We start from the raw sequence: 112665 nt of genomic DNA, 5'->3' as shown, positions 1-112665 counted from the left end.
CTGTATTAGACCTTCCAAAATGCATTACCTCACATTTGTCCGCATTAAACTCCATCTGCCATTTCTCCGCCCAAGTCTCCAACCGATCTATATCCTGCTGTATCCTCTGACAATCCTCATCATTATCTGCAACTCCACCAACCTTTGTGTCGTCCGCAAACATACTAATCAGACTAGCTACATTTTCCTCCAAATCATTTATATATACTACACACAGCAAAGGTCCCTGCGGAACACCACTTGTCACATCCCTCCATTCAGAAAAACACCCAACCACAACGAAAGAAAGAAATTATTAAAGTTCATTACGGAAAATGTCACAGAATTAAGATGGACTCAATACCAAAAGGCATGCCTGGAGATGAGGGACGAGAGACGAATATACCCAAATAATAAAAGCAAAATACTGCGGATGCTGGAAATCTGAAATAAAAATAACAAATGCTGGAAATACACAGCAGGTCTGGCAGCATCTGTGGAGAGAGAAGCAGAGTTAACATTTCAGGTCAGTGACCCTTCCTCGGAACTGGCAAATATTAGAAATGTCAAAGGTTATAAGCAAGTAAAGTGGGGGTGAGGCAAGAGATAACAAAGGAGAAGGTGTAGATAGGACAAGGTCACAGAATAGCTGACCAGAAGGTCATGGAGCAAAGGCAAACAATATGTTAATGGTGTGTTGAAAGACAAAGCATTAGTACAGATAGGGTGTTAACGAACTGAAGATTGAACAGCAGCAAATGCAAACATGAAAAAAAACAGTGGGTAAGCAAACTGAACAAACTAAGATGAAATAAAATAAAATGAACGCAAAAAATATATATAAAAAAAAAGGAAAAAGAAAAAATATCTAAAGATAAAAGTAAAATGGGGGGCCCGTCATGCTCTGAAATTATTGAACTCAATGTTCAGTCCGGCAGGCGTGCCTAATCGGGAAATGAGATGCTGTTCCTCGAGCTTGCGTTGATGTTCACTGGAACACTGCAGCAATCTCAGGACAGTGATGTGAGCATGAGAGCAGGGGGGAGTGTTGAAATGGCAAGCAACCGGAAGCTCAGGGTCCTGCTTGTGGACAGAGTGGAAGTGTTCTGCAAAGCGGTTACCCAGTCTGCGTTTGGTCTCCCCAATGCAGAGGAGACCACATTGTGAGCGAATATACCCAAGTTTGCTGATGACAGTATTAGTTTAGAGATACAGCACTGAAACAGGCCCTTCGGCCTACCGAGTCTGTGCCGACCATCAACCACCCACTTATACTAATCCTACATTAATCCCATATTCCTACCACATCCCCACCTGTCCCTATATTTCCCTACCACATACCTATACCAGGGACAATTTGTAATGGCCAATTTACCTACCAACCTGCAAGTCTTTTGGCAGGAAACCGGAGCACCCGGAGAAAACCCATGCAGACACAGGGAGAACTTGCAAACTCCACACAGGCAGTACCCAGAATTGAACCCGGGTCGCTGGAGCTGTGAGGCTGCGGTGCTAACCACTGCGCCACTGTGCACATTAGGTGGCACATTAAATAGTGTGGATGGATTCAATATCAAAAGGCAAGCCTGGAGTATTATAAAAGAATAGAGAGAGCAATGAAAAATTGAATGTAGTAAGAGAAGAAAAGGTAATTTTTAAATTTACTTTCAGAGAAAAAAATAAAACGATGGATAGAGTGTGATAGCACGTGTTGCAAAAAATCTAAATACTTTTTTGCTTCAGTTTTTTTTAAAAGAGGGAACAGGTAATAGATTTGATTTGGAAATGGTTACTAGAGGATCTTTCAGAGGTTAATTGTGACACTTACCACAAGCAATGTTGATAAACAGCTGTAAAAACTGGAGATGGATCCATCTCAGGGAGTGGCCGAGATTGATCCCAGGATCCATATGGAAATAAGGAATCAAATCAAAGGTCATCAGGCAGAAATCTATCAGACATTAATAAATACTGGAGAGGTGTCTGGGGGTAGAGAAAAGCAGATGCTACCCCTATGTTTTTTTAATTGGAAAAGTGACTCTGGAAGCTATAGAACAGTGAGTTAGATGTCCAATGTGGGTAAAGTTTGGAAACCCTTATTAAAGATAAGATCATGGAGCATCTGGATAGAAATATAATTTTAAAATATAATCAATATGTATTCATGAACGGAAGACATTTGCTAACTTGGTTCACTAGTTTTCTTTGAGTGTGTGATAGAGGAGCTGCTCAGGTTAAGGGGGTGGATGTGATGGACTTGGATTTGTGTAGGGCTTTTGTAAACTTCCCCTGGAAATGATGGGACTGAAAAGATATGAAGTGGGAATCAGCCAAAATATTTTTTAATGGATTTGTAATTGTTTGATCGATAGAACCCAAAGGCTGGTGATATAGGGATTGTCATTGCCCTGGGAAAGTGTTACCACGCACAGAGATCAGTTTTGGATCTCTTCAATAGCTTTTTAAATGATCTGTAAAGAGGAGTCACAACACAAAGACTACATTTGTAGGTGAAACAAAGCTGATGCAGACTGCAAAGCTGAAGAGGATAATCTACAGGAGGATTAAAATACTTGGATAAAAGCAAAATACTGTGGATGCTGGAAATCTGAAACAAAAACAAGAAATGCTGGATTCACTCAGCAGGTCTGGCAGCATCTGTGGAAAGAGAAGCAGAGTTAACGTTTCGGGTCAGTGACCCTTCTTCGGAACTGACAAATATTAGAAAAGTCACAGACTATAAAGGGATCCCGAAGGGATCGTTCCCTCCGCGACACCCTGGTCCACTCCTCCATTACCCCCACCACCTCGTCCCCGTCCCAGGGCACCTTCCCTTGCAATCGCAGGAGGTGTAATACCTGCCCATTTACCTCCTCTCTCCTCACTATCCCAGGCCCCAAACACTCCTTTCAGGTGAAGCAGCGATTTACTTGTACTTCTTTCAATGTAGTATACTGTATTCGCTGCTCACAGTGTGGTCTCCTCTACATTGGGGAGACCAAGCGCAGACTGGGTGACCGCTTTGCGGAACATCTCCGCTCAGTCCGCAAGCAGGACCCTGAGCTTCCGGTTGCTTGCCATTTCAACACTCCCCCCTGCTCTCATGCTCACATCTCTGTCCTGGGATTGCTGCAGTGTTCCAGTGAACATCAACGCAAGCTCGAGGAACAGCATCTCATCTACCGATTAGGCACACTACAGCCTGCCGGACTGAACATTGAGTTCAATAATTTCAGAGCATGACAGCCCCCCACTTTACTTTCATTTTTAGTCATTTTTAGTTATTTTTTCTTCCTTTTTTTTTGCATTCCTTTTTACATTTTTTACAATCTTTTTTTGCATTTATTTCATTTCCTCTTAGTTTGTTCAGTTTGCTTACCCACTGTTTTTTTCAGGTTGTTTTTCTTCAGGTTTGCACTTGCTGATGTTCAATATTCAGTATATTCACACCTAATCTGTACTAATGCTTTGTCTTTCAACACACCATTAACATATTGTTTGCCTTTGCTCCGTGACCTTTTGGTCAGCGATGTGGCCTGGTCCAATCTGCACCTTCTCCTTTGTTATCTCTTGCCCAACCCCCACCTCACTTGTTTATAATCTGTGACTTTTCTAATATTTGTCAGTTCCGAAGAAGGGTCACTGACCCGAAACGTTAACTCTGCTTCTCTTTCCACAGATGCTGCCAGACCTGCTGAGTGAATCCAGCATTTCTTGTTTTTGTTTAAAATACTTGGAAATTGAGCAGACAGGTGACAGATAGCATTCAGTGGAGAGAAATGAAAAGTACATCACATGGAGAGAAGAAATTCAAAAAGGGTCAGTCGCTAAAATTAAAATAAATTAATTTTATGTTTTTTGACTGACAATAAACTGAGGATATTACAGCAATGAGCAAAGCAAATCAGACATTGGGATGTATAAAAAAGTCAATATTGAGTTGAGATCGTGAGGTAATCCTGCCACTTTATAAATCATTGGTGCAATCTCAGTTAGATTGCTGTGTACATTCTGGACACCACAGGATGTTGCAGCTATAGAAAAGACACTGAAGAGAATAACTAGAATGATTAAGGGGATGGATTAGATTGGATTGTGAGGAACAATTATGTACATTGAGCATGTTCTCATTGGAAAAGGGAAGCGATGCTTTCTGTTTTCCAGATTCTAAAGGGACTAGATGATGTAGAGCTCAACAGGTTTTCCAGAACCGTAGAAGCAGAGGTCACAGACTGCAATGAAGGGGATGAATTCAAAGCCAATCTGTTTGAAACAATATTTCACTGAGTCGTCGAGCTATGGAGCTGACTGCCTATAGATAGGGTGGAAGCAGTTAATATTGATTCTTACTACACAAATTAGACAGATTCCATTCATAGGATGCCATCTTGAGATACAACATGTGAGTAATTTAGGACATGACGTGTGGTAGGTTTAGCATTGCTTGTGAGGAACAGGTGACTTGGTAAATGTGGTTCCTAAAGCTCTCCACCACTGGGGTCTTCCTCGCCTTATGTGTCTGTCTGTTTTCGACTAGTTTAATGTGATTGATTGCTGTGATTAGTCAAAAATTCTATTAACATTGCAACATTAGAGTACAAGGATAGTTGAAGAAAAAGTGACTGGAGTGTACAAGAAGGACGGGTTGCATCTGAACTGGAGGGGCACCAATATCCTGGGCGGGAGGTTTGCTAGAGCTCTTCGGGAGGGTTTAAACTGGTTTGGCAGGGGGATGGGAACCGGAGCCACAGATCAGTGGATGGGGTAGCTGCTGAACAGGCAGATACAGAGTGCAGAGAGGCTGTGAGGAAGGTTAGACAGTTGACAGGGCAATTTGCAGCCAGTATGATGGGTTGAAGTGTGTCTATTTTAACGCAAGAAGTATCAGGAATAAGGGGGATGAACTCAGAGCATGGATCAGTACTTGGAGCTACGATGTTGTGGCTATCACAGGGGCAGGAATGGATGTTGGATGTTCCGGGGTTTAGATGTTTCAAAAGGAATAGGGAGGGAGGTAAAAGAGGTGGGGGAGTGGCATTGTTAATCAGGGATAGTATCACAGCTGCAGAAAGGGAGGTCGTCGAGGAGGGTTTGTCTACCGAGTCAGTATGGGTGGAAGTCAGAAACAGGAAAGGAGCAGTCACTTTGTTGGGAGTTTTCTATAGACCCCCCCAAGAGCAACAGAGACACAGAGGAACAGATTGGGAGGCAGATTTTGGAAAGGTGCAGAAGTAACAGGGTTGTTGTCATGGGTGACTTCAACTTCCCTAATATTGACTGGAACCTCCTTAGTGCAAATAGTTTGGATGGAGCAGTTTTTGTCAGGTGTGTCCAGGAAGGTTTCCTGACTCAATATGTAGATAGGCCGACCAGAGGGGAGGCTATATTGGATTTGGTGCTTGGCAACGAAACAGGCCAGGTGGCAGATCTCTCGGTGGGAGAGCATTTCGGTGATAGTGATCACAACTCCCTGACCTTTACTATAGTCATGGAGAGGGACAGGAGCAGACGGGATGGGAAAATATTTAATTGGGGGAGGGGGAATTACAATGCTATTAGGCAGGAACTGGGGAGTTTAAATTGGGAACAGATGTTCTCAGGGGAATGCACGACAGAAATGTGGACGTTGTTTCGGGAGCACTTGCTGCGACTGCTGGATAGGTTTGTCCCGATGAGGCAGGGAAGAAATGGTAGGGTGAAGGAACCTTGGATGACAAAAGATGTGGAACAGCTAGTCAAGAGGAAGAAGGAAGCTTACTTAAGGTTGAGGAAGCAAGGATCAGAAAGGGCTCTAGAGGGTTACAAGGTAGCCAGGAAGGAATTGAAGAATGGACTCAGGAGAGCTAGAAGGGGACATGAAAAGGTTTTGGCGGGTAGGATTAAGGAAAATCCCAAGGCGTTCTACACTTATGTGAGGAACAAGAGGATGGCCAGAGTGAGGGTAGGGCCGATCAGGGATAGTGGAGGGAACTTGTGCCTGGAGTCGGAGGAGGTAGGGGAGGTCCTTAATGAATACTTTGCTTCAGTATTCACTAGTGAGAGGGACCTGGTGGTTTGTGAGGACAGCGTGGAACAGGCTGATATGCTTGACCAGGTTGAGGTTAAGAGGGAGGATGTGCTGGAAAGTTTGAAAGACATGAGGATAGATAAGTCCCTGGGGCCAGACGGGATTAGATTAGATTAGAGATACAGCACTGAAACAGGCCCTTCGGCCCACCGAGTCTGTGCCGAACATCAACCACCCATTTATACTAATCCTACACTAATCCCATATTCCTACCAAACATCCCCACCTGTTCCTATATTTCCCTACCACCTACCTATACTAGTGACAATTTATAATGGCCAATTTACCTATCAACCTGCAAGTCTTTTGGCTTGTGGGAGGAAACCGGAGCACCCGGAGAAAACCCACGCAGACACAGGGAGAACTTGCAAACTCCACACAGGCAGTACCCGGAATCGAACCCAGGTCCCTGGAGCTGTGAGGCTGCGGTGCTAACCACTGCGCCACTGTGCCGCCCAAGGATATTACGGGAAGCGAGGGAAGAGATTGCCGCGCCTTTGGCGATGATCTTTGCGTCCTCACTGTCCACTGTAGTAGCACCAGATGATTGGAGGGTGGCAAATGTTATTCCCTTGTTCAAGAAAGGGAATAGGGATAACCCTGGGAATTACAGACCAGTCAGTCTTACGTCGGTGGTGGGCAAATTATTGGAGAGGATTCTGAGAGACAGGATTTATGATTATTTGGAAAAGCATGGTTTGATTAGAGACAGTCAGCATGGCTTTGTGAGGGGCAGGTCATGCCTCACAAGCCTTATTGAATTCTTTGAAGATGTGACAAAACACATTGATGAAGGAAGAGCAGTGGATGTGGTGTATATGGATTTTAGCAAGGCATTTGATAAGGTTCCCCATGGTAGGCTCATTTAGAAAGTAAGGAGGCATGGGATACAGGGAAATTTGGCTGTCTGGATACAGAATTGGCTGGCCCAGAGAAGTAAGAGGGTGGTAGTAGATGGAAAGTATTCAGCCTGGAGCTCGGTGACCAGTGGTGTTCCGCAGGGATCTGTTCTGGGACCTCTGCTCTTTGTGATTTTTATAAATGACTTGGATGAGGAAGTGGAAGGCTGGGTTAGCAAGTTTGCCGATGACACAAAGGTTGCTGGAGTTGTGGATAGTGTGGAAGGCTGTTGTAGGTTGCAACGGGACATTGACAGGATGCAGAGCTGGGCTGAGAAGTGGCAGATGGAGTTCAACCTGGAAAAGTGTGAAGTGATTCATTTTGGAAGGTCGAATTTGAATGCGGAATACAGGCTTAAAGACAGGATTCTTGGTAGTGTGGAGGAACAGAGGGATCTTGGGGTCCATGTCCATAGATCGCTCAAAGTTGCCACCCAAGTTGATAGGGTTGTTAAGAAGGCGTATGGTGTGTTGGCTTTCATTAACAGGGGGATTGAGTTTAAGAGCCGCGAGGTTATGCTGCAGCTCTATAAAGCCCTGGTTCGACCACACTTGGAATATTGTGTTCAGTTCTGGTCGCCTCATTATAGGAAGGATGTGGAAGCTTTAGAGAGGGTGCAGAGGAGATTTACCAGGATGCTGCCTGGACTGGAGGGCATGTCTTATGAAGAAAGGTTGAGGGAGCTAGGGCTTTTCTCATTGGAGCAAAGAAGGATGAGAGGTGACTTGATCGAGGTGTACAAGATGATGAGAGGCATAGATAGAGTGGATAGCCTGAGACTTTTTCCCAGGGCGGAAAGGGCTATCACCAGGGGGCATAATTTTAAGGTGATTGGAGGAAGTTTTAGGGGAGATGTCAGAGGTAGGTTCTTTACACAGAGAGTGATGGGTGCGTGGAATGCACTGCCAGCAGTGGTAGTAGAAGCAGATACATTAGGGACATTTAAGCGACTCTTGGATAGGTACATGGATGATAGTAGAATGAAGGGTATGTAGGTAGTATGATCTTAGAATAGGTTAAAGGGTCGGCACAACATAGTGGGCCAAAGGGCCTGTATTGTGCTGTACTGTTCTATTTTCTATGTTCTATGTATAGTCGCTTGTGAAGATAATATTTTCATTTAATTTGATAACGTTTCTTTTTACAAGCTGGCTGTTTATTGTTTATATCCCTTTTAAACAGGGGGCATTTTTATTTGAATAATTTTATTTTGTTTGATGACACAGGGCTGTTGTTCTAATTAACCAATGAAAAGAGTAGAAGATGAACTAGATATGTTTTATCTTTTTCCTCCAGCATTTACTCTGTTCCCATGTTTATGGACACATGAGTGCAGCTGTGAGGTGCTGCCTATGAATTGGAGAATAGATGGGGCATTACACGATTTCACAATCCATCCTATCTTTAATGCCCAACTCATTCCCAGCAGGAATATTGATGTCCCTTTATTGAACAGTTAAACTTGATATCTAATGAGTGATCAGAGGTTCGACTCTCTGTCTCTAACATAGAAATATAGAACCACAGAAAAATTACGGCACAGAAGGAGGCCATTCAGCCCATTGTGTCCGTGCCGGCAGAAAAAAATAAAGTAGCTGCCCAATCCAAGCCAACCTTCCAGCACCTGAATGCAGTAATACTTCTAGGCTCTTGGGTTGGTAGGAACCTACTAAGCTAGAGTCAGCACGGGGAAGAGAATTGGATACTAAACGAGAGCATGTTACATTGAAGTGTGCGGAGATGTTACATTGAAGTGTGCGGAGATGTTACATTGAAGTGTGCGGAGATGTTACATTGAAGTGTGCGGAGATGTTACATTGAAGTGTGCGGAGATGTTACATTGAAGTGTGCGGAGATGTTACATTGAAGTGTGCGGAGATGTTACATTGAAGTGTGCGGAGATGTTGCGTCGCTTATGGATTCTTAAATTCAAACAATGGATAAGGATCTCAAAGCGAGTGACTAGTTTTCTGGGAGGGAAGGCCGTGTGTAACTGCACAAGGACAGGAATGGATGGAATACAACATGCAATTCATGTTGGATTATACTTTTTCATTTAAACAATTTAACAATTAGACTCAGTGGATATTTCACTCCATTCTTTAACTTCTCTCTGAATTTTCTCTGGGTCCCTGCATAAATAAACGGATTGACGCAGGAACTCATAAGCTGAAGCATATATCCACCTTCCTGCAGAATAACATTTGCTTCATTGAAATTGGAACCAGAAAAATAACTTAATTTTGCAATTCGGACATTAAGGAAATTTATAAGGAATAGAGAATATAACAGGATGAAACTGCCCGAGATGGCGAAGAGTAAAACGATGGACTTTCTCCGCTTCTCCATCTCTGGGTCACTCTGAGTCTCTCCATTGCTGTGGGCCCAGAGTCTCCTGCGTGCTCTGCTGGCTGCTAGAATGTGCCTGACAGTCAGAGCATTGAGCAGTAAAATCAGAATGAATGGGAGACATGGACTTAAGATGCAGCGAATCCAGTCATATGCCGCCCATGCAGGTGACTTATAAAATATTAATTTTATGCTGCAGAACCAGGGTATATTGTTAATTATGTACAATGGTTCAAATATAAAATACCAGAAGGTATTTTTTAAACAGTTCAGTGTGCAGACTGCTCCTAAAACACGTGCCGCTGTTTTCTGAGTGCAATATTTTATTTTCAGCTTCTGGCAACAAATGGCCATAAATCGATCAAAGGTGAAAGCGACCGTTAACCAGACAGAACAGTCTATGATCGTAAAGTTTAAGGCAACACGGAGACTGCATACGGGTGTGATGGACAGGAAACTGAGTGGAAAATAAATACTTGCAATCCGGTTTAATATCACAACGGTGACCAGGACCAGGAGATCTGTCACTGCCATGGACACCAGGTAGTAAATGATACATCTGGAGAGACCGCATCTTTCTCGGGACAGGATCACAATCACTGCCAGGTTAGCTGTAACAGAGACAGAGAGACTGAGAGAAAGAGGGAGAATGTTCATGTGTGAGCGAGCGAGAATAGGAAAATTACTCGTCTGACTCCCAACAAAATCAGCAGTTTTACAGAATTCTGTGTGAAATTTGCAGCTTTGTCACATGATCTGGAGTGGAAAACTATCCCTTAACCTCCAGGCATTTGTTTTTGCATTTAAAATAATCAGACAGGTCAATAACATTGGAATGTAAAATAATGCAATCAAACATAATGGAGAACAAGAAGGCATCGGAATTTAAAATACATTATATCCTGCTGAGGATCTAAAAGACCCTCATCCGATGAATTACTGTAAAATGATTCGCTGTTACTAAATTTGACTGTCAACCTGTTTGAAAAGATGCACCATCAAAGGGAACAAAATGGACTATTAATCAGTCACTTTCTGGAAAGGATGTTGTCCCCTGGGAACATCCATGCCAATCAGCACCAGCAGAACTGGCAGATTATGAGGTCTCATTCGGAGAAAGATACCTTCGACAATGCAGCACATCCTCATATGGAGAAAAAAATTGAAGATGTGAATAGTTTGGGACATTGCAAGTGGCTGGGACTGGAAGAAACATTTGGAGTCAGTCGTGGTCACTGTCAAACAGTCAGCAGTAGTTACTGTGGAAGAGGAGAGCCGGGCTGAAGCAGTGAGATTAGAGACTGAGAGCAGAAACATTGCACTCTGTAAGTTTAGGATAAGTGCAGACTCATTCACAAAAAAGGCACTTGTTACATTGCTTATATTTCTGTGAATAACTCGATGTCTAATAAAGTCCCTTCAATGAATTCACTCATTAAATTCAGTCAGGAATTATTTAATTGTTGAATAATTTCAATGTGAATCATTTTGCAAATCAGCCAGCCACTGTCAATGTCATTAATACAGTGGAACTCGATGCACAGTGTGGGAACTAATAATTCACACACAGTAACAGTCTCAATAACACCATAGAACTCAATTTACAGCATGATAACAGTGTGATAATTCACCCACAGTAACAGTGTCAATAACACAATAGAACCACATTTACACCATAACAGTGTGATAATTCACCCACAGTAACAGTCTCAATAGCACAATAGAACTACATTTACACTGTGATAACAGTGTGATAATTCACCCACAGTAACAGTGTCAATAACACAATAGAACTACATTTACACTGTGATAACAGTGTGATAATTCACCCACAGTAACAGTGTCAATAACACAATAGAACTACATTTACACCGTGATAACAATGTGCTAATTCACCCACAGTAACAGTATCAATAACACAATAGAACTACATTTACACCATGATGACAGTGTGATAATTCATCCATAGTAACAGTGTCAAAACGCAATAAAAATACGTTTAGACTGTGATAACAGTGTGATAGTTCTCTTACAATAATAGTGACAAAGCTAAGCAATGATTTCCATAACTATTAACTAAGCACAATACTTTACCTGGAACCCCGATAGCTGCAAGGACGGGATAATAAATGGCAAACACCAGATCTTTTGCTGAGCCATGCATTTCTATCAGAAGCTCTGAGCGCACTCTGAACTGCACTCAAAGATCTATTGTCATGTTTATACCTGATGTCAGGCTCCAGGGAGATAATAGATGGTTTGATACTTTACATCAAGTACATTAATTGAAACAAACAGATTTGTGCAGCTGCTGCTAGACTCATGTTTTGGTTTTGATGGAATGGACTGTTTCTCAAGGGATCTGACATGGCTCTAAAGTGAAATACCCAGAGATTACAATATGATCCTTGTTACAGTTAAAAGATAACAAAAAGTTTAATAAGCGGTTGCAATAGTGAAAATGAACCTGGTATATGATGAATCCCTGGGTTTAAACCTTTTAACACTGAGTTAATTGCCAGCAGCACAAGGCATAACTGACCAGAAATATTCTGGTTCTGAAGGAAACTGCAGTCATGTTCTCACTCCTGATCAGTATTCAGCTCCAGTCCATGTGATCCCAGGCCACATGCACCTAACTCCAAATCTCTCTGAGATGGCTCATCCACTTCAATGAAGTTGACTATGTTCAGTGTGGACTGGTCTACGTCAATACATTACTTTCAGTGTGCATTGGTGCAATTGTGCATGTTTTATGTTTCATTGCAAATGTCTGGTTCAAAACGGTTGCCTTCAGTATTGATGGTCGAGTACAGTATGGTTTACTTTAGTGGAGACATGTCCAATTAAGCACATTTACATTTAGTGTGGACTGGTCAAGGTCGTTGCGGTTACATGCAACATGGGCAGGTCAACTTCAGCATGGTTACAATCTGGGTGCACAGGTTTAGTTCAGCACAGATGTTAATGGGTTCAGCCCAGTTACATTCTATGTGCACAGGTCCGGTTGTAGATGCTAATTCTCTCTGTTGAAAAGTCCAATTCAACACAGTTGCATTCAGTATTGGCTGGTCAAGTTCAGTACAGTTGCGTTCGGTAGAGACTGGTACAATAAGCACAGTGATATAAATGTGGACTGGTCCAGGTCTGCACGGTAATATTCAGTGTCAAAAGTTCGAGTTCAGCAAACTTTCATTCAGAGTGGACAGATCCAGTTTTGTATTGTTACATTCAGTGAGGGCAGCCTCAGTTCCGCCTGGTTCCATTGAATGTGGACAGGCTCAATTCAGCACAATTACTGCCAATATGATCTTGCACAGTTCAGAATACTTATATCTAGTATGTAGATGGCTAGTGTTACAAGTGCTTCCATTTTTTAATTAAATTTTAATGACCTGTGTTTTAAAACTGAAAAAGGATTCCATTATTTTTTTTGTAAAAGGGTTACTGAGAGGTTGTTTGAAAACAACAGTTGCTGGAAGTCACCTGTCTTCAGATAAGTACCCAGCAGGGTACCTGAGAAAAATGTTTACAAAGAAGTGACAGGTCACAATTTATAGGGGTCAGGAGGTTTGAAACTTGGGATATTGTTTTGGTTTTGCTTTGGACAGGCAGTTGGGATATGGACAGTGTTTTGAAAGGAGTTAAAACCCAACTCTGCCTTTTCCAGCTCTTTGAAAAGCCTGCTAGTTTTTCTCTCTCTTTGAGAAGCTCTTAGAAGTGAGTGTAGGAAATAGAGAAATTGATGCTGTGTTTCTCCTGGAAAGGCCTGACAGAAACCCCTGTTGTTGCATTTCTCCTGAAAATCTTGCCAAACTGATCTTCAACACTGCCTGAAAAGAACTGTTCTAGAAAGATCCCAGTGACAGCCATCTTTGCGCATTTGGGATGCAAAACCAAAAAGGGAACATTCATATTTCCATCTGTGAGTTATTGCTTTGCTTTGTTACTGGTTTTGTTTGTTCCATAATAAACTGATAATTTTATTGTTTATTAAAGAAATCTGGTTGGTGTATTTTATTCAGGGATAAAAAGTAGATTATATGATTGACCACAATGGTATCTGGGTAAACATTTAAATGTATGTTGTGACTTGTGGAGAAGTGGAACTAGTAAACACAGTGCACTCCTCCTGCTGCGGTCATGACATGTAATTGACGGCTCCGTGTGGGCGGCACGGTGGTGCAGTGGTTAGCACTGCAGCCTCACAGCTCCAGCGACCCGGGTTCAATTCTGGGTACTGCCTGTGTGGAGTTTGCAAGTTCTCCCTGTGTCTGCGTGGGTTTTCTCCGGGTGCTCCGGTTTCCTCCCACAAGCCAAAAGACTTGCAGGTTGGTAGGTAAATTGGCCATTATAAATTGCCACTAGTATAGGTAGGTGGTAGGGAAATATAGGGACAGGTGGGGATGTGGTAGGAATATGGGATTAGTGTAGCATTAGTATAAATGGGTGGTTGATGGTCGGCACAGACTCGGTGGGCCGAAGGGCCTGTTTCAGTGCTGTATCTCTAAATAACCCAACGCTGACCATGTACAATTGTAAGTGAGGTAATAATAATTGAATAGGGGAAAGTAAAGAAAAAACAAAACCAGATTTCTTGTGCAATAGATTAAAGTCTACAGTACCAGAATGACTTTGGTAGCTGCTACGAAATTTCTGGGGAAGGAGGATGTATCCCTGAGTTTTTTTTTATTCATTCGTGGGATGTGGGTGTCATTGGCTAGGCCAGCATTTATTACCCATCCCTAATTGCCCTTGGTATTGAGCCACTTTCTTGAACTGCTGCAGTCCATGTGGGCTAGGTACACCTACAGTGTTGTTAGGAAGGGAGTTCCAGGATTTTGACCCAGCAACAGTGAAGGAATGCTGATATAGTTCCAAGTCAGGATGGTGTGTGGCTTGGAGGGGAATGTACAGGTGGTGGTGTTCCCATGCATCTGCTGCCCTAGTCATTCTAGATGGTAGAGGTCATGGGTTTGGATGGTGCTGTCTAAGGAGCATTGGTGCATTGCATTTTGTAGTTGGTAAACACTGCTGCCTCTCTGCATCCGTGGTGGAGGGAGTAAATGTTTGTGTATGGGTGACAATCAAGCTGACTGCTTTATCCTGGATGGTGTTGTGTTTCTTGAGTGTTGTTGGAGCTGCACCCATCCAGGCAAGTGGAGAGTATTCCATAACTCCTGACTTGTGCCTTGTTGATGGTGGACAGGATTTGGGGAGTCAGGAGGTGAGTTACTCACTGCAGGATTTCTAGCCTCTGACCTGCTCTTGTAGCTATAGTACTTATATGGCTGCGGCAGTTCAGTTTCTGGTAAATGGTAACCCCTAGGATGTTGATAGTGGGGGATTCAGCAATCGTAATGCCATTTAATATCAAGGGGAGATGATTAGATTCTCTCTTGCTTGAGATAGTCATTGCCTGACACTTGTGTGGTGCTAATGTTACTTTCCTCTTATCAGCTCAAGCCTGGACATTGTCCAGGTCTTGTTGCATTTCTGCACAGACTGCTTCAGTATCTGATGTCATAAGTGTTTTTTTTTAAACTAAGAGGTCTGTGTGCCTTCAAAAACTGGGAGACGGGTGTTTTCTGTGAGCCTTGAATGTTGACATTTGGCATTTGAAGTGCAGGCTGTAAACCTGTACCCAAGCAACTGGAAACTTTTATGACAATCTTGTGATTTTTCATGTTGTTGAAAAGCTTTTAATTTTTTTAGTCAGTTCTGTAGTGAATCAGAACAGAGGCCTGTGAGCTGGCTGCGAGTTGTGACTGGCTAATAGAGCAGAGAAAAGACCTATTCTCTCTGAACATACGCTTTACATTTCAAGAGAAAAAGTGTTACATTTAAGGTGAGGTTTTGATCTGCCTGAATAGAGAGAAAAGACCCAGGAAAAGAGGCGTTTCTACATTCTGTGGAGAAACACTGCTTTGCTGAGAGAAAGCTGGTATTGTCGAAGGTAGTAAAAAATTGTTATTGTCTCCAGTCTCTCAAAATTCTCTGCCTCAAGAGTGATTTTTGTTTCTGTATTTTTGCAGAGACCCTGAAATCTCACGAAAGTTTCTACTGTAAAACTGCTACTTTAAAATCTAAGTAGACCTGTTGCTACAACCTGTTGTTGAAAGATCTGTGTGATGCCTGTTGCAGATGAATAGCCTTGAATGCCTACCCATCACAAACTGTTTATCAAACTTGCGTAGAGAGATTTTGCGTTGCATCTGACTATTCAACTCTGGAATACCTCACCGATCCGGACATAATGCACCAGAAGTTACAACCCTGTTATTTTAATTATCCTGAAGAGACTGTTGTTCAATCAATCTATCCATTTTCCTTGTTAGCCGTTGGTAAATGAATGTATGTGTGTGCATGAGAGTTAGGAGGATTAATGAGTGATAAAATATTTTCATACATATAGATTCATCTCATTTTCATTTAAAACTTGGTTTAGTAACAAATAGTTAATTTTGTTGTTGTTTAAAGAAACCAGGTTTGGCGTGATTTATTCTGGGGGATAAATAAAGTGTTTAATTTGGCTAATTTGCGGTAGGTGGAAAACTTTACTAATATGCTGTGACCTGTGGAGGAGTGGGACTGAATTAACAGTGCATTACTCCCACCTTGGTTGTAACATACTAATTGGAGACTTGTCCGGGATTCAAATTCAACGCTAATTAAGTGCGTTATAAGGGGAGTAATAATTCGAAAGGAAAGGGTATTAGCAGTAGCAGCAGAGTTACTTGGAAACGAGAATGAGCCCCTTAGTGATGTGAAAACTTTAACAAAGAATAAATTGATAGAATTGGCAGCAAAGTTGGGGTTATAATTGAAATCAGGTGCTAAAAAAGCAGAGATATTTGATGTAATAGCCCAACATTTAAAATTATAAGAAGATAGTAAGTTAGAAGGTGATGCAGTTTAATTGCCTAGAATTCAGTTAGAAACAAAAGAACTTGAAACAGAAAAAGAACCAGCAATAAAATTGGAAAAATTAAGCTGACTCCAGGAAAAAGAAATAGAAATAAAAAAACCTCAGACTGAAAAGGAACTAAGAAAACTTGAATTGGAAAAAGAGGAAAGGGAGAAAGAGAGAGTACTTCAGAGAGAAAGTGAAAGAGAAGCAAGGGAATTCAAATGAAAAGAGATGAACTCAAGAGGTGAGAGTGACTGCCCTCCACATCATTTGACCAAGTATGGCAACAAGGAGCCTGAGCAAAACTAGAGTCAATGGGAATCAGGGGGAAAACTCTCCGCTGGCTGGAGTCAGAGTTATACAGCATAGGAACAACCTTGATCATTGAATCCCACACTATCAACATCCGGGGGTTACCATTGACCAGAAACTGAACAGGAGTAGCCATATAAATACCGTGCCTACAAGAGCAGGTCAGAGGCTAGGAATCCTGCGGTGAGTAACTCACCTCCTGACTCCGCAAAACCCATCCACAAGGTACAAGACGGGAGTGTGATGGAACACTCCAACAACACTCAAGAAGCTCAACACCATCCAGGACAAAGCAGCCCGCTTGATTGGCACCCCATCTACAAACATTCACTTCCGGCACCACCGATGCACAGTGGCAGCAGCGTGTACCATCTCCAAGATGCACTGCAGCAACGCACCAAGGCTCCTTAGCCAACAAGTTCCAAACCCGTGACCTCTACCACTTGGAAGGACAAGGGCAGCAGATGCATGGGAACATGCAAGTTCCCCTCAAAGCCAGTCATCATCCTGACTTGGAACTATATCACTGTTCCTTCACTGTGACTGTGTCAAAATCCTGGAACTTCCTTCCTAACAACACAGTGGTTGTACCTACCCCACATAGACTGCAGTGAATCAAGAAGGCAGCTCATCATCACCTTCTCAACAGCAATTAGGGATGTTCAATAAATGCTGGCCTAGCCAGCGATGCCCACACCCCAGGAACGAATAATAAATAAAAGATGGAACGAAGATAAAGGAATGGTCTTGACTCCAGGGTAAATCCTGGTCAGGAATAATCTGAAGCCGGCCCAGGATCCAGAAATAAGCTTTTGAAATTTACACAAGCTCTTATGCAGTTTGAGGAAAGTGACGAAGAGACATTTTTCATTTCTATTGAAAAAAATAGCTGGAAAGCTGGACACTGTTTATGCAAAGCAGGTTGATGGGCAGAGATCATGACACTTATGCCAGGCTTCCTGAAGAGACTTCTGCGGATTATGAGATGGCAAAAAAGGCTATTCTCGCTGCGTATGAGTTAGTCCCTGAAGCTTACTGTCAGAAGTTTTGCAATTTACGGAGATTGGCAGGTTAGACGTATGTAGAATTTGAGAGGATAAAGCGAATTAATTTTGATCATTGGATACAGGCATTAAATATGGAAGCCACGTATCAGAAGCTTACAGAACTGATTGTTTTAGAAGTGTTTAAAAATTCAATCCCTCCAGTGGTGAGAACCCATGTAGATAACCTGAAACTGTTAAAAGCCAGGCAAGCAGTGGAAATTGCTGATGATTTTAAGCTTGTGAATAATCAAAACCTTTTGTCCGTCACCCCCAGAAACCCAGAAGGATAGAAAGTGGGAGAGTGAAAGGAAGGCAAGTAGCTGGGGACAAGCAGGAACAACTGGCAACGTCCCAGGATCCCATCCACAGGCCAAAAAAGGTGCTGAGGGTAGAGGTGAGGTCTGCAAGCCAAAGGTGTTATCATTTTGAGAAGATGGGACAACTTTATTCAGAATGCTGGAAGTTGTGATGTAAACCCATGGGACTTGTCGGGGTACACAAAGCTAATGCAGAGAAAGAGACTCTGACTGAGAGTACAGCAGATCAGGCTGGAGCTTTAACTGCAGCTGTAAAACCAGACAAAAAAAACTAAACTGAGTTTAGATGTTAAGAATAAGAAAGCTGAAAGTTATCATGAATTCTTGTCAAAAGGAAAAATAACTCCACATCCCTTAAGTGAAGCAGGCAAACCTTTCCTTATACTTGGGAATACAGGAGAAACTCAAACTTTTTTGCAAGGGAAAGGTATAACGTTTCCACCAGAGAACGCACTGAAAGCTAATGTTTTAGTTAATGGAATTTGCGGGGACTATATACCCGCACCTTTATATAGAGTACACCGAGAGTGTGACCTGATATCTGGGATGGTAACTGTAGGAGTTGTCCATAGTTTACCAGTAGAGGGAATTGACCTACTCCTAGGGAATGGACTTGGTTGGAACCAAAGTTTCAGTTTCTCCCGTAGTCCCAGAGAAACCAAGTGAAGTTAAAGAAACGTAACAATTACAGGAACAAGTTCCAGGAATATTTCCTGCACGTGTAGTAACCCGAGCAATGGCTAAATAAGTTCCATTGTGGGAGGTAAAGTTGGCACCAGAGACAGATAGCCGAATATCTGAAATTTTATTTGGGGATTTGGATAATCCAGATGAGATGTTTAACAAATCTTCTGTAATTGATCCAGAGTTACATCAAATAGCACAGTCGACTCTGATAGAAGCTGAGGCGAAAGGAGTTCCAGAAGGTTATAATATTGAAGACGGGGTTTTGAGGAGGAAATGGAGACCGCCTCATAGACCTGCAGGCAAAGACTGGACGGTTGTACGACAGATCGTGGTACCACCTAAATATCACAAGTATTTATTAAGGTTAGCACATGGCATTCCATGTCAACAGAGGGGGTTTCGGGAAACCAAATCACATATAAGTCAACATTATTACTGGCCAGGCCTTACAAAGGACGTGAAGCAATTTTGTGGGACATGCCATACATGTCAAATTGTGGGAAAATCGCAACCTACCATAAAACCAACACCACTAATTCCTGGACCATTTATTAAGGAACCATTTAGGAGGGCATTGACAGACTGTGTAGGACCCTCACCAAAAAAGGTAGTTATGGAAAAGGCCAAAGATGGACCGGAAATGAAGGTACTGAATTGGGGGAAGGCTGATTTCAATATGATAAAACAGGATCTGGCCAAATTGGACTGGGAGCAGCTACTTATAGGAAAGTCTACATCAGACCAGTGGGAGTCATTCAAAAAGGAAATAGTGAGAGTTCAGGGCTAACACGTTTCCGTAAAGGTGAAGGGTAGGACCAACAAGTCCAGGGAACCCCGGATGTCAAGGGATATAGAGGATTGGATAAGGAAAAAAATGGAGGCTTATGGCAGATTCAGGGGGCTGAAAACAGCAGAGGCCCCAGAGGAGTATAGAAAGTGCAGGGGGGGTACTTAAAAAAGTAATAAGGAGAGCGAAGAGGGGGCATGAAAAAACACTGGCAGGCAAGATAAAGGAAAATCCCAAGGCATTTATAAGTATATTAAAGGGAAGAGGATAACCAGGGAAAAAGAAGGGACCAAAGTGGCAATCTTTATGTGGAGCTGGAAGACGTAGATGAGGTTTTAAATGATTACTTTTCATCTGTGTTCACTATGGAGAAGGACGATGTAGGTGTAGAGATCAGAGAGGGGGATTGTGATATACTCGAACAAATTAGCATTGAAAGGGAGCTGGGATTAGTGGTTTTAGCAGGCTAACAAGTGGATAAATCCCCAGGCCCAGATGAGATGTATCCCATGCTGTTATGTGAGGCACAGGAGGAGATAGCAGGGACTCTGACACAAATTTTCAAATACTGTCTGGCCACAGGAGATGTGCCAGAGGACTGGAGGACAGCAAATGTGGTACCATTATTCAAGAATGGTTGCAGGGATAAACCAGGTAATTACAGGCCAATGAGTCTAACATCAGTGGTAGAGAAACTATTGGAAACATTTCTGAGGGACAGGATTAATCTCTACTTGGAGAGGTAGGGATTAATCAAGGATAGTCAGCATGACTTTGTCAGGGGGAGTTCATGTCAAACAAACTTGATTGAATTTTTCGAGGAGGTAACTAGATGTGTAGATGAGGGTAAAGCAGTGGATGTAATCTACATGGACTTCAGTAAGGCTTTTGAGAAGGTCCTGCATGGGAGATTGGTTAAGAAGCCCATGGGATTCAGGGCAATTTGGCAAATTGGATCCAAAATTGGCTTAGTGGCAGGCAGCAGAGGGTGATGGTCGAGGGTTGTTTTTGCAATCGGAAGCCTCTGACCAGTGGTGTACCACAGGAATTGGTGCTGGGACCCTTGTTGTTTGTAGTGTACATTAATGATTTAGACATGAATATAGGAGATATGATCAGTACATTCACAGATGACATGAAAATTGGTGGTGTCGTGAATCGTGAGGAGGAAAGTCTTCGATTACAGGATGATATAGAGGGGCTGGTAAGATGAGCAGAGCAGTGGCAAATGGAATTTAATCCTGAGAAGTGTGAGGTGATGCATTTTGGAAGAACTAACAAGGCAAGGGAATATACAATGGGTGGTAGGACTCTCGGAAGTACAGAGGGTCAGAAGGACCTTGGTGTACTTGTCCATAGATCACTGAAGGCAGCAGCACAGGAGTTAAGGTGGTTAGGAAGGCATATGGGATACTTGCCTTTATTAGCCAAGGCACAGAATACAAGAGCAGGGAGGTTATGATGGAGCTGTATAAAACACTAGTTAGGCCACATCTGGAATACTGTGTACAGTTCTGGTCACCACACTATAGGAAGGATGTGATTCTACTGGAGAGGGTGCAGAGGAGATTCACTAGGATGTTGCCTGGGCTGGAACATTTCAGCTATGAAGAGAGCCTGGATAGGCTAGACTTGTTTTCCTTCGAGCAGAGGAGGCTGAGGGGAGACCTGATTGAGGTCTACAAAATTATGAGGGGCATAGATCTGGTAGATAGGAAGAAACATTTTTCCTTAGCAGAGGTGTCAATAACCAGGGGGCAGAGATTTAGGGTAAGGGGCAGGAGGTTTAGAGGGGCTTTGAGGAAAAATGTTTTCACCCAGAGGGTGGTGGGAATCAGGAACATACTTCTGCCTGAAGGGGTGGCAGAGGCAAGAACCCTCACAACATTTAAGAAGTATCTAGATGAGCACTGAAATGCCATAGCATACAAGGCTATGGGCCAAGTGATGGAAAATGGGATTAGAATAGATGGGTGCTCGATGACTGGCACGGACACAATGGGCCGAAGGGCCTGTTTCTCTGCTGTAGAACTCTATGACTCTACGACTCTAGGACATCAATATGTACTTGCTATCATGCATACGGTGACTCGATTTCCAGAGGCTATTCCTTTGAGGACAATTACTGCTAATGTAGTCGGGAAGTTAACCCAATGGGGAGACAGTGGCACAGTGGTAATGCCACTGAACTAGTAGCCCAGAGGCCCAGGACAATGCCCTGGAGAAAATAAGGGGGAAGCCGCAGGGCATCTGGTGGAATTTAAATTCAATTAATTATTAAGGTCAATTAATTTATCAGGCTGTGACTAGTGGGATACCACAGGGCTTGGCCCCAGCTGTTCACAATATATATCAATGATTTGTATGTGGGGACCAAATGTAGTATTTCCAAGTCTGCGGATGACACAAAATTGGTTGGAGTGTGTGTTGTGAGGAAGATACAAAGTGGCTTCAAGGGGATTTGGACAGACTTAGTGAGTGGACAAGAATGTGGCAGATGGAATATAATGTGGAAAAATGTGAGGTTATCCACTTTGGTAGGAGGAATAGATGTGCAGTGTATTTCTTAAATGGTAAAAGATTAGAAAGTGTAGATGTACAAAGGGACCTGGGTATCCTCGTCAATATGTCACTGAAAGTTAACATGCAGGTGCAGCAAGCAATTAGGAAGACTAATGGTATGTTAGCCTTTATTGCAAGACGATTTGAGTGCAGGAGTAGTGAAGTCTTGCTTCAATTGTATAGAACCTTGGTTAGACTGCACTTGGAGTACTGTGTGCAGTTTTGGTCCCCTTACCTTGGGAAGGGTATTATTAACATAGAGGGGGTGTAACGAAGGTTCACCAGACTTGTTCCCAGGATGGCGGACTATCCTATGAAGAGAGATTGGGGAAACTGGGCCTGTATTCTCCAGAGTTTCAAAGAGTGAAAGGTGATCTCATTGAAACCTACACAATACTTAAAGCGATATCCAGGGTAGATGCAGGTAAGATGTTTCCCCTGGTTGGGGAGTCTAGAACTAGGGGACAGAGTTTCAAAATAAGGGGGAAGCCACTTATGACAGAGATGAGAAATTTCTTTACTCAGAGGGTTGTGACTCTTTGGAATTCTCTACCCCAGAGGACTGTGGAAGCTCAGTGAAGTATGTTTAAAGCAGAGATTGACAGATTTCTGAATAGAAATGATATAAGGGAATATGGGGAGAGTGTGGGAAAAAGGCATTGAAGTGGGTGATCAGCCATGATCATATTGAATGGAAGTGCAGGCTCGATGGGCTGAATGGCCTACTCCTGCTCTTATGTTCTTTACAAGCTATGGATTACCACTTGAAGTTCAATCGGATCAAGATTCTAATTTCATGTTGAAAATATTTCAAGAAGTCATGGGTAATTTGGGTATCAGAAAATTAAAATCTTCAGCATATCACCCACAGACACAGGGAGCTTTAGAGAGGTACCATCAAACTCTCAAAACAATGATGAGAGCATACTGTCACAAATATCCACATGATTGGGATAAAGGGCTAGACTTTCTTTTATTTGCCATCAGAGATCCACTGAATGAGTCTACAGGTTTTATTCCTTTCGCATTAGTTTACGGACATGAAGTAAGAGGTCCTCTAATTCTCATCAAAGAACAAAGAACAGTACAGCACAGGAACAGGCCATTCGGCCCTCCAAGCCTGCGCCGATCTTGATGCCTGCCTAAACTAAAACCTTCTGCACTTCCGGGGTCCATATCCCTCTATTCCCATCCTATTCATGTATTTGTCAAGATGCCTCTTAAACGTCTCTATGGTACCTGCTTCCACCACCTCCCCTGGCAACAAGTTCCAGGCACTCACCACCCTCTGTGTAAAGAACTTGCCTCGCACATCCCCTCTAAACTTTGCCCCTCTCACCTTAAACCTATGTCCCCTAGTAACTGACTCTTCCACCCTGGGAAAAAGCTTCTGACTATCCACTCTGTCCATGCCGCTTATAACTCTGTAAATCTCTATCATGTTGGCCCTCCACCTCCGTCGTTCCAGTGAAAACAATCCGAGTTTAACCAACCTCTCCTCATAGCTAGTGCCCTCCAGACCAGGCAACATCCTGGTAAACCTCTTCTGTACCCTCTCCAAAGCCTCCAAGTCCTTCTGGTAGTGTGGCGACCAGAATTGCACACAATATTCTAAGTGTGGCATAACTAAAGTTCTGTACAGCTGCAGCATGACTTGCCTATTTTTATACTCTATGCCCCGACCGATGAAGGCAAGCATGCCGTATGCCTTCTTGACTACCTTATCCACCTGTATTGCCACTTTCAGTGTCCTGTGGACCTGTACGCCCAGAACTCTCTGCCTGTCAATACTCCTAAGGGTTCTGCCATTTACTGTATACTTCCCACCTGCATTAGACCTTCCAAAATGCATTACCTCACATTTGTCCGAATTAAACTCCATCTGCCATTTCTCCGCCCAAGTCTCCAACCGATCTATATCCTGCTGTTTCCTCTGACAATCCTCAATACTGTCCGCAACTCCACCAACCTTTGTGTCGTTCGCAAACTTACTAATCAGACCAGCTACATTTTCCTCCAAAACATTTATATATACTACAAACAGCAAAGGTCCCAGGACTGATCCCTGCAGAACACCACTAGTCACATGCCTCCATTCAGAAAAGCACCCTTCCACTGCTACCCTCTGTCTTCTATGACCGAGCCAGTCCTGTATCCATCTTGCCAGCTCCCCTCTGATCCCATGTGACTTCACCTTTTGTATCAGTCTGCCATGAGGGACCTTGTCAAAGGCTTTACTGAAGTCCATATAGATAACATCCCGTGCCCTTCCTTCATCAATCATCTTCGTCACTTCCTCAAAAAACTCAATCAAATTAGTGAGACATGACCTCCCCTTCACTAAACCATGCTGCCTCTGTTTCCAAATGGGAGTAAATCCTGTCCCGAAGAATCCTCTCCAATAATTTCCCTACCACTGATGTAAGGCTCACCGGCCGATAATTTCCTGGATTATCCTTGCTACCCTTCTTAAACAAAGGAACAACATTGGCTATTCTCCAGTCCTCTGGGACCTCACCTGAACCCAATGAGGATGCAAAGATTTCTGTCAAGGCCCCAGCAATTTCTTCCCTTGCCTCCCTCAGTATTCTGGGGTAGATCCCATCAGGCCCTGGTGACTTATCTACCTTAATGCTTTGCAAGACACCCAACACCTCCTGCTTTTTGATAATGAGATGACTGAGACTATCTACACTCCCTTCCCTATGCTCATCATCCACCAAGTCCTTCTCCTTGGTGAATACTGATGCAAAGTACTCATTTAGTACCTCGCCCATTTCCTCTGGCTCCATGCATAGATTCCCTTCTCTGTCCTTGAGTGGGCCAACCCTTTCCCTGGTTACCCTCTTGCTCTTTATATACGTATAAAAAGCCTTGGGATTTTCCTTAATCCTGTTTGCCAATGACTTCTCATAACCCCTTTTAGCCCTCCTGACTCCTTGCTTAAGTTCCTTCCTACTGTCTTTATATTCCTCAAGGGATTTGTCTGTTCCCAGCCTTCCAGCCCTAACGAATGCTTACTTTTTCTTTTTGACGAGGCTCACAATATCCCGCGTTATCCAAGGTTCCCGAAACTTGCCAAACTTGTCTTTCTTCCTCACAGGAACATGCTGGTCCTGGATTCCAATCAACTGACATTTGAAAGACTCCCACATGTCACATGTTGATTTACCCTTAAACAGCCGCCCCCAATCTAAATTCTTCAGTTCCTGCCTAATATTGTTATAATTAGCCTTCCCCCAATTTAGCACTTTCACCCGAGGACTACTCTTATCCTTATCCACAAGTACCTTAAAACTTATGGAATTATGGTCACTGTTCCCGAAATGCTCCCCTACTGAAACTTCGGCCCCCTGGCCGGGCTCATTCCCCAATACAAGGTCCAGTACGGCCCCATCCAGAGTTGGCCTATCTACGTATTGTTTCAAGAGGCCCTCCTGGATGCTCCTTACACATTCTGCCCCATATAAGCCCCTAGCACTAAGTGAGTCCCAGTCAATATAGGGGAAGTTAAAATCACCCACCACTACAACCCTGTTACCTTTACATCTTTCCAAAATCTCTCTACATATCTGCTCCTCTACCTCCTGCTGGCTGTTGGGAGGCCTGTAGTAAACCCCCAACATCGTGACTGCACCCTTCCTATTCCTGAGCTCCAGCCATATTGCCTCACTGCATGACCCCTCCGAGGTGTCCTCCCGCAGTACAGCTGTGATATTCTCCTTAACCAGTAATGCAACTCCCCCACCCCTTTTACATCCCCCTCTATCCCACCTGAAGCTTCTAAATCCTGGAACATTTAGCTGCCAATCCTGTCCTTCCCTCAACCAAGTCTCTGTAATAGCAACAGCATCATAGTTCCAAGTACTGATCCAAGCTCTTCTCGCATTGAAACAAATGCACTTCAGACCACCAGTCCCGCTGTTCTCCGCAACATCTCCCTGCCTGCTCTTCCTCTTAGTCTTACTGGCCTTATTTACTAGTTCCCCTTCATTTATTTCACTTGCTGTCCTACTGCTCTGGTTCCCACCCCCCTGCCACACTAGCTTAAACCCTCCAGAGCGTTGCTAGCAAACCTCGCAGCCAGGATATTTGTGCCCCTCCAGTTTAGATGCAACCCGTCCTTCTTGTACAGGTCCCATCTGTCCCTGAAGAGATCCCAATGGTCCAGATATCTGAAACCCTCCCTTCTACACCAGCTGTTCAGCCACGTATTTTGCTGCACTATCTTCCTATTTCTAGCCTCATTGGCACGTGGCACAAGGAGTAATCCCGAGATTACAACCCTAGAGATCCTGTTTTTTAACTTTCTACCTAACTCCCTAAACTCCCCCTGCAGGACCTCATCACTCTTCCTGCCTATGTCGTTGGTACCAATGTGTACCACAACCTCTGGCTGTTCACCCTCCCCCTTCAGAATGCCCCCTGTCCGTTCAGAGACATCAAAGACAGGTTCTTAGAACAAAGGAATGAATCTTCGATGCTAGAATATGTATTTGGGTTCCAAGAAAGGCTCACAAAAGCTTGCAAAGTGGCTCAGGAACACCTCAAGGCACCCCAAGCCAATATGAAAAAATGGGCAGACAAAAATGCAAAGAGCTGAAATTTTCTGCCAGGGGATGAAGTATTAGTATTGTTACCATTACAGGGTGAATCATTAAAAGCACGGTTCAGTGGTCCATATAATGTGATCAAAAGAGGGGGTAAGGTAAATTACTTGATTGACACTCCTGATCAGCAGAAGAAGAATCAGTTGTGTCATATCAATATGTTAAAGCAGTATTATTGCAGGGAGGAGGATAAGCCAGTACAGACATGTCAGGTAATGGGGACTGTTGAGAAGGAAAAGGATAGTGAGGATGAGGCAAAAGCAGGCCTAGACAATTCTCAGTTTGAACCTCCAACTATCAGGTTAGTGAATACAGAATGGCTGGGAAAATTGGACAACATGCTTTTGTACTTAAATGCAGAACAACGTGAAGACCTAACAAGGCTTCAGACAGCATTTAAAAGTGTCTGTAGGGATACTCAGGATATACAACCTTAACCACACATGATGTGGATATAGGGGAACCCATTCCTTTAAAACAGCAACCTTACCACTTCAATCCAGACAAACAGGCCCAAGTATAAGCAGAAATACAATACATGTTGGAAAATAACTTAATTGAACCAAGTCAAAGCATTTTGAGTTCACCAATCGCCTTAATACCTAAACCTGATGGGTCAACTCGACTTTGCATAGACTAAAGAAAAGTCAATGTCGTAACAAAGGCAGACTCCTACCCAGTTCCTCGCTTAGAAGACTGTACTGACAGAATGGGCAATGCCATGTTTCTTACCAAGGTAGGTTTGTTAAAGGGATACTGGCTTGTTCCTTTGACAGCTAGAGCTAAAGAAATATCAGCTTTTGTCACACTAGATGCTCTTTATCAGTGCCAAGTGATGCCATTTGGGCTAAAAAATGTTCCCGCAACTTTTCAGAAATTAACGAATCAGGTGGTAGCCAGTGTAGTGTATCTTGATGATTTATTTATCTACAATAACACCTGGAAAGAACACTTAAAACAACTGGAAACTCTGTTTTAAAGGTTACAAGCTGCTGATTTAGTGGGAAATCTGGCAAAAAGCAAATTCGGAAAGGAAGAGTGACCTATCTTGGACATATAGTGAGGCAAGGACAAGTATTGCCAAGAACAGCAGAAGTACAAGCCTTAGTGGAGTTCCCTATCCCTAGGACTAAACATGAAAACCAAAGTATGGTGGTCAGGTGAATGCCAGGCAGCTTTTGAAAAGCTAAAAGCAATTTTGACTAATGAACCAGGGTGAGCTGCTCCAAATTTTGCTAAATACTTCAAGATGGCGATTGATGCTAGTGACCTGGGGCAGTCTTATTGTGGAATGATGAATCAGACATAGAAAAACCAGTAGGGTACCTTTCAAGAAAACTGAATCGCCACCAAAAAAAAGTATTCCACCGTGGAAAAAGAAACATTGGGGCTTTTGCTGGCTCTTAAACATTTTGAAGTATATGGCCACCAAGACTACAAAGAAACACTAATATATACTAACCATAATCCATTCACATTCGTGGAAAAATTTGAAAATCAAAATGTCAGAATATCCAGGTGAAGGTTGTTGTTACAGCCTTATCATTTGAAGATTGTATACATTTCAGGAAAAACCAATGTTATTGCCGACGCTTTGTCACGGATTTAACCTTGCTGAGTTGTATGAGGAACAATGGTACAAAGAGAATTTGTATTAATTACCAGCAGAGTGAATGAGGGCAGGAATGTGAAAATATGTTAATTTTTTTCCTCAATTTTTGTGTGAATTCAAGAATGGCGTTTCATTTCGCAAAGGACCGAGGTGTCATAAGAGTTTTTTTTTAAACTAAGAGGTCTGTGTGCCTTTAAAACCTGGGAGAAGGGTGTTTTCTGTAAGGCTTGAATGTTGACATTTGGTATTTGAAGTGCAGGCTGTAAACCTGTATCCAAGCAACTTATACGACAATCATGCGATTTTTGTTGTTGTTGAAAAGTACTTTAAAATCTAAGTAGATCTGCTGCTACAACCTGTTGCTGAAAGATATGTGTGATGCCTGCTGCAGGCTAATGGCCTTGAATGCCTACCCATCACAAACTGTTTATCAAACTCGCGTGGAGAGACTTCGAGTTGCATCTGACTGTTCCACTCTGGGACACCTCACCGATGTGGAAATAATGCACCAGAAGTTACAACCCAGTTATTTTAATTATTCTGAAGAGACTGTTATAAAATCAATCTATCTATTTTCCCGGTTAACCGTTGGTAACTGAATGTATGTGCATGAGGGTTAGGAAGATTAAGGAGTTCTAAAATATTTTCATACATATAGATGCATCTGATTATCATTTAAAACTTGGTTTATTAACAAATAGTTAATTTTGTTGTTGTTTAAAGAAACCAGGTTTAGCATGATTTAATCTGGGGGATAAATAAAGTGTTTAATTTGGCTAATTTGTGGTAGTGGGAAACTTTATTAATATGCTGCGGCCTGTGGAGGAGTGGGACTGAATTAACAGTGCATTACTCCTGCCTTGGTCGGAACACTGAGGAGTCACGAATGGTGCTGAACATTGTGCAATCATCAGCGAACATCCCCACTTCTGACCTTATGATTGAAGGAAGGTCATTGATGAAGCAGCTGAAGATGGTTGGGCCTAGGACACTAGCCTGAGGTACTCCTGCAGTGATATCCCGCAGCTGAGATGATTAACCTCCAACAAACACAACCATCTTCCTTTGCGCTAAGTATGACTCCAACCAGCGGAGAGTTTTCCCCAATTACCATTGACTCTAGTTTTGCTTGGGCTCCTTGATGACATACTCGGTCAAATGCTGCCTTGATGTCAAGGGCAGTCACTCTCACCTCACCTCTTGAGTTCAGCTCTTTTGTTCATATTTTATCCAAGGCTGTAATGAGGTCAGAAGCTGAGTGGCCCTGGCAGTACCCAAACTGAGCATCACTGAGCAGGTTATTGCTAAGCAAGTGCTGCTTGATAGCACTGTCGATGACACTTTCCATCACTTTAGCGATAATCAAGAGTAGACTGATGGGGCAGTAATTGGCCAGGTTGGATTTGTCCTGCTTTTTGTGTACGGGACATACCTGGGCAATTGTCCACATTGCCAGGTAGATGCCAGTGTTATAGTTATACTGGAACAGCTTGGCTTGGGGTGTGGCAAGTTCTGGAGCACAGGTCTTCAGTACTATTGCCGGAGTATTGTCAGGGCCCATAGCCTTTGCAGTATTCAGTGCCTTCAGTCATTTCTTGATATCACGCAAAATAAATCAAATTGGCTAAAGACTGGCATCTGTGATGCTGGGGACTTCAGGAGGAGGCCGAGATGGATCATCCACTCGTCACTTCTGGCTGAAGATGGTTACAAATGCTTCAGCTTTATCTTTTGCACTGATGTGCTGGGCTCCCCCATCATTGAGGATGGGGATATTTGTACAGCCACCTCCTCCTGTTAATTGTTTAATTGTTCACCACCATTCACGACTAATTTGAGAAACTTAACCAAGGTTAGGCTAAAGGATTTGGCAGAACAGTTGATGTTTGAATTAAAACCTGGGCCTAAGAAAAAAGACATAATTGATGTAATAGCACAACATTTGAAATTGGAAGCAGAAGGCGGCAAATGAGGGGATAGTGCAGTTGAGTTAGGTAAAATTCAGCTACAGATGAGGCAGCTTGAACTTGACAAAAAAAGGAAAAGGAAAAAAGCAATGGAAATGAAAAAAATACTTGCATTTGAGCAGGAAAGTGATTTGACAATTAAAAAACTTGAACTTGATAGAAAGGAAAGGGCAAAGCAGAGAGCATTTCAAAAAGAAAGGGAATTTGAAGTTAAAAACGAACTAAATCAAAAGAATGGACTTGGCTCCAAGGAAAGTTCTGGTGAGGAAAGTGCTGATTCCAGCCCAGGACCCAGTGGAGAGCTGTTTAAATCCCGAAGTTTGTGGAAAGGAATTTTTCATTTCTTTTGAAAATATAGCCAGACAGATGAAGTGGCCAAAGGAAAGCTGGACACTGCTTATGCAAAGCGGGTTGATGGGCAGAGCTCAGGATGTTTATGCCATGCTTTCTGAGGAGGCTTCTGCAGATTATGAGCTGGGAAAAAAGGCTATTCTCACTGCATATGAGTTAGCCCCCACAGAAATTTCAGAACCTTCAGAGACAGTCTGGGCAGACTTATCTAGAGTTTGAGAGGGCAAAGCAAGTTAAATTTGCTCACTGGATATGGGCACTAAAGGTAGTGGCCACATATGAGAAACTTAGGGAAGTAATTCTCCTGGAAGAATTAAAAAATTCACTCCCTTCGTTAGTCAGAACCCAAATAGAGAACCAGAAGGTTTCAACAGCCAGACAGGCAACAGAAATTGCTGATGATTACGAGCTTATTTATAAGACAAACCTTTTGTCTGTCACCCCACAAACCCAAGGTGGATAGAAGGTGGAAGGGTGAAAGGAAGGCAAGTGGCCGAGGACAGGAAGGGACAACTGGGAACACCCCAGGATCTCTTCCTCAGGCCAGAAAGGAAGATGCTGAGGGTGGAAATGAGGTCCACAAGCCTATGTATTACTATTGTCACAAGGTGAGACACCTTCGTGCAGAACGCTGGAAGTTGAGGTGTAAACCCATGGGACTTATTGGGGTACATAAAGTCAATGCAGCGAAAGGGGCCCTGACCGAGTGTGCGACAGATCAGGCTGTAGCTCTGACTGCAGCTGTAAGGTCAAGTATAAAAAACACTGTGAGTGCAGGGGACGTGAACAGGATACCTGAGAGTTATAGGGAATTTTTGTCAAATGGAAAATTAACTCCTTTTCCCTCAAGTGAGGCAGGTAAACCTATAGTTATACTTAGGGATACAGAAGCAACCCAAACTCTTTTGCTGGGGAAAGGCATAACCTTTCCACCAAAGAGCGTGCTGATTGCCAAGATTTTAGATGAATGGTATTGGGGGGACTATATACCCCAATCTTTGTATTGGGTACACCTAGACTGTGACATAATGTCTGGAACGATAACTGCAGGAGTTGTCCATATTTTGCCTGTAGATGGAGTTGATCTACTCCTGGGGAATGATTTGGCCAGAGCAAAGTTAGTAGCTTGTCCCGTAATCATGGAACGACCTAGTGAAGTCAAAGAGACAGAACAGTTACCGGGAAAGGTTCCAGGAAATTTTCCTTCATGTGTAATGTCCCGAGCAATGGCTAAACCAGTTCCATTGTTGGAGGTAAAGTTGGCACCAGAGACAGATAGCCGAATATCTGAAAATTTCTTTGGGGAATTTGATAATCCAAAGGAAATGTTTAACAAGTTTTTTCTGATCACCGCTCAGCAAGCTGATCCAGAGTTAAATAAATTGGCACAATCGGCTCGAACTGAAGCTGTGGCAAAGGGAGTTCTAGAAGGTTACTATATTAAAGATGGGATTCTGATGAGGAAGTGGAGACCTCCTCACGGACCTTGAGACGAAGAATGGATGATGTTTCACCAGATAGCGGTCCTGCCCAAGTATCGCCAGAAAATATTAAGGATAGCGTTTGAAATTCCTATAGCAGAACACGTGGGGATCCGGAAGACCCAATCACACATAGGTCAGTATTTTTACTGGCCAGGTCTTTCCACGGACGTGGTGCAATTTTGTAAAACATGCCATACGTGTCAAATTGTGGGAAAACTTAAACCTGCCAGAAAACCGGCACCTCTAATACCCATACCAGTTTCTGGGGAACCATTTAGCAGGGTGTTGTTGGACTGTGAAGGACAGTTACTGAAAACAAAAGAGGGACACCAATATATACTCACTGTCATGGATATGGTTACCTGGTTCCCAGAGGCCATTCCCTTGAGAACAATTTCTGCTCAGGTACTAGTAGAAAAGTTAACCCAGTTCTTCACTAGATATGGATTACCGATTGAGATACAGTCAGATTAAAGTTCCAATTGCTGTCTAAAATGCTCCATGAAGTTATGAATAAATTGGGTAGAACACAGTTAAAGTCTTCAGCATGTCACCCATAGACATAAGGGGCTGTAGAAAGATATCACCAGACCTCAAAACAATGATCAGGGTATACTGTCATGAATATCCCCATGATTGGGATAAAGGGCTAGAATTTCTTTTGTTTGCTACTGGAGATTCACCTGATGAGTCTACTCATTTTCAATTTGTTTATGGACGTGAAATAAGAGGTCCTCTAAAACAAATCAATGAAATGTTTTCAGAACAGAGGGATGAATCATTTGCATTAGATTATGTATCTGTGTTCTGGGAATGGCTTACAAAAACTTTCAAAGTAACTCAGGAACACCTTAAAGCTTCCCAAACAACCATGAAGAAATGGGCAGACAAGCATTCCAAGATTCAAACATTTCTACCAGGGGATGAGGTGTTAGTATGAGGGGGAGCCAGTGGATGTGGTTTATTTGGACTTTCAGAATGCTTTCAACAAAGTCCCACATCAGAGATTAGCATGTAAAATTAAAGCGCATGGGATTGGGGGTAGTGTATTGCGATGTTTAGAAAATTGGTTGGTGGACAGGAAACAAAGAGTAGGGATAAATGGGTCTTTTTCCGAATGGCAGGCAGTGACTAGTGGGGTACCGCAGGGATCCGTGCTCGGACCCCAGCTATTCACAATATACATTAATGATTTAGATGAGGGAACTTAATGTAATATCTCCAAATTTGCAGATGACACAAAACTGGGTGGGAGGGTGTGTTGTGAGGAGGATGCAGAGAGGCTTCAGGATGATTTGGACAAGTTGATGAGTGGGCTAATGCATGGCAGATGCAGTATAATGTGGATAAATGTGAGGTTATCCACTTTGGTAGCAAAAACAGGAAGGCAGATTATTATCTGAACGGCTATAAACTGAGAGAGGGGAATATGCAGTGTGACCTGGGTGTTCTCGTACACCAGTCGCTGAAGGTAAACATGCAGGTGCAACAGGTGGTAAAAAAGGCAAATGGTACGTTGGCCTTCATAGCGAGAGGGTTCGAGTACAGGAGCAGGGAGGTCTTGCTGCAATTACACTGGGCTTTGATGAGGCCACACCTGGAATATTGTGTGCAGTTTTGGTCTCCTTATCTGAGGAAGGATGTTCTTGCTATAGAGGGTGTGCAGCGAAGGTTTACCAGACTGATTCTTAGGATGGCGGGACTGACGTAGGAGGAGAGATTGAGTTGGTTCGGATTATATTCGCTGGAGTTCAGAAGAGTGAGGGGGGACCTCACAGAAACCTATAAAATTCTAACAGGACTTGACAGGGTCGATGCAGGAACGATGTTCCCGATGGTGGGGGAATCCAGAACCAGGGGTCATAGTCTAAGAATATGGGGTAAACCTTTCAGGACTGAAATGAGGAGAAATTCCTTCACCCAGAGAGTGGCGAGCCTGTGGAATTCACTACCACAGAAACCAGTTGAGGCCAAAACATTATATGTTTTCAAAAAGGAGTTAGATATAGCTCTTGGGTCTAAAGGGATCAAAGGATATGGAGCGAAAGCCGGAACAGGTTACTGAGTTGGATGATCAGCCATGATCAGAATGAATGGCGGAGCAGGCCCGAAGGGCCAAATGGCCTACTCCTGCTCCTATTTTCCATGTCTCTATGTTTCTACTGCCTTTACAGGGTGAACCACTGAAATCAGGGTTCAGTGGTCCATATAAAGTGGTCAAAAGAATTGGTAAAGTAAACTATTTGACTGACACCCCAGATCGCCAGAAAAAATAATTGGCTGTGCGATAGAAATATGTTGAAACAATATCATCGCCGGGAGGAGGATAAGAAAGCACAGATATATCAGGTAGTAAGGACAGGGAAGGATGAAAGGGATAGTGAGGATGAGGCAGAAGGAGACATAGACAATTCTCAGATTGAATCTCCTTCTATCTGATTAGCTAACACTGAATTGTTAGGGAGATTGGACACTCTGCTTTCATATTTAGATGTAGAACAATGACAAGATCTAACGAGGTTACTCACAGCATTTTAAAAAGTCTGTAGGGACATGCCAAATGTACAACCGATGCCACACATGATGTGGATATAGGGGAATCCTTTCCTATAAAACAGCATCCTTATTGCTTAAGTGCAGAGAAACAGACCCAGGTAAAAGCAGAAATGCAATACATGTTGGAAAACCACCTAATTCAACCCAGTCAAAGCAACTGGAGTTCCCCAGTCGTGTTAGTGCCGATACCTGATGTTTCAGCTAGATTTTGCGCAGACTACAGAAAGGTCAGTGCAGTAACAAAGACAATTCCTTTCCTGCAAGACTCTTTTGACAGCGTGGGCAGTGCCACGTGTCTTACAAAGATAGATTTGTTAAAGGGATACTGGCAGGTTCCTTTCACACCCTAAGCTAAAGAAATATTGGCCTTTGTCACACCAGACGGTCTTTACCAGTGCCAAGTGATGCCATTCGGGCTAAAAAATGCCCCAGCAACTTTTCAGAGACTAATGAACCAAGCAGTAGCTAGTGTTCCTGTGTGGTTTACCTTGATGATGTGCTGGTATACAGTGACAGTTGGAAGAACCACTTGGAACAACTAGATGCTTTGTTTAGAAAATTACAATTGGCTGATTTAGTAATAAACCTTGCCAAAACTGAATTTGCAAAAGCGAGACTAGTGAGAGTCGGGCATATAGTAGAACAAGGACTAGTGTTGTCAAGAACAGCAAATTTACAAGGTGGAGTTCCCTACCCCTAAGACTAAATAAGAAATCATGGGCTTTTTGGGATGTGTGGTTTCTACCGCAAGTTTGTACCAAATTTTAGTACTATAGCTGCTCCACTGACAGACGTGCTACAAAAAAGAAAACCAAGCTAGTGTGGTCAGGGAAGTGCAAAATATCTTTTGAGAGGCTGAAAGCCATTTTGATTAACAGCCCAGTGTTGGCTGCTCCAAATTTCACTAAGCCCTTCAGGGGAACAATTGATGCTAGTGGCCTGCAGGTCAAAGAGGGTTTGTAACAAGATAGACAAGCTACTGGCACAAATAGAGATAAACAATTTGATCCAGTGGCATTATTGCGACATGGTTGCATGGTGACCAAGGTTGGGAAATAAATATTCCAGAGTACTTGACATTTCACAAAAACAGACAAAATGTTAAATGTTGTAGGGTAGCCCTGATAATAAAGGATCACATAAGGACAGTAGTAAGGAAGGATTTTGGCTTGAAAGAGTTGGAAATAAAATCAGTATGGGTACAGAGACAAAATAACAAGGAGAAGCTATGACATGTGAGAGCACGTTATAGGCCTTCTAATAACAGTGATACTGTTGGATATGATATTAATCAAAGGCAATTGGAATGGGCAACAAATGCCTGCTTTACCAGAGACACACATCAAGAAATAAAAAGGATCTTGTAACAAAGGTTGACATGCAAAGGCCGAAACTTAACTGCACCCGCCATATAAAGACTGTACAAGAGCAAGTCAGAGGCTGGAAATTTTGCAGCGAGTAACTCACCTTGTGACTCCCCAAAGCCTGTCCACATCAATGCCATCCTTGATTAAGAGCCTCTACACACTAAATGCAAGCATGCTGAACTGGAATTGTCCACACTGAATGTAGCCATTCAAAACTAGACATTTCTACTATAAATGTAACCCTGAAGAACTGGACCCCTCCACAATGAAAGTCACTGTGCAGTAACTGTGCTTAACTAGTGTTACGACTGAAGCAGGAGTGCACTGTCTTTTCTAGTTCCACTTCTCCACAGGTCACAATATATATTTAAATATTTACCCAGATATCAATGCAGTCAATCATATCTTTTTATCCCTGAATAAAATACTCCAACTACCTTTAATCAACAACAAAATTATCAGTTGATTACAAAACAAGACATAACCAGTAATGAAGCAAAGTATTAACACACAGATTGAAATATGAAAGTTCCCATTTTACCTCAGACAGACACACACACACACACACTTAACCAAAAAATAAAGAGACTTTCTCTCTAAAGCTCTGTTACCAAAAAAAGAATGGCCAAATAATTGCTAATTCTTGGAAGAAAAAAAAATGTGGAAGGATATAAGTTTTTTTTTGTCTGGCGTCCAGGTATACGGTGATGGGTTTTTGGGATCTTTTTCTGGAGCAATTCATTCAGGTGACATCGAGGATTTAACCAGAAGGTTTTTACAGCATCTCAGAAGAAATGTGGCAACAGAAGTTACAGGCCTTTCAGGAGGAATGCAGCATCAATTTCTGTATTTCTTACTTTCACTTCCAAGAGCTTCTCAAAGAGATGGAAAAACTGACAGGCTTTTCAAAGAATTGGAAAAAGCTGAGTTGGAGGGTTGTCCTTGACAGGTTAAATTTTAACTCCTTTTCAAAACACTGTCCATACACCAACTGCCTGTCCAAAGCGAAACCAAAACAATATCTCACGAGCCGAGCCTCTTGACCCCTATAAATCTTGACCTGTCACTTCTTTGTAAACATCTTTCCAAGGTCAAAACGCCACCACTGGGTACTTATCTGAAGACAGGTGACTTCCAGTAACTGTTGTTTTCAAACAACCTCTCAGTAACCCTTTTAAAAAAATCCATGGAATCCATTTTCAGTTTTAAAACACAAGTCCTCAAAATTTAAGAAAAAAATGGAAGCACTCATAACACCTGCCGACCCATCCACCCCCCCACCCCCACCTTGGAGGAAGGAAACACCATTTTAAGTGTGTTTCATTACAAAGAGTGGAAAAAAAAGATGGAAAATATCAAAACACATTTACACTCATTCACTCTTTACCTGTAGTATTACAAGTTTCCACATTTTTTGTTAAAACATGGAATCTATATTTGAAAACTGAAGAGGCTGAACTTTGGGTGTTTTCTTTTAAAAAGTAAGTTCACCAAAAGGTTTACCAGTAAACAAGGTTTTTACTGGAATGCGTGTGATTTCAAATAAACATAGCAGGGGTTTGACTTAAAAGCTATTTTGTGTTGTGACAAGACAGAATTTACGATTATCACAGGACTTGCTTGGAAAAAATTATTTATGAGACATGGGTTGCCACTTGAAATTCAATCGCATCAAGGTTCTAATTTCATGTCTAAGATATTTCAAGAAGTCATGGGTAATTTGGACATGAGACAGTTGAAATCTTCAGCATATCACAGTCACAGGGAGCTTTAGAGAGATTCCACCAAACTCTCAAAACAATGATTCGAACATATTGTCACGAATATCCATATGACTGGGATAAAGAATTAGACTTTCATTTATTTGCCACCAGAGACTCACCGAGTGAGTCTACAGACTTCAGTCCTTTCGAATTGGTTTATGGACATGAAGTAAGAGGTCCTCTAAAACTTATAAAAGACAGAATCTTGGAACAAAATAATGAATCTTCAATACTGGACGATGTATCTGTGTTCCGGGAAAGGCTCATGAAAGCTTGTGGAGTAGCTCAGGATCACCTTAAAGCAGATAGAGCCAATTGAAAAAATAGGTAGACAAGAATACAAAAGCCTCCGATTTTCCACCAGGGGGTGAAGTATCAGCGTTGTACCTGTTACAGTGAGAACCATTAAAAGCATGGTTCAGTGGCCCATATAGAGCGATCAAAAGAGTGGGTAAGGTAGATTACTTGATTGACACCCCTGATCGCCGGAAGAAGAACCAGTTGTGTCACATCAATATGTTAAAGCAACATTATCACAGGGAGGAGGATAAACCAGTACAGGTATGTCAGGTAATTGGGACTGTTGAGAAGGAAAAGGATAGTGGCGCAGTGGTTAGCACCGCAGCCTCACAGATCCAGGGACCCGGGTTCGATTCTGGGTACTGCCTGTGTGGAGTTTGCAAGTTCTCCCTGTGTCTGCGTGGGTTTTCTCCGGGTGCTCCGGTTTCCTCCCACATCCAAAGACTTGCAGGTGATAGGTAAATTGGCTGTTATAAATTGCCCCTGGTGTAGGTAGGTGACAGGGAATATGGGATTACTGTGGGGTTAGTATAAATGGGTGGTTGTTGGTTGGCACAGACTCGGTGGGCCGAAGGGCCTGTTTCAGTGCTGTATCTCTAAATAAAAAGATAGTGAGGATGAGGCAGAAGCAGGCCTAGCCAATTCTCAGATTGAACCTCCAACTATCAGATTAGCGAATACAGAATGACTAGGAAAATTGGACAATAGGCTTTTACACTTAGAGGCAAAACAACATGAAGACCTAACCAAGCTTTTCACAATGTTTAAAAGAGTTTGTAGGGATAAGCCAGGATGTGCAACCTTAGCCACACATGATGTGGATATAGAGGGGACCGTTCCTTTAAAACAACATCCTTACAGCTTGAGTCTGGACAAACAGGCCCAAGTGAAAGCAGAGATCCAGTACATGCTAGAAAACAATTTGATCGAACCTAGTCAAAGTAGCTGGAGTTGACCAGTTCTAGTACCTAAACCTGATGGATCAACCTGATTTTGTATAGACGACAGAAAGGTTAGGGTGGTGCAGTGGTTAGCACTGCAACCTCACAGCTCCAGTGATCCAGGTTCGGTTTTGGGTACTGTCTGTGCAGAGTTTGCAAGTTCTCCCTGTGACCGTGTGGATTTCTACCGGGTACTCCGGTTTCCTCCCACAGCCAAAGACTTGCAGGTTGATAGGTAAATTGGCTATTGTAAAATTGCCCCTAGTATAGGTAGGTGGTAGGAGAATTGAGGGAAGATGGGGATGTGGTAGGGGATATAGGATTAGTATAAATGGGTGGTTGATGGTCAGCACAGACTCGGTGGGCTGAAGGGCCTGTTTCAGTGCTGTGTGACTCTATGACTAATGCAGTAACAAAGGCAGACTCCTACCCAATTCTGCTTTTAGAAGACTCTATCGACAGAGTGGGCAGTGCTAGGTTTCTCACCAAGATCGACTTGTTAAAGGGATATGGCAAGTTCCTTTGACTCCTTAAGCCAAAGAGATATCAGTTTTTGTAACACCTGAATGTCTTTATCAGCACCGGGTGATGCCATTTGGGCTAAAACATGCCCCAGCCACTTTTCAAAGATTAATGAATCAGGTGGTAGCCAGTGTTCCCAACTGTGTAGTATATCTCAATGATGTACTAATATACAGTAATACTTGGCAAGAACACTTAAACCAGCTAAAAATTCTGTTTAAAAAGTTGCAAGCCGTGGACTTAGTGATAAGTCTGGAAAAAAGCGAATTCGGAAAGGCAACAGTAACTTACCTCGGACACATAGTGGGGCAAGAACAGGTATTGCCAAAAACGGCATAGGTACAAGCCTTAACAGAGTTCCTGATCCCTAAATCTAAACGGGAAATAGTGAAGTTTTTAGTGACGTGCGGTCTTTACCGGAAATTTGTATGAAGTTTTAGTACTGTGACTGCTCCCTTCACTGGCTTGCTACAAAAAACGAAAAACAAAGTGGTTAGGTCAGATGAATGCCAGGCAGCTTTTGAAAAGCTAAAGGCAATCCTAACCAGTGAACCAGTGTTGGCTGCTCCAATTAAAATAGCTATCAATGCTAGTGACCTGCTAGTGCAGTCCGATTGCAAGATGACGAATCGGGCAAAGAGAAGCCAGTATTTTTCAGAAAACTAAATTGCGATCAAAAAAAGTATTCCACTGTAGATAAAGAAATATCAAAACTTTTACTGGCTCTCAAACATCTTGAGGTATATGTCCACCAGGACTACTAAGAAATTCTAATATACACTGACCATAACCATTAACGTTTGTGGAAAAGTTTAAAAACCGAAATGCTGGAATCTTTAGATGGAGTCTGCTGTTACAGCTTTATCATGTAAGAGTTGTACATATCTTGGGGAAAAATAATGTTATCGCCGACGCTTTGTCATGGATTTAACCACGTTAACTCATATAGATGGCGATGGTCTGAAGAAATTATTCGTAGAATTAATAGTGTGGAAATGCGGGGAAAAATGTTAGTGTTTTTTCAATTTCTATTTTTTTTGCATGGTTATGAAACATATTTTGGGAATGGTGTTGCATTTCATCAGGGGCACAGGTGTCACGGTCTTGTTTTTTTTTCTCCTCGGAAATATTGTGTGCGCCTTTAAGACTGTAAAGGATCAGTACAGCTTTAAGATGGAAGGTTTCGGAGACTCAGTCTGCCAGTTGCATTCTGGTTGCCAAGCAACAGAAGTAGGAGAGAGATGTCACGTGATTCAATGTTGCAGTTTTGACTTTTTAAACTAGCTAGCAGGGACTGGTTTAAAGCAGAGAGAGATCTGAGGCGATTTGAACTGAAGAAGCCGTGTTATTCCTTTCTCAAATTCTACAAAGTTTCAAGCCGTATTAATTCCATAAGAAAAATAAGAAAAGCTTTTTTTTCCCAATAAATTATTAGTATTTGGTTGTGTTCATCACTGAAGGGACAGTTTAATGCTACAACAGCCAAACTGCTGAATTCCTATCTTTGAAGGACGATATTTTTCCATCAGACCACTGTGAAGACTTCAAGCAACCTTTGACTGTTTCTACATTGGCAGACTCCATTCATCAGGAATATAACTTGCAAAGACTTTATTATTTTTAATTTTAATCTCAATACCAGCTAATTAAAAACTGAGCTACTGTTAAGTTTGAGTATATGTATGCGAATGCAGAAGTTAGGTGTTTAAATAAAAGGTTTATCTTGGTAGTGTGTAAGATTTTAGGTTTTTTAATAAATAGCTAATTTTTTGTTGTCTAAAGATACCTGGTTTGGTTCGCTTCATTCGGGGGATACTAGAATGTTCAATTTGGCTGCTTTCCTGATTTGGAAAGCTTAAAGAAATATGCTGCAACCTGTGGAGCCACGGGACTGAAAATTTGGGATATGTTGCAAACAGTGAAGAGAATAAAAGCAGACTTCAGGAGGACACAAACAGTGGGTGAAATGGACAAACATAGGCAGATGGAATTTAATGCAGAGAAGGTGAAGTGATGCATCTTGGTAAGATGATTTAGGAGGGGCAATATTACATAAATGGTTCAATTGTAAAGGGGATGCAGAAAAAGAGAGACCTCAGAGTATACGCACACAAATTTTTGAAGGAGGCATGACAAGTTGGTAAGGCTGTAAAAATGTATGCAGGAGCCAAGGATTTAAAAATAGCGGCATAGAGTACAAGAGCCAGGAAGTTATGCTGAACCTTTATAAATCACTAGTTAGGCATTAAACGCCATTGCTGAACCTGATCAGCATTTGCTTTATTTGACATTTATCCAGAACACGAAGAAGACCTGCATGTCATTAAGACCATTAATAACAGGAGAATACAGCTCCTGCAGTCACATGTAAAGTAACTGAAGTGTCAGCAATTGATACGAATGACTGAAACCCTCCCCACCCATGGAAGATTTAAATACCTTCTCTCCCTTTTCAGCAGAGGAGGGCACTGGTTGATCCCTTTCCCATATATGGAGCAGGTGAACGGTCTCTCTCCAGTGTGACTGTGTCAATGATTTTCCAGCTGGGATGGGTAATTGAACTCTTGCCCACAGTCCCCTGTTCACATGGTTTCTCCATGGCACTGCTGTCCTTGTGTCTCTCCATGTTGGAATGATCAGCTGAGACCTCGCCCACACACACAACAGGTGCTCGCTTTCTCCCTGCTGAGATTGTACAATTTCTTCATGCTATGTAACTGGTTAATGCTGTTCCTACTTTCAGTGCACTGGAACTCTCTCAGTGTGTGTCACTGCTTTTCCAACCATACTGATGTGTGAAATCTTTTCCTACTGTCAGACGAACATTTTCTCTCTGGTTGGATTCAGTTCTGTATTCACTGATTCCGCCCCCCCCCCCCCCCCCCTTCCCCTGAAGGTACTGCCTCTCGTTGACTTCAGTTCTACATTCACTGGTTGCCCTCTCTCACCTCCCCTGAAGATGCTGACTCTGACTGGGTTCAGTTCAATACTCACTGGTTCCCCTCTCCATCTTCCCCTGAAGCTGCTGACTCTGGCTGGGTTCATTTCTACCACTCACTGGCTCTCCATTTTCTCCACTCCCCAGAAGGTACTGACTCTCGTTGGGGTCAGTTCTACAGTCACTGGTTCCCCTCCCCCTCCCTTAAAATCTCTGCTTGGGATCATTTCTAAATTATTTGCCACTGCGTTCTTTCTCTCCTCTCCTTAAGAGGCTGACTTACAGGAAGAAATCTAAGAATAGGAGTTGATCATTCAGCAGCTCTTGTCTGCCCTGTCATTCAATTATTTATTTGGAGATACAGCACTGAAACAGGACCTTCAGCCCACCAAGTCTGTTCCGACCAACAGCCACCCATTTATACTAATCCTACATTAATCCCATATTCCCTACCACATCCCCACCATTCTCCTACCACCTACCTACACTAGGGCCAATTTACCTATCAACCTACAAGTCTTTGGCTGTGGGAGGAAACCAGAGCACCCGACGGAAACCCACGCGGTCACAGGCAGAACTTGCAAAATCCGCACAGGCAGTACCCAGAACTGAACCCGAGTCGCTGGAGCTATGAGGCTGCGGTGCTAACCGCTGCGCCAATGTGCCGCCCTTAAGATCATGAATGATCTGTATCATATCTGTAATTAACTGCCTTCATTCCATAATCTTTAATAAACATGACTAAAAAATTCTATCCATCTCAGTTTTGTAATTTTCAATTGACCTGGAGTCATGAAAACTCTTTGCGGGAGAGAATTACATCGAGGTAACTTAGTAGCTCTATCACTGGACTAATTATCCTGATGCTGAGCTAATGAACCAGAGGCATGAATTCAATGCCACCACAGCAGCTGGGGAATTTAAATTCAGTTCATTAAATAAATCTGGCATGGAAAGCTAATATCAGTAATAGTGACCGGATCGCCATAAAAACACATCAGATTCACCAATGTCCTTGAGGGAAGGAAATCTGCAGCCTTTACCCGGTCTGATCTATATAAGACTCCAGACCCACAACGATGTGATTGACTCTTACCCGCCCCCTTAAGGAAGGAATTCAACTGCATCAAACCGCTATGAAAACATCGAATAAGAATAAAACTGGACAGATCTCACAATATCAATGCAGCCAGTGGCAGCGACAAATGTACAACCTGCCCAATCCAGGCTGCAAATTCCTCCTCACTTACATCTGGGGACGTGGATCAAAATTGGGAGAGTTGTTTGAGAGACCAGTCAAGTAACAGCCTTACACAGGGATACTCACAAAAACATACCTTTCAGCCAACGTCCTAAAGTCCTCCATCACCATCCCTGGATATGTCCTGTCCCACTGGCAGGACAAACCCACTAGATGTTACTGCAATGGTATACAGTTAGGATAGAGTGACTGTGGGATTACTCAACATTATCTCTGGACCTGATCAAGTGCTATGGCATCAGGTCAAACATAGACAAGAAAACCTCTTGCTGATTACCACTGACCACCCTCTCTCTGCTGATGAATCTGGAGTCCTTTATGTCAAACATCGCTTGGAAAAAACACTGAGAAAAAACACAAAGAAATAAAATGTACTCTGGGAAGGGGACTTCAATGTCCATCACCAAGACTGATTCAGTAGCACCACTGCTGTCCCGAAGTTTATAAATGACAGACTGGGCCTTCGGCAGGTGGCAACAGAACCATCAAGAGGGACAAACCGAATTGATCTTGTCCTCATCAATCTATCTCTCAGAGTGGCATTTATCCATGACAGTATTGGTAAGAGTGACCGCGCACAATCATTGTAGAGAAAAAGTCCATCCTACGCACTGACAGCAGCCTCCATCATGTCGTGTGACACTGCCACCATTCTATATTGGAGACATTGTGATCAGATCCATCAGCTGAAAAGTGGTCATCTCTGACACGCTGTGGACATCAGCAGAATTGTATGTCACCATAAATTGTAAATTCATGGCCTGGCATATCCCTCACTCCACGAATACTATTAAGCTAGGGGATTGACATTGGTTCAATATGTAGTGCAGGAGAGCATGCCAGGAGCAATGCCAGGCATGCCTAAATATGAGGTGCCAACCTAGTGAATCTACAACACAGAACTACATGCATGAAAAACAGCATAATTAGTATCCAACAGAGAGAACTAATTGACTCCTTAACCAACAAATCCGATCAAAGCTCTGCAGGTGTGTCACATCCAGTTGCAAATGGTGGTGGGCAAAGAAACAACTAACAGCCAGGCGAGGTTTTTTAACATCCCCATCCTCAATGATGATGGGACCCAGCACCTGATTGACACATATTCAACCAGAAGTGCTGAGTGGATGTTCCAGCCCAGCCTCCTCCAGAGGTCCCCAGTCTTCAGCCATTTTAATTCAGTCTATGTGATTGTAAGAAATGGCTAAGCTCATTGGATACAGCAAAGGTGATGGGGCCTGACAACATCCTGGTTATACTGCTGAAGACACGTGTTCCAGAATTAGCCGCATCTCAATGCAAGCTGTTCCAATACAACTGAGCTGTGGCAAAAACCAACAAAGTGGAAAATTATTCAGGTTTGATCACAACAAGAGGGCAAATCCAATCCGGCCAATTACCAATCTACCGGTCTACTGTCAGTCATCAACAAAATGATGGCTGAGAAAACCAACAAGTGGCACTTACCAGTAACCAAACCGCTGATGCACAGTTTGGGTTCTGTCGAGTCCACTCACCTTCAGGCATCCTTGCATCCTTGCTCCAAATATGGACAAATGAGCTGAATTCCAGAAATGAGATGTGAGTGACTGCCCTTGATATCAAGGCAGAATTTGGTCAAGTGTGGCACCAAGGAGCCCTAGCAAAATTGAAGTCAATGCGAATCGAGAAGATGGGGTGGGGGAAATTCTGCACTGGCTGGAGTCATATCTAACATAAAGGAAGATGGCTGTGGCTGTTGGAGACCAATCATATCATCTCCAGGGCATCACTGCAGAATCTTATCAGGGCAATATCCCAGGTCTAACTATCTTTAGTTGTTTATCAATGACCTTCTATCCATCATAAGAACCAACAAGAGATAATGCTAACACACCCCCTTGACATTCAACAGCATTGCCATCATCAAATTTCCTACCATCAACATTGTTTGCATCACTATTATCCAAAAATTTAGCTGGACGAGCCACATAAATACTGTGGCTACAAGAACAGGTCAGAGATAATTCTGTGGTGAATGACTCACGTCATGACTCTCCAAAGCCTTGTCAATACCTACAAGGCAGAAGTGAAGGGTGTGATGGAATATTCTCTACTTGACTGGATTATTGCAGCTCCAATAACACTCAAGAGGCTTGGCACCATCAGGACAAAGAAGCCCTCAAGATTGGCAAACCCATCCACCAGCTTAAATATTCACCACCTCCACCACCAACGCACTGTGACTGCAAGATGCAGTGTAACAATTCCCCAAGGCTTCTTCAAGAGCACCTGCCAATCTCTCCCACTTTTATACATTTTACTTAACACTCAAACCAAAACCAACATAAATTAAGTATGAACTAACACTTAAATCACATTGCAGATGTTATATATATTATATATAAATGTTGTTGAAAAATTACACATCAATCATTAGATGCAATTAAGATGGATCTCACAGATCTTCTGGTCAGTCCTCTCAGCAAAGATGGCACTAGTTACAGCCACATAGTCCTTCAGATCTCTGAATGTGTCAGGTAGATCTCCAGATCCCATCTTCCAAAATGTGATACCTTCTCATCGATAGCAAGCATTGCAGTTTTCCCCTCAACATTTCGGTCTTGTCACCTCTCAACGTCCTCAGCCCTGCTCACGGCAATCTTAATAGTATAGTTCCATTAGTAACTCTTTCATTCACCGAAAACCACCAGAGTAATTCACATTTGCCATGGACCAGCTCTCAGAAAACAGGTTCCAATTACAGCAGCTTGGCTTTTTCAAAACAACAACTTGCTGCTTTCTTCAACACTGCAGTCTGTAATCTTGTAAACTGAAACCTGAAACTCAGTCACATGCCTCTGGTCAAATTATTGTTAGTTTTACCTGGTTCCAGCCAGTTCTGATTTCCCCAGAACACTGGTTTCATTTTGCAGTACCTAACAGTACATTCAACAAGTCACCTGTTCAGATAGCAGTCTGTACATGCAGACTCCATCACAATTCCAATATCCTATATGTGGGGTGTATATATAACATATAAAAGCAGTGGTCCCAGCACTGACCCTTGGGAACAGCACTGTCTACCATCGTCCATTCTGAAAAGTAACCATTTCCCACTACTCACTACTTTCTGCACTTCAATCAATTTTTTATCCAGCTGTCAAGGACCCTCCTATTCAATGAGCCTCAACTTTGTCAGCCAGACTTTTATGTGGTACTTTCTATTTCTTTTCTACAAGATGCCCCTCGGCGACATCATCGGATAGTACAGCGGTAATTTTCATGTATGGTGACACCCAGATCTACCTCACCGCCACCTCTCTCCACTATTTCTAAATTATCAGACTGCTTATCTAACATCAAGTCCTGGATAACAGAAATTTCATCCGATTAAATGTTGAGAAGACTGAAGCCACTGTTTTCAGTCCCCACTCCAAACTCCCCCATTCCCTAGCTACCATCTCCATCCCTCTCCCTGGCAACAGTCTTAGATTAAACTGGTCTGTTCTCAACCTTGGTGTCACCTTCCAATCAGAGATGAGCTTCCAACCTCATATTTGTGCTATCACTAAGACTGCCTATTTCCACATAAATAACATCTCATGACTTCACCTCTGCTGCTGAAACCTCGTTCATACCTTCGTTACCTCTATAATTGACTATTACAATGCAGTCCTGGCTGATCTCCCATGTTCTACCTTCTGTAAACTTGAGATCATCCAAATCTCTGCTGCCCATGTCTTATCTCGCACCAAGTCCCTTTCAACTTTCAACCCTGTGCTCACTGTCTTACATTGGCTCCCGGTCAAGCATTGTCTTGGTTTTAAGTTTCTCATCCTTGTTTTCAATTCTCACCAAGGCTTTGTCCCTCCCTATCTCTTTAATCGCCTTTAGTTCCACAAGCCTATGTGATACCTGTGATCCTCTGGACCTCTGGAGTACCCCCGATTTTATTCGCTCCAACATTGGTGGCTGCACCTTTAGGTGACTAGACCTCAACCTCATGAAAACCCCCTTTACACCTCTCCGGCTCTCTACCTTGATTTCCCCCTCTAAGACACTCCTTAAAACCTCCCTCTTTGAACAAAAGTTTCATCATTTGACCTACTATCTCCTTTTGTGAGTCAGTGACATATTTTATTTTATAATGCTGCTATGAAGCATCTTGGGATGTTTTATTACTCTAAAGACACGATATAAATAGGATGACAGGATGTCTGGGTAACAGATGAATAACTGATCAATGCAAAATTCCCTGTCCAATGTGTTTGACCCACATTGGCTGTCAGTCCAGCAGCATCTGTGGTTAGCACTGCAGCCTCACAGCTCCAGCAACCCGGATTCAATTCTGGGTACTGCCTGTGTGGAGTTTGCAAGTTCTCCCTGTGTCTGCGTGGGTTTCCTCTGGGTGCTCCGGTTTCCTCCCACAGCCAAAAGACTTGCAGGTTGATAGGTAAATTGGCCATTATAAATTGCCCCTAGTATAGGTAGGTGGTTGAGAAATATAAGGACAGGTGAGGATGTGGTAGGAATATGGAATTAATGTAGGATTAGTATAAATGGGTGGTTAATGGTCGGCACAGACTCGGTGGGCCGAAGGGCCTGTTTCAGTGCTGTATCTCTAAATCTAAATCTAAAAAATCTCAATTTTAAAATACCCATCATTGTTTTCAAAGCTGTCCACAGCTTCGCTCATCCCTATCTCTATAACCTCCTTCAGCTCGACAACCCTCCACAGCTTTTGAACTCCTTTAATTCTGGCCTTTTGTCCAACCCCGATTTTTGTCATTCCATAACTGGCAGCAGTGCCTTCAGCTGCTTGGACACGAAGCTCTGAAATTCACTCCCTAAACCTTTCAGCTTTCCAAGCTCTCTCTCATCCCATAAGACTGTCCTTAGAACCTGTCTCTTTAACCAAGTTTTAGGCACTTGTCTAAATCGCCTTGTATGACTTGGTGTTTCGTAATGCTCCTGCGAAGAGTCTTGTTAGGTTTTACTATGTTTGAGGAGCCAAATAGAAACACTGAAAATCGGAGCAGGTGTGGGCCATTCGGCCCTTCGAGCCTGCTCCGCCATTCATTATGATCATGGCTGATCATCCAACTCAGTAGCCTTTAGACCCAAGAGCTCTATCTAACTCCTTCTTGAAAACATACAATGCTTTGGCCTCAACTGCTTTCTGTGGCACTGAATTCCACAGGCTCACCACTCTCTGGGTGAAGAAATTTCTCCTCATCTCAGTCCTGAAAGATTAACTCCGTATCCTTAGACTATGACCCCTGGTTCTAGACTCTCCCACTATCGGGAACATCCTTCCTACATCTATCCTGTCAAGTCCTGTTAAAATTTTATAGGTTTCTATGAGATCCCCCTCACTCTTCTGAACTCCAGCAAATATAATCCTCACCGACTCAATCTCTCCTCATACATCAGAGGGGAGGCGGTGGTGTGGTGGTATTGTCGCTGGACTAGTAACCGAGAGACCCAGGGTATTGCTCTGAGGACATGGGTTCAAATCCCACCACAGCAGAAGGTGGAACTTGAATTCAATTAATAAATCTGGAATTAAAAAGCTAATCAAAATATGGCCATGAAACCATTGTCGATTGTTGTAAAAACCCACCTGGTTGACTAATGCCCTTTCGGGAAGGAAATCTGCTGTCCTTATCTGGTCTGGCCTACATGTGACTCCAGACCCACAGCAATGTTGTTAACTCTTACATGCACTCTGAAATGGCCTAGCAAGCCACTCAGTTGTATCTAACCACGACGATGTCATTAAAAAGGAATGAAACCGGACGGACCACCCGGCATCGACCTCGGCACCGGAAACGACAACGGCAAACCCAGCCCTGACGACCCTGCAAAGTCCTCCTTACTAAATCTGGGGGCTTGTGCCAAAGTTGGGAGAGCTGTCCCACAGTCCAGTCAAGCAACAGCCGGACATAGTCATAATTCCGGAATCATACCTGACAGACAATGTCCCAGACTCTGCCATCACTATTCCCAGGTATGTCCTGTCCCCCCGGCAGGACAGAACCAGCAGAGGTGGCGGCACAGTGGTCTACAGTAGGGAGGGAGTTGCCCTGGGAGTCCTCAACATCGACTCTAGACCCCATGAAGTCTCATGGCATCAGACCAAACATGGACAAGGAAACCTCCTGCTGATTACCACCGACCGCCCTCCCTCAGCTGATGACTCAGTACTCCTCCATGTTGAACACCACTTGGAGGAAGCACTGAGGGTGACGAGTGCACAGAATGTACGCTGGGTGGGGGACTTCAATGTCTATCACCAAGAGTGTCTCGGTAGCACCACTACTGACCGAGCTGGCCGAGTCCTAAAGGACATATCTGCTCGACTGGGTATGCGGCAGGTGGTGAGGGAACCAACAAGAGGGGAAAACATACTTGACCTTGTCCTCACCAAGCTGCCTGCCGCAGATACATCTGACAATGACAGTATTGGTAGGAGTGACCACCGCACAGTCGTTGTGGAGAAAAAGTCCTGCCTTCACATTGAGGATACGCTCCATCGTGTTGTGTGGCACTATCACCGTGCGAAATGGGATAGATTCCGAACAGATCTAGCAATGCAAAACTGAGTATCCATGAGGCGCTGTGGGCCAACAGCAGCAGCAGAATTGTCCTCAACCACAATCTGTAACCTCATGGCCCAGCATAATCCCCAATGTACCATTACCATCAAGCCAGAAGACCTACCCTGGTTCAATGAAGAATGCAGGAGGGCATGCCAGGAGCAGCACCAGCCATACCTCAAAATGAGGTGTCAACCTGGTGAAGCTATAACATAGGATTACTTGCCTGCCAAACTGCGTAAGCAGCATGAGATAGACAAAGCTAAGCAATCCCAAAACCAACGGATCAGATCTAAGCTCTGCAGTCCTGCCTCATCCAACCGTGAATGGTGGTGGACAATGAAACAACTAACTGGAGGAGGTGGCTCCACAAATATCCCCATCCTCAATGATGGGGGAGCCCAGCACATCAGTGCGAAAGATAAGGCTGAAGCATTTGCAACAATCTTCAGCCAGAAGTGCCGAATTGATGATCCATCTCGGCCTCCTCCTGAAGTCCCCAGCATTACAGATGCCAGACTTCAGCCAATTCGATTCACTCCATGTGATATCAAGAAACAACTGAAGGCACGGGATACTGCAAAGGCTCTGGGCCCTGACAACATTCTGGCAATAGTACTGAAGACCTGTGCTCCAGAGCTTGCCACGCCCCTAGCCAAGCTGTTCCAGTACAGATACAACACTGGCATCTAACCGGCAATGTGGAAAATTGCCCAGGTATGTCCTGTACACAAAAAGCAGGACAAGTCCAACCCAGCCAATTTCCACCCCATCAGCCTACTCTCAATCAGCAGTAAAGTGATGGAAGGTGTCATCAACAGTGCCATCAAGCGGCACTTGCTTAGCAATAACCTGCTCAGTGACGCTCAGTTTGGGTTCCACCAGGGCCACTCAGCTCCTGACCTCATTTCAGCCTTGGTTCAAACATGGACAAAAGAGCTGAACTCAGGAGGTGCGATGAGAGTGACTGCCCTTGACATCAAGACAGCATTTGACCGAGTATGGCATCAAGGAACCCTAGCAAAACTAAGGTCAATGGGAATCAGGGGGAAAACCCTCCGCTGGCTGGAGTCATACCAAGCGCAAAGGAAGATGATTGTGGTTGTTGGAGGTCAATCATCTGAGCTCCAGGACATCACTGCAGGAGTTCCTCAGGGTAGTGTCCTAGGCCCAACCATCTTCAGCTGTTTCATCAATGACCTTCCTTCAATCATAAGGTCAGAAGTGGGGATGTTCGCTGATGATTGCACAATGTTCAGCACCATTCGCAACTCCTCAGATACTGAAGCAGTCTGTGCAGAAATGCAGCAAGATCTGGACAATATCCAGGCTTGGGTTGATAAGTGGCAAGTAACATTCACGCCACACAAGTGTCAGGCAATGACCAGCTCCAACAAGAGAGAATCTAACCATCTACCCTTGACATTTAATTGCATTCCCATCGCTGAATCCCCCACTATCAACATCCTCGGGGCTACCAATGACCAGAAACTGAACTGGAGTAGCCATATAAATACCGTGGCTACAAGAGCAGGTCAGAGGCTCGGAATCCTGAGGTGAGTAACTCACCTCCTGACTCCCCAAAGACTGTCCACCATCTACAAGGCACAAGTCAGGAGTGTGATGGAATACTCTCCACTTGCCTGGATGGGTGCAGCTCCAACAACACTCAAGAAGCTCGACACCATCCAGGACAAAGCAGCCCGCTTGATTGGCACCCCATCTACAAACATTCACTCCCTCCACCACCAATGCACAGTGGCAGCAGTGTGTATCATCTACAAGATGCACTGCAGCAATGCACCAAAGCTCCTTAGACAGCACCTTCCAAACCCGCGACCTCTCCCAACTCGAAGGACAAGGGCAGCAAATACATGGGAACACCATCACCTGCAAGTTCCCCTCCAAGTCACACACCATCCTGACTTGGAACTATATCGCCGTTCCTTCACTGTCGCTAGGTCAAAATCCTGGAACTCCCTTCCTAACAGCACTGTGGGTGTACCTACCCCACATGGACTGCAGCGGTTCAAGAAGGCAGCTCACCACCACCTTCTCAAGGGCAATGAGGAATGGGCAATAAATGCTGGCCGAGCCAGCGACGCCCACATCCCATCAATGAATTTTTAAAAAAGTCCCACCATCCCAGGAATCAGTCTGGTAAACCTTCGCTGCACTCCCTCTATAGCAAAAGAACAAAGAACAGTACAGTACAGAGACAGGCCATTCAGCCCTCCAAGCCTGCGCCGTTCTTGATGCCTGTCTGAGCTAAAACCGTCTGCACTTCTGGGGTCCATATCCCTCTCTTCCCTTCCTATTCATGTATTTGTCAAGATGCCTCTTAATCGTCACTATCGTACCTGCTTCCACCACCTCCCCCGGCAGCAAGTTCCAGGCACTCACCACCCTCTGTGTAAAGACCTTGCCTCGCACATCCCCTCTAAACTTTGCCCCTCGCACCTTAAACCTATGTCCCCTAGTAACTGACTCTTCCACCCTGGGAAAAAGCTTCTGACTATCCACTCTGTCCATGCCGCTCATAACTTTGTAAACCTCTATCATGTTGCCCCTCCACCTCTGTCGTTCCAGTGAAAACAATCCGAGTTTATCCAACCTCTCCTCATAGCTAATACCCTCCAGACCAGGCAACATTCTGGTCACCCTCTTCTGTACCCTCTCCAAATCCTCCACATTCTTCGGGTAGGGTGGCGACCAGAATTGTACGCAATAGTCCATGTGTGGCCTAACTAAGGTTCTGTACAGCTGCAGCATGACTTGCCAATTTTTATACTCTATGCCCCGACCGATGAAGGCAAGCATGCCGTATGCCTTCTTGACTACCTTATCCACCTCCGTTGCCACTTTCAGTGCTCTGTGGACCTGTACGCCCAGATCTCTCTGCTTGTCAATACACCTAAGGGTTCTGCCATTTACAGCATACTTCCCACTTTTATTAGACCTTCCAAAATGCATTACCTCACATTTGTCCGGATTAAACTCCATCTGCCATTTCTCCGCACAAGTCTCCAACCGATCTATATCCTGCTGTATCCTCTGACAATCCTCATCACTATCCACAACTGCACCAACCTTTGTGTCATCCACAAACTTACCAATCAGACTCGCTACATTTTCCTCCAAATCATTTATATATACTACAAACAGCAAAAGTCCTTCAAACGTCCTTCCTCAGATAAGGAGACCAAAACTGCATGCAATATTCCAGGTGTGGCCTCATCATAGATCTCCAACCGATCTATATCCTGCTGTATAATTGAAGCAAGGCAGCCCTGCTCCTGTACTCAAATCCTCTCGCTCTGAAGGCCAACATATCATTTGCCTTTTTTGCCGCCTGTTGCACCTGCATGCTTACCTTCAGCCACTGGTGTAGAAGAACACCCAGGTCTTGCTGCATATTCCCCTCTCTGGCTATAAACTTTCAGATAATAATCTGCCTTCCTGTTTTTGCTACCAAAGTGGATAACCTCACATTTATCCACAATATAATGCATCTGCCATGCATTAGCCCACTCACTCAACTTGTCCAAATCACCCTGAAGCCTCTCTGCATCCTCCTCTAAACTCACCCTCCCTCCCAGTTTTGTGTCTTCTGCAAATTTGGAGATATTACATTTCGTTCCCTCATCTAAATCATTAATGTATATTGTGAATAGCTGGGGTCCTAACACTACTCCCTGCGCTACTCCACTAGTCATTGCCTGCCATTCAAAAAAAGACCCATTTATCCTCACTCTTTGTTTTCTCATCCGCCAACCAATTTTCTATCCATTGCAATACACTACTTCCAATCCCATGTGCTTTAATTTTACACACTAATCTCTTATGTGGGACTTTGTCGAACGCCTTCTGAAAGTCCAAATAAACCACATCCACTGGCTCCCCTTCATCAACTCTACTAGTTACATCCTCAAAGAATTCTAATAGATTTGTCAAGCCTGATTTCCCTTTCACAAATCCATACTGATTCTGCCCGATTCTACCACTGTTCTCTAAGTGCTCTGCTATGAAATCTTTGATAATGGACTCTGGAATTTTCTCCACTACCGACGTCAGGCTGACTGGTCTATAATTCCCTGTTTTCTCTCTACGTCCCTTTCTAAATAGTGGGGTTACATTAGCTACCCTGCAATCTGCAGGAACTGTTCCAGAGTCTATAGAATCTTGGAAGATGACCACCAATGCATCAACTATTTCTCGGACCACTTCCTTAAGTACTCTAGGATGCATACCATCAGGCCCTGGGGATTTATCAGCCTTCAATCCCTTCAATTTTTCCAACACCATTTCTCTGCTAATACTGATTTCTTTCAGTTCCTCTCTTTCACTAAGGCCTGTGTTCCTCAACATTTCTGGTACGATATTTGTGTCCTCCTTTGTGAAGACAGGACCAAAGTATGCATTTAGTTGGTCAGCCATTTCTTTATTCCCCATAATAAATTCCCCTGTTTCTGACTGTAAGGGACCTACATTTGTCTTCACCAATCTTTTTCTCTTCACATACCTGTAGAAACTTTTACAGTCAGTTTCTATGTTCCCCGTAAGCTTACTCTCGTACTCTATTTTCTCCTTCTTAATAAATCCCTTGGTCATCCTTTGCTGAATTCTAAACTGCTCCCAATCCTCAGGTCTGTTGTTTTTCCTGGAAAATTTATATGCCTCTTCCTTGGATCTAATGCTATCTCTAATTTCCCTTGTAAGCCATGGTTTGGCTACCTTTCCCGTTTTACTTTTGCGCCAGACAGGGATAAACAATTGTTGCAGTTCATCCATGCACTCTTTAAATGTTTGCCATTGCCTATCCACCGTCATCCCTTTAAGTAACGTTTCCCAATCCGTCATGGCCAACTCGCGCCTCATACCTTTGTAGTTTCCTTTACTAAGATTCAGGACCCTTGTCTCAGAATCAACTACGTCACTCTCCATCTTGATGAAGAATTCGATCATATTATGGTCACTCATCCCCAAGGGGTCTTGCACCACTAGATTGTCAATTATTCCTCTCTCATTACACAATACCCAGTCTTGGATGGCCTGTTCTCTAGTTGGTTCCTCATCGTATTGGTCCAGAAAACCATCCCGTATACATGCCAAGTATTCCTCCTCTCTGGTATTGTGACTAATTTGATTTGCCCGATTTATATGCAGATGAACGTCACTGATAATTACAGATGTTTTTTTATCGCATGCATCTCTAATTTCCTGTTTAATGCCATTCCCAGCATCACCGCTACAGTTTGAGGGTCTATATACAACACCCACTAATGTTTTTTGCCCCTTAGTGTTTCTCAGCTCTGCCCATATAGACTCCACATTGTCAGAGCTAATATCTTTCCTCACTACTGCGTTAATTTCCACTTTAACCAGCAATGCAACTCCACCGCCTTTTGCTTTTTGTCTGTCCTTCCTAAATACTGAATATCCCTGGATGTTCATTTCCCATCCCTGGTCACCTTGCAGCCATGTCTCCGTAATCCCGACTATATCATACCTGTTTACATCTATTTGTGTGATTAATTCATCCACTTTATTGCGAATGCTCCGTGCGTTAAGGCACAAAGCCTTAAGGCTTGTCTTTTTAACATTACTTGTCCCCTTTCCACTATTTTTCACTGTGGCCCTGTTTGATTCTGGCCCTTGATTTCTCTGCTATCACATTTCTTATTCCCCTTACTGTCTTTTGTTCTTGTCTTTGATCCCTCCTCCTCTGACTCCTTGCAAAGGTTCCCATTCCCTTGCCATTTTAGTTTACATCCTCCCCAACCACTCTAGCAAATACTCACCCCAGGACATCAATCCCGGTCCTGCCGAGGTGTAACCTGTCCAGTTTGTACTGGTCCCACCTCCCTCAGAACCGGTCCCAATGCCCCAGGAATCTAAAATCCTCCCCCTCACACCATCTCTTCAGCCACGCATTCATCCGATATATCCTGCTATTTCTACTCTGACTAGCACGTGACACTGGTAGTAATCCTGAGATCACTACCTTTGAGGTCCTACTTTACAACTTACTTCCGAGCACCCTATATTCTGCTTTTAGAACCTCATCCTTTTTTTTACCTATGTCGTTTGTACCAATGTGTACCACGACCACTGGCTGTTCACCCTCCCCTTTCAGAATGTCCTGTAACCGCTCTGAGACATCCTTGACCCTAGCACCAGGGAGGCAACATACCATCCTGGAGTCTCTTTTGCGGCCACAGAAACACCTATTTATTCCCCTCACAACTGAATCCCCTATAACTATTGCATTCCCACACTTTTTACTCCTCCCCTGTGCAGCAGAGCCCAACCATGGTGCAATGAATTGGGCTGTTGCTGCTTTCCCCTGAAAGACCATTCCCCCCAACAGTATCCAAAGCAGTATATCTGTTTTGCAGGGGAATAGCCACAGGAGATTCCTGAACTGCCTGCCTAGTCCTCTTGCTCTGCCTGGTGGTCACCCATTCCCCTCCTGCCTGTGGGGTCTGAGCCTGCGGTGTGACCACCTCTCTATACGTGCTATCCACGATACTCTCCACCTCGTGGATGCTCCACAGTCTCCCCAGCTGCCGTTCCAGCTCCCTAACCCAGGCTTCCAGGAGCTGCAGCTGGAGACACTTCCTGCACACATGCTGGACATGGAGCACGAGGAGCACACCACGGCTTTGAGCTCTCCTGCCATGACTTAACCCTTTAAATTAAAATAAACCTTCTGGAAGATCTTAATGTCCAATAATATCAGTTACTCTAGGGCCGTCTTCCCTGGTCCTCAGTACTACAGAACTCCCTAAAAAATGAACACTACTTATTATATTTGAAATAAACTTTAAACTTTTAAACTTTTCTTCCCTGAGATACTTACCCAGCTATTTAGAGCTATTCCCTAACAGCAGTGACTCGCCAGCCAATCACCTTGCAGCTCTCCTGTGACGTCACTGTTGGCTTTTGTCAAAACTCCGGCGCGCTGCTGCTGCTCTTTTAAACTCTGCCGGTCTCACTCAGTCTCGCTCCTTCCCGCTATCGCTGCACTTTTAAACTCTGCCGGTCTCGCTTAGTCTCGCTCCTTCCCTCTGTCGCTGCACTTTTAAACTCTGCCGGTCTCGCTCAGTCTCGCTCCTTCCCGCTAAATAAAAGCAAGTTAATGTTGTTCTCATCATAAAATCATAGAAAAATAGAATAATGCAGCACAGAAGTCTATTCAGACAATCCAGTCTGTGTCTGCTCTTTTGAAGAGCAATCCAGTTTGTCCTATGGCCATGGCCCCACCTCTCTCTGTCTCTGTGACCTCCTCCAGCCATATGACCCTCTTCATAAGAAGACACTGTTTCCAGTGCCAGAAGGGTCGATAAGCAGATGTCACGGATTTCAGGAAATTGGCAAAAGAACCAGAGGCGACATAGGAGAAGACATTATGCAGTGTGGGTTATTACAATCTGGAATAAACTGCCTGAAAGGGTGGTGGAAGTAGATTCAATAGTACATCTCAAAAGGGATGAATACTTGAACTGGAAAAAATTGCAGGACTATAGGGAAAGGGCAGGAATTTGGGTCTAAGTTCAATAGCTCTTTCAAAGGGCCAGCATGGGCACAATAGGCTGAATCCTTCTGTGAGGTGTCATTCTCGGATTTTATGAACTATGTGTTCCTCCAATGCTGGCCTCTTACTCTCCAATCACCTGTTGACCAATGCTCAGTTTGGGTTCCACCAGGGCACTCGGCTGCAGACCTCATTACAGCCTTGGTCCAAATGTGGACAAAAGGCCTGATTTCAAGAAGTGAGGTGAGAGTGACTGCCCTTGATATCAAGGTAGAATTTCACCGAGTGTGGCATTAAGGAGCCCTAGCAAAATTGAAGTCAATGGGAAAATTCTCCACTGGTTACAATCATACCGAGCACAAATGAAGATGGTTGTGGTTGTTGGAGGCCAATCATTTCAGCCCCACAGGATTTCCTCAGGGCAGTGTCCTAGGCCCAACCATCTTCAACTGCCTCATCAATGACCTTCCTTGCATCATAAGATCAAAATTGGAGAGGATCACTGATGACTGCACATGGTTCAGTACCATTTGCAACTCCTCAGTTACTGAAGAAGTCCATGCCTGCATGCAGCAAGACCTGGATAACATTCTGATAAATAAAAGCAAAATAAATAGTCATTTAGTAGTACTGAACTTGATTATGGCTGAAAATGGAGACATGTTGTTGAGGCTTTTTGTCTTGCACTCATCAAGACAATCGCAAGAATAACCAATGTAAGGGAAAACAACAATTTATACTGCATGAGAAGAGAGTCGTGATTAGTTGGCAAGTGAACTCTGATTGGTAGAGGCATTGCCATGGTGAATGCACCAGTTTAAGGTGACTGGCAGTTAACTGCCGAGCTTTGTTTAAAATTTAAACCAAGCAACTTGACTGTGATTGATCAAGGCATTGCCCTGAGGAATGAACCAGCGACCGGCTGTCACTTATTTTCTTCAGCTGAAACAGGCGCAATGTTTATACAAAGAACAAAGAACAGCACAGCACAGGAACAGGCCATTCGGCCCTCCAAGCCTGCGCTGAGCTTGATGCCTGTCTAAACTAAAAACCTTTTGCACTTCCGGTGTCCATATCCCTCTATTCCCTTCCTATTCATGTATTTGTCAAGATGCCTCTTAAACGTCACTATCGTACCTGCTTCCACCACCTCCCCCGGCAGCAAGTTCCAGGCACTCACCACCCTCTGTTTAAAAAAACTTGCCTCACACATCTCCTCTAAACTTTGCCCCTTGCACCTTAAACCTATGTCCCCTAGTAACTGACTCTTCCACCCTGGGAAAAAGCTTCTGACTATCCACTCTGTCCATGCCACTCATAACTTTGTAAATCTCTATCGCCTCCGTCGTTCCAGTGAAAACAATCCGAGTTTATCCAACCTCTCCTCATATCTAATACCCTCCAGACCAGGCAACATCCTGGTAAAACTCTTCTGTACCCTCTCCAAAGCCTCCACATCCTTCTGGTGGTGTGGCGACAGAATTGTATGCAATATTCCAAGTGTGACCTAACTAAGCTTCTGTCCAGCTGCAGCATGACTTGCCAATTTTTATACTCTATGCCCCGACCGATGAAGGCAAGCATGCCGTATGCCTTCTTGACTACCTTATCCACCTGCATTGCCACTTTCAGTGATCTATGGACCTGTATGTCCAGATCTCTCTGCCTGTCAATACTCCTAAGGGTTCTGCCATTTACTGTATACGTCCCACCTGTATTAGACCTTCCTAAATGCATTACCTCACATTTGTCCGGATTAAACTCCATCTGCCATTTCTCCGCCCAAATCTCCAACCGATCCTGCTGTATCCTCTGACAATCCTCATCACTATCCGCAACTCCACCAACCTTTGTGTCGTCCACAAACTTACTGATCAGACCAGCTACATTTTCCTCCATATCATTTATATATACTACAAACAGCAAAGCTCCCAGCACTGATCCCTGCGGAACACCACTAGTCACATTCCTCCATTCAGAAAAGCACCCTTCCACTGCTACCCTCTGTCTTCTATGACCGAGCCACTTCTGTATCCATCTTGCCAGCTCACCTCTGAGCCTGTGTGACTTCACCTTTTGTACCAGTCTGCCATGAGGGACATTGTCAAAGGCTTCACTGAAGTCCATGTCGACAACATCCACTGCCCTTTCTTCATCAATCATCTTTGTCACTTCCTCAAAAAACTCAAGCAAGTTAGTGAGACACGACCTCCCCTTCACAAAACCATGCTGCCTCTCGCTAATAAGACCACTTGTTTCCAAATGGGAGTAAATCCTGTCCCGAAGAATCCTCTCCAATAATTTCCCTACCACTGATGTAAGGCTCACCGGCCAGAAATATCCTGGATTATCCTTACCACCCTTCTTAAACAAAGGAACAACATTGGCTATTCTCCAGTCCTCTGGGATCTCACCTGTAGCCATTGAGGATACAAAGATTTCTGTCAAGGCCCCAGCAATTTCCTCCCTTGCCTCCCTCAGTATTCTGGGGTAGATCCCATCAGGCCCTGGGGACTTATCTACCTTAATGTTTTTCAAGATGCCCAACACCTCCTCCTTTTTGATATCGACATGACCCAGACTATCTACACTCCCTTCCCTGGACTCATCATCCACCAAGTCCTTCTCTTTGGTGAATACTGATGCAAAGTACTCATTTAGTACCTCGCCCATTTCCTCTGGCTCCACACATAGATTCCCTCCTCTGTCCTTGAGTGGGCCAACCCGTTCCCTGGTTACCCTCTTGCTCTTTATATACGTATAAAAAGCCTTGGGATTCTCTTTAATCCTGTTTGCCAATGACTTTTCATGACCCTTTTAGCCCTCCTGACTCCTTGCTTAAGTTCCTTCCGACTGTCTTTATATTCCTCAAGGGCTTTGTCTGTTCCCAGCCTTCTAGCCCTTACGAATGCTTCCTTTTTCTTTTTGACGAGGCTCACAATATCCCTCATTATCCAAGGTTCCCGATACTTGCCAAACTTATCCTCACAGGAACATGCTGGTCCTGGATTCTAATCAACTGACGTTTGAAAGACTCCCACATGTCAGATGTTGATTTACCCTCAAACAGCCGCCCCCCAATCTAAATTCTTCAGTTCCTGCCTAATATTGTTATAATTAGCCTTCCCCCAATTTCACACCTTCACCCGAGGACTACTCTTATCCTTATCCACAAGTACCTTAAAACTTATGGAATTATGGTCACTGTTCCCGAAATGCTCCCCTACTGAAACTTCGACCTTCTGGCTGGGCTCATTCCCCAATACCAGGTCCAGTACGGCCCCTTCCCTAGTTGGACTATCTACATACTGTTTCAAGAAGCCCTCCTGGATGCTTCTTACAAATTCTGCCCCATCCAAGCCCCTAGCACTAAGTAAGTCCCAGTCAATATAGGGGAAGTTAAAATCACCCACCGCAACAACCCTGTTGCTTTTACATCTTTCCAAAATCTGTCTACATATCTGCTCCTCTATCTCCCGCTGGCTGTTGGGAGGCCTGTAGTAAATCCCCAACATTGTGACTGCACCCTTCCTATTCCTGAGCTCCACCCATATTGCCTCGCTGCTTGACCTCTCTGAGGTGTCCTCCTGCAGTACAGCTGTGATATTCTCCTTAACCAGTAATGCAACTCCCCCACCCCTTTTACATCCCCCTCTATCCCGCCTGAAGCATCTAAATCCCGGAACGATTAGCTGCCAATCCTGTCCTTCCCGCAACCAAGTCTCTGTAATAGCAACAACATCATAGTTCCAAGTACTAATCCAAGCTCTAAGTTCTTCTGCCTTACCTGTTATACTTCTCAAATTGAAGCAAATGCACTTCAGACCACCAGTCCTGCTGTGCTCAGCAACATCTCCCTGCCTGCTCTTCCTCTCAGTATTACTGGCCTTATTCCCTAGTTCCCCCTCAGTTATTTCACCTGCTGACCTACTGCTCTGGTTCCCACCCCCCTGCAACACGAGCTTAAACCCTCCTGAGTGACGCTAGCAAGCCTCGCAGCCAGGATATTTGTGCCCCTCTAGTTTAGATGCAACCCGTCCTTCTTGTACAGGTCCCACCTGTCCCGGAAGAGATCCCAATGATCCAGATATCTGAAACCCTCCCTCCTACACCAGCTGTTTAGCCACGTGTTTAGCTGCACTATCTTCCTATATCTAGCCTCAGGGCACTGTTCTTTGCAGCCAGAAAGAATATGTACAAAAATTGCTCCTGATCTTTCGATTCGGCACTCTACAGCCTTGCAGACCGAACATTGAGTTCAATAACTTCAGAGCATGACAGGCCTCTTTTCAAAAATGTGTTAACCATGTGCCCATTTGTAATGCAATCAGAGCTGCTCATTATTCTGCTATTAACACTCTCTCTGGACTAATGCTTTATTTTTCACCACAAGCATTAACACATGCTTTGCATTTGTCCCAGGACAGTTTTGTTATTTAATCTCCCTCTGCCCCATCAAACACCTTTCCCTTTGTTCTCTCCCCCACTCCCCTCCCCTTCACTTACTTAAAACCTAATTCTTTTCTAACCTTGGCCAGTTCTGATGAAAGGTCACAGACCTGAAACGTTAACTTTGCTTCTCTCTCCATAGATGCTGCCAGACCTGCTGAGTATTTCCAGCACATTTTGTTTTTATTATTGCTTATGGCCTTGTTCACACTTGATGAGTTCACCTGACATGCATCACACACCCTCTTTCTTTGTTTCATCATAATCTCTATCTGCCTCATCAATCAAAGAGCCCTGTTCTTGGTTCCCCTACCTCTCACCCTTGTTGGAATGTTCCACACCTGTACCTGATGCATCTCTTCCTCAAAGATGGAAAAGAAGATGGTGCACAATTCATCTAACCTGATCAACATATCCTTCCATTCCTTTCTCCCTCATGTAGTTATCTAGCTTCCCGTTAATTGTATCTCTGCTATTCACCTCAACTACTCCCTGTGGTAATGCATTCCACATTCTTCCCTCTCTTTGGATAAAGAAGTATCTCCTAAATTCCCTATTGGATTTATTGGTGACTATCTGATATTTATCACCTCTAGTTATGTAATCCCCCACAAGTGGAAACATTTTCTCTACGCCCACCCTGTATAACCTTTTAATAACCTTAAAGACCTCTATCTCCTTTTTCTGCAGAAAAATCCAGTCTGTTCAGCCTTTCCTGATAAGTATATTCGCTCAGCTCTAGGACCAACCTTGTAAATCTTTTTTGCACCTTTTCCAGTGCTTCCATATCTTTTTTTTTAAATAATATGGAGACCAGAACTGTTCACAGTTCGCAAGTACGGTCTAACCTAGGTTCAACACAATTGTAACAAAACTTCACTTCTTTTCAATTCTATCCCTCTGTATCTGCACCCCCGATCCCTTGGCTCCTCCTCCCCATTTAGACTCTTATTTTCCAAGTCGTATGTTGTCTCCTTATTCTTTTCACCAAAATACGTCACAGCACATTTATCTATATTGAAATGCATTTGCCAATTACAATCCCATTCTGCAAATTTACTATCACAATTTTTCTCAGGAGTAACTTCATCTCCCACCTTCTGCCAGTCTGAGGAGCTACTCTTAACCCCAACTCTCCATTTTCTGTCCATAACAGTATGTACAATCTACAAGGTGTCCAAGATCAGGCTGTGTGGAGTGAAGGACCAGGAAGCAAGATGGTTACAAAACATAAATCAGAGGGTTGGATTTAGAGGGAGTTTATAAGCAAGTCTGGTGGATGTGTCTTTCCACCCCCATTGTGTGAGCTGTGGGAGCTCATTAAACTCTCCCGGTTAAAGACTGACCAACAGATCAGCTGGAATCAACTAGTTCCATTCATGGAAGGAGCGTTAAACAGCTTGTGAACCCTTCCACTAATTCACACTTTCTCCAAAGGAAGAGTTCATAGAAAAACAATCACTACACTGTGTTATTTCTTCAAGTAATCCCTGCTGTCTGTCCTGAATGAATCCATTTCACTAACAAATGTTGAAATATTTGCTCCACACACACAGGGTGTTGAAAGCCACAACAGAAAGGGCCAGTTTGCTGCTGGAGTTTGAGACAAATCAGTTTTCAAAATGATAGAGTTTCAGCCAATGAGGGAGATCCAGGCTTAGCCCCGCCCACTCGGTGCCGCAGGCCCCGCCTCCCATTCACTCCGATTGGAAGGCTAACCACCCTCTCGGCCATCCAGCAGTGCCCTGCTCTTCCTATTGGTCTGGAGCTGCCGTCAATCAGCCGGGCATTGTGAGCTGCCAGGTAAGAGGTGTGGAGGGAGCGGGTTCATAAACCCCGGGGGAGCGGCTCCTGGGTTCACCCAACAGCAAAGTGCAGTGTAATCGGCAAACTCCAGGAGAGTCTGTATATGGAGGAGAAATGGAGACTGGTCAGGGTGGGTCCGTAAATGGAGGGGAAATGGGGACTGGTCAGGGAGCATCTGTAACTGGAGGAGCTATGGGGACTAGTTAGGGAGCGTCTGTAATTGGAGATGAAATGGCGAGTGGACAGGGAGTGTCTGCAAAAAAAGTGAAGGTACTAAGAGTCAGGGCAAGGCCTTCATCAGAACTAGCAGATATTACAGATGAACATCTTAGAGAGAGGGATAAGCAAGAATCGAGAGAAAAAAGTAGAGGAAAAACAACATACGAAAGGAAATGATTGAGTGGTTGGGTGGGGAGCAGGAGGTGGTTAAATTACACAAAAAACAAAAGGAGGCACGATGGGAGAAAGTAGAGAAATTAAAGGGCCAGCGAAGTCAAAGAAATGACTCTACCCTCCCCGGCCTACAAACCCATGACTGAATACCAAGCCATCATTTCCCAAACTGTCAATGACCTCATCTTTCTTGGACTGGAACCTGCAAGTATAGAACTAAATGCAGGCAGAGGGAGAAAACTGGCAGTGGAGGAAAGAAATAGTGCAGATGGTGTAATGGGTATGGATTTCAGCACAGGGAGGAGGGAGAGTGTGTGGGATGGGGAGTTATAGCTTTGGGGGAACAAGAGAGAAAAGAATGTTCCATAGAAACTAGAATTGTCTGTTCTGAATTTCTATCCTGTACTGACTCCTTTTGCAGGGGGTTAGAAAGGGTGGATTTGTTCTGTGTGGACAAAGCCTTAACTCATTGTCCAACCTAGAGAGAGACAAGGATACCCGCACCACAGAGAAACTGTGGAAATGTGGGGACTGTGGGAAGGGATTCAATCACCCATCCCAGCTGGAAATTCACTGACACAGTCACCCCACTGGGAAGAGGCTATTCATCTGCTCTGTGTGTTGGAAGGGATTCACTGGATGTATCAAACCTACGGACAGACCAGCGAGTTCACATTGTTAAGAGACCTTTTCAATGTTCTGACTGAAGAGCTTTAAAAGGAAAAAAAAAATCTGCTGACACATCGACAAGTTCACAAGTGACTGCAGGGGTTGGATTCTGCTGTTGTTGCTGCTTTTAATCACATCCAGAACTGAACCATGACCATTCTGATAGTTGAGGTTTGTTTCTACTGATAATCCTGTAACTGGGATATAACTGAGTTTAATATCCTAGTTTAAATATTGAATAAATCAGTTTTGTTTCAAACACACATTGTGTGGAATATTTGTTTCTCCGTGATAAGAGGAGACTAATTGATATTCTGTTACTGACTGTTCTATTTTTGGGCATTTCCTTACTCGATAATATATCTCATCACGTTCACCTTCCACCATATCAAACCCCAAGCTTGTTCTGTGTGAGTCCACAGCTTGTGTGTGTCATAGACTGCACTGTAATGTCTCAGTTTACCACATCTGGAGTTCCTTTGAACCACCCCTGTATAGAACTCTCTTGTATAAGATTTGTAATCTGTTATTTTCTGTATCATTTCACTTTTTTAGATCGGATTTATTAAAACTCCTGCACACATACTGCACATGAAAGCCTTTGAAATATTCCGGTCTTTGTCGCTGTCATTGCTGATATTGATGATCTCATTGATTTTTTTTTCTTTTGTTAGTAGCAATATCTTGCACTATTTCTTTAATTGACAGAATTTCAAACTTCCTTTATGAGCTCTTTCGCTCCTTCGTTGATCCCTGTCAATAATCCTTGGTCAGGTTTGGGGCGGGGTTAATGTTCTGGGCTGCAGTTAAGGTTAGGGACTGAGGTTAGCGGCTGGAGTTAGGGATAGGGGATGGGATTAGGATTAGGAACTGGGGTTAGTGATGGGTTAGCTGTTGGGTTTAGGGGCAGAGGTGTGGGTTGATGTTATGGACTGGAGTTGGAATTAGGGGCTGGTGTCAGGGTTAAGGATGGGGACTGTGTTGGAGCTTGGTCTGTGTCAGGGGCTGGGGTTAAGGTGTAGGTTCAGGGGTTAGTGGTTGGGACTTGCTATTATTGAGTAGGATTAAGTCAGTGGTTGGGGTTAGTGGTTATTGGTTAGGATCAGGATTTGTGGTTATTAATTAGGATTGGGGTTAGTGGTTTGTGTCAGTATTGATTACGATTTGGGTATTGAGGTTATTGGTTATTGATTGGGACTGGAGTTAGTCCTTGGGGTTAGAGGTTATTGATTAGGATTGGAATAGGGGTTAGTGGTTGAGGCTAGTGGTTATTGGTTAGAATTGGGTCAATGGTTATTGATTAGGATTGGGGTTCATGGTTATTAATCAGGATTGGGGTTAGTGGTTATTGATTAGGATTGTGATTAGTGTTTGGTTAGTGAGTAATGATTGAGATTGGTGTCAGTGATTGTGGGTAGTCAATAGGATGTTAGATTTAGGAGTTCAGTATGATGATTAGAAACTGCTTTTTCAATCTGCCCTGCCACCTTCAACTATTTGTGCACATATACCCTCAGGTCCCTCTATTTCTGCATCTCCTTGAGAAATGTATCCTTTAGTTTATATTGCTAGTCCTCAATATTGCCAAAGATTGCCAATAACCAAAATGTATCTCTTCACACTTTTCATTAAATTTCACCTGCTACAGATTCACCCATTCCAGCAGTTTCTGTAATTTCCTTGCAGATTTGTTTCTGTATCTTTCCCATTTGTTGGTGCCTCCATTGTTTCTTAGCTCTAATCAAATAGATTCATCCTTGAACTCTCTAGGACTTACACTGCGATCTGATAGAGCCAAGCAATCCCACAGCCCACGGATCAGAACTAAGCTCAGCAGTCCTGCCTCATCCAGTCATGAATGGTGGGGGACAATTAAACAATTAACTGGAGGAGGCTCCATAAATATCCCCATCCTCAATGATGGCGGAGCCCGGCACATCTGTGCAAAAGATAAGTCTGAAGCATTTGCAACAATCTTCAGCCAGAGGTGCTGAGTAGATGATCTAGCTCGACCTCCTCCTGAGGTCCCCAGCATCACAGTTGCCAGTCTTCAGCCAATTCAATTCACTCCACGTGATATCAAGAAACGGCAGAAGTCCTTGGATACTGCAAAGGCTATGGGCCCTGACAACATTCCGGCAATAGTACCGAAGACCTGTGCTCCAGAACTGGTCACACCCCTAGCCAAGCTGTTTCAGTACAGCTACAGAACTGGCATCTACCCGGCAATGTGGAAAATTGCCCAGGTATGTCGTGTATACAAAAAGCAGGACAAATCCAACTCGACCAATTACTGCTCCATCAGTCTACTCTCAATCATCAGCAAAGTGACGGAAGGGGTCGTCAGTAGTGTTACCAAGCGGCACTTGCTCAACAATAACCTGCTAAGTGACGCTCAGTTTGGGTTCTGGCTGCGACCTCATTACAGCCTTGGTCCAAATATGGACAAAAGAGCTGAGCTCCAGTGTAGAGGTGAGAGTGACTGCCCTGAACATCAAGGCTGCATTTGACCAAATGTGAAATCAAGGAGCCCTAGCAAAACTGGAGTCAATGGGAATCGGGGGGGGGGATCTCTCTGCTGGTTGGAGTCATACCAAGCATAAAGGAAGATGGCTGTGGTTGTTGGAGGTCAATCATCTCAGTCCCAGGACATCACTGCAGGCGTTCCTCAGGGTTGTGTACTTGGCCCAACCATCTTCAGCTGCTTCATAATGACCTTCCCTCCATTGTAAGGTCAGAAGTGGGGATGTTTGCACAATGTTCAGCGCCATTTGCGACTCCTCAGATATTGAAGCAGTCCATGTCTTCTGTTATGACCAAGGTGGGAGGAGTGAACTGTCTTTTCTAGTTCCAATTCTTCACAGGTCACAACATTTAAATATTTACCCAAATACTGATATGAACAAAGAACAGTACAGCACAGGAACAGGCTATTCGGCTCTCCAAGCCTGTGCCGATCTTGATGCCTGTCTAAACTAAAACCTTCTGCACTTCCAGGGACTGTATCCCTCTCTTCCCATCCTATTCATGTATTTGTCAAGATGCCTCTTAAACTTCGCTATCGTACCTGCTTCCACCACCTCCCCCGGCAGCAAGTTCCAGGCACTCACCACCCTCTGTGTAAAAAACTTGCCTCGCTCATCCCCTCTAAACTTTGCCCCTTGCACCTTAAACCTACGTTCCCTTGAATAAGATACACCAGCCAGATTTCTTTAATAAACAAAATTATCAGTTCATTATAAAACAAGACTTAACCAGTAACAAATCAAAGCATTAACACACAGATTGAAATATGAAAGTTCCCTTTTTTACCTTAGTCCCACACACGCACATACCAGTTAACCAAAAAGTAAAGAGATTTTCTCTTTAGAGTTCTGTTACAAAAAAAGACAAAAAAGAATATTTTGGCCACATATTTGTGAATTTTTGAAGAAAAAAGGAGAAGATACGGAAAGATGTGAGTTATCCCTTTATTCTGGCTTCCCAAATACGCGTAGACAGCTGTCACCAGGATCTTACTAGAACAGTTCTCTTCAGGCGACATTGAAGTTCAGTTTGGCAGGCCTTTCAGGAGAAATGCAACATCAATTTCTCTATTGGTTCCACTCACTTCTAAAGGTTTATCAAAGAGATGGAAAAGCTGGCAGGTTTTTCAAAGAGATGGAACAAGCTGAGGTGGGGTTTTGTCCATGGCAAGTTAATGTTTTAACTCCTTTCAAAACACTGTCCACACCCCAACTGACTGTCCAAAATGAAACCAAAACAATATCTCAAGAGTCAAGCCTCCTGACTCCTATAAATGTTACCTGTCACATCCCTGTAAACATCTACCCTAGATCAAAATAAAAAAACCGCTGAGTACTTATCTGAAGACAGGTGACTTCTAGTAAGAGTTATTTACAAACCAAGTCCAAGAGACCTTCTGATGACGTCTTTTAAAAAAAAAAGTCCAGCATTTATAAAATCTTCACAATTTAAAGATAAGTCCTCAAAAAATTGCTTAAAATAGAGAAGCACCGTCATAAGACTATATGCAGCAAGACTTGTACCACGCTCTGGCTTGAGTTTATAAGTGGCCAGTTATATTCATGCCACACAAGTGCCAGACAATGACCATCTCCAACAAGAGAGAATCTAACCATCTCCCGTTGATATTTAACGGCATTACCATTGCTGAATTCCTCACTATCAACATTCCGGGGGTTACCATTAACCAGAAACTGAACTGGAGTATCCATAAAATACTGTGGCTACAAGAGTAGGTCAGAGGCTGGGAGTTCTGTGGTGAGTAACCCACCTCCTGACTCCCCAAAGCCTGTCCACCATCAACAAGGCACAAGTCAGGAGTGTGATGGAATACTCCCCATTTGCCTGGGTGAGTGCAGCTCCAACACTCAAGAAGCTCAACACCACCCAGGACAAAGCAGTCCGCTTGATTGGCACCCCATCCACAACCTTCAACATTTACTCACTTCACCACCAATGCACAGTGGCAGCAGTGTGTACCATCTGCAACATGCACTGCAGCAGACCACCAACGCTCCTTTGACAGCACCTTCCAAACCCATGACCTCTGCCACCTAGAAGGACAAGGACAGATATCGCCATTCCTTCACTGTCGTTGGGTCAAAATTCTGGAACTTCCTTCCTAACAGCACTGTGGGTGTACCTACCCCACATTGACTGTTGCAGTTCAAGAAGGGGCTCATCACCACCTTCTCAAGAGCGATTAGGGATGGGCAATAATTGCTGGCTTAGCCAGCGATGCCCACATCCCAAAAAGAACAAAAAAACTCTCTCCTGCACTGTAATAATATCCCGAATCAATCCTGTCACCCTTCCTCCTTTCTTTCCTTCCATATCTTTCCTGAACACCTTTAACCCAGGAATATTTAGCTCAGTAGGAATTGGTGGTAAGGGAGTCAATTAACCCTTTATCCCCTTTTCCCAAATTTTGAAATGATTCCAAATGATAACCCTTACTGGTGATAGTGGTTATATTTTATTCAATATAAGTAGGACTTGACATATGCTGATGTCTGAACAGCAATATCAAAGCCTAGCTGCATTACCATTCCATTCTGGTTAGAAGCGTGATCTCTACGCAATCACTCCAAGGTTGTACCAGTCAATGTGGCACATACATGTGTGGCCCTTTGCCAACCCTGCTCTCCTATGTGGGTCCATCTGTGGGATGGTCCGAAACCTCCTATGGTCAAATATCTCCCTCTCTCCCTACCCATCTTTACTCAGCAAAGTTTATGGAGCCCGATTTAACCCAAACATTATCTCACTATATTTGAATAGACCAATTACAAAAGATGTCATTGAACCATCTGTGCCCGCCCAAGCCAGGTCGAATTCTCAACATCTTGGGCTTCCCACACTCCATTCCAATGCTAGTGGCTGGGCAAAAGGTGGTCTTGGTGCTCAGTCATTTTGGCTCGGCCATAGCTAGATTTGGGCCTCTGGGAGGTGCTTATCTTTTAGTTCCCACACAGTAAGCTGTCTATTTTCACACTTTACTAGATTTCTCCTGAAGTTTGCTTTTTGACCATTTGAATCCCTTTTACACCTTTCGGGCCAATAAAACATTTGGCCAAGAAAGGCCCAAACCACAGTTTCTCATTATGTCACCTCTCAGCTACTTTTACCCAGGGTGTATTACAAACAGGATTAAATATATAGTTCAGTGCAACAATGAAATGAAAGAAGTTTACAGTCAGCCATCGTATTTAAATTCATTTTCGTTAGTTAGCAAGAAAACCTGATGTAGAGGTTTCCCAGGATTCTTACAGTATCCAGTCCTGCCCTTTTTTGAGAAAGGTCTCCGTTATCACAACATCATATTCTCACTTGTCTTATCAACCAAGCTCACCAACCTTATTTACCACACTCTGTCCGTTTGCATACATGTAAAGTAAACCTAATTTAGACCTTATTGCATCCCCTCTTACTCTGCCACCATCTAATTCCTTACTGTTCCTTACTCTAGGGCTATCTGTTCCTCCCAATTCTTTGTGCATCTTGTTTCTCCTCTCTAACGTTACCTCCTGATTCCCACCCTCCTGCCAGGTTAGCTTAAAACCTTCCCTAAAGCACTACTAAACTGCCCCACAAGGGCATTGGTCTTGGCTCTGTTCAGGTGCAACCTGTCCGACCTGTAAAGATCTCATCTTCTCCAGAAACAGTCCCAGCGTCCCAGGAATCTAAAGCACCCCCCCTCCCCTCCGATGCATCATCTTTCCAAACACACTTTCATCTGCTTTATCCTCCTATTTCTATAGTCACGAGCATTTGGTACTGGGAGTAATCTGGAGATTACTACCTTTGAGGTCATTTTCGCTAGTCTCCTTCCTAGCTCCCCAAAATCTTGCTGCAGGACCTCATAAAATCTGTGCAGTTCCATTTTTATTGTATGGAAATTATAGCAGTGATTTGAGGACCACATCGGAGACACAAGCACAGCCATGTAAGGAATCAAACATCTTAATGTGGGGCAAAAGCAAAATACAGTGGAAACTGGAAATCTGAAATAAAAACAGAAAATGCTGGAAATACTCAAAAGTGGAGGAGTCAAGAGAAGTGGTGGTGTGGTAGAGCTGGGTGTTATCAGTGTACATGTGAAAACTGACATTGTGTTCTTGGATGGTGTCACTGAAAGGCAGCAAGTAGATGAGAAATAGGAGGAAGCCAAGATAGATCCTTGGAGAACACCAGAGGTAATGCTGCGAGAGATGGAAGAGAAGCCATTGCAGGCAATACACTGGCAATGATTAGATTGATAAGAATGGAATCAGGAGGGTGAAGTCCCACCCAGCTGGACAGTGGAGAGGTGTTGGAGGAGGATGGTGAGGCCAATTTTATCAGAAGCTGCAACCAGTTTGAGAAGGGCGAGGAGGGAGTGTTCCCGTTGGTCACAGTTACATTGGATGTCATTTGAACTTTGGTAAGAGCGGTTTCTGTACTGATGGAAAACTAATTGGAGGAATTCAAACATGGACTGCTGGGAAAGACGGGCAAGTATTTGGGAAGTGTCAATGTGTTTGAGTATTTTGGAGAAGAAAGGGAGGTCATAAAGTCATCAAGTCATTTACGGCACAGAAGGAGGTCATTAAGTGCATCGAGTCCATGCCAGCTTTCCACGGAGCTATCCTGTCAGTCCCACTCCCCCATTTGATTCCCATAGCCCTGCACATTTATTTCCTGCAAGTGGCAATCCAGTTTCTTTTTGAAATCGTTGATTGTCTTCACTTCCACTATCCTCGTGGGCAGTGAGTTCCAGGTCATTGCCACCCGCTGTGTAAAAAAGTGCTTCCTCATATTCCGCCTGCATCTCTTGCCCACGTCCTTATACCATTAGTTAATGGGAAGTTTTTCCTTGTCTAACCTGTCATAATCTTGTACACCTCTATTAAATCTCCCCTCAATTTCCTTTGGTCTAAGGAGAACAAACCCAGCTTTCCAACCTGACTTTGCAAGTAAAATCCCCCATCCCTGGAATTATTCTGATAAATCTCCTCTGCACCCTCTCAAAGACCCTCATATCCTTTGTATAGTGTGGTGACCAAAACTTGATGCAATCTGATTAAGCTCCAGTCCAGTTGGGGCTTAACCAGACCTTTATAAAGGTTCAGCATAGCTTCTCTGCTTTTGAACTCAATGCCTTTATTTATGAAGCCCAAGATCCCATATGCTTTATGAACCACCCTCTAAATGTGTCCTGCTACCTTCAAAGATTGATGCACATGCACTGCCAGGAGATGGGGCTTCAGTCAGGCCAAGAGTTGATTTTTTTTTTTAAGGAGTGGCTAATGATGGTAGATTTAAAGGAGAGAGAGAGACAGTACCTGAAGAGAGAACCATTAATGATGTCAGCTAACAATTGAGAAGTTGGGTGGTCAGTAGTTTAGTGGGAATAGGGTGAAGGGAGCAGAAGGTGGGTCTCATGCACAAGATGAGCTCAGAGAGGGCATGAAGGGAGAAATGAGAGAAACTAGACAGAAGATGTGGGTTCTGGGCTTGAGCTGGGGGTGGGGGGGGGGTGGGGGAGCTTTAGAGACAGTTTGTCCTGGTGGGCTAGTGGAAGGGAGGGAAGCAGCAGAGGCAGCTGATTGGATAATCTCAATCTTAGTGACAAAGAAGTCCATGAGCTCCTTATACTTGTTTTTGAAGGTGAGGATGGAGAATACAGGGGAGAGGGAGAGCACTTCAAAAGGAACTAACTTGTGTTAGAGATATTAAAAAGACTCGACACTCTGTGTGTTTAAATCAAAACTGATTTATTAAACTTTTATACAGAATATTAACCCCTATAGCTGAGATGGGGTTTATTCAGATCAGCAGCAAAAGACTCCAATCAACAAAGTTCACTCCTAGAGGAGATTAACAGGAGAATCCAACCACTTTAGTTACTTGTGAACTCGCTGGTGTTTCATCAGGAGTCATGACCGAGTGAATCCCTTCCCACACATGGAGCAGGTGAAAGGCCTCTCCCCAGTGTGAAGCCGCTGGTGCCTCAGCAGCACGGATGACCGAGTTAATCTCTTCCCACACACAGAGCAAGTGAATGGTCTCTCCCCAGTGTGAACCTGCTGGTGTGCAAGAAGGTGGGATAACTGAGTGAATCCCTTCCCACACATGGAGCAGGTGAAAGGCCTCTTCTCAGTGTGAGTACACTGGTGTACCATGAGTTCAGACGATCGCCTGAATCCAGTCCTGCAGCGAGATCACCTGAACAGTTCCTCATCATTGTGAACACGTTGATGGGGCATCAGTTCAGTGGAACGTTTATTGCAATTCCCACAGTCCGGACATTTAAAAGGTCTCTTGTTAGTGTGAACTCGCTGGTGTGTTAGCAGATGGGATGAGGTAGTGAATCCATTCCCACACACTGAGCAGATGAATGACATCTCTTCAGTGTGAACTCGCTGGTGAGCCAGAAGGTCAGTTGATTTAACGAATTGCTTCCCACACTCTGAGCAGGTGGCTGGCCTCTCCCCAGGGTGAACTCACAGCTGGTGTATCAGGAGGTTGGATGAATTAGTGAATCCCTTCCCACACACAGAGCAGGTGAATGGCCTTTCCAGGGTGTGACTGTGGGGATGAGTTTCCAACTCAACTGGTTAATTAAATCCCTTTGCACAGTCCCCATTTTTACATGGTTTCTCCCCAGTGTGACGGTGCTCGTGTCTCAACAGGCCAGATGATTGGCTGAAGCCTCGTTGACACACACAACACTTGTACGGTTTATCTCCACTGTGATCGATGCTTTTTACTTCCATGTTTAAAATCTGATTATATTCAGCTTATGATATATTGGGCCTGATCTAAAGTTTGGTTTGAGTTTCCCTGTTGCAAATCCTTCCCTTCTAAACCCCTGTGAAATTGATTTTAAACAGAAAAAAAAATGAGAAAACACACAAAAGCAGGTTGTGAAATGCAGCTGAATGAATCTGGCAATTTATGGGGCCGGCACCAAGTAAAAGTGACCAGGAAAGCTGCTGGATTAACATACAACCCCACTTGTTCACGAGTGTCCTTCAGAGAAGGAAACCTGCCACCCAGTCTGCACCAACACAAGACTCGGCCCGCGATGGGAGAAAAGCGAGGGGGAGAGGTGGGAGGGGCAGTGAATGAAGGACAGGATTTTATATATCTACAATTCGACCAGAGCATTGACAGAACCTACCGAACCCTTAACTCCCAGCACCTAGAAGGACCAGGGTAGCAGGTGTATGCAAACACCATCACCCCAAGATCCCCTCCAAGTCACACACCATCCCGACTTGTCTGACATCCAGTACTGGATGAACAGAAATTTCCTCCAATTAAATATTGGGAAGCCATTGTCTTAGGTCCCTACTACAAAATCCACTCCCTGGATACCAACTCCATCCCTCTCCCTGGCAACTGTGTGAGGCTAAATCAGACTGTTCATAACTTTGGCGTCATATTTGACCCAAAATGAGCTTCCGAGTGCAGACCGCCTATTTCCACCTCAGGAACATTGCCTGACTTCACGACAGCCTCAGCTTATCTGCCTCTGAAACTTACATCCATTCATTATCTCTTAACTTGACTATTCTAACACACTCCTGGCTGGCCTCCCACATTCTACTCCCCCCCCCCCCACCCCCGTAGACATGAGATCATCCAAAACTCTACTGCCTGTGTCCTTACTCGAACCAAGTCCTGTTCACCCATCACCACTGTGCTCACTGACCTACACAGGCTCCCAGTTAAGCAGCACCTCAATTTGAAAACTCTCATCCTTATTTTCAAATCCCTCCATGCCCTCGTCCTCACTATCTCTATAATCTCCTCCAACTCTGTACCTCTCTGAAATATCAGGGCTTATTGAATTCTGGACTCGTGTGCATCCCTGATTTTCATTGCTCCACCACTGGTGGCCGTGCCTTCAACGGTCAAGGCCATAAGCTTTCGAAATCCCTCCCTAATCCTCTCCGCCTCTCTACCTCAATTTCTACCTTTAAGTCACTCCTTAAAACCTACCTCTTTGACCAAGCTTTTTTGTCATCTGCCCTAATATCTCCTTATGTGGCTCAGTGTCAAATGTTGCTCCTGTGAAACACCTCAGAATTTCTTTTCTTTCTTCTTTTGGGCCTCCTTATCTCGAGAGACAATGGATACGCGCCTGGAGGTGGTCAGTGGTTTGTGAAGCAGCACCTTGAGTGGCTATAAAGGCCAATTCTGGAGTGACAGGCTCTTCCACAGTTGCTGCAGAGAAATTTGTTTGTCGGGGCTGTTGCACAGTTGGCTCTCCCCTTGCACCTCTGTCTTTTTTCCTGCCAACTACTAAGTCTCTTCGACTCGCCACAATTTAGCCCTGTCTTTATGGCTGCCCGCCAGCTCTGGCGAATGCTGGCAACTGACTCCCACGACTTGTGATCAATGTCACACGATTTCATGTCGCGTTTGCAGACGTCTTTATAGCGGAGACATGGACGGCCGGTGGGTCTGATACCAGTGGCGAGCTCGCTGTACAATGTGCCTTTGGGGATCCTGCCATCTTCCATGCAGCTCACATGGCCAAGCCATCTCAAGCGCCGCTGACTCAGTAGTGTGTATAAGCTGGGGGTGTTGGCCGCTTCAAGGACTTCTGTGTTGGAGATATAGTCCTGCCACCTGATGCCAAGTATTCTCCGGAGGCAGCGAAGATGGAATGAATTGAGACGTCGCTCTTGGCTGGCATACGTTGTCCAGGCCTCGCTGCCATAGAGCAAGATACTGAGGACACAGGCCTGATACACTCGGACTTTTGTGTTCCGTGTCAGTGTGACATTTTCCCACACTCTCTGGGCCAGTCTGGACATAGCAGTGGAAGCCTTACCCATGCGCTTGTTGATTTCTGCATCTAGAGACAGGTTACTGGTGATAGTTGAGCCTAGGTAGGTGAACTCTTGAACCACTTCCAGAGCGTGGTCGCCAATATTGATGGATGGAGCATTTCTGACGTCCTGCCCCATGATGTTCGTTTTCTTGAGGCTGATGGTTAGGCCAAATTCATTGCAGGCAGCCGCAAACCTGTCGATGAGACTCTGCAGGCACTCTTCAGTGTGAGATGTTAAAGCAGCATCGTCAGCAAAGAGGAGTTCTCTGATGAGGACTTTCCGTACTTTGGACTTCGCTCTTAGACGGGCAAGGTTAAACAACCTGCCCCCTGATCTTGTGTGGAGGAAAATTCCTTCTTCAGAGGATTTGAACGCATGTGAAAGCAGCAGGGAGAAGAAAATCCCAAAAAGTGTGGGTGCGAGAACACAGCCCTGTTTCACACCACTCAGGATAGGAAAGGGCTCTGATGAGGAGCCACCATGTTGAATTGTGCCTTTCATATTGTCATGGAATGAGGTGATAATACTTAGTAGCTTTGGTGGACATCCAATCTTTTCTAGTAGTCTGAAGAGACCACGTCTGCTGACGAGGTCAAAGGCTTTGGTGAGATCAATGAAAGCAATGTAGAGGGGCATCTGTTGTTCACGGCATTTCTCCTGTATCTGACGAAGGGAGAACAGCATGTCAACGGTCGATCTCTCTGCACGAAAGCCACACTGTGCCTCAGGGTAGACGCGCTCGGCCAGCTTCTGGAGCCTGTTCAGAGCGACTCGAGCAAAGACTTTCCCCACTATGCTGAGCAGGGAGATTCCACGGTAGTTGTTGCAGTCACCGCGGTCACCTTTGTTTTTATAGAGGGTGATGATATTGGCATCGCGCATGTCCTGGGGTACTGCTCCCTCATCCCAGCACAGGCATCGCAGTTCATGTAGTGCTGAGAGTATAGCAGGCTTGGCACTCTTGATTATTTCAGGGGTAAACCTCAGAATATTTTATATTAAAGATGCTATATAAATACAAGTTGTTGTTGACTTGGACATATATCACCGTTCCTTCATCATTGCTGGGTGAAAATCCTGTAACTCCTTCCCGAACACCATTGTGGGAGCACCTTCACCCCACGGACTGCAGTGATTCAAGGAGGCAACCCACCATTACCTTCTCAATGGCCAACTGGGGTTTGATAATATATGCTAGTCTTACTAGTGACGCCCGTATCCCAAGAATGAAGGAAAAAAGTCTGTATATGTAAAATGGATTAAAAGCTTTTGCAGAAATACTTGTTACTAAAACAATACTCTTTTATACTGAGTGGCTGGTGTCTGTTTAGCAACCTCCTCTCCTCTTGAATCTACCTCTCGACAGTCTCAGATTGGAAATTGTTGGGCCCAAATTAACTCAAAAGTACTCGGGGGTAAACCCAGCAGCTTCTCCTCTATCTCCGCTCCAGCTCAAACTGATGCAACAAAAAAGACCTACACAGGTCAGGGACCGACTTCCACATCCAACACCCAGCCCGATACAAACCAGCTCTGAATTTCTCAACTCAGTTCTGTGAGCATCGCCTGCAATAAAACTAAAGCAAAATACTGCGAATCCTGGAAATCTGAAAAAAAAGGAGAAAATGCTGGAAATACTCAGCAGGTCGAGCAGCATCTGTGGAGAGAGAAAGAGAGCAGCCAGAGCCTACAGCCTGGAACTCGGAGTGGGAAAAGGAAGAAGGATGAGGAGAGGCAATATAGTCCAACACTCTCAGCAACCTACAATCCACCTACATTACTGGGACAGGGAGACAGAGTTTAGAAACACTCACCAACACGACTCCAGAAAAACATCCCTGGAGGAAAAGGGGGAGCAGTGTGTGTACCTGCCCTGATATCCCCCTCCCCAGGCCTGTCAGTCAAACCCCCCACTCCTCCCAGTCCACAGCTCAGCCTAGCAACTTGCAGCTTCCTGCACCTTGAGCCAGCCCTGCCCAGGTGTGGCCCAGTCCAAGGGGAGTCGTTGTGGAACCAGGGAGTGGGGGAGGGGGGACCTCCTGCCCTGTGCTGTGTCCCAAATGGTTCCTCCCTCCTCTCCCCTCCTTCAGGACCCTTTATAACTGAGCTAAGTTTTTTTAAAGTTTTGGGCTTTGATATTACAGTTTATTAATCCTAAATTCCTCCAAAATAGTTGGAAAGCTGGCGGTCTGTCACGGGGAGAAGCCCCGCAGCTGCCACCCCACATGGTACAAATGCGGGACTGGGATTCTTACTGGGGGTGTTGCGGCCCAAACCGGGCATTTCTGAAGCCTCCCTGTTCACCCACTGGCCCCATTGCTCCCTCCGACACTTATTGGCTGCAGATGCAGCTCACAAGCATCTCTCCGTCGCCATTGGAGCATTGCGCATGATCCAAACTCTGGTCCCCTGTGTTGCGAATAGGGGACATTTTTGACCATGGAGAATGTTGGGTAAAAGCCCCATCTTTGAAGCCCCCACTGTGTGAATTGTGATTTTTTTGCTGTAATGGGGTGAAGACTGGGGCCGGAGCAATCAATATGATTGGGAAACAAATTACACAGAAACCGAAGAGTATGGGATCTCCATTATCCACCACAAACCAGGGAAATGGGAACTGGGGACCATTCGAGAGTCACTAAAACATCAGCAATAACAGCAGAACGAGGTCAATAAAAAAGAATGAAACCGGACGGACCACCCGGCATTGACCTAGGCACCGGAAATGACAACGGCAAACCCAGCCCTGTCGACCCTGCAAAGTCCTCCTTACTAACATCTGGGGACTTGTGCCAAAGTTGGGAGGGCTGTCCCACAGACTAGTCAAGCAACAGCCTGACATAGTCATACTCACGTAATCATACCTGACAGACAATGTCCCAGACACTGCCATTCTGTCCCCCCTGTCTCTCTGTCCCACTCTGTCCCCATTTCTCTCTCCCTGTTCCCCCTGTCTCTCCCTCTCTCTCCACCACTCTCTCTCATACAGTTGCAGCGAGTGCAACACTCTTTTAAGTTCTTTCAAAAAACATAGTTGTCAGTTTCACAGGTGACTGCCGCTGATATTGGGAACAGCTGTTTCACAACAGGATCAGGGTTTTCCAGCCGGCTATTTAAAAAAAAAAGTCAGAACCTGCCGGAAAACCCCCGAGTCTGTTGGGAAACGACTATTCCCCATGTAAGCGGCTGTCACCTGTGAAACGGATAATGATTTAAAAAAAAAGAACTGACTTTTAAAAGAACTTTAGAAGATCGTTCCACTCTCTGCTACCTGTGAAACCGACAGCACAATGGTTTAAAAGTCGGTTCTGACAAAGGGAAATTTCTCATCTCCAGTCATCGTGAGGATGAGGAATGGCCCCGGGAACAGTTTACATCCATGGGCCGGCTGGAAATGTTTGGCAGGCCGGATCCTGGCCTGTGGGCCATATGTTGGAAAAATCCTGATCTATACCTTTCCGTCTCTACTCTCTCTCTCTGCCTGTTTCTGTTTCTCAGTCTATGTCTGTCTCTCTCTCACTCTTTGTTTCTCTCTCCTTGATCATTCTCTAATCAAGATTTCTCCATCTGGTGCTGGTGAATTAGACTAGACATGTTCCTAATACAATTCTTGCTGTGACACTTCACAGAGAAAGCAGTCTGTCCGTGTGTCAGCTCCTTATTAGTATAGTAGTGAGTATCCCCACCTGCCACATGAGAGTGGAGGCAGAAGCATTTTTAAGATGTCAAATTGTGTTTCTATTGCTTTGTGCTGATTCATCTTCAACAGCGACAGAGAAGAGTGAAAACATACAAGAGGACATTGTGCCTTTGAGAATTTGCTTCAGCAGACACTGTTTAAGAACTAAGACTAATAACTGGAATGTTACTGTTTATTGCAAGTGGGCTGGAGTACAAGAGTAAGGACATCTTGCTACAATTGTCCATGGCATTGGTAAGATCAGGCCTGGAGTAATGTGTACAGTTTGTGTCTCCGTACTTAAGGAAGGATGTCTTTTCCTCAGAGTGGGTGAAACAAAGGTTCACTAGACTGATTCCTGGGATTAGAGAGTTGTCCTATGATGAGAGATTGAGTCGAATGGGCCTTCTTCCTTCTTCTTTGGCCTCCTTATCTCGAGAGACAATGGGTAAGCACCTGGAGGTGGTGAGTGGTTTGTGAAGCAGTGCCTGGAGTGGCTATAAAGGCCAATTCTACAGTGACAGACTCTTCCACAGGTGCTGCAGATAAAATTGGTTGTCGGGGCTGTTACACAGTTGGCTCTCTCCTTGCACTTCTGTCTTTTTTCCTGCCAACTGCTAAGTCTCTTTGACTCGCCACACTTTAGTCCCGCCTTTATGGCTGTCCACCAGCTCTGACGATCGCTGGCAACTGACTCACATGACTTGTGATCAATGTCACAGGACTTCATGTTGCGTTTGCAAACATCTTTAAGTGGCGACATGGACGGTCGGTGGATCTGATACCAGTGGCGAGCTCGCTGTACTATGTGTCCTTGGGGATCCTGCCATCTTCCATGCGGCTCACATAGCCAAGTCATCTCAAGCACCGCTGGCTCAGTAGGGTGTATATGCAGGGGATGTTGCCACCTCAATGTTGGAGATATGGTCCTGCCACCTGATGCCAAGGATTCTCCGGAGGCAGTGAAGATGGAATGAATTGAGACGTCGCTCTTGGCTGACATGGACTTGGTTGTCCAGGCCTCGCTGCCGTAGAGCAAGGTACTGAGGACACAGGCTTGATACACTCGTGTTCCGTGTCAGTGCGTCATTTCCCCACACTCTCTTGGCCAGTCTGGACATAGCAGAGGAAGCCTGTCCCATGCGCTTGATGATTTCTGCAACGAGAGACAGGTTACTGGTGATAGTTGAGCCTAGATAGGTGAACTCTTGAACCACTTCCAGAGCGTGGTAGCCGATATTGATGGATGGAGTATTTCTGATGTCATGTTCCCTGATGTTCATTTTCTTGAGGCTGATGGTTAGGCCAAATTCATTGCAGGCAGACGCAAACCTGTCGACGAGTCTCTGCAGACACTCTTCTGTTAATGCAGCATCATCAGCAAAGAGGAGTTCCCTGATGAGGACCTTCCCTACTTTGGTCTTCGCTCTAAGACAGGCAAGGTTGAACAACCTGCCAGCTGGTCTTGTGTGGAGGAAAATCCCTTCTTCTGAAGACTTGAATGCATGTGAGAGCAGCAGGGAGAAGAAGATCCCAAACAGTGTCGGTGCGAGAACACAGCCCTGTTTCACACCACTCAGGATAGGAAAGGGGTCTGATGAGGCACCGCTATGCCGAATTGTGCCTTTCATATTGTCATGGAATGAGGTGATGATACTTATTGCTTCGGTGGACATCCAATCTATGCTAGACTCTCGAGTTTTAAATAATGGGAGGTGATCTCATTGAAACATGTAAAATTCTGAGAGGGTTTGACACGTTAGGAGCTGATAGTCTGTCTCCAGTGGCTGGAGAGTCTAGAACCAAGCAGCATAGTCTCAGAATAAGAGGACAATCATTTTGGTCTGAGGTGAGGAGACATTTCTCCACTCAGACAGCTGTGAATCTTTGGAATTCTCCACCACACAGGGCTGTGGATATTCATTTGTTGAGAATATAATATAAAATTATAACAATTATAATACAGTATAAAGAAATAATATACATATAAGAGAATATAAATGCAATTTAGTGAATAGTAAGTTTGGAACAGGTAGATTCACTGAACCGTTAAGAAAAATTTTCCATCTATTCCAGCGAAGAGGAAGGACCTGCCTAAGATCACCATAGGCACAGACTGGAGTTGGTCTTGAACTCCCTACATGAGCAATTGAACCAGGCTTTCAACATTGAACTGTGACAGATATAACGATTCTCTTCTGGCACCAGCCGAGTCCATGGAAGACTGGAAAATTACAGCCAGTGTCTCCGCAATTTCCACGTTCACTTCCCTCAGTATCTTGAATCCATCTCATCCGATCCTAGTGCCTAATTGACTTGAAGTACATCTAGCCTATCCAATACCTCCTCCTTGTCAATTTAAAACCCTTCAAGTATCTGAATTACTTCCTGTTTCACCATGACCTGCACAGCATTTTCTATCTTGGTCAAGACAGATGCAAAGTATTTATTTAATACCTCAACCATGCTCCTTGCCTCCATATGTAAATTCATTTTTGGGTCCCTAATCGGCCCCACTCCTCCTTTTAGCACCCTTTTACTATTTATATGCATATAGACAACTATTGTATTTTTTTTTTAATGCTAGCTGCCAGTCTCTTTCCATACTCTCTCTTTGCTTCTCTTATTTGCTTTTTCACTTCCCCTCTGAACCTTCTATATTCAGCCTGGTTCTCAGTTGTATTATCCACCTGACATCTGTCAGAGGCACACTTTTTCTTCTTCATCTTAATCTCTAGCTCTTTCATCATCCAGGGAGCTCTGGATTTGTTTGCCCTACCTTTCTCCTTTGTGGAAATATACCTTGGCTGTACATGAATTATCTCTTCTAAAAGGCAGCCCATTGTTCAGTTACCATTCTGCCTGCCAACTTTTGATTCCAATTTATCTGGGTCACATCCATTCTTACACCACTGAAGCAGGACTTCGCCCAGTTCATTATTCTTACTCTGGATCATTCTTTGTCCTTTTCCATGGTCAGTCTAAACCTTATGATACAATGATCACTGTCCCCTAAATGTTCCCCAACTGACACTTGGTCCAGCTCAATCCCGAGAACCCGGTCTAGCAATGCCACCTTCTCATTGGACTGAAACATACTGCTGCAAAAAAATTTCCTGAACACATCTAGGAACGCTTGCCCCTCTCTGCCGTTTACACTACTACTATCGCAGTCTATATTGGGTAATTAAAGTACCTCATTATGACTACTCGATAATTCTTGCACCTATCTAAGTTCCTTGCAAATTCTTTTTTTATTCATTCATGGGATGTGGGCGTCACTGGCTATTCCAGCATTTATTGCCCATCCCTAATTGCCCTTGAGAAGGTGGTGGTGAGCTGCCTTCTTGAACCGCTGCAGTCCATGTGAGGTAGGTAAACCCACAGTGCTGTTAGGAAGGGAGTTCCAGGATTTTGACCCAGTGACAGAGAAGGAACGGCGATACAGTTCCAAGTCAGGATGGTGTGTGACTTGGACGGGAACTTAAAGGTGGTGATGTTCCCATGCATCTTCTGCTCTTGTCCTTCGAGGTGGTAGAGGTCGCGGGTTTGGAAGGTACTGTGTAAGGTGCATTGCTGCAGTGCATCTTGTAGATGGTACACACTGCTGCTACTGTGCGTCGGTGGTGGAGGGAGTGAATGTTTGTGGATGGTGTGCCAATCAAGCGGGCTGCTTTGTTCTGGATGGTGTCGAGCTTCTTGAGTGTTGTTGGTGCTGCACCCATCCAGGCAAGTGAAGAGTATTCCATCACACTCCTGACTTGTGCCTTGTCGACGGTGGACAGGCGTTGGGGAGTCAGGAGGTGAGTTACTCTCCGCAGGATTCCTAACCTCTGACCTGCTCTTGTGGGCACGGTATTTATATACCCACTCCAGTTCAGTTTCTGGTCAATGGTAACCCTTAGGATGTTGATACTGGGGGATTCAGCGATCTTAATGCCATTGAATGTCAAGGGGAGATGGTTAGCTTCTCTCTTGTTGGAAATGGTCATTGCCTGGCACTTGTGTGGCGCGAATGTTACTTGCCACTTATCAGCCTAAGCCTGGATATTGTCCAGGTCTTGCTGCATTTCTACGCAGACTGCTTCAGTACTTGAGGAGTCGAGAATGGTGCTGAATATTGTGCAATCATCAGCGAACATCCCCACTTCTGATCTTATGATTGAAGGAAGGTCATTGATGAAGCAGCTGAAGATGATTGGGCCTAGGACACTACCCTGAGGAACTCCTGCAGTGCTGTCCTGGAGCTCAGATGATTGACCTCCAACAACCACAGCCATCTTCCTTTGCGCTAGGTATGACTCCAACCAGCGGAGGGTTTTCCCCGATTCCCACTGACTCCAGTTTTGCTAAGGCTCCTTGATGCCATACTCTGTCAAATGCTGCCTTGATGTCAAGGGTAGTCACTCTCACCTCACCTCTTGAGTTCAGCTCCTTTGTCCCTGTTTGAACCAAGGCTGTAATGAGGTCAGGAGCTGAGTGGCCCTGGCAGAACCCAATCTGAGCATCACTGAGCAGGTTATTGCTAAGCAAGTGCTGCTTGACGGCACTGTTGATGACACCTTCCATCACTTTACTGATGATTGAGAGTAGACTGATGGGGCGGTAATTGGCCAGGTTGGATTTGTCCTGCTTTATGTGCACAGGACATACCTGGGCAATTTTCCACATTGCCGGTTCAATGCCAGTGTTGTAGCTGTACTGGAACAGCTTGGATAGGGGCACGGCAAGTTCTGGAGCACAGGTCTTCAGTACTATTGCCGGAATATTGTCAGGACCCATAGTCTTTGCAGTATCCAGTGCCTTCAGTCGTTTCTTGATATCACGCGGAGTGAATCAAATTGGCTGAAGTCTGGCATCTGTGATGCTGGGGACTTCAGGAGGAGGCAGAGATGGATCATCAACTCGGCACTTCTGACTGAAGATTGTTGCAAATGCTTCAGCCTTATCTTTCGCACTGATGTGCTGGGCTCCCCCATCATTGAGGATGGGGATATTTGTGGAGCCACCTCCTCCAGTTAGTTGTTTAATTGCCCACCACCATTCACGACTGGATGTGACAGGACTGTCGAGCTTAGATCTGATCCATCGGTTATGGGATCGCTTAGCTCTGTCTATTGCATGCTGCTTATGCAGTTTGGCATGCAAGTAGTCCTGGTTTGTAGCTTCACCAGGTTGACACCTCATTTGAGGTATGCCTGGTGCTGCTCCTGGCATGCCCACCTGCACTCTTCATTGAACCAGGGTTGGTCTCCTGGCTTGATGGTAATGGTAGAGTGGGGGATATGCCGGGCCATGAGGTTACAGATTGTGATTGAGTACAATTCTGATGCTGCTGATGGCCCACAGCGTCTCATGGATTCCCAATTTTGCATTGCTAGATCTGTTCGATATCTATCCCATTTAGCACGGTGATAGTGCCACACAACACGATGGAGGGTATCCTCAATGTGAAGGCGGGACTTCGTCTCCACAAGGACTGTGCGGTGGTCACTCCTACCAATACAGTCATGGACAGAAGCATCTGCGGCAGGCAGATTGGTGAGGACAAGGTCAAGTATGTTCTTCCCTCGCGTTGGTTCCCCCACCACCTGCTGCAGACCCAGTCTCGCAGCTATGTCCTTTAGTACTCAGCCAGCTGGGTCAGTAGTGGTGCTACTGAGCCACTCTTGGTGATGGACATTGAAGTCCCCCACCCAGAGTACATTTTGTACCCTCGCCACCCTCAGTGCTTCCTCCAAGTGGTGTTCAACATGGAGGAGTACTGACTCATCAGCTGAGGGAGGGCAGTAGGTGGTAATCAGTAGGAGGTTACCTTACCCATGTTTGACCTGATGCCATGAGACTTCATGGGGTCCGGAGTTGAGGTTGAGGACTCCGAGGGCAACTCCCTCCATACCGGAGATCACTGTCCTGCCACCTCTGCTGGGTCTGTTATGCCGGTGGGACAGGACATACCCAGGGATAGTGATTGCAGTGTCTGGGACATTGTCTGTAAGGTATGATTCCGTGAGTATGACTATGTCAGGCTGTTTCTTGACTAGTCTGTGGGACAGCTCTCCTAACTTTGGCACAAGCCCCCAGATGTTAGTAAGGAGGACTTTGCAGGGTCGACAGGGTTGGGTTTGCCATTGTCGTTTCCGGTGCCTAGATCGATGCCGGGTGGTCCGTCCGGTTTCATTCCTTTTTATTGACTTCGTAGCGGTTAGGTACAACTGAGTGGCTTGCTAGGCCATTTCAGAGGGCATGTAAGAGTTAACCACATTGCTGTGGGTCTGGAGTCACATGTACGCCAGATTTCCTTCCCTGAAAGGACATTAGTGAACCAGATGGGTTTTTCCAACAATCGACAATGTTTTCATGGCCATCATTAGACTAGCTTTTAATTCCAGATTTATTAATTAAATTCAAATTCCACCTTCTGCTGTGGTGGGATTTGAACCCATGTCCCCAGAGAAATACCCTGGGTCTCTGGGTTACCATTGCAGTGATAATACCACTACGCCACCACCTACCCTTTTGTTCCTCTACATCTTTCCCACTAGTTTGTAGCCTATAGACAACCTTAAGCAATGTAATTACATCTTTTTTGTTCCCTAGCTCTAGCCAAATAGATTCTGTCCTTCACCCGTCTGAGACATTCTCTCTCTCCAGCACTTGCAATGTTCTCCTCAATCAGTACTGTCACCCCTCCCCATTTCCTTCCTTTCCTGAACACCATGTATATAGGAATATTTAATACCTAGTGCTGCCCCTCTTTGAGCCAGGTCTTTGTATCGCCACAACATATTTCCACATGGCAATCTGCACCTGTAACTCACCAATCCTATTTACCACACTCCGCACAGTCACATACATGCACAGTAACATAATTTAAACTTTATTTCTTTCTCCCTTACTCTGAACCCACCTAATAACTTACTATTTCCTACTCTAGTGCTATCTGTCTCTCCCAGAATTCTGCACATCTTGGTATTCCTCTCTGATATTACCTTGTGGTTCCCACACCCCTGTCTAGTGAGTTTAAATCCTCCCCAATAGCACCAGCAAATCACCCGCAAGGAAATTGGTCCTGGCTCTGTGTGGGTGCAACCCATCCAGCCTGTGCAGGTCCCATCTCCCAAGTGTCCCAGGAATCTATAGCCCTCCCTCCTGCACCATCTTTCCAGCCACACATTCATGCTTTATTCCGCTGTTTCTACATTAACTTGCCTGTGATACTGAGAATAATCTGAAGATTACTACTTTGAGATCCCGCTTGCTAATTTTTTTTTTGTATTCATTCACGGGATGTGGGCGTCGCTGGCCAGGCCAGCATTTATTGCCCATCCCTAATTGCCCTTGAGAAGGTGGTGGTGAGCTGCCTTCTTGAACCGCTGCAGTCCGTGTGGGGTAGGTTCACCCACAGTGCTGTTAGGAAGGGAGTTCCAGGATTTTGACCCAGCGACAGTGAAGGAACGGCGATATAGTTCCAAGTCAGGATGGTGTGTGACTTGGAGGGGAACTTGCAGGTGGTGGTGTTCCCATGTATTTGCTGCCCTTGTCCTTCTCGTTGGTAGAGGTCGCGGGTTTGGAAGGTGCTGTCGAAGGAGCCTTGGTGCATTGCTGCAGTGCATCTTGTAGATGGTACACACTGCTGCCACTGTGCGTCGGTGGTGGAGGGAGTGAATGTTTGTAGATGGGGTGCCAATCAAGCGGGCTGCTTTGTCCTGGATGGTGTCGAGCTTCTTGAGTGTTGTTGGAGCTGCACCCATCCAGGCAAATGGAGAGTATTCCATCACACTCCTGACTTGTGCCTTGTAGATTGTGGACAGACTTTGGGGAGTCAGGAAGTGAGTTACTCGCCTCAGGATTCCTAGCCTCTGACCTGCTCTTGTAGCCACGGTATTTATATGGCTACTCCAGTTCAGTTTTCGGTCAATGGTAGCCCCTAGGATGTTGATAGTGGGGGATTCAGCGATGGTAATGCCGTTGAATGTCAAGGGGAGATGGTTAGATTCTCTTTTGTTGGAGATGGTCATTGCCTGGCACTTGTGTGGCGCGAATGTTACTTGCCACTTATCAGCCCAAGCCTGGATATTGTCCAGGTCTTGCTGCATTTCTGCACAGACTGCTTCAGTATCTGAGGAGTTGCGAATGGTGCTGAACATTGTGCAATCATCAGCGAACATCCCCACTTCTGACCTTATGATTGAAGGAAGGTCATTGATGAAGCAGCTGAAGATGGTTGGGCCTAGGACACTACCCTGAGGAACTCCTGCAGTGATGTCCTGGAGCTCAGATGATTGACCTCCAACAACCACAATCATCTTCCTTTGCGCTAGGTATGACTCCAGCCAGCAGAGGGTTTTCCCCCTGATTCCCATTGACCTCAGTTTTGCTAGGGTTCCATGATGCCATACTCGGTCAAATGCTGCCTTGATGTCAAGGGCAGTCACTCTCACCTCAGCTCTTGAGTTCAGCTCTTTTGTCCATGTTTGAACCAAGGCTGTAATGAGGTCAGGAGCTGAGTGGCCTTGGCAGAACCCAAACTGAGCATCACTGAGCAGGTTGTTGCTAAGCAAGTGCCGCTTGATGGCACTGTTGATGACACCTTCCATCACTTTACTGATGATTGAGAGTAGGCTGATGGGGCGGTAGTTGGCCGGGTTGGATTTGTCCTGCTTTTTGTGTACAGGACATACCTGGGCAATTTTCCACATTGCAGGGTAGATGCCAGTGTTATAGCTGTACTGGAACAGCTTGGCTAGGGCCACGGCAAGTTCTGGAGCACAGGTCTTCAGTACTATTGCCGGAATATTGTCAGGGCCCATAGCTTTTGCAGTATCCAGTGCCTTCAGTCGTTTCTTGATATCACGTGGAGTGAATCGAATTGGCTGAAGTTTGGCATCTGTGATGCTGGGGACTTCAGGAGGAGGCCGAGATGGATCATCAACTCGGCACTTCTGGCTGAAGATTGTTGCAAATGCTTCAGCCTTATCTTTCGCACTGATGTGCTGGGCTCCCCCATCATTGAGGTTGGGGATATTTGTGGAGCCACCTCCTCCAGTTAGTTGTTTCATTGTCCACCACCATTCACGGCTGGATGTGACAGGACTGCAAAGCTTAGATCTGATCCGTTGGTTATGGGATCGCTTAGCTCTGTCTATCGCATGCTGCTTTCGCAGTTTGGCATGCAAGTAGTCCTAGGTTGTAGCTTCACCAGGTTGACACCTCAATTTGAGGTATGCCTGGTGCTGCTCCTGGCATGCCCACCTGCACTCTTCATTGAACCAGGGTAGGTCTTCTGGCTTGATGGTAATGGTAGAGTGGGGGATATGCCGGGCCATGAGGTTACAGATTGTGGTTGAGTACAATTCTGCTGCTGCTGATGGCCCACAGCACCTCATGGATGCCCAGTTTTGCATTGCTAGATCCGTTCGAAATCTATCCCATTCAGCACGATGATAGTGCCACACAACACGATGGACGGTATCCTCAATGTGAAGGTGGGACTTCGTCTCCACAAGGACTGTGCGGTGGTCACGCCTACCAATACTGTCATGGACAGATGCATCCGCGGCAGGCAGATTGGTGAGGACGAGGTTGAGTATGTTCTTCCCTCATGTTGGTTCCCCCACCACCTGCCGCAGACCCAGTCTAGCAGAGATGTCCTTTAGGACTCGGGCAGCTCGGTCAGTAGTGGTGCTACCGAGCCACTCATGGTGATGGACATTGAAGTCCCCCACCCAGAGTACATTTTGTGCCCTTGCCACCCTCAGTGCTTCCTCCAAGTGGTGTTCAACCTGGAGGAGTACTGAGTCATCAGCTGAGGGAGGGCGGTAGGTGGTAATCAGTAGGAGGTTACCTTGCCCATATTTAACCTGATGCCATGAGACTTCATGAGGTCCAGAGTCAATGTTGAGGACTCCCAGGGCAACTCCCTCCCTACTGTATACCACTGCGCCACCACCTCTGCTGGGTCTGTCTTGCCGGTAGGACAGGACATACCCGGGGATGGTGATGGCAGTGTCTGGGACATTGTCTGTTAGGTATGATTCCATGAGTTCCATGATTTCCTACTCGGCTCCTTAAATTCTGACTGCAGGACCACATCCCTCTTTCTGTTTATGTCATGTGGACCACCCTACCCCCTCAGGCAGCTCTGCAACTGTTCAGTGACATCCTTGACCCTGGCACGAGGAGGAACACACCATCCTGCGACCACAGAAACGCTGTCTGTTCCATAACTATTGAATCTCCTATCACTATAGCTCTTCCAGTATTCTTTATACCCCGTGTAGTTGAGCCACTCATGGTGTCATGGACTTGGCTCTGGCTACATTCCCCAGATCAGCCCTCACTTTCATAAGTATTCAGAACTGAATCCAGGCTGGAGAGTGAGATGCACTCAGGGATCTCCTGTACTACCTGCTAGTTTCTTCTTGACTGTCTGGTGGTCACCCATTCCCCCTCTCCCTGCATACTGTTAAGCTGCAGGGTGACCACATCTATAAATGTGCTATCCACAAATCTCTCAACCTCACAGATGTGCCACAGTGACACCAGCTGCTGCTCATGTTCCGAAACCCAGAGCGTGAGTTCCTGCAGCCAACGGAACTTCCTGCACATATGATTATCCAGGACCCATGAAGCATCCTGGAATTCTTACATTTTAAAAAAATTATTTCATGGGATGTGGGCATCGCAGGCCAGGCCAGCATTTATTGCCCATCCCTAATTGCCCTTGAACTGAGTGGCTTGCTAGGCCATTTTGAGGGCATGTAAGAGTCAACCACATTGCTGTGGGTCTGGAGTCACAAGTAGGCCAGACCAGGTAAGGACAGCAGATTTCCTTCCCTAAAGGACATTCGTGAACCAGATGGGTTTTTACAACAATTGACAATGGTTTCATGGCCATCATTAAAGTAGCTTTTAATTCCAGATTTATTAATTAAATTCAAATTCCACCTTCTGCTGTGGTGGGATTTGAACCCACGTCCCCAGAGCAATACTTGGGTCTCTGGGTTACTAGTCCAGTATACCAGTATGCCACTGATGTGTATTAGAGGTTGGAGCAGCCCTGTCATTCCTCTATTTATTATATAATAAACCTTGTTAACATTAATAAACCCTACTACTTAAAAATAAATTATTATTATTGAAGAGAAGGCTCACGAGCTAGTCATTTCCCTTCTGTTCGTGTCACTTAAATATAGGGACACTAACTCTTATTATGATGAAAACTGGAATTTTAATTCTCCAGCTCCTTGGACTAACTTTAGGAGAAAGGAAAACAAAGCTACAATACTCACCAGCCAATCAACTCACAGCTTCCTGACTCAGTGGAAACGGGAAAGCAGCGGCATGAATGGGGGAGGCGCTGCACCATCGCTTTAATGATGTGCCGTCACCTCTCCCCCTGCGGGGCCCTCGACGCACGTCCGCCGAATTCGGCGGCTCTGATTCGGATTCCTCAGGTTGCGCTGACCGCTACTCAGCTTCCCGGAGCTGCACCACTCATACTCGACGCAGATAGGCCAGCTTCGGGGGCGTGGCCTTCCCGTGCCTGCGCGTTGTGGCCTTCCTGATGGAGACAGCCCATATTCCCTTGCGCTCTGGATTCTGGGTAGGACAGTCCGCCATTATTATGATGAAGCATAGCGTTGAAATTCATGCGTCATACTCATGGAAAGATAGAATGGTATAAACGAGTGAATATTATCCACTTCCACTCCCCATCGGTGTCGCGCAAAATGAATATATTAATTGAAAGAATTAATGTGATTTGATTTTAAATAGTTTATTTTGTAAATGTTTCTCTAATTGTATTTGCCAACTCAAATACATGGCCTCATTTTTTTCTTCCTCTTCGCCCGTGAACTTCACCTGGTAGCGTAATGTTGGCGAATGCTGATTGATTGTCCTGGAACCTGAGCCGGCTCTTCAGGTGAGTCAGTGTCAAACCCCTGTTAAACAATTTATCTTTTAAAAGTTAAAAATCGAGAATTCTTTTGTCAGCAAGCCAGTTCAACATTTGTCAGTATTTTATCTTCGTGGAGTTTCTGTTCGGAGTTTCAGACACTTCAGTACCAAGTTGACCAAGTGTTTAAAGGTCATTGCACTCTTTCCATGTCGCTGTTAGCGAAAGATACAGAGATTGATTTCCTCCTCATTCTGCATCTATTTATGATATTCAGAGGAACATTGTCTCACTTTTCTACATATTTATTAGGCAAAGAAACAGCCTTTCCGTCAGCCATTCTGTACGAGGAGAGATGTCTGTGGCTTCAGCCTTTAAAATACTCATCCTTTTGTTCAATTCCCTCCATGGCCTCATCCCTCTCTATCTGTGTGACCTCATCCAGCCCTATAACCCTCTTAATAAGTAGAAACCGTTCCCAGTGCCGGAGGGGTCGGCAAGCAAACGGCACAGATTTAAGGTAATTGACAAAAGAACCAGAGGCGACATGGGGGAAGACATTATGCAGTGAGTTGTTATGATCTGGAATACAGTGCCTGAAAGGCTAATGGAAGTTGATTCAATAGTAACTTTCAAAAGGGGTGAATACTTAAACTGGAAAAATTTGCTGGACTGCAGGTAAAGGACAGGAATGGGACTAAACTGCACAGCTCTTTCAAAGGACTGACATGGGCCTAATGGGCTGAATGGACTTCTTCTGTGCTGTGTCATTCTATGATCTTATGAACTCTGTGTTCCTCCAGTTCTGGCCTCTTATTCACCAATACCCTGTTGACCAATGCTCAGTTTACGTTTCACCAGGGCACTCGGCTGCAGACCTCATCACAACCTTGGTCCAAACGTGGACAAAAGAGCTGAAATCCAGAGGTGAGGTGAGAGTGACTGCCCATGACATCAAGGTAGCATTTCACCGAATGTGGCAACAAGGACATCTAACAAAACTGAAGTCAGTGGGAATCATGGGGAAAACTCTCCACTGGTTACAATCATACCTAGCACAAAGGAAGATGGTTGGGGCTGCTGGATGCCTTAGCCCAACAGGAGTTCCTCACGGTAGTTTCCTAGGCACAAGCATCTTCAGCTGTTTCATCAATGACCATACTTTCATCATTAGGTCAAAATTGGGAGGCTCGCTAATGATTCTTTTTTCATTCCTGGCATGTGGGCATCACTGACTAGGCCAGCATTTATTGCCCATCCCTAAATTGCACATGGTTTAGTTGCAACTCCTCAGGTACTGGTGAATTCTGTGCCCACATGCAGCAAGATCTGAACAACATTCAGGCTTGGGCTGAGAAGTGGAAAGTAACATTTGTACCAAGTAAGTGCCAGGCAATGACTGTCTCCAACAAGAGTGAAACTAACCATTTCCCCTTGATGTTCAATGGCATTACCATCACAGAATCGCCCACTATCAATATCTTGAGGTTACCATTGACCCGAAACTGAACTGGAGAAGCCATATAAATACTGTGGCAGGTCAGAGGCTGGGAATTCTGTGGGAAGTTACTCACCTCCTAATTCCCCAAAGCCTGCCCAGTATTGACAAGGCACAAGTCAGGAGTGTGATGGAATGCTCTCCACTTACCTGGATGGGTGAAGCTCCAACAATACTCAAGAAGCTCGACACCATCCAGGGCAAAGCAGCCTGAATGATCAGCAACCCATCTACCACCTTAAACATTCATCCCTCTACCACTAGTGCACAGTGGTAGCATTGTGTACCATCTACAAGATGCACTGCAGCAATTTATCAAGGCTCCTTCAACAGCGCCTTCCAAACCTGTAACCTCTAACACCAAGAAAAACAAGAGCAGCAGATGTATGGGAACATCACCACCTGCAAGTTTCCCTCCGTGTCACATACCTTCCTGACTTGGAAATATATTACTATTGCTTCATCATCACTGGATTAAAATCATGGAACTACCTCCCCAACAACACTGTAGGTGTACCTACACCACATCGACAGCAGCTGTTCAGGAAGGCAGCTCACCACCAGCTTCTCTAGGGCAATTAGGGATGGACAACAAATGTTGGCTTTCCAGTGATGCTCACATCCCATGAATGATTTATAAAAAAGAAAAACTAGAGTTTTCTGCTCTGAATTTCTATCCTGTACTAATTTCTGAAAAATCCTTTTACGGGGTATTCAAACAGGAGAATTTGCAGACAGGAAACTCAAACCAAACATCTGATAGATTCACTCAATAAATCAGGAGCTGATTATCATTGGCCTTTTAATATAGAAGGAGAAATGTTTTAACCAGTTACACAGCCTGAAGAAACATCACACCAGTCACAGTGAGGGGAAACGGTAAATGTGAGCTGTCTGTGGATGAGGGTTCAACTAATCTTTCAACCTGGAGAGACATGTAGTCACCTACACCACAGAGAAATAATGGAAATGTGGGGACTGTGGGAATGGATTCAATTACCCATCCAAGCGAGTAATTCATTGACACACTGACACTGGGGAGAGGCCATTCACCTGCTCTGAGTGTGGGAAGGGATTCACTCAGTCATTCAACCTGTGGAGACACTACTGAATTCACAAGTGACTGTAGGGGTTGGATTCTGCTGTTATTGCTGCTGTTAATCACATCCAGGACTGAATCATGTTCATTCTAACAGCTGGTGTTCATTTCAGTTGATGTTAATAATTCCTGTAACTGGGCAGGAGTTTAATATTCTGGATATATGTCAAGTAAATCAGCTTTGCCTCCTTGATTTCACTAAGATAAGAGGAGACTGAAGTTCTTTTAATGACTGTTCCATTTTTGGGCCTTTTCTCCTTTGTTAATGGAAGACTTATATTCGTATAATGCCTTTCATAACTTCATGATGTCCAATAGTGTTTTACAGCTAATGAAGTTCTTTTGCTGTATACTCAGTGCCGTTGACTGTGATTCAGTGGATAGCACTCTCGCCTCTGAGTCAGAAGGTTGTGGGTTCAAGTTTTCTCGAGAATGTGAGCACAAAAATCAAGAATGACATTCCAATGCAGTGCTGAGGGAGTGCTGCATGGTCAGAAGTGCTGTCTTTCAGATGAAATGTTCAACTGAGGCCCCATATTCTCCCTCAGGTGGATGTACAAGATACCATAGCACTATTTCAAAGAAGAGCAGGGGAGTTATTATTATTATGACAATGCTGTTTGTGGGAGCTCGCTGCATGCTAATTGGCTGCTGTGTTTCCTACATTACAACTGTGACAGTACTTCCCAAAAGTACTTCACTGGCTGTAAAATGCTTTGGAAAATCCTAAGGCCATGAAAGGCGCTATATAAATGCAAGCCCTTATTTTAATGTCAGAAATATGGCAGGAAAATTGCAAACAGCAAAGTCGCACAAACAGAAAGGTGGCTAAACCCTTTTTAATAGTCGTTTGGTAGTACAGAACTTGAGTATTGCTGAAAATAGAGACATGTTGTCGAAGCTTTTCATCTTGCACTCATTAGGACAATCCACAAGAATACCAATGTCAGGGAAAGCAACAACTTTATACTGTATGGGAAGAGAGTGATGGCAGGTTGACAAGTGAACTCTGATTGGTAGAGGCATTGCCATGGAGAATGCACCAGTTTACGGTGACTGACAGTTAACTGACAAGCTCTGTTTGAAATTTAAACCAGACAGCTTGACTCTGATTGGTCAAGGCATTGCCCTGAGATACATTACCCAACCAGCCTGTACTTGCAAAACTCAAATCACAGTGTCCAACATTAGTTGTTATTCCACGATTGGACAGCATTTGCTAAATAATCCTCAGTGTGCTAAGAATTACGCTGACAATCAATTTATTTATTTTTTATTTAGAGATACAGCACTGAAACAGGCCTGTCAGCCCACCGAGTCTGTGCCAACCAACAACCATCCATTTATACTCTTCTTTGGCCTCCTTGTCTCGAGAGACAATGGGTAAGCGCCTGGAGGTGGTCAGTGGTGTGTGGAGCAGCGCCTGGAGTGGCTATAAAGGCCAATTCTAGAGTGACAGGCTCTTCCACAGGTGCTGCAGAAAAATTTGTTTGTCGGCGCTGTTACACAGTTGGCTCTCCCCTTGCGCCTCTGTCTTTTTTCCTGCCAACTGCTAAGTCTCTTCGACTCGCCACACTTTAGCCCCGCCTTTATGGCTGCCCGCCGGCTCTGGCGATCACTGGCAACTGACTCCCACGACTTGTGATCAATGTCACAGGACTTCATGTCGCGTTTGCAGACGTCTTTAAAGCAGAGACATGCACGGCCGTTGGGTCTGATATCAGTGGCGAGCTCGCTGTACAATGTGTCTTTGGGGATCCTGCCATCTTCCATGCGGCTCACATGACCAAGCCATCTCAAGCGCCACTGGCTCAGTAGGGTGTATAAGCTGGGGATGTTGGCCGCCTCGAGGACTTCTGTGTTGGAGATACAGTCCTGCCACCTGATGCCAAGTATTCTCCGGAGGCAGCGAAGATGGAATGAATTGAGACATCGCTCTTGGCTGACATACGTTGTCCAGGCCTCGCTGCCATAGAGCAAAGTATTGAGGACACAGGCTTGATACACTCGGACTTTTGTGTTCCGTGTCAGTGCGCCATTTTCCCACACTCTCTTGGCCAGTCTGGACATAGCAGTAGAAGCCTTACCCATGCGCTTGTTGATTTCTGCATCGAGAGACAGGTTACTGGTGATAGTTGAGCTTAGGTAGGTGAACTCTTGAACCACTTCCAGAGCGTGGTCGCCAATATTGATGGATGGAGCATTTCTGACGTCCTGCCCCATGATGTTCGTTTTCTTGAGGCTGATGGTTAGGCCAAATTCATTGCAGGCAGCCGCAAACCTGTCGATGAGACTCTGCAGGCACTCTTCAGTGTGAGATGTTAAAGCAGCATCGTCAGCAAAGAGGAGTTCTCTGATGAGGACTTTCCGTACTTTGGACTTCGCTCTTAGACGGGCAAGGTTGAACAACCTGCCCCCTGATCTTGTGTGGAGGAAAATTCTTTCTTTAGAGGACTTGAACGCATGTGAAAACAGCAGGGAGAAGAAAATTCCAAAAAGTGTGGGTGCGAGAACAGCCCTGTTTCACGCCACTCAGGATAGGAAAGGGGTCTGATGAGGAGCCACCATGTTGAATTGTGCCTTTCATATTGTCATGGAATGAGGTGATGATACTTAGTAGCTTCGGTGGACATCCAATCTTTTCTAGTAGTCTGAAGAGACCACGTCTGCTGACGAGGTCAAAGGCTTTGGTGAGATCAATGAAAGCAATGTAGAGGGGCATCTGTTGTTCGCGGCATTTCTCCTGTATCTGACGAAGGGAGAACAGCATGTCGACGGTCGATCTCTCTGCACGAAAGCCACACTGTGCCTCAGGGTAGACGCGCTCGGCCAGCTTCTGGAGCCTGTTTAGAGTGACTCGAGCAAAGACTTTCCCCACTATGCTGAGCAGGGAGATTCCACGGTAGTTGTTGCAGTCACCGCGGTCACCTTTGTTTTTATAGAGGGTGATGATATTGGCATCGCGCATGTCCTGAGGTACTGCTCCCTCGTCCCAGCACAGGCATAGCAGTTTACGTAGTGAACTTATAGTGAACCATTTATACTAACCCGACAGTAATCCCATATTCCCTATCTACACTAGGGGCAATTTACAACGGCCAATTTACTTATCACCTGCAAGTCTTTGGCTGTGGGAGGAAACCGGAGTACCCGGCGAAAACCCACGCAGTCACAGGGAGAACTTGCAAACTCCGCACAGGCAGTACCCAGAATCGAACCCGGGTCCCTGGAGCTGTGAGGCTGCGGTGCTAACCACTGCGCCACTGTGCCGCCCAATTTAAAATTGTCAGTCGGGCTCACAGTGTGATGCATTGGCACATACTGGAAGCTACATATATTAATACAAAGGGCCTTGTTCTTTGCAAACAGAAAGAACATGTACAAACATTGCACTTGTTTCTGCTAAATAAAATAAGTGACAGCCATTCGCTGGTTCATTCCTCAGGGTAAAGCCATGACCAATCAGAGCAATACTCATGTTCTGCACTACCAAATGATGATTAATAAACTGTAATATCAAAGCCCAAAACTTTAAGAAACTTAGCTCAGTTATAAAGGGATCTGGGGGAGGGGAGGGAGGAACCATTTTGGACATAGCACAGGGCAGGAGGTTCCCCCCCCCCCCCACCCTCCCCCACCTCCCTGGTTCTACAAAGATCCCCTTGGACTGTGCCACACCTGGGCAGGGCTGCTCAAGGTGCAGGAAGCTATAAGCTGAGCTGTGCGCTGGGAGAGGTGAGGAGTTTGACTGACAGACCTGGGGGGATATCAGGGCAGTTACACACACTGCTCCCCTGGGATGTTTTACTGGATTCATGTTGGTGAGTGTTTCTAAACACTGTCTATTCTATCCCGGTAATGTAGGTAGATTGTAGGTTACTGTGAGTGTTGGACTATATTGCCTCTCCTCATTCTTCCTCCTTCTCCCACTTTGAGGTCAAGGATGCAGTCTCCAGTGGCTCGATGAAAAATTAACTCTGTTTTTCTCTTCACAGTTGCTGCCTGACCTGCTGAGCATTTCCAGCATTTCCTCCTTTTATTTCAGATTTCCAGCACCCAGGGTATTTTGCTTTTGTTTTATTGCAGTCCTTGCCCACAGGACTGAATAGAGAAACACAGACGGACCAATTAAGACCTTGTTTGTATCAGGGTGGGTGTTGGATCTGGAAGACGGTCCCTGACCTCCCGTGTAGATCTATTTTGTTGCATCCGTTTGAGCTGGAATGGAAATGGAGAAGAAGCTGCTGGATTTAACCCCGAGTACTTTTGAGCCCAGTCGGCCCAACAAGTTCCAATGTGAAACAAAAACAAGAAATGCTGGATTCACTCAGCAGGTCTGGCAGCATCTGTGGAAAGAGAAGCAGAGTTAACGTTTCGGGTCAGTGACCCTTCTTCGGAACTGGTTCCAATGTGACACTGTCAAGGGAGGTAGATTCAAGGGGAATTAGGGTACTAAATGGACACCAACCGCTCAATGTTGTTATGTCCGAGGCGGGAGCAATGTACTGTCAATTCAGTCCCAATACTCCACAGGTCACAGCATTTTACTAAAGTTTTCCCACCTACTGGAAATTAGCCAAATTAAACACTTTTATTAACCCTGCAGAATAAAACACACCAAATCAGGTATCCTTAAACAACAACAAATTAACTATTGATTACTAAACTAAATCTTAAACACTATTGAGATAAATCTATGTCTAAAAGACTTTATAAATTCTTATCTCTCCTATCCCTAATGCACACACACATACATTCAAAAACCAATGATAAACCAGTTTTAAAAATGGTGTTTTAAAAAATTAGGAATAATAAAATAAGTGGGTTGTAAGTCTTGGTTGATTACATTCCCAGTTCGGTGAGATGTCCCAGAGTTGAATATCCAGTTGCCACTCAAAGTCTCCAAGTGAATTTGACGAACAGTCTTTAATGGATAAGCATCATGCAGTTCTTTCAACAAGGAGTATAGCAACAGGTCGATTTGGATTTTTAAATTGACAGTCTTTCAGTAGAAACTTTACTGAATTCCAGAAAACACAGCAGGCAACAGAGAATCACTCCTGAAGCAAAGACTTCTTAGAGACTGGAAGAAGAAAAGGATTTTGATACCTCCAACAATACAAATGTTCTTTTCCAGGGTTTTTTCTCCTTAGGCAATCAATAATGCAGTCTGTAGCTCAATATAGATTTTGCTGCTGAGAGATAGACAACTTCTTCCTTCAGTGAGCATGCTTTGCTCGTCTCCAGTTCAAACCGGTTATGTCCAGTCTTTACAAACAGTCAAAGGATGTAATGCAGCATGTGACCTCCTCTCTCTCCTGCTGTTGCCTAGGAAACAGCTGCAAGTTGCACACACTGTTCCCCCGACAGAAAGAACAATTCTCAGTCTTAAAGGTACAGACCCCTTAGTTTTAAAACAAAGAGAGAGAAAAAAACACTTTCATGACAATATAAAAGTGTATTGTTTTAGTAAGAAGTATTTCTGTAGAAGCTTTTAATCCATTCTACATATAGATTATTTTCAGCACTGTGAACATTTGACAAAATTATGATTCAGCCAGGGACATAGGGTGCAATTAATCTGTATATAAAGTGTAGAGCCAAACTAATGCCATCAAAATACAGTCTGATTTAAAACATATTTCTCCCTATTTAGTGAGATATCTGGCATTGCTTTTGCTCACACAAGTGTCAATGTTTGTCCACACACTTGATGTAGCGATTTGGGGAACCCGATTAGATGTCCATATGTCAAGAGTGATCTTGATCTCTTTCTCTCCCCTCTCGCTCTCTGTCCAGCAACATAGACATAGAACATTACAGCGCAGTACAGGCCCTTCGGCCCTCGATGTTGCGCCGACCTGTGAAACCATCTGACCTACACTATTCCATTTTCATCCATGTGTCTATCCAATGGCCACTTAAATGCCCTTAAAGTTGGCGAGTCTACTACTGTTGCAGGCAGGGCGTTCCACGCCCCTACTACTCTCTGAGTAAAGAAACTACCTCTGACATCTGTCCTATATCTATCACCCCTCAACTTAAAGCTATGTCCCCTCATGTTTGCCATCACCATCCGAGGAAAAAGACTCTCACTATCCACCCTATCTAACCCTCTGATTATCTTATATGTCTCTATTAAGTCACCTCTCCTCCTCCTTCTCTCTAACGAAAACAACCTCAAGTCCCTCAGCCTTTCCTCGTAAGACCTTCCCTCCATACCAGGCAACATCCTAGTAAATCTCCTCTGCACCCTTTCCAAAGCTTCCACATCCTTCCTATAATGTGGTGACCAGAACTGCACGCAATACTCCAGGTGCAGCCGCACCAGAGTTTTGTACAGCTGCAGCATGACCTCGTGGCTCCGAAACTCGATCCCCCTACTAATAAAAGCTAACACACCATATGCCTTCTTAACAGCCCTATTAACCTGGGTGGCAACTTTCAGGGATTTATGTACCTGGACACCAAGATCTCTCTGCTCATCTACACTACCAAGAATCTTCCCATTAGCCCAGTACTCTGCATTCCTGTTACTCCTTCCAAAGTGAATCACCTCACACTTTTCCGCATTATACTCCATTTGCCATCTCTCAGCCCAGCTCTGCAGCCTATCTATGTCCCTCTGTACCCTACAACATCCTTCGGCACCATCCACAACTCCACCGACCTTCGTGTCATCCGCAAATTTACTAACCCACCCTTCTACACCCTCATCCAGGTCATTTATAAAAATGACAAACAGCAGTGGCCCCAAAACAGAACCTTGCGGTACACCACTAGTAACTAAACTCCAGGATGAACATTTGCCATCAACCACCACCCTCTGTCTTCTTTCAGCTAGCCAATTTCTGATCCAAAGCACTAAATCACCTTCAATCCCATACTTCCGTATTTTCTGCAATAGCCTACCGTGGGGAACCTTATCAAACGCCTTACTGAAATCCATATACACCACATCCATGTCTCTCTCTGTCTGTGTCCGTGTGAGTCCCTCTCTGTCTGTCTGTCTTTCTCTCTCTCTCATGTCTCTGTCTACCTCTTTTGCTCTCGCTATCTCTGTGTCTGTCTCTCTGTCTCTCTTACTTTCTCTGTCTGTCTGTCTGTCTCTCTCTCTTTCTCTGTTTGCCTGTCAGTGTCCCTCCCTCTCCCCCCACCCCTCTCTTCCCCTCCCAGCCCTACCTCCTCCCCCAGACGTCTCTCTCTCTCCCCTCCCCCCAGCCCTCTCTCTCTCTCCACCCCCCATTCCCTGCACCCCCACCAGCCCCCCGGCCCGGCTCTCTCTCTCCGCCCCCCCCACCCCTCTCTCCCCCCCTACCCTCGATCCACCCTGCCCTTCTCTCCACTCCACTCCTCTCTCCCCCACCCTCCTCTCTCCCGCTGCCCCTCTCTCTCCCAGCGCTCTCTCTCCCTCCCCCTCCCTCACTCTGTCTCCCCATGCCCCCCTCGCTCTCTCCCCATGCCCCCCGCGTTCTCTCTCTCCCCACTCCTTTGCTCTCTCTTCCCCGCCCCCTCACTCTCTTGCTCTCTCTCCCCCTGCCCCCTCACTCTCTCTTGCTCTCTCTCCCCATACCCCCCTCGCTCTCTCTCTCTCCCCCGCCGCCCCTCCTCTCTGACCGTAGCTGAGAGCAAAAACAGCAATTTCTGAACTTCAGATAGATTCAGGGTTTTCCGGCAGGCTTAAAAAAAAAGGAACCTGCCAGAAAATCTCAAATCTGTCCAAAGTGCAGAAAGCTCTGTTCCCAATGTCAGCACCTATCAGCTGTGAATCTTGGTTGCAATTATTTTAAAAACCAGTCTGAAGAAGTCAATGGGAAATTTCTCATCCCTGAAATTACCAGTCACAGACCCCAAAATCATTTATCATGGGCCCATTGCCGACCCCTGATTTTTTACTTCATTCTTCGGATATGGACGTCACTGACAAGACCAGCATATATTGCAATCTCCAGTTACCCATTGAGAAGGTGATGGTGGGCTGCCTTCTTGAATCACTGCAGTTTTTGTGGTGAAGGTGCTCTCACAATGGTGTTCGGGAAAGAGATACAGGATTTTCACCCAGCGATGATGAAGGAACGGTGATATATGTCCAAATAAACATTCATTTGTTTTTATTTAGTGCCTTTAATGTAATATAATGTTCTGAGGCATTTCACAGGAATGTTATAAAGCAACATTTGACACTCAGCACTGCAAGGAGATATTGCAGCAGATGACTAAAAGCTTTGTGAAAGAGGTAGGTTTCAAGGAGTGTCTGAAACGAGGGAAGTGAGGTAGAGGGGCAGAGAGGTTATGGAGGGATTTTCAAAGCTATGGCCTTGGCAGCTAAAGGTTTGGCCGCCAATGGTAAAGCAATTAAAATGGGGGATGCTTAGGATGAATTAGATGATATCTTGAAGGGTTGTAGGGCTGGAGGAGATTCTAGAGATAGTGAGGGGTGAGGCCATGGAGGGCTATGGAAAACAAGGACGAGAATTTTCAAATTGAGGTGTTGCTTAACTGGGGGCCTGTGTAGGTCAGTGAGCACAATGGTGATGGGTGAACAGGACTTGGTTCGAGTAAGGACACAGGCAGTAGAGCTTTGGATGATCTCAAGTTTACAGAGGGTAGAATGTGGGAGACCAGCCAGGAGTGTGTTAGAATAGTCAAGTTGAAGTGTAACAAATGCACGCTTGTTGTTTCAGAGACAGATGAGCTGAGGCAGTGGCAAAGTCTGTCGATGGTACTGAGATGGAAATAGGCGGTCTGAGTGATGGTGCCAATATGAAGTTGGAAGCTCATCTTGGGGTCAAATATGATATCAAGGTTATGAACAGTCTCATGAATTAGCCTCAGACAGTTGCCAGGGAGATGGATGGAGTGGAGTTTGTAGCGGGGACCGAAGACAATGTCTTCAGATTTCCCAGTATTTAACTGAAGGAAATTTCTGTTCATCCAGAACTGGATGTCAGACAGTCAGGATGGTGTGTGACTTGGAGAGGAACTTGAAGCTGATGGTGTTCACATGCACCTGCTACCCTGGTGCTTCTCGGTGGTGGAAGCTGAGGGTTTGGCAGGTTCTGTCAACATTCTGGTCGAGTTATAGATATATAAAATCCCTCTCCTTTGCTCTATGCCCTTCCCACTTCTCCCTCTCTCTTTACTCCCACAGAGGCCAGAGTCTTGTGTAGGTCCAGACTGGGTGGTTTTAATTTTACAAAATTCCCTAGATTCGGGGAAGGTTCCATTAGACTGGAAAAAAGCGAACATAACTCCTTTATTTAAAAAGGGAGGGAGACGGAAAGCAGGAAACTACAGGCCAGTTAGCTTAACATCTGTCATAGGAAAAATATTGCAAGCTGTTATTCAAGATGTTATAGTAGGGCACTTAGAAAGATTCAGGGTAATCCTTTGTTAATGTAGGACTTGTATTTGTATAGTGCCTTTCGTGACTTCAGGATGTCCCGTAGTGTTTTACAGCTAATGACGTTCTTTTGCTGTGTACTCAGTGCTGTTGACAGCTGTGACTCAGTGGGTAACACTCTCACCTCTGAGTCAGAAGGTTGTGGGTTCAGGTTTTCTCCAAAATTGAGCACAAAAATCAAGGCTGGCACTCCAGTACAGTACTGAGGGAATGCTGCATGGTCAGAGGTGCCATCCCTTAGATAAAATGTTAAACTGTGGCCCTGTCTTACTGCTCAGGTGGATGTACAAGATCCCGTGGCACTATTTCAAAGAAGAGCAGGGGAGTTATCCCTGATCTTCTGGCCAATATTTATCACTTCATTAATATTACTAAAACAGATGCTCTCATTATGACAATGCTGTTTGTGGGATCTTGCTGTGTGCAAATTGGCTGCTGTGTTTCTTACATTACAACAGTAACTACACTTCAGAAGTACTTGATTGGCTGTAAAATGCTTTGGAACGTTCTGAGGTCATGATAGGTGCTATATAAATGCAAGTCCTTCTTTTAATGTTGGAAATACGGCAGGAAAATTGCACACAGCAAAGTCCCACAAACAGAAAGGTGGCTCTGACCACGTAATCTTTTTTAGTGATGTTGGTTGAGGGATAAATATTAGCAACACTGGGGAGAACACCCCTGCTCTTCAAAATAACTTTATGGGATTATTTACGTCCACTTGAAAGGAGAGATGGGTTCTTGGTTGAAGGTGTTGCAAAAGATGCAACCTCTGACAGTGCAGCACCCCCTCTGTTTTTTGTCGAGGAGGCCTTTATTCCCCAGGCCTCCTTTATATGCATTTTAAATAAATAACTTTATTTAGAAACAGATAGATAAAAGAGAACTCAAATTAAAATGCAATTTTCTGCATCTGTGAGGCACTCCAGCCCCTACGGTGCCCAGTGGTCGTGGAAGGCCTCAAGCGAACCAACGGATACCACATGCTTCCTTGCCAGGGACATCCAGGCACGACCATAACTTCGGAAGAGGGGCAGGAAATCTGGGTGGACAGAACCCCCGATGGCCCAGTGCCTTTGCCACCTTGGCCAAACCCAGGAACAGACCGGCGACGAGATCCTCTTCCTGACCCACCCCCCTTTGTAAGGGTGCTCAAAGATCAGGAGCGTGCGGCTGAAGTGTAAACAAAATCTGAGGAGTAGCTCGCTTAAATACTCAAAGAAGGACTTCAACCTCGCACACTCCACATAAACATGGAACACGGACTTGCCCAGGCCACAGAAATTACAGGCGGCCTGGGAGTCCGTAAAAGTCCATAAACCTACTTAAAAGTCTATTGCATGGGACTGCCCTGTACATCATTCTCCACTCCAGGTCTCTGATGTAAAAGGGGAGACCTCCACCAGATGGCAACATGGGCCATCTGGGTGGCAGATGAGGGCGAGGAAGTGGAGAGTGTGCAGGAGCAGCCCGTACAGGAAACCCCTCCGCGCAGTGTGGAATGGCATGGAGGGCATTTCCGAGAGGCAGCTCAGGTTGTATGGGACTGGCTCCCGAGGAGGATTTCAGGGCCTGAGTCCAATGAGCAGTTCTGGCTGAGTGGGGGTCAGCTCAGCTGAGAGCACTCCACACTCCCAAACCTTCTTAACACTTGCAGTGAAGAGCGTCCCAGAGGCATCAGCTACTCCTCCACCTGTCAGCCCATCCCCAGAGCCAGCCGCCCGGAAGGCCAGGACCCTCTCCTCCACTGGCAGGGGAGTGCCCTGACTGGAGGCAATCATGTTCCAGACTCTGAATAGATCCCGATAAAAGACAGGCAACTCAGAGGCGCAGCTAACATTTGCCGCTGGGAGCTGCGCGTCATCTTGAAGGCAGTGCCCGGCAGAAAAAATACATTGCCAGTCTACACCATTTGGGAGGACGCTCGACGTACAGGTATCTCTGTAGGGTCCGAAGGCGGAGAGTTGCAGCCTGCGTACGAATGCACGCCAGTAACTGACCACCCTCCTCAATCCGGAGACTCAGGACAGTGGCAGAGACCCAGCATTTCCTCTTGCCCCAGAAGAAATCGACGAGCTTCTTCTGGATCTTAGTGGCAAATGCAGGAGGCGGGACCAAAGTGACCAACCAGTACCACAGTATCGAGGCTACCAGTTGGTTTATGACCAACACTCAACCCCTGTTGGAAAGCACAGTCCTATCCAGCATCCTAGTCGAGTGGTGACTTTCACCTCCAACTCCTGCCAGTTTGCCAGCCAGGCTTCCTCAGCGGGGCTCAGGTGGACTCCTAGATAGAGGTGGTGCATGGCGCTCTATGCAAAAGGCGTTAACTCCTCCGGCACAGAGTCCATCCATCACTGACCCACCAGGAGTCCGGAACATTTCTCCCAATTGATCCCGAAGGATGCGGCAGAAAAGGTCTGCTGGCACTTACGCATCCTTCGCAAGTCAATGGGATCTGTGACCCTCATGCCCAGCCTGCATAGAGCCAAACCTGCCAACCTCCTGTGAAGCAGGCACAGTAATGGCTCCATGCAGATGGTATATAATTGGCCATACATGGGGCAGCCCTGACATACTTCTCTCTCAAAGCAAAGAGGCGCCGTCAAGGATTTCCTAACGTTGACCAGACAAAATGTGGCCCAAGTTCGAATGTGCGCAGAATCCCGAAAAGATATTTGTGATCCACCCTATTGAACGCCTTCTCCCGATCGAGGAAGAAAAAGGCGACCAACCTACCAGTTCTCTGGGAAAGATGAATCAGATTCTGGACCAGGTGGATGTTGTCCTGGATGGACCGGCCCGGGACCGTGTAGGATTGTTTGGATGGATCATGTGGGCTAGCCAGAAGCCCAGGCAGGTAGACATAACCCAGGCAAAATTCTTATAATCTGTGCTGGGGAGGGAGACAGCAGTTTTTAAGCAACTGGAGATCGCCCCTCCTTGGCAGCAGGACGATGGCTGCCCTGTGCCACGAGAGGGGCAGCTCCCCAGTCGCCAGGCCTTCCACCAGGGCCCGCGCATAATTGCCCCCCACGACGTCCCAGAATGCCCTGAAGAACTCCACGGTCAACCCGTCCAGCCTGGGAATTTGCTCACCGAGAGCTGGTTGAGGGTGCTGGTCAGCTCCGCCAATGTGAGCGGAGCCTCCAGTCCTTCAGCGGCCTCCGGTCTGACCTTTGGCAGGTCCTCACACAAAACTCTGCATGCGTTCTCGTTGGATGGACCTAAAGAGAACATCGTGGTTTAATCGGTATGGACCAAGCAGCCCATTCCCTCCGGATCCATGATGGAGAATCCATCGTCAGCTATCAGCTCAATGAGTTGCTTACAGTCCCTCCACCCCACCCCACCATTTTTCCAGTGAGTAGAAGAAGGGCGAGGCACAATCCAAATCTTCCAGGAACTGGATATGTGACCTCACGTATGTGCCACAGGACCCCACGAGCTGAAGGTCCCTCAACGCGCACTTCTTTTTGTACGTCTGCCTTAGGGCTGGGTCCACGACAGCCTGACCGAGACAGGTCTCCAAGTCGAGCGCCGTCCTCTACAGGTGCCTGATCTTGGCCTCCCACCTCTTGGTCAACCCCTTTGCGTACTTCTGACAGAAGACACGGATGTAAGTCTTGCCTCTATCCAACCACAGCCTCAAGGAGGGGAAGCCCCACTGCTTCCTTCTCCAGTTGGCCCAGTATTGATGCAGTGAGTCCTGGAATCGCTCATCCTCCAGCAGCCAGTTGTTAAAGTTACAGTATGTGGACCCCGCATGTGTGAGAAGGGCAGTGAGCTCTCCCCACATCAGGTGGTGATCAAAGCTGCATGGAGGCCGCTGAGACATAAGAGATGTACACCTGCAAAATGTGGAGGTGGTGAATTCAGGATCCTCCCCCTCCAGACCTCCAGGTGAAGGTGCTGGAGTTGGGATGGAGATTCTGCCAGACGTCCACCAAGGCAAGGGAGCTGATCAGTTACCTCAACTTCTCCACCAACACTTAGCCACGCTGGGGACCGGAACGATTCTCCCACCTCGAAGTTACAGTCAAATTGTACCCACCCCCTTCCCCCACTGAGGGTGATGCTCTCGCCGCTATCATTGGAGCTCAACAGAACAGACACTTCTTTAAAGAAGCGCGCTTGCAACCTGCCAGGCCTGGGCACGTACACGTTCATAAAGTGGCACGGCACACCACCCAGGCAAACGGCGAGGTGGAGCAGGCGGCCCGGCACAAGCTCCTTGACCCTTAAGATCTCCGGCTGAAAAGTCTGGGCCAACAAGATAGCCACCCCTAAAAATAGGGGTGAGGTGGCTCATGTAGACCCCACCCTGCCACTCCAGGAGTCAGGTGGTTTCGTCTCCTGGTATTCCTGCAGAAAGCTCACCGCAAATCTCCCTTCCCTGAGGACTGAGAGACTGGGAAATCTGCAGAGATACCTCCTGCTGCCATTGATGTTGAGGCTGGCTATGGTTATCTTCATGTAAAAAGTGCTTTAATCCTGTTACCAACACTTTACTGTGAGCAGAGAGTTGAACTGCACCTCACCTTCCACTCCTCCAGCAACCCAGAGAGTAATGCATTGAACCGGTGCTGCACAATCTGTTTTACACCCGTGCCTTCCTCCCCCTTCTTGAGCGTGGCATGGATGGACTGGATGATCAGCAAATTTGACCACCGGTCGAGGGCCAGCTGACCTTTATTGTGGCAACCCCTGCAGGCAGCAAAGAAGTGTTGGAGTTCCGCAATGGGGATGAGAGGAGACTTGGTAGAAGGTACGAGGGAGTCCACCGCCTCACTGGCGATGGATTCAATATCGTCCTCCGTGCCCCCCACCTCGTCCCCATCCTGCTCTGGGTAGTCATCACCAGTGGCTGACACACCCATCACACACTGTGCGGCGGAGGTGCTGGTCACGCCAGCTGGTCCTGCCTCTGACAAAATCTCACCCCCAAACGATGATGGGGGAGTCCTCCCTGGGTTCTTCATGGCATTCTGAGTCTATGGGCCCCCATAGTCCAGGACCCCCCTCCACATTCATCCCCGTGCCAGTGAGCGGCCCAGGCAAGACGGTTAGTCCCGACTCCGGAAATCCAGCTGGTGTCGGGACCAGAGCCAAAGAGAGGGCATTTCCAGCCCTGCCAATGCCCACAGGACCAGCAGACGGGGCACTATGCAAATCGGCCCATGGGTCGAGTACATCCTGGATGACAGTAACATATTTTGGGAGGGTTGACCCTCACAGGTCTCACCTCCACCCTGGACACCAGACCCATCGCTTGATGGAGTATTTTCTCCCAGTGCGTCCACAGGCTCCTCCACCATGGGCGAGCTCCGCCCCCCCCCCCTCCATTCCCCAGGAGTTGCCAAATTTATAAGGGCTTCTCTCCTCCCTCCATCCTGAGGGATAGAGGATTCTCACCTAGGGCCCGAGGTCCTGATGGTGCTGGTGGTGGGGGGAGCCCGAGGACCTGCACCAGGCCAGGAGGCAAACGCCATAATTCAAAGTCCTCTTCAGAGGAGGGGCGCCTCCTCCTCTTGTTTTGAGATGGGTGCTGAGACTCAGAGACCCCCCTGGCTGTAGTGGTCTCCGACCCAACCCCCACACCCTCCTTTAGCCCTGGTGTCTCGAGCCCACGCTCAGCCATGGGGCAGATAGGCTCCCATGATCAGGCTCTGGGCTGAGCTCAGGCCCAGGTTGTTTCTGTGTGTCCAGGGGATGGGCTTTTGTTTTATTCGCGCCTTTGTCCCACTCAGATGGGTCCCCCCCAAACTCCCAGTCTGATTGACTGGTGGATGTTGCAGGTATAAGGGGAGTAGGGGGAAGTGAGGTACACCACCCTGTGCTGCCAAGGTGGAGCTGGCAGCCTGGAGGTTGGGGCAGCTCTTATGAACATGCCCCACCCCAATGCAGGCATGCCACCGCGCCCCGTCCAAGGCCCAGAACACACGGTAGGCTGCCCCCAGAACTTGACATCAAAGTGGCCCACCGAGACCTCCTCCCACGCCAGCTGCATAAATAGCTGTTGGCGGAAGGAGTAGACATGCTTTCCTGAAGACCAAACGGGACTGGGGTGATCCCTGTCCTCACCTCTTCCAGATGGTGCAGGTAGGGAAGGAGGAGCTCACCAGGAATAAAGAGCGGAATGTTGGATAAAATTATGCCCTGTGCAGTGGAACCCCAGTGTTAGCACTAAGCCAGGGATCTCCAAATTTCCTCAATCTTCCATACAGTCTGTTAAAGTTCCTGATATATTCCTCACTTGAATAACCATCTGTTTTCCGAAATCTGCTGACAGGAAAGTCCCGCGCACGGTAATCCCCTTGCTCAGGGCCAGGGCCACCACCCTCTCAGTCTTCAGGAAAAACACAGCCTTCCTGGACATCTGTGAGGCTGCGACAATGGCCAAGGGGCTGACAGCCTCGGCCATTGCCTTTACACAGGCCTCAGTAGTCATAGTTGGGTGGGGGCGGGGGTGGGGGGGTGGTTATTGCAAGGGGGGGAGAGGCTGAGGGAGAGGACGGCCAGGAGGAATCAGCCTTTGTTGGTATATTACCCAAAAGCAGTCATTTTGCTGGTCTTCAATTTGGGGAGGGGGCCTGTCTTCACCTTGTACAGCTGGAAGCTACCCAGGCACAAGCTTCTTCCGATGTTGAGAATAAAAGTCTCTTCCCCGGATAGGTAGTTGAGATGGGGAGGGTGTTCATCTGTTAATTTTGTATCATTTGTTTGATTATATGTAGGTGGAGGGTTTTGAGTGAGGAACTACATGTTTGTAATCTTTTTACTCTGTACAATAAATGTGAAATTGAGTAAAGGTAGGCTCCAGCATTATTCTTCCATAATAATCTTTATGGAGTTTAACATGGCAGCAGAGGATGGTTGCCTGAAGCTGAAGGTTGGAAACTAAGATTTTGTTTTTACATAGAAAACTACAATCTCATGGGCTATTGTGGAAAATATGGCAGAAAGCAAGTGTAAATTGTTAGGGTATGATCACCCTCCGATGTTCCGAGTCTGAACCATATGACCAGTGGATGAATGAAATGGATATGTCGACACGGGTTACATCTCTACCAAAGAGGAAACAAGGTATGGCCTTGGCGTTGTCACTTCCTACCGAAAAGTAAAATTAGAAGTAAAGTGTTTTGTGAACTGGATGCTCGTCAGTTTGGATACTGATGAACGGTTGGATTTTCTGTTAGAATTCTTGGGTGAAATTTACAAGAAAAATGACCTATTGAATGTGTATGAGACATGGTCAGACTGTGATAGATTTCGCAAAACAGATGGTTATTCAATGGAGGAATATATCATGGACTTTAACTGACTGTATAGAAGATTGAGGAAATTCAATTTGGAGACCCCTGGTTCAGTGCTAGCATTTTAAATTGCTAGATTGTGCTCGAATGTTGCATATGGGCAGGCTGCTGGTTCTAACTGGGGTTCAGTTCTTGGAGCATTTGTTTTCTAAAAACTACAATTAGTTCATTTTGTTCTGCACATTTGAATGCTTTACATCTCGGGAGATGGGCTTTCATCAAGGCTGAGGTCTCTGAGAAAATTCAGAGAGCTCTGAGGCATTGTATAAGGCCATCTGAGGCAGAATTTAGTTCAGGAGATTTGGTGTATTATAAAAGAGGTCATAGGAAGGGCCCTGGTAAGGTAATCGGTCGTAACGGCAAAACAGTAGTTATTAAGCATGGGAATCAAACTGTTAAGGTTCATTCCTCGCTATTGATTACAAAATATCAGAATCTGAGCAGTTGGTAGAGGGAAATGATGCACTTTGAACCTCAAATACTCACATGTTTTGTGATGAAGGTCCTGAGAAACAGAATACGGCAGATCAAGGATTTGATAGGAATGTGAGCAATCATGATGCTCAGGAAAGAGCTGTTGCATCCAAAGGCCAATTGCCCTGAATAGTACTCGGGTGACATATATTTTGGAAGGGTCTGATAAATGGAGGGATGTAACAATTGTGGGACATGCAGGAAAATCTACAGGCAATTTTAAATATTGGTTAAATGTTCAGGATGATGGCCAAGAAGCAAGGTCCATGGACTGGCAGAATGGGGTGAAAAAGTGGAGGGTAAGAAAGCACAGTGCAAGTTCTAATAGTGGGTCAGGAAGTGACTCTTGCGTAAGGAAGCGATGACGTACCGATAATGTGCGAGGGAAATCTTTTGGCAGTAATCCCGAAAGACATCGAAGTGCTAATAGAGGCTGTCGTTTGAACAGACTCCACAATGAAATGAAGGCTAGACAGCTGTCTCAGAATAGAACTAGAAGCAGAATTCCTCATGACCATGAAGTTTTAGTTGCTGCCAATAAACGTGAAGGTAGATAAATATGAGAAGCAAAACATAAGGAATTAGGAACAAAAACAAGAAATGCCGGATTCACTCAGCAGGTCTGGCAGCATCTGTGGAAAGAGAAGCAGAGTTAACGTTTCGGGTCAGTGACCCTTCTTCGGAATTAGGATGTTGGAGAGAGTTTGGAGTTTATTCTGAGGTACTAGATAGGGGACAGTGAACCTTGTCACATGGATGGATTTGTACTGAAAAAGCCCTTCCTGATGGAACTTTTAAGGCTAAAACGAGGCTAGTTGCGAGGGGTTTTGAAGAGCGACTGGGTGATACCGATGTTAGAGTGGACTTTCCCGCAGGTCAAAAAGTAATCTCGAAACTCTTTTTAGTTCTATTGGGAA

General features: G+C 45.1%; 1 protein-coding gene across 2 annotated transcripts; it reads right to left on the bottom strand.

Annotated features, from left to right (window-relative positions):
- Positions 1 to 8925: 8925 nt before the first annotated feature.
- Positions 8926 to 91556, bottom strand: LOC137347847 (probable G-protein coupled receptor 139). 2 transcript variants are annotated; one of them, XM_068012899.1, is made up of 2 exons: positions 11390 to 11459; positions 8926 to 9906 (listed from the first exon to the last, which is right to left on the bottom strand). In XM_068012899.1, exons 1-2 carry the CDS (start codon positions 11457 to 11459, stop codon positions 8999 to 9001), a joined length of 978 nt encoding a protein of 325 aa, XP_067869000.1. In that variant the 3' UTR covers positions 8926 to 8998. The 2 variants fall into 2 exon arrangements, 1 of the variants encoding a protein (XP_067869000.1); XR_010969029.1 differs by lacking the exon at positions 11390 to 11459 and adding an exon at positions 91351 to 91556 and having other exon boundaries at positions 9825 to 9906.
- Positions 91557 to 112665: the final 21109 nt, after the last annotated feature.

Source organism: Heterodontus francisci, chromosome 32 (assembly GCF_036365525.1).
Source record: "Heterodontus francisci isolate sHetFra1 chromosome 32, sHetFra1.hap1, whole genome shotgun sequence".
Taxonomy (NCBI): Eukaryota; Metazoa; Chordata; class Chondrichthyes; order Heterodontiformes; family Heterodontidae; genus Heterodontus; species Heterodontus francisci.
This window is presented reverse-complemented; position numbering and strand designations above follow the sequence as displayed.

Excerpts from the sequence above, each read along its gene's own strand:
- LOC137347847 (XM_068012899.1), bottom strand. The coding sequence starts at position 11,459 with ATGCATGGCTCAGCAAAAGATCTGGTGTTTGCCATTTATTATCCCGTC. Across the intron at positions 9,907-11,389 it reads TGCAGCTATCGGGGTTCCAG|CTAACCTGGCAGTGATTGTG; the intron begins GTAAAGTATTGT and ends TCTCTGTTACAG.